Source organism: Mustela nivalis (assembly GCF_964662115.1).
Source record: "Mustela nivalis genome assembly, chromosome: 10".
NCBI lineage: Eukaryota > Metazoa > Chordata > Mammalia > Carnivora > Mustelidae > Mustela > Mustela nivalis.
Window position 1 is genome coordinate 74783062 of NC_139029.1, and position 144179 is coordinate 74927240.

The 144179-nt window shown below is 35.9% G+C and overlaps 1 protein-coding gene across 26 annotated transcripts; it reads right to left on the minus strand.

Annotated features, from left to right (window-relative positions):
* Positions 1 to 2616: 2616 nt before the first annotated feature.
* Positions 2617 to 104664, minus strand: ZNF644 (zinc finger protein 644). Of its 26 annotated transcripts, none has more exons than XM_082688654.1 (10): positions 104336 to 104470; positions 102945 to 103542; positions 100370 to 100521; positions 100237 to 100281; positions 70227 to 70287; positions 22620 to 25657; positions 21835 to 22440; positions 19785 to 19907; positions 5134 to 5236; positions 2617 to 4310 (listed from the first exon to the last, which is right to left on the minus strand). In XM_082688654.1, exons 5-10 carry the CDS (start codon positions 70268 to 70270, stop codon positions 4118 to 4120), a joined length of 4107 nt encoding a protein of 1368 aa, XP_082544780.1. In that variant the 5' UTR covers positions 70271 to 70287; positions 100237 to 100281; positions 100370 to 100521; positions 102945 to 103542; positions 104336 to 104470; the 3' UTR covers positions 2617 to 4117. The 26 variants fall into 26 exon arrangements, 24 of the variants coding, with proteins under 24 accessions (XP_082544780.1, XP_082544767.1, XP_082544781.1 ...); XM_082688641.1 differs by lacking the exon at positions 19785 to 19907 and adding an exon at positions 104035 to 104147 and having other exon boundaries at positions 104336 to 104381; XM_082688655.1 differs by lacking the exon at positions 100237 to 100281.
* Positions 104665 to 144179: the final 39515 nt, after the last annotated feature.

Sequence of the window (144179 nt, forward strand, 5' to 3'; positions counted from 1 at the left end):
AACTTGACAACAATAAAAAATAAATTCCCATTCATATAGCAAAACTTTAGAAAACTAGAGATAAAATTAAGTAAATATATGAAAACTAATTGGGAAATACAGAACAGCTTATTTTAAAATGATTAACAGCTGAACTTACAAGAATAATGAGACAACTGGTGGCTGAGGGCCCTTAAATAGGTTCAGGATGGGAGCTGATCATCAGAAAAACTAACGCATGATTAGAGGACTGCAACTTCTAGCACCCCTCCCCACCATCCCTACTTTGGCCCCACAGGGAGGCGGAAAAAAGCTTGAGATTGAGTTAACCACCAAAGTCCAGTGATTTAATCAATCATGCCTATGTAATAAAACTTCCATAATAACGTCTAAGCAACAGGGGTTCAAAGAGCTTCCAGGCTGGTAAACACATCAAGATGCTGGGAGGGTAGTGCACTCTGAGAGGGCAAGGAAGCTCCATGCCACCTTCTTCCCTGTATACCTTGCATCTCTTTCCATTTGTCTGTTCCTGAGTTATGTCCTTTATTTATTTTAAATATTTTATTTATTTATCCATTTGAAAAAGGGAGGGGGAGCAAAAGGAGAGAGGGAAAAGCAGACTCTGCGCTTAGCACAGAGCCTGGTATGGGGCTCGATTACAGGACCCTGAGATTATGACCTGAGCCAAAATCAAGACTTGGACACTCGACTGACTACGCCACCCAGGTGCCTTCTGAGTTATGTCCTTTATAATGAACTGTGGAAGTCAAATGTTTTCCCTGAGTTCTGTAGGCTCTCTTAAGAAATTATTGAGTTTGGAGATGTGTAAACCTGGCGATTCACAGACCTGTACCCCTGGGGATAAAAATATATGTTTATAAAAAATAAAAAATTAAAAAAAAAAAAAGAAATTATTGAGTTTGAAGAGGGTGTTGTGGGAACCCTCAATTTATAGCCAGTTGGTCAGAAGTACAAGTGACTCAATACTTGTAACTGGCCTCTGAAGTGTGGGGACTGAGCTCTTTAACCTAACGAGTCTGCTGCTAACTCTAGGTAGTTAATGTCAGAATTGAATCCAATTCCTGGATACCCAGATGGCACCTGGAGAATGAGAAAATTTGCTGTTGGTATTGGAAAAAGCCCCAGATCTAGTATTCAAAGGTTAATCTATACTCTGCACCACTCAAATTTAAAACTGGGAAAGCAGAATACATCATATTACATACAATCACAGGTACACTGAAACGATAGGACAAGAGAAAGAAATATAACAAGATATTGCAAGTAAATGTCTTTGAGTGGTTATACCAAGGTAATGTTGCCATTTTTCACTTTTTCGTTTTTCATAATATTTCCAAAATGAGCATATATTAAACTTTCTTAGGAAAAAAAATCAAAGCTATCTTTAAGACTATAGGTTTTAACTATACAGTTCTTGATTTCATATGCATGTCCACAAGAAAAATCTATTAAATTACTACTGAAAAACTATCATTTCCTTAACCCATAATTAAATGTGAACTCCAAAATAGAGATATTCGCTACACCAACATTCTAATATATTCTAAAGAAGCATAGTAGAAAATATTACTTTTAGAGAAGTTAACCTTTTTGTTTTAATGCTGTTAAATAAATCGATACTTCAAATCAGATTTTTTTTAAAAAAGAAAAAACTCTAATACTGTAAAAGCTCAAATATTTTAGATAATGATAAAAAAAAGAATTAAAAGAAAATTAGGCAACAGTCAATACTGAATCATGCCATATTCTGATACCATGTAACTTGAGACAATATAATTTCTTTTCTAGTGCAAACCAAAAGAAAGTAAGTCTTAATTCTCTAGTTGTCAACTAAAAGATAAACTTGGCTTCCAAAAGAATTAAAATTTTGAAACCCAAATATCTTTACCATGAAAAGTGTTTTTTACTTTACTTTCTAGGAATCCCTCTAAGTTTACTGTTTTTAATCTGAATTATTCCATTTACTTCTTCTCACATACAGAAAAAGAAATTCTTGTTTTAAATAGCTTAACATAAAAAATTTAATATAGATTTGCTTATAAAATCTGTGATCAAACTATATATTCTACCTGTATTCTTACATCTTGATCGTCTGCTTAATAAAAATCACAGAATTATAAAGATTAGAGCTGAAAGGGGTTATAGTGACTGCTAGTCTTTCCCTCCCAAAACTGTAATTTTTAAAAAATTTCTGAACTCTACCTGCTATGTAAATAATTCTTCCAATTTAAAAAATATATTCATTTATAACTATGAATAAAACATGCTCTGTAGGAGACAACTAGTATATACAAACTTTGTATAATTTTAGTTTGAAGTAAAGAAATCTGAAATTTTAATTAGTTTCATATTTATAGAGAAATACAGTTTGCATTAAGGCATTTCAAAATATAAAAGTAACTTAGAAGTACTTTTCCCTTATCTAGTACCCCAGAGATCCGGAGACCCTTGGTTAATAAGAGTGATCCATCTAATCCAACTTCCTAATTTCCTTTATAAGGTATACAAATAAAGTAACCTGCTAAGTATAAACAATTTAAAATAAAACACAACCTCAAGTGGACTATTTCCACCAGTGATAAAAGTAAGAAATGCTTCACAATATAGACATTATAATTTTCTTTAAGTCTTTTTTATTTAGAGATTTTTCTGGTAAGGAGATATACCATAGGAAAGCAATTTCACTGGCAGTGAGGTATGTATATACTCTACCAAAATACTCCTTATTTTAACTGTTTTAAACTTTATTTACATATGAAGAAAATTATCAATGCATATCCTTATTTCAACTATAGTATTAGCCATACTACATGAAATAAAATGAAATGGTGCTTGCATACAAAAACTGTTATTTGTAAAGGAATCTGACTGCAGATTAAAAGAAATATTTTGTTTTTGGAAAGAGTTTAAAAGAATCACAATTTATCATGACCAAGACATCTGCACCATATTTTCCATTCCTCACAGCACATTTATTTCAGTAATTCCGTTATGTCGATTCTTAGCATGAGCATAGTGTTACACGATTTTCGTACATATAATCACATCCAAAACAAGTTCTAAAATTTAAATTGTAAACATTCTCATCATATGTAGAAATATTTCAATTGGTGTATTAAGTTTTGCTAACTGATCAAATTTGGAATATAAATGAGAAAGCCTATTCTAAGTTGTGTAGTGAGCATTGTTTATTAATTACATTTCTACAATGTTAAATAAAGTAAGAGGCAAACCTGTCCTGTAAGCATGTCAAAGTTTAGGTAAAACATTAAAAAGAAACAAATCTGTTAACAAAAGGATGTCTTGCAATAAAGAACATTAGATTTTTAAATCTATTATGATACAAAAATGTAAAGGGTAAATAGCATCTTTGTTGACAAAGTAGGAGGTAGCATGGATGCACCACTTTATTGTCTGAGAAATGCAACTGGAGTAAAGAATATTTCCTTACCACAAATAATTTCCAGGACTATGTACATATTTCTTTTAGAAATACTTGTTTAAACAAATCTCCCTCCACTTTTTAGTATAAAAAAAACCGTTCCATGTGATTTTAAAAAAACACTTACACATCTAGATAGAATAGTACTCTGCCCTATTTGAGTGAACAGTCTCAAACTATGAAGTACATGATATTTAATGCCCTAAGTTGAGTAAATTTAGTTTAGCGGTTCCTGGTATTATACAAAACACTAAATACATACAAACAAAATATAATATCTTATTTTTCAATGCAAGTCTTGTGGGGAATAAACAGAACCTTGATTCCGGTAACACTGAAGAAAATGTAATTTTCCAATTAAGTCTGTCTTTAAGTTATCCATGTGTAACAGTTTACTAATGACTGCTTACATGTACTGATCTTTCATTGAGTGAACACAGTTAACTGACAAAACTTAGTAAATCTTAAAAACACATCCTCCATCCTATATAAAATATATAGACTACTTACTGTTTGAAGTACTCAGTTTGCTCTGATGTCACTGTAATTCACTTTTCCCCATTTTCCTGCTTTAGTATTTATAAATGGATAATTTAACGTGGCTTTAAAAAAAAAAGACAAAGAATTTCAAATTTACATCCAATTTAAATTTGCTATTTAAAAGGTTTCCTTGTTCTATGAAGCTGCTTCTGCCATTAGTAGAGAAAATGAAGTTTCTGTAATGGAGGCAGGCTTTTTAAGTAGTGACGTGACTTCCACCATGCCAGCTCCAGTCCGTGGAAGATTAGCGTTTACAATGTGTCGTTGTAAGTGCTTAATCCAGTCTTCCTGAACAGACAATGGTCCACGAAAGACTAGGCCACAAAACCTATAGAAGAAGTTGATAACAGTTCTCTTAACATGACCAATTCCCTTTATTTAAAACCAATTCACATAAAATCCATATACATAAGAAGTAGGCTTCACTATATCTTGGAGATATTATCAAACTGTACTACTTAACAAAAGTTCTTAAATACATATAAAGTCAAAATTATTTAATACAATATAAAACTGCCAATTCATATGCTTAACAGCTATATTACCTGTAGTAATATTTGTATAGGTAGAACTATTATTATTAAATTGAAATTAATATAAACATCTTAATACCTATACAACTCAATACATTTAAAACAACTATAATACCAAAATGTACCATTCTTTCCAAATGACCCTTCCCCAACTCAGAATTCTTTAAACTGCATGAGGATGAGTAAAGAAAAAGGTGGGAATAAGTTTGTATAGCTATACTTATGGGAATAAGTTTGTATAGCTACACTTAGAAGTATGAGTGGAGAGAAATGAATTCCCAAGAAGTAGAAACGCAAGACAAATTAAAAAAAAAAAAATCAAACCAAATTAAAGTACATAAATACGAAAGCAAAGCAAATAAATAAAAACATCACAACAAAAAAAGCTCCTTTCATAAATCAGAGTATCATCAAAGTTCCGATATAATATAAAAAATTTATTCATCCGTTGTGAAATACAGTGTATTATGAGCTAAGTAAGATTTTAAGCCCGTCTTCAAAACTTCATTTATAACTTGATAGCTGAGAATGCACCTTCTGCCACAAATTAAAAATCCCTAATATGTCTCAAAGCAAAATCTGAAGAAACTGAGCAGATACAGCAACATAAGCACATACCTGCATCGGAGAATGTAAACCTCGTCAGCACCATGAGGTAATGACAGCATCTTCTTCTTGCTTCCAGATCTTGACCTTGATTTCTTTTGTTTACAATCTAAGGCTAAAAAAGGGAAGAGAAAGACTTAGCATTTCATATATATTCTAAAATAGAAATACATACTTCTAGAGAGGTCAGACCATCTAAACCAAGTTAGAAAAAGTCTATATTCATCTGTATTCCCTGAAGCATGCACTAAACTTGCAGCTGGGTCTTTAACAACAGTAATATTATCTGTATGCATTCTTCCTGCACTACTTTTCAAATAATGCTTTATCATATACCGAACTAGAACTGAGAGAATGTAACTAAACTCTAAATTACTAAATTGGCCAATTATCACAATGATAATCTTTCCTCTTATGATTATAAGTATGTTATTTTCATATCTAATTACTCTTCCTTATTTCCAGGAAAATTTCAACCTTTTATTTAAGATCATTAAATTAAGTTTCCATCTGATTACCATTCCATTAAGTAGGTCTCACATGTTTTGAAAACTTAGTAAAGAATCATCAACATAATAAAAAGTCAATGAGAAATCAATTTTATAGCAAATATATATCAAATAGCTCTTAAAATTATATGCTGGCCCAACATTTGGAAGGGCAAAAAAAGCTCAACTCTCATTTTTTTAAAACTCAACCTGTATTGCATGTACAATAATGTTTTATTTTATTAAGAAATAAATGAAAATCCAGATTATCTCACATAAATTTACAAATGGACTGGAAACGTAATGCTAATTATTCTTTACATTTTTAAAATAATTTTACATTTTCTCCTACAACTTATTTTTAAAATGTGATTAAAGGGGGAAAAAAGATTTTTATATTAAAAGTGGATCAAAATTTTGTGCTGTTCTTGAAATTTTTCTATTACTTGACTTCTCCTTCAATCACGTATTCTAAAAAATGTAATTTAATAGAGGGAAAAAAGGTATTTTTTTTAATAAGTAGGAATGATAGGACATAACATTTTATTGGTCTTTGAATATAACTACACCATTCCTTTGGACAAAGGGATGACAATATTCCAGGGTGCTGCTGGTCAATTAGCAGGAAGAGAAGGTAAGAGTTTTTCTCTAGGGATCCAAGGGGGAGGGAAACAAATGTAACAGAAGAGTTACACAAATGGTTTTTCTTCTGTTAACCTGTCACATGAAATCCCCTGGAAATTCTAGGAAAGAGAGAATAGGAACTGGCTATTCAAGGATTCTGTGAAATGAGTTGTTCCAAGTCCAGATTCCAAAAGAATAGATGCTACTATTACAAAACCAGTAAACACAGTTCCTTACAGTAGTCAAGTGGCAATGCTAACAGAAATGTCATATAGAAAATTAAAAACCATGAGAAGCCTAGATAAATCTCATTCAAGCCGCTGGTTTCTGCTTCTTGTCACCTGCCTCTTTAAAAATAAAATCCTGCTTGGGCCCAGAGTATTCCCTTGCTTATGCTCAGAAGAAGAATCTAGTAAGTAAAGAACTGCAGGAAATCAAGTTAAGAATGGCTAATTCAAAGCTAAACAACCAAAATCTGGAATAGAAAAATCTTACAAATTATTAATTATTTCAATCAAGACCCTGGCACATAGAAACTCAACAAATATTTCTGGTGTAAAAAACAAAGGAAAACCCAAATTTTTAACCTTTGACATTTAGACAGCATATGAATGGAAATTTGTTCTGCCACTATGCAATATAGGTAGCATTCCTGCAAAACACCTGTGGGTCATTTGTTTAAATGAGTATGTTGCTAACAGTCACATAGAAATTCTTCATTGATCAGTCTACGAATGTGGAAACTAAGTTCTTTACAACCAGTAGGAAGAGTGAGGTATCAAGTACTTTGTAATTAGTACCTTCAGTTTCCTAGTTGCACTGGTAAGCAATCTGAATTTAAGTGGATTTTAAAGCATAGAGCAATTGATAACACTAGAAGTAAAGAGTTTAGGGAACTCAATGGGTTAAGTGCTATTAGCCGTCAGCTATTCTTTCCCTATCTAAAAGGTAAACCACACACAATCCCTGTCTTTGTTATGTGGAACAGAATAAGCATTTGGTTTATCATGAGATTATAGGGAGAATCTTACTTTGATGAGCTTGCTGGTTGTCAAAATTGCCACAGTGTATTCAAATTCCTTTTAAAATGTAAATAAATTACTGTAGGATACAAACAGAATGCATTATAACAATCCTTTAAAAATCTGTTCACAGAATGCTAATGTTAAATGTGTAAAGCAAATTGAGGGAAAAGGGCAGAGGGTGATGGGCAAGTAGGCAATAGAATGTTTTGTCAGTTATATTTAGATGCTATAATTTTTTAAAAATGGAAATGGACATTTGAGATATAGAAATGTTTTTGACTTTAATACAGGAAAAAGAAATTTTTGACTTTTGATGTTGTATGGACTCTAGAAACTGAGCTTTTATGAATGATCAGATCTAAATTTTAAATGACAATCTCTTAGGCTTTCATAGTAATTTAATATTTGAAAGTATGACTTTGGAAAGTAGGAGAACTCTGCCAGTATATGATTGAGAATCTCCATTACCCAGGATTCCAAGTAAGTTTAGAGAACCACATGCATTGGGCATCCTTGGAAGTTTGTCCATAAAGTAAGGATATGAAAAACTTGGGACCTCTGGTAGTTTACACCTAAACACCTTGGTGTCTCGATATCTCCATGATCATTTTAAAATTTCTTATCCCCTGAAACATCACTTATTTATTTTAGATGGTAAAACATGAATACATTTTATAAGAATAGTTTTTTCTAATACCAACATCCAAACTTCACCCCTGCATTACTGCCCAAACATTTTAGAAAAATCTGCAAAAAAATGAGTATTTAATGTTAATATGCACACAAAGGGACATCCATATGGTATTTTCTACACGAAAAAGATGATTTACACAAAATGTTCCACTAAATGAAAAAGATGATGCACAAACATATTATACAAATGTTCTCATTCAACAATTTTTATTGTATCTAAAGGGAAAAGCAGTTTTATTCTGGCCTGCACCAGGAGTCACTAGAACATTAAAAACAGAACACTAACCCATTCAGTTTTAGTATAATGGGGCTTATCAATATTTGTGATAAATAGCCAAAGGTTTAACAAAGTTGTTTATATTAATAATCTGCCAAATACATAACTTTATATAAAGTCTTTCTTTATAACAGGATTTTATTTGTTAGTGTCAAAAAGTAAAAACATGCACACTTTTTTATCTCTTCCAAAATATTTTAAATCTACCAATGTTTCTATACTTAAAATTTACACAAAATACTAGACTGGTTTTAGAATCTTGATTTTCTTCTCCTTGAGTTTTAGAAAGGAACAAAATCATTCAAACCGTCCTATGGCACCTATGGGGGGGGCAGAAAAGTGATCAATTTTAACTAGAAGACTGTTGAAAACATCTTTGCAGTTATCTGATTTATAAAGGATCTGATTTCCTACTGAGAGTATTTTACTTGTAAGGAGAATAAATTATCCTGTAAGGCTATATGCAAAGTTTTAGAGTATACCTTTCCTTTCAGTAAAACAGCTGTTTGATCAAATAGGAATGAAAGAGAAATACAGTAGACTTATGAACGCTCAAAAAGAACACCATACTGCTATGCTACAAAATACAACAACAGCAAAAGCAACAACAACAACAACAACAACAACAAATGTGTCTAAAGCACTAAACTAAATCAGTTAAAAGCAAATCAATGAGTAACACAAGAGATACAAATTCCAGTTTGTTTTCTGAGCCTTATTTAGTTTTATACCTAGAAGAAAAAGAATTTACTTTGGGCTCCAACAATAAGTCCTTTTGACCTTTCCACCTTTCTTCCCATTACATACATCTGTTTGAATTTCATTTTCTTTTTAGTTCACTACACAAATGACCTCCAAATACAAGAATTTTTTTCTTAGGAACATCTGAAGCTTCAGTGTGGTAAAGAAGCACATCATAACTAAGTTGACATTTACCTCCAAAATATTTTTATTTGCAGTCATCCTCCCTTACAATGGAAAGTTCCATCTCATTTGTTTTGTTCCTAACTGGTTTTTGGCATCTCTGGAGTAAAGTGAAAATTCATACAATGGCCAGGTTATATACATCCAAAATAAGAGGTATGGTATAGCTCTACTAGAGGATAGGAAAGGTCGTCTTCATCTAGTTGGCCTGTGTAAGATGGTAGGCAGCAACAACAGCTAAGAACTCATTCAAGAAGACGGTAGGAATAAAAAGATGGAAGCATGTAAGACATCATTCCACCACCACCATTAACATACTGGTAGTGGGGTAAGTAACGGCAATGCAAAAGTTAGGAGAAGAATGCATATGTCCCAAGGTGCACACAAATTTGAGATGATAAATAAATTCAGTTCTAGTTGCTATCATTAATCCTTCAAAGTTCGTAAGTCCCAATCATATAAAGAATTGTGCAAAGAGCATTTTTTTTCCCTCAGCCCCAACCGAAAAAGGAACATTGCTTTTGGGGGGATGGGAGAAGAAACATGTTACCTTGTATAAAATAGGGATGGGGGAGGGAGGAAGCCAAATTCTTATTTCTTCAGTGTACGCTCTTCTCTTGGCAAAAAGTGCCTATAAGACTTCATGGGTATATGACTTGTGCAGTCACATAGGATCCCATACTTGGTAAACACTGTTGTCGTATGCGGTCTTCAAATTCTTAATAGTTTTTTAACATGAGACGTTACATCTTCATTTTGCACTGGATCCTGCATATTACGTAGCCAGATCTGAGTACCTACCACTCTAAATGAGAAAGGCAGCCCCTCAGCTCCACCTCTTAATCTCTTGGCTCATTAAAAAAAATAGCTATTAAGAGAAAAATCATTAAATCCCACTCTCTATAGCCCATTAAAATGGAAAGGACTTTCCTACTCCCTATACCAATTTTTTGTTTCTAGGTATACTGCCATAATCAAACCAGTCATTATTCCCAAGATACATATAAAGCAGTTTAAGGGGTTTATTGTCATGAAAAGCAATGTTCCCCTTCCAATCAAAATTAAGCATATAGATAGATATACAATTAGCAACCTCAGAAGTACATTTCCACCATCATTTTCTCTTGATAGTTTCACTCCAAAATTGGATATTTTTTCCAGGATCCTATATGTTACTTTCATCAATTTTTAGAGTTTCCAATCTCAGTAACTAAAAGTATAACTAACACAGAATCACAGAGCAATCATGGCAAAGTTAATTAGGTCCTGCATGATTTAACATTCTACCTAGAAGAGGACAGAATGCAAAATATGTGAAAAGCAGATTTCCTTTGCTTTAAGTATGAGGTTTATTGCTTAAAGTATTAATCTAGAAGAGGCAGGTAGCTTGAGTTTGCCCTACATATTAAGGATTATATTAAGGGTAGGAATAGCCTTCTATCCTTGGTTCAGAGAATAAGTTCATGCAAATGAAGGTAGCCTTTATTTAAGCTTAGGTCCACTTGGGAGAAAAAAGTACATTCAATTTGTAGAAGTCTCTGCTATTTCAAAGTAGGGGGGATGTTTGTAGAAGAATATTCTGAGCAACCGTCCCTTAGGTGAAGGAAAAAGCTAAAGGTAAGTATACTTCAACACAGATTTTTATAAACAAAGAAACTGCAAGCGGACTAGTTTTTCCAGCTTGTCAAAAGCTAAAAGCTAACAATATCCTGGCTACAAGTTGTTTACTGGTCAGTTAAGAGTTAATAAGGATAGCAAATTTATTATTTCTCTGTGGTAAGAGGTTAGGAAAAAAACATTTAAAATTCCTTAAGTGGGTTGGACTTGCATGCTGTTTTACTAAAGCAAAATATGCACTTACCAATATCAACCACTCTTCCAAAACTAAGACACATCTAAAATTGGAATAAACATTAAAATATATAACTAATCTGTTATAAAACTTTTGTTTAGAATTATTTGTATATAATCACACTCCCTTGACCCCTAAAAGCCTCAGTATTTTCAAAATAAATCATTTTATATTTAGTAGGAGTAATTAAATACATGTTTCTGATTATAAAATTAGGTAATGAAACCACATTACTTTAATATTGCCATAAATTATCTTTACTATAAACATGTCCAAGTTATATAGGGCGCACAATAATTATAACGGTATATCTAAAGGTCACGAATGCACAAATCCCAATAGATTTGATTTTTTTTTTTTAAATAATTTTGAAGTTTACACATTCCAGCCAAAACCCAAACTATAATCAAACATGGTACTGACCAGGTCCCTTCTGCTTTGAGTTAACTTCCAGCTAAGGCCACAACTAAATATTTATTCTAAACAATGCACAGCAAAAATTAAACTTATTCCTCAAATTCCAGACACAACAAAGAAAGAGTGAATACTATTTTTCCACTTCTTAGATACATGAGGGAACAATAGCCTCCATCAAGTCATCCTCTTGCCCTTACCTCCAAAAGAAAGTCCGTGTATTGTTTTATTATTTCCATAAAGTCATTTAATGACCAGAACATGCCTTGTTACTTGTAAGGTATAATTATATCTTAATCCAGATTATAAACAGCATTAAAAAATTCATGTTAGAATAGAAATCACAGCAAACACAAAACATTATAACAAAGGATATAAAGGTATTAGACATGTTAAAAAATCCAAATATATAAAAATCTAGGTTAATACAATTGTTAAAAAAAATCAAACAAGATATAAAAAGCAAAACTCAGAAATTGTAACAGAATGAACAAGAATGGTAGGGGACTAGTTAAGATTTTTATGAAAAACAAGTGGTTAGTAAAAAAAGATTATTAACCAAATAGAGTTCTCAAATTTATAACTAATGACATCAAAAGCAGGTATCATAAAATGTAAATATTTTGGGCTACAATGGTACAAAACTCTTCAGGGTTCCACTCTCCAAAATACAAATTTAGTGACTGAATAAGTGTGGTTATTTGCTCTGTTACAGTGAATAGCTAGATGATAACCTATTGCTGGATAAGCAATGAAGTCTACCCTTTGCTTAGAAACACCAAGGTAGCAGATTCATTAACTATACTGCCTGGTATAACCATCTTCCCAGCAACATGATTTAAAATCTGAGTCATCTCTATCTCTGTCCTCTTATTCTTCCACCTTTAACTAATCTGCCGAATTCTTACCTACTTCCATAATATTACCTTTCCTTTACATTTATAGTCATTGTCCTGCTTCAGGACTCCTAAAATGACCTCACCTACAATTTCTCCACCTCCCCAGCAAATCCTTTAACTTTTCTCAAATTCTTAAAAACAAAAACGAACAAAAAATCCCCCAAGCCCCCACAAAACTTCACTTTTTCCTTACTACAAAAGTTAATTCCATCACCAGAGATTAGCATTCTATATCCTTTATCCGTCCATCTCTACCTCCTACTTCCTCATATTTTCAATAAACTTCCCACTGTCCCAAGTTGCTCCCTCCTATAGGTAAGCTTCTTCCCTACCCTGATGCCTATTTCCATTTCAATTAGATATCCTCAGGGTCCAAATCAAATGTTACTTCCAAAAGCCTTGCCGGGTCCTGGTCCAGCTAAAAGTACCTTCCCTCCTCCTCTGAACTTCCACGGTGTATCATGAGGAGAGGTGTACCTCTCCAATGGCCCTTAAAATTTATCCTGTATTACAGTTATGTATAATGTGCTTGTACTATAAGATCCAATTTATCTCTGCAGTACTTACTAGCGCAATGCATAAACCAAGCAGGAACTGAAAAAATTGCTTGTTGAATTAGTGAATAAATCAGACAATCAATTTTTAGTATTGTGGGAAAACAGTGCATTTCTTGCTGGTATTATAAAACATAAGGGTGACTCTTATTTACCAAATGATTAAATTATAGTCAGTCTACAGTTTCATAAGGCAGAAATAAGAACATTTTAGAAACATCATCAAAATGGTTAGGATAAAATTAAGTGTGACACTAGTCTTTGAATACCTGGAAAATTTATTCTACTTGAACAATTCAATGTGCTAATGTTTAATGATGGTATGTTATTGTGCAAATATATAGAGACATGCACTTTTAATGAGGAACAGTACTCCAGAGGTAAGTTAGAGCCAAGAAAATACAGAAACCTATTGTCCACTTTATCAGGGATAACTTTAAAATACAAGTTTGACCACATTATTCCCCTATTTTAAAAAATCCTTCCATGACTTCCTAAAATTTTTAGCAAGGATTCAAAAGCGTCAACCCCACCTTTCTTTCATTACTATGTTCCCAAATACCTGTAATTCAATCTTCCAGCACCTCCTGAACTCAAAATTTCATCCCTTTGTGCCTAAGCTATGTCCTTCGCTCTACCTAGAATGTTCTATTTCATCTCTTCCTCCTAAAACTACTCATCCATCAAGTCTAGGGTCTAGTTGAAACCTTATCAAGTTGTCCATGTTAGTGCAGTTGTACTTATCCCCCAGGATCATGAGTATGTTTATGCAGCTCAAGTATAGGGTCTTTACAGTCTCAGAGCTAGCACTGTCCTGGTATACGATATAGTAACGAAAAATTTTGTTTAAAGAATGAAAATTTTCTGACTACCAGTTTTAATTTCTCACTTTAAACATAATGACAAGAAACATAGCAACATGAACTACTTTTCCTTTTTCCTTCTTTTTGAAGGCTCTATTTAAAAATGAGACAAATTGTGAGAGCAGGAAAAAAGAACACAACTTAATTCCCAGCTCCCCTCAAAAAGCCTAAAGTAAAATAAACACCTTTATCTCCTACAGCACATGTACTTTACTTCCATTCACTTGTATATTATCTTGCATAGCTCTAATTTTGATAGTTTTATATGTGTTGCCCATATGCTCTCCTAAGTTCTCTGATAACAGGGACATGTTTTCATACTTCTCCTGTATCCTCCATATAGCCTAGTCTAGAGTAATTACAAAGGTATCTGCTTTAACTAAAAGCTAGTTTGCTCCTTTAAAGTTTGATCATCATAAGATAAAAAAATGTTCTGTTTCTACTACTCTTTCTGGTGGAATGAATCACTACAAAAACATTCAATTTCCTCGTGATGCAATATAATAATTTTTTAAAAAATTGCAGAGATACTCACAAAAAGTCAAATAATTTAATGCCATCTTGAGCTTTCACAATACTATTTTTTCCTTTCCACCACAGGAGAAAAGTGTTCCTATAGCACTTCCCACAATAGAAGAATTACTTTCTGGTGACTTATCCACGCACTCAGCACCTGGCACTGTGTTACACATTCATTAGCACTTGTTGTAGGCCTCTATGGCCAATTATATTAAAGCTGAAAACAGTCAAAAGACCCTATTAAGTAACACACAATCTACTAATCCACTTAAAAGTGGATGGTATGAAAAATAAAACACTGACTTTACTAAAAAAAGAATGTAGATATATTGCACTGGTGGTATTGACTGAAAGACTTTCTAGTATCAATTTTTAAGTTCTCTTTTTCTCATTGGAAGTTGTTTATTAATTATGATGGTGGTGAGTCTATTGGTGTAGAATAGCAATAATCCTGCATTACTTCTAAAATGTCATGGAAGTATTCTGAAGGTAATGAAATGAAGCCCTTCCCCCAAATATATTTGCATATAAAAATGTTTTCAGGGGCACCTGGGTGGCTGAGTCAGTTAAGTATTCAACTTTTGGTTTTGGCTCTGATCATCATCTCAGGGTTGTGGGATCAATCCCTGTGTTGGGCTCTGCGTTGGACATGTGCAACCTACTTGGCCTTCTCTCTTTCCCTTTCCCTCTGCCCCACCCCTTCTTAAAAAGAAAAAAAAAAAAGTTTTTCTTGCATTAATTTTAAGTAACTAGAAATCTCCAATTTACTTTAAATATTGGAGGCCAGCATTTTATTTTAAAAATATGATCTACAGATAAACATTTGAATACAAAGAGTAAAGAAAAATTACTTGTTGCCATAGAAGTAGTACTGTGATTTCTTAAATGTTACTATTGTTGATTCTGGTCAGTACTAGTCCCTAAGAGAAAAAGTTACTTAAGGGGAGTGTTTTCAACCTGTGGATAGTAACTTCTTAGTAGGTAGTAAATCAATTTACTGGGTCATGACTAGCATTATTTTTAATGAAAAAGAATAAAATAGAAATATCAGAGTACATCACATTCAATTCGGGTGAATAATGAATGAACAAATGAGTATGTGTATTAATATGGGTTTGTATGTACAGATGTAAAAATGGAGCTCCAATAAAAGTGCTGAACACCACTGTTACTCTTTCTTCTTTCCAAGAGATAACATGGCTCTGTACCACAGGAAAGCATAGTGCAAACATGCATTTACCTTACTGATATATTTCCTTTCACAACAACCTACTCAGACTTCAATTATTTCCTTCTCTTTACCTGTTAGAATTCACTCTTACTTTGATCTCAAAATATTTTTCTTTTTTGGTTCTTTTTAATGGCATTGATAGAATATACTCTGCCTTAAATAATTTTTAATATTTTAGAAACTTTAATAACAAGGTGATCATATAATTTATTGTCCAATCCCAGACACTTATGAAAAGAGGTACTTTTCAATTACTTGGTTGGAACAACAGAGCTAACCCAGTGTGTACAGTCACTCTATTAATAACTTAGTAATGCTTTTAATACTGCCAGTATAAAAAGGATATCATTTAATTTAAATATTAAACAAAAATGTCAATAGTAAAATTAAAAGTCTAAAAGCATTTAATAAAAGCTACATAAAATTTCTGATTCTTAATGAAAATTATGTAATGTTCTTATTACATTGTAGAAAAAATGAACCAGAAAAAATTTACATGAGCAGTTAATCTAAAGAGAACAAAACCTGAAAAATAATTTTACTAAGAGTGTAGTCTATCTTAACTGTAATAAATTCCTATTTAGAAGTATGCCTTGAATTTACAATAAAGTAAACCCTTTGGCAAGTGTTCTCTTTAGACAAAAAAAATCAATTTTTAAAAAAGTTTAAAAAAATGCTTCATAAATGATTATCCACAATTGCACGGATTATTATATAAATTATTTGAACCTGCTCTATGGATTATAAATTGGATCAGTTCTGGGCAAAATGAAGTCTATTCTTTTTTGACAGTTTAACCCTGTCCCAAGTATGGCTACCCTTCCATGTCTTCAATTCTAAGCTTTCTTACTTTATTACTCATCATGTCCTTTTACTAAAATTATGAAGCATATTATATTTTAATTTATATTTGTGACCATATAAATTAATTATGATGTTACACAGTTCTGGCATTTTAAGTATTTTCTAACTCATTAAAAAAAAAAAAAGGGATTTCTTAGGGTTCCTGATACCTAGTTCTGTGTCCTTTCTACTTCATTTTTCTTTTGTCATCTCCTCTTTCTCAGCTCTCCACCAGAGGAAGAAGGGTCTACAGATGATAATCTTCAAGAGATACAAAACTTGTGTACAGAAAACTTTTTATCTGTGGCTGAATAAGTACATGTTTCTGGGATGGGGCCCACAGCTTTCATAATTCTCAAAGAGGTCAATGACCCAAAAAAGATTGAAAACTATCACATCAGAATTATGTGAGTTCTCAAGTAAATAGCTATTTGGGGAAGCAGAGGAGCATCCTTTTTGGTCTATCCAGGCTAGGTAGAATATTTACCTCCCTCAACAGACTGCTAGTTCCCATAGAAGAGGCGGCTTATGGATTTGTTCTATCCTAGATAACCATGCAGACCAGACCGAAGACTGCAGACTGCTAGCATTTACTCTAGGGATACCTAAGCTTTTTCTTCAAGAGGAGGCCACATCCACATGAATGAAGACTACTTGAATTAAGTACCAGACATTCTTATGGAGGCTTTAGTCCTACATATTTTCTTACATTGTTTCAGCTTTATAATCTACTTGGATTAAGGTAAGGTTTTTAAACACAATTTTGTATTTCTTTCATTAAAACATCATCAATATATTCTTGAAAAATAATGCTTGCTAGTTATATGAATTGATGAATCCCTTATAACAATCCAGTGGAACTCTCCAGAAACTAAAGGTTGGGACCACTGACTTAAACCATGAAACTGATACAGGGAAAGAAAATAGGCACGTGGAATTTATAAATATAAAATACAATGTTCCCACTTGGGAACTGGGAACATTTTCCCACTTAGAAAATGAAAAATGTCACTAAAGCTGATAAAAAAAAAAACTTCTTAGTAGGCATAAGTAAGTAGCAAATACATATTCCATGTAGCTCTACTGGTCAAGAAGCTTTCAAAAATCAAGAGGAAAGTATCAGAATTTCTTAAAAAAAGGGGGGGTCGCATGCATTTTAAAGTTTTTCTTAAAAGTAGGTGTGCGCTGTGAAAAATACCATCTTAGACTTTCTTCAGGTTTTCATTTCCTTTCTCTTTGCCTTAGGACTGCCAAATGCACAATTTATATTTTCTAATACTTCTGACATTTTGGTTAATATTAAAGTTCTTTAAAAACTAGTATCCTCAGGGTGCCTGAGTGGCTCAGTGGGTTAAAGCCTTTACCTTTGGCTCAGGTCATGATCTCAGGGTCCTGGAGTTAAGTCCCGCATCGGGGGTGGGGGGTGGGGGGGTGGGTGTCTCTGCTCAGCGAGAAGCCTGCTTCTCCCTCTCTCTCTGACTGCCTCTCTGCCTATTTGTGATCTCTGTTTGTCAAATAAATAAATAAAATCTTTTTAAAAAAGTAATATCCTCTTTTTTTCTTGATGCCCAAAGAAATATATCCCCATTCATCCTATATTACTTTTTTCCTTTAATAATGACATTTTTTAGATAATAAAGTATTTTTGAGAATGCACCCTTGGTCAGTGGAGGGTTATGCTCAGTTATTTATAAATAATTAATCCTACATTTTGAAAGATTTTCAGATGAGGTAAAGCCATTTTTTAATGGCATACAAAATCTGTACTGGAGAGATGTACCTCATTGAGTATTTGCAATCATCTGTCTGAATAGTCAGACTGAAACATTTCTCTCAAGTCCTCTAAAATCTACTCCAGGCCTGTTTCTTGGGTCCCTGTTCTTTCTAAGACTCTTATTTATTCAGTCTTCAGCAGAATGCTCCCCACCTTAAAATGAACTTCATTTTAGGATTTCCAATTACTTATGTTCTATACATGGCAGACAATAGTGATTACAAACAGAGGTCTAGGGTAAGAAAGCCTTGATTTTTCAACTTTGCTATTAATAACTACATAAGTTTGGGTAACTTGCTTAAGTTCTCTAAGCCCCAGTGTCCTGTAAAATTATTGTACCCACATCTCATACGGTGGTTGTGAAGCTATATATTACGCATGAAAATTGCACAGCACAGTGCCTGACACATAGTAAATGTTCGATAAAAGTTAGTGATTATTATAACAATGATGAATTTCTGTTTCCACAGTCTTTTATTTTTACTGCCTCCCTGCTTCTAATGTCAGCAATCACCTTCCAAGGCTGATGAAGGTAGGTGTAATCTCACAAAAACTAAAATTTCATAGTAAGAGGTTATAATCCAGTAAAGTAAAACTCACTCTATCCTTTTTAATACAGTCAATGGTCATCCCTGGTCATTTGTATATCAAGTCAAAGGATAAAGCAAAGAAGCAGAAGAAAGAAAGACATTAGTATGAATACAAGTGTTTCTTTGGTAGCAAGAACATATTGGATATAAGCCATAGAAAGACATGAGGAAGAACGAAAAAGTTGGGAAAACAACAACTAGAAGAAAGCAGAAGGCAGTGATCTCAAAGAGCAAGAGAAATAAAGAGATTGGAAGGAGAATTTTAGTCAAAAGGATTTATGTGGATATATTTAGGAAAGAGGGTATATTTTAAGACGTGAGCAAAATGGGATTTGCTAAAGCAGGGTAGCTTGAAAGGCTACAAATGAAAAGAGCAAGGCATTTTGTAGGGTAAGAAGCAGTATTACATGTGAGTAAGTTAATGAAATTCTTCACAGGCTAGCAATATGAAGAGGTTATCTGCAAGGTTGGGCTAACCAACCAAAAATAACACAGAAATGTGCATGTTAACATTTATGTGCTTGGCTGTATTTATTAATCCTAAACATCGTTTAGGAGCACTAAAAGAAAAATCTATTCAGTTGTCAACATGGGCCATTATTAAGGCTTGTCTCTTTAAAGACCTCATCTATAAACTAATGAAAATTCCTTAAGTTTTGCTTAGTTTTCTAATTAACCTACATATTTGAAATTTCACAATAATTTCCTTTCCTAATAAAGCATTTTCTCAAGCTAGAACTACAATCTATTTTACCAAAGAGAGGTGCCTTACTGGAATCCACTAACAAAAATAAATTTTAAAAATCAAAAATTGTATAATTTAAAAATCAATGGGAGTTCTGTAGACTCAAAAGTTTCACACCTCTGTTGGTTTTCTTTTCCCCTAAATCAAGTCGATAAGAGCCTAATGAAAAAGGATAACTTCCTTAAAACTATATCTAACAGTTTACAAGTTGCTGAAATTTAATGTATATTCAGTCTCAACTGTGCTTACCAAAGAAAGCTATAAATATCATCTGAACTAGCACCAGTCTGGTGAGAAAAAAAGTGTACTGTACCAAGCAGACTTGCTGTGTTATCTGTTCAAACATACCTGTACCAGTCAAAAGTCCAGCACTCTTCTTTCGTGCATAAGCGCGTAAGTGGTTGGACAGGCTAACAGCACTTGTAAACGTCGTATTGCAATGCACACATGTTCTAAGCTTCACAGGCATACCTATCATTCAAAAGAAAACTATAATCCAGTTCTCACTTCAAAAAGTGAAATTTTCTTAGCTAAAAGCGTGAAGAAAAGTACCACAATAAGGATGGTTTTAAAAACGTTCATTGAATTAGCTTAACTTAAAATAAGGAGGGGGAATTAAGTTAACTATGATTAGTTTGTTGTTAGTATTTAGAGCCAACCCATGCTCTTTGGAAATGTGGAAGAGGAGTGCCATGAACCTCTGAGCTCCTCTGGATTTAACACCTATTATCACTTTCTTGCAGATTTCTGTGTTACGCAGATCATTTCCTAAACCTAAAATACAATCCTATGATTTGAAGAGCACAGTTCAGTTGAGAAGTTTCAAAGCTTACAACATTACCAATAAAAAGAATTAAAAAGTCTAGTTGACAAAGTGGTAATTAAAGTGTTTTACCCACAAAGCCGTAAAAGGCTCAATACTAAATTAGGCTTTCTGATGAAGGCTGGGAGAAAAGGTGGTAAAACACACCATTGAGCAGCTGTTAGACACAACATTTTATTCAGGGCATTTTATGTTCATTACTCTGAATGCGCAATCAATAATGAAAGTTAATGATTTGAAGTTTTTTGCTAAAATCTTTGTGCTAAATAAATGATCAACAAGCTAACATCTTAGTCATCACAGGAAAGAAAACATGTTGAAACAATAAGAAACTCCTAACTTCAAAGACAATCCTCACTCCCCCAACACCTTTCAGTTGGTTTCTTCAACAGTAACTATGATAATCAGCCACAAATACACTTTCCATCTCTTAAGTGTACCACACCTTAGTCAACACAGCTAACACACCTTCCTTACATTTTCTCCTTCTCAAAAAGGTTGAAGATTTGACTTTGAAAGACTCACTTCATACAAAAGAAAGAACCCTATTAACCACAAACCCATACAAGATAGTTTTGCAGACCACTTATAACACAAGGTAATCTTTCCTTAAATCAAAACTGCATACAAATATCTGGGCTATCCCAATGTCTGCCAGAGCAAGCAAATCAACATTACCATAATTATATTCATTATTAATCCATTGACCAGTTACTTTTACCTTAGACACATTCAACTCAGGGCTAAGTTATAAGACCATCTAAGTTCATTTTCAACATTTTTAACCTCCAAAAGAAACCTACAAAGACACTTAAAATTTTTCTAGTCTAAAAGTATAAGCCAGACTTAGCAAGAACACATACAATTTTCTATTTTACCTGCTACATCACTTGCTGGCACACACAAATTATTCTTTTGAAAAGGAAAAACTAATGGTGCACAAGCACTAACCTAAACCATCTGTTCTATTCCTTTAGACCACCACTGTAAAATCTAAAACCCCAAACAAATGCTTTATACTCACAACAGTTCTCCAAAACCAAACTATCCCACAATATAATGAGGAATTGGAGAGGGAGACGTTTCTTCGGGTTAATCACAACACACAACAGACACCAATCCATTCAGTTTAAAGAGTCTATTTTTTGATTGTTTGTTTATTTGTTTGAGCAGAAGGAAAACCAACAGCTTTTACAACGCATTATCACCTTGGAGCACTGGCATATATAGGACAGGTACACCATTTCAGTAACGCTACGCTTTTTGAACAACGTCGACCTCCCATCCATAGGACCATCCCCCAGCCATAGCAAATTTTATTTTTACAGATCAGCTTTTTATTTGTTTTTGTTCTCACCTTACATTCTGACCAAGAAATGAGGCACAGAGAATTCAGTGCTGATGAGCATCAACTGATGACTTATATAGAAATGACAGTATAACCAATCTCTGCTCTGCAAAAAAAGCAGCTTAAGTAAAAGGATTCTAAGAAAGTATTTTCTACAAATATTCCATACATGTAAGCATAATAAATTGTGTTTAAATTCTATACGACAGTCATAGGCATCCTCTTACCTGAGTGCATAGTCAAATCCATCCTTTGTGGCTGATACATCAATGGACTGTCTTCACTTAATGGAAGAACACACTTCTGAACAAATCTCTTCCTTGCAGTTTGATTATGAATTTTTTGAGGAGAAATAGCAGAATTCCTTTCTTCTCCCATCCTTTTATTTTTAAGCAGTTCTATCAGTGTAAGAGACTGATTCTTTTTTCCACTGGGCAGTTCTGGTTTTGTTTCATCGTATTCATTTAAGAAACTCAGCCCTTCTTCTTCTGATGCAGACACTGATAAAGCTTCAGTCTTTAGGCCATTACGGTATGCTTCAAGAGGTATAACATTTTGAGACAGAAAGTCATCACTTGATGCAAATTTTTGAGCTACAAATGGTCTGGGAATAATACGACGACTGTTCAATGCTTTCAAGATCTTTTCATATTTTTCTTCATTCTGCATCATCTCATTCAAAACACAGATTGGAGATTTGTGAGCATCCCATTTGGTCTTTCCAAGTCTTTTCAGATGGCCTCTAACATGATTCGATAATCCAATTTTAGTATCAAACCAACCACCACAGAGCTGACAAGTGTGTTCAGAAGTGGTTTCAGACTTCTCTATAGCTAAAAAAAATTTTTTAAGAGTAACATCAGAATCTTTTATAAAGTGATCATCGTAAAGCCAATTAATTCTGAAATACAAAATTAGATGATTCTAAAAAGACCAGATTTGAGCAAAACGTTCGAATCCTTTGAACTTGAATACACACATATTAACCCATATTATCCACATGGAAACTTACCTTTTCTAACTCGCTTAACAGGTGTCCCTGTGCCAGTTCTTTTGAAATGTTGCATTTTGTCACTTGTGGCTATTTGTTCTGGTGATACAACATGTCGGGCTTCATAGCTTAGTCCAGCTCTGTGAAGATGTCCTCGGACATGATTTGACAATCCAACACCTGTTTCAAATGTTGCTGGGCAGTAAGGACATGATTTCTTCTCAAGAGACAAATCAGTCCAGTGAAAAACAGAACTATGCTTTGACAATGAAGTTTCCGCATTTTCTAAATGCTGAGGATCATGTATGTCATGCAAAAAATTATTAGTTCCAGCATCTTCATAATATTCAAAATAAAAGCCATCATTTTGATCATAACTAAGGGTAGCATTTTCTCCAGGCTCTTGACCTTCCACCTTGCTTTTAAACAGCGGGAATAAGTTTACATGTTCTTGATTAATATCATTATAGGTTTCATCTTCTATAGCCTGTGTAGTGTAGTCACCTAGCTCAACATTATCCCAGGAACTTTCATCTTCTGTTTCATAGCTATCTTTCTTTTCAGCGGAATTAAGTTTTTGCAGAACAACAACAGTCATTTTATGTAAGAAATCTGGATAGCTATCCAAGTCTTCTCCTCCAACAGAACTTTCCTTCTTAGACTCCTTAACTACTCTCTTTACAGCTACACGCCTATGTTCTTTGAAGCTTTCCGGCCTTTTGGTGTCAGAATTTTGAGGGTCTGAAATGAAACTATTGTTGTGAGAATTACCTGATGATGAGAACAGATGTAAAGAATTTAATGAACTGGGCTCTTCTTTTTTGAAATGTAGAGGATATGATTCACCTGATTTTTTGATCATCCTGTAGTTTTCATATTTGTGTCTATATAAATAGTTGCTGTTTGCCTTGGCATTAGATTTTTCTTTTGCTGCTTGATGGAAATACTTCGGTTTTTGGTCAGTGCTGCTTTTAATCATAACAGTCTTGTGAGAATTGTTTTGATTGCACACGTTTACACCTGACTGGGCAATGCTTTTCCGAGCTTTTTGTATCCTGTGTGGTCTCTTATGGAATTTGGAAAAATTACTTGATTGTGAGGATGATCCAAATGTTCGCTTTACATCTTGTTTTAAAGCAGAGTTCTTTGGAAATGTGGTTGACTGCTGTTTAATTAATGGTTTAGTGCTATCAATATCGATAGGTTCTTCGAGAATGTCACTTTTTCTTTTATCAAGTCCAAGAGGACTACCAAATGAATCAATGCATGATGATGAATGCAAGTACTCCATGTGTTTTTTTAAAATACTTCTGGCTGAAGTAGTAAAAGGACACATCTTACATATGTAGGTGGCTGATTTTTTGGATGATCCTATAATAGAATCTTTCATGAAAGTCTTTTTTTGCGTTTTTCTCTGGGCTACATCAGAACTGACGATAGGGCATTTTACCACTGCTCCATGGGCAATGCCTCGATGGCATTCTAATTCATTTTCTGTCACTGCCATGAAGTTACACTCTTCACAACAGTAGTACCTTTTATCTTTTTCATGGGTTTTAGCATGCTGCACAAATGTCTTAGGGCAATTGGTACCAAACACACACTGTGGGCACTGTAATCGTGCACTTCTTCCTTCATCCTGAAGTTCTTTCAATTCACGAATTTCCTCCATCAACTTCTGTCTTCTTTCTTGGTGAATAATCATATGCTTTAGAAGTGAGTTACGATCTCGAAATGTCCGTCCACATTCTCTACAAGCATATGGCCTTGGGACATTAAGATGGCGAAAATGGCTATTCCCATCTAAATGATACATCATATGCCTGTGGAGGTGCTTTTTCTCCCTAAAATTCACATTGCACTTTGTACAGGGGTAGAACGATGGCTCTTCAGTGCTGAAAGTAGCAGGTGACTCGGAATCACTTTCTTCACATTTCTTTTTTAAGGTATTTGAAAGAAAAGTGCTACTATGAACAGGTGAACTGTCTTCTCCACACTTATCTGGGTTATAAATTAGATGCTGAAAAGCATCCACAGATTCCAAGTCTTCATCAGTTGATTCAGGCTTCACTTTTGATAATGCATATTTCTGTGAGTCTATTGCTTGTAGTTCTTCATTCTGTTCCAGAAAGTCTACCTCTAGCATTTTTGACTTATTGGGTATACAATTAGAATCACTAAAGCAATCCTCAGTATAACGAGTAATCTTGCTTACATCCATTTTTCGCTTTCTCTTTTTCTCTAGACCTACTTTAGAGTGAACTGGAGCTTTATCCACTGTGTCTTCATTAGTCATAAGAAACTGAATGAACTCTTTTTGGGGATCCCAGTTTGTGTCATTTTCTGACCTAAATTCATCTGTACCTGAGGAAATTCCTGTCAATGTATCGACACAATCATCTTTTACCAATAAATCATCACTATCCTCACCCACCTCTACTTGACTTATTAAAGTGCTCTCTGACTTTATACTACTCCCTACTGAATTCTGAATGTCACAACCAACGGAAGCAGAGGTAGGTAGTTTTTTAATGGAATGGGTTGGATTTTTAGCATGTGCTACATCTGATAACAAAAATAAAACTTGGTGTTGACTTGCTTTCTGTGGTGTAGATAGTTGAAGATCAGGTGCCACCTTCAAAGTTGAACAAGATTCTGTTGTTGGCTGATCCACAGGTTGTCCAGTGGTTAATGAAACGCTGCCTTTATTCATATTGGAAGTCTTAGCTAAGGAGGAGTGTAAAACTGGTCCATTAACAGCAGCTCCTTTAGGCAAGATAAAATTTTCACTAGAAACAGTAGGAGCACCAGCATGTATAAACAGAGTAGACTGGCCTCCACTTAAGGCTTTTTCAGATTTGTCCTTTGACAGTTCTTCAGGCAGAGTGAGCGTATTATTTATCTGAAAGGATGTTTGACAATCTTTTGGTTTATGAACTCCACTTTCTTTGTCTGAGATAAAACTGTTGTTATCTAGGAGTTCTTCTTTAGCACCAGTAATATCGGTGTTTATCTTCACATCATCCATATTGTTGGCAAGCCCATTTAACACATTTAGTCTAGAAAATGGAAGAAAAAAAATTTAGATTTGCATGAAAGAAAAAATTCTATTAGAATGTATGGAGAGTTCAAAGCACATATTTTTATTAGTGTAACTCTACCGCTTATAACAAGATCCTAATAATTTTCTAAGAATGAAGAAACACTTAAAAAATGTGAAAGACTTTAAAAGTATCTCAAAGGTTAATTTTTTTCTTATGCTAAGCAACAGCAACCCTATATTGCATATCTACAAAATGTCTAGGGAACAGCAACATTAGAATTGGCCAAATTATACTGGAATTGCCTGTCTCCTTGGAAGAATGTAAGCTCTTCGAGGGCAGATACTGTACACAGTCCCTCTCATAGCTCTAAAATCTAGCGCAGTGTACGGCACAGGTGCTTAGGCAGTATTTGGTGAATAAAGCACTACCATGTTGAATGAATAAAAAAGACAACTGCAAAATCAAAGCCAAAGTATGCAAGAGGAAAAACAGTTTTCTTCCTATGAAATGTAGACACCCCATTCAAATAACGCAAATTCCATCACAGTTCTGACTTCTTGACCCAGCAATGACAGCAAAGCCTTCAAAATGTTCAATAATCCTCAAGTACAATTTAAAGAACCTGCTGTTTGGCAACCCTAGGTATGAACTATCTGAAGTGCTGGGTAAAACTCTGTACTACTTTTCCTTTTGTACAGGTGGCAAGTACAGTTTATTCATTCTCCAAGTATTTACTGAGCCCTTACCACATGCCAGGCACTGCTTTATTATTGGGAATACCAACAGTAAACAAGACAGAGGAGGTTCCTGCTCTCTGATAAAGAATAGTCTCCCATTTTTCCCCTCACAGTATTTTTAATTTGTATAATAAATAACACTATTTTAAGACAGGAGGAACTTAATTGATATTTAGAAATTAAAATATTTTCAATACAGTTCATTATTTCTAGTATCTTTCATGGTACTAAATACATGCTCTGTAAAACATTAAGTCTAGTTAAAGAATAAAATAATTATTTATAATTACTTTCTTATTTCACAATTTAGAATAAGCTCTTCTAAGTATGAGCTTACTCTTTCCACAAGATGTGCTCTTCAATACAACAACTATTACAAACAAATACAACAAATATCTGTCTTTGGCATTATTATTTATACCAACAATTTTTCTGCCCCTCCTAGGCCTCAGAATTCTGTTTTGAGATTGGCAAACTTCCATAGTAATAAAAATAGACGTCCAATAAGATCATATTCAATGATATCACCCCAAAATGGTGCTAATGCAGCACCCAGCAGGAGTCTCTACATCACATACACAGAAGTTAAAAATGGGCAGCACATAAACATGTGTTAGGGAAGAGTGTGCAAATGTCAATGAAAAGAAAAGCAAACCTTAATGCTATAACTATTACCCATTCCTGACATTTCTCATGAAATTACATAGAAAAAGTAAAATGTTCAAATAGGAACGATCTCACAAATCTGAAGTGGACAACAGAATTTTTAAAAAACTAGCCTGCAAGACACTTACTTTGTATTCCTATTTATTATCATCACAGAGGTAGACAAATATATGCTCAGTCAATTTGAAAGCCTATATTAGTATTTCTCAACAGGAAGCAATGCTGCTAACGAAGTGGTAAATTCAGTGTTAATGAGTGGCTTCACTGTTACCACCTCAGAGGTAAAACCTTCTATGTTCCATGTTCCACCCATCTGTTCTGGTGTTAGAGGTTCAGAGATGGAACAGACGCTTCCCATTTAAAGCAACTTCATTGGTACCCCCTGAACAGCAGGGTGACAAACTATGAGAATATCATGTCTGCTTGGAGACTGCATTCTCATTACCAGAATGGCTTTATAGGGGCCATCCAAAAGTTCACATTCTAAAGATACCAAACTGGTTTGCTCAGAAACATAGTAAGAATATATGTATATGACATCTTCTGTCTATAAAATACATCTAGCAGAAGGAAAAACAAAAGATCAAATTAAATACTGTTAAAATATAAAATGAAGTCTTTAACAAAGTTCTCCTTCACACCTAAAGAAATGTACCTTATCTGTCCCCAAATTAATGATTACCTCTACCCAAAAATATTTTTTCAGAATATTTATTAGCACATTAATATTAAAAATGTATCCCATCAGTTAAAAAGTATGCAATAAGAAATGGCTCCTAGCTAGTATCTTAGCAACAATAAAAATCTTTTCCTAGTTTAATTTTCAGAGTATATCTTAACTAAAAAATGTTAAAAACACATTTTTTCTTAAGCGTATTCAAAACTTATAGCTGTTGCATTGAGATATAATGCAGAACACTGAACCATCAAAATACTTTGCAGTGAATAATGGATCTAGAACTTTGACATCAAAAATTATTTCCCTACATTCATGGATGGTTATGTAGCACATAAGCAAGAAAGCATTTAACCTACAAGTTAATTTCAGACTTACAAATACTTTTTCCAACTATCTTTATGTAGTTAAACATATGTAACAGAGCCATCAACACCAGTTTATGTTAACAGAACTAAGTGGGGGACATATGTGAGGGTAGACATTATTAAGTTCAAAAAAGGGAAACTAATCAATTAAAATAATCAAACCAATGTTATATTGCTTCAACTCCTTAAATTTCAGTGACTCTGCTATATCAATTAGGATATTTTAATAAAATACTTAGATACTTTTACTTTATCCTCCTCCATGTAATCATAGAATTTTTCTTTTAAATGAATTTTAAAATATTCCTTAAAAAATTCATACACTTTATAAAAAGCTGTAAATGGAATTTTAAATCTACATAAAACATATTTCAGTTTCTTGAAAATCATAATGAGTTTTACAGCTGTAACTGCCTGTAGTTATATACTATGAGCATTAAAAAAAAAAAAAGAGTACAAAGGTCAGATCTGTCTTCAAGATGACAGATCATCACTTTTATGCCTCAAGCTAGACTTATTGTCTTAGAAATTTCAAACATCAGTATTTTTGCAAACTATCAGCACTTGCTATAACACCCTCACTACACTACATCTTGAGGTTACTATAGAAGAAATGAGGTGATAATTGCATATTAACATAATTATTCTGTAATCCCTCTGAGCAAGCTTCCTAGGTCACTCAGTAATTCAGATTAGATACAACCTTCCTGTCACCAAATCTATGCTGTCCACTTTCTGTTCATGAATAATTTTTTATAGAAAATTAGCTTAATTTCATTCTTTTATGTACATTATTAATTGTATTTATTGCTAGTAGGTTAATATTTTGTGGGCACTTATTACATAATATCAACCTTTGTCATGTAGTATAATTTCACACAAAAATATAATACAATTTGCCCTCATTCCACATTAGCTCATTAATAGCTATATTACAAACGTATAAATAAATTATAATGTTGCCTACTAGCTGAGTTACAGTTAAGATCTGTCAGATTTTCACAAACCCCAAGTTCATTTAAATTATCCTTGAGAACACATGACAACTTCAGTTAGTCATATATAAGATTGGGTCAAGAAGAGAAAAACATTCACAACTGTCATTCTAATTGCAAAACAAATCTTAATTAACTGAAATACTATATGTATAATTACTGTGATATTTAAGTCTATATATATGTACACAGTGTACAAATATATAAATGCAAGCCTCACCTAATATATAATTCAAGTGAAGACAGAGTATACTATTTAACCATATCATCTAGGCAGTATCCTACTCCAGATATCATTGAGAGAAAATACTAAAAAAATACAGAAATTCATAAGAGTATCCAGCATGCCACATGATGAAATAAAGAGAAAACTTGGTATGCTTAGCCTAGCAATTAGCCAATACAATTAACAATCTTCAAACGTTCAAAGGTGTGGCATATAAAAGATATGATCGATGTGTCTGAATCACAAAGATGGATTTCATAATAGATAGATTAAATAAACTAAAAACAGGAAACAGTTAACCTATTACAAAGGGTTGTCTTACACAATAGTGAAGTGAATGGCTCAGCAGTTTAGATTACTGCCAGGAACTGTAGAAGGTAATAAGGTGCTGGCGATTGGATAAGATGATTTCTAACATCCTCTCTGATATGTACTATATATGTTAAATTTTTGGTTATTACATTATTAACACGTAACATTACTTGAAATAATGAGCTAAAAATGAAGTGAAAATTATACTATAGGACTTTAAAAAGAACCTCTAAATTCATAATTACTTGAAATAATCCCTTAGTTAAATTATAATATGTTGATAAGCTGATTCTTGAACAATGATATGGTACTAAATGACTAACAGATCGAGGCAACAGAACTATCTGCAATCATGAAAACTACATAAAGGGGTTTTTCCTATTGGTAATATAAAAAAAAAAAGTCAATGAGCTCAAATAAATAGAAAATACATAAATAATGAACAGGAAAAATAAAGCAAGAATACATTGGGTACACATAATGCTTTCTTCCCAGGCAGCATGCAATACTACCATTACAAACCAATGATCTTTATGTTAATTTTACCACCTACCATCAAATTACAATGAACTTGTTGAGTAGTTTCATTCCTAATGCCATGAATTATCTTCATTATTTAGTAGGAAAATGTTAAAAATAGTAAGGTACTAAATCATAAACACCTAATTAACATAAAGTTATCCTTACTGCTAAGTATACTAAATACTTAACATAATCTGACACCTCAAGAAGCAGGTAACTACAAGGACAAAAGGTGGTGGGGAACTGCAAAGGCCTAACTTTAGCAACCTGACAAAATTATACAATAATGTGAAGTAAGAGTATTCAAAAAAACAAATGGATAGTCACTAAATGAAGAGCTTTGTATTTTTAAGAGGTAAGGCAATAAATTACAGTTGCAACCAAAGGAGAATGCTATATTATATTCAGCATGGAATGACAGCTTATTGCATTGTTTATGCTTTCATACAGTCAGAACAAGATAACTGATCACTGGGACACCTGGATGGCTCAGTCGGTTAAGCACCCAACTTCAGTTCAGGTCACGATCTCAGGGTCCTGGAATCAAGCCTCACGTAGGCTCCCCAACTCAGCAGGGGGTCTGCTTCTCCCTCTGTGCTCCCCCTCACTCCTGCTTATGCTCTCTCCCTCTCTCTCTCTCAAATAAATAAAAAAACTTAGAGAAAAATGTTAAGTGATAATCAGAGCTTTGTTAGGGTAAATAATGTACATATGCACTACTTCAACAATAACAATTCATGCAATTTTTTTTAAATAAAATGAGTGATAACCTCTTTATATATTTTTCAAACACAGCAAACATTTGAAAAGAATTATATAATTACCATAAATCATAAATGTGTCACTCCAAAGGTAGTGTCAACTCTACCCTCCACCAAAAGATTATTAACTACGATTAATTCTTATTTTACCTTGGGTCTTCTAGTGTCATTTGATCAGTTTGCTCTTTTTGCTTAGAGTTTTGAGATATTTTATAAACATAAACCCATTGTGTGCAATAAATGCAAAAGAAGTGTAAGTGTTAAAAGTCCTTGGAAGACCAAACATAATTAAAGTGAAAATAGAGATAATAGTAACACCTAACGTGGTGATATAAATATTATATATGCATTTGGAATGAACTGTTTGAAAGCTGAAATAATTGTGAAGGACAAAGAGATTTCATCATTGAGAAATTACTGTGCCTACACATCTGACAATAATTGGCAAGAGATAAGGAAATATGACAAAAGAAGTTCTTAAGAACAAAATCAGCATCAACGTTAGATGTCTGTTTGCCAATGGTTTTCAGGAAAGACTAGGAATTTGCTCAAGAACTTAAAAATAATAATGTTCAAAGTGTTGCAGATGAAACTTCTGCCCCAACCTTGTATGATTTCACAGGACAATGGTCCATTAGAATATGCACATCAAAGTTAGTGACTTACTGCAAACTCAAACAATTGGGCTTTGAAGAAATTGCCCACAAAAGTAGAAGAGATAATCTGGCATGAAAAGACTGCCTGAAACATAACAGATGTCTCCTTCTAATACTCAATAATTTTGCTCTTTCAAACTGAAAACCTCACATATTCAACTGTTTGTACATTTTTGAAAAACTTTTGTAGATTTTACAGTTAAACTCTTATTACTAAAGTTCCATTAATTCATATAGTAATCACATATTAGTCATATTTATAAAGTACAAAGCTATTTATGGTCAGAGAAGTAAACTTGAACATTATGAGGTCGAGAGAATAAATTCTGTAACTGAATTATAATTTAATTTTATTGAAAAGGATTAAGATTGTAAAAAGAAAACTTCTGCAATTCTGTAATAATCTGTAATGACTATTTAGCCTTTTACCTGTATTATGTACATTTAAACTCCAGTAAGTAAATTCAAACTTATATATAGATGGGAAAGTCTGACACTCTAAGAACTAGAAAAATGAAACACTACCAGAAGTTTTACTTTCTATAAAGTATTTTTATTAAATCTGAACTCTTACTGATACCATTTACTCAACTTACCTTTTCTTCTTTCTCTAAAATCAGCCCTACTAGCTTCTAAGAAAAATATTCCAAAGTAATCAATATTCTACAATAATCTTCACTTAGGATGGTAAAAATTCAAATACAAGAAATCTGCTTTCCTTAAAACAAAATATGCAGAAAGATGTACCTCTCTTGCACCAATGTCTTAAAAAAACAAAAAGAACATATTTTGGTGATGGCAAATCACAAACTGGCCATGACATTTTTCTGATTTAACAAGTTTTCCTTACTACATGTTCAATTCTGGAGTTTCATGTATAAAACCAAAGACATTTATTTATTGTGAATATAAATAATAACAAAATTTCTCCAAAATGTTAAAGAAAATATTATCTAATATTTAGAAAATGCAATTACTTATTACTAATAATCAAACGTAAATGGCTCTATTCAAACAAGTGTGATTTAAAAGAATTTCCTTTTACTTTACTCCTATGAAGAGAGAAAGATGGCAAGGTCAAAAGTAGCAGTTGTTGAACCAGAAGAAACTTACAGAACCCATGATTTCCAATTTATTCAATATCCATAATGCCAAAATGTTATGAATAGTATATTATTGTTTTATAAAAGGTGACTAAAGCATAATTGAGATTAGGGGTGCCTGGGTGGCTCAGTGGGTTAAGCCTCTGTCTTTGGCTCAGGTCATGGTCTCAGGGTCCTGGGATTGAGCCCCGCATCAGGCTCTCTGCTCAGCAGGGAGCCTGCTTCCCACCCCCCGCCGCCTGCCTACTTGTGATAGCTCTCTGTCAAAAAAATAAATAAATAATAATAATAATAATAATAATAATTTGAGATTATTTCAGGGAAAATTTTAATTATTAAGATTAATCAAATGTTATTGCTGTCAATTTTTTTTCTTACTGTATTGCTATCTATCTAATTAAGGAAGACTATATATAGGACACTTATGTATAGTGTATAGTATAATACACATAGTATAAAAAACTACTTGTCAGTAAAAGGCAATAAATTATGTCCCCAGAGAGTAATATGGATTATACTTTTTATGGTTCAGAGGAAATAGAAGGTTCTACAAAATACCATGGATAAGAAAAGCCTCAGAAAATGAGAGTGTTAACTAAATTTTATAGTGTACTGAGCCAGGAGAATCACTCTTTGGTGTCAGACATGCCGGAGTTTGAAAAATGGCTCCACAACTTCCACCTTGCGGCAAAGTTACTTCCATGTTTCTTAAAGTTCAGTTGTTTCATCAATAAAGTACATATGAAACCTACTAAGAGGACTGTGAGGATTAAATAAGACAATATAAAACATGCAGCAACAGGCCTGGTATTTAGTAATTACTCACTAATATAGGGAATGTTAATTCCCTATAACCCTACCATAAACTTGTTTCATTTATGGAATGATGACAGTAAATTTGTACATTGCTCCTACTGATGAAGGAGGCCCTTACAAGCAGAAATTTATTCTGGGAAGAGATACCTGGTACCTTAAAACCACTGCTAAGATAAATGGGCAGAAGCTAAACCATCAGAAGAAACACATCTTAGGACTTGCTGGGGCTGTAAGAATAACACTCTTGTGGGGATAAAGCAGGGCTTCAGTAATTCAATAAGCAATAAAGAGGGGAATTACAGTGCTTGACCAGTGCTCCAAGGAAAAAGGACATGAAGTGGCCACTCAGGATTTAAGAGTTTGATTCCTTAGGGTCCATTAGGACATGAATTTAATTTTTGTCTCTCATAAAATGTCAACGTAATGAAAGCAGATGAACTAGAACAGAGAGACATACCAAGGTGGTTAAAACCATAAACTAGAAGAGTTACAGATGAGGACTGCTGGAAAGGATGGAAAGGGCGATCCCAAATAAAACAAACAAAAACAGGGGCACCTGGGTTGCTCAGTGGGTTAACCCTCTGTCTTCAGCTCTGGTCACGAACTCAGGGTCCTGAGATTGAGCCTCACATTGGGCTCTCTGCTCAGTGGGGAGTCTGCTTCTCCCTCTCTTTCTGTCTGCCGCTCTGCTACTTGTGATCTCTCTCTCTGTCAAATAAATAAATACAATCTAAAAAAATTAAAAAAAGATTTTATACCAAAAAATACGAATCAGAAAAGCAACCGATTTTTCACTGTCAAGAGTTAAGTATTATGTCAAGGGTACAATAACATCAGAGTTCGGGGTTAAAATTATTTTGAGTATAGAATTTTATACAGAGCACATAATATTCAAGTGTAATAGCACAGGGTCTCTAAGTTCACCACTCACCTACCATCTCACAAGTTTTTCCAAAAGGCTGAATGTGAGGGAGAGGTGTGTCTTGAAAATGGCTAAAATTAGTATGTTAAGTGTATGAAATAATGTATAAACTTAAGAGTTCATCAGAATTATAAGGTTAATCTCTAGAAGAACAAAAAGTAAATATACTTAAGATCCTCAAATTCTATAAACTATTGTGTTTTAAGAAGTATAATATGCTCTGAGCAAGAGGGTGCCAAAGAACTTTGAAATAAAAAATGACTACACAGCAACAACAATAACAACAAAAGAACTCTCAGTGGGTGGCTGAAAAGCAGAATGAATATGGCTGATGAAATAGGGTATTCTTACAAAAACTTCTTAAAAAAGGGAGTAAAAAAAAACCATGAAATTCAGATCCCCAGATTATACCAAGTAGGAATTATAGGAAAAAGCAAAATAAAACAAAGCCCAGGGGACTAAAAAAGAGGACACAATAGAAAATATTTCAGAGCTCAAAAAATACAGAAGTCTTTAGATTAACAGGGCCCAAACAGTGCTCAGTGGATGAAGAAAAAAAATACACTTCTTGACAAGTCCTGGGAAAATTTCAGAACTTTAAGAATAAAAGGTAGAATTCTACTCACTTCCAGAAAACAAGATAAAAACAAAAACTAGACTACCTAAAAAACAATAACACATAATTCTTCATTAGCAGTGTCATCAGATTTTAGGTATTGAATCCCACATTGGGCTCCCTGCTCTGGGAGGCCTGTTTTTCCCTCTCCCACTGTGTATCTCTCTGTCAAAGGAGTACAGTCTTATAAATAAATAGCCAACATTTAAACATAAGTAAATAAATAAATAAATAAAATCTGTCTGAATACATTATCTCATCTATGTTTTCCACTCTCTCCTACTTCAGTTACCAATGTGGTAATAGTCTGGTGTATCCTTCTATTCCTTTTTCTTATTCATACAAACATATGACATGTTTGTTTTCTGATTTTCTTTATAGAAGTGGGATTATATAATATACATGCTACCATAAATAACCCTGCATAGATAGCCTTATAGTAGTGTTTTTATTTCAGTGATATAGATTTTTCAAAGTCCCATGTGTATTTTTGTTTACTACACATTTCCAAATCATTCCCCAAATTTCTATCAATATGTCAATCTACCTCCAATGTGTAAGAATGCCTGTTTTTCCCACAGTCTTAAAATTTTTTGCCAGCATCATGGTGAAAGATGTGAAAATACTTTTCAACCCAGAATTCGATAACTAGCTAAAGTACCACTCAAGCATAACAACAGAATATAGACATTTTGGACAAGCAAGGATTCCAAAAGTTTATCATCCACTCATAGAGTAATTCTCCAGCACAGAAACAAGAATACATAAAAAGAAAGACACAAGAATCAATAAATAGGGGTGCCTGGGTGGCTCAGTTAGTTAAGCATCTGCCTTGGGCTCAGGTCATGACCCCAGGGTCCTGGGATCAAGCCCTACAAGCTCCCAGCTCTATAAAGAGCCTGCTTTTCCCCCTGCTTGTGCTTTCTCTCTCTGTCAAATAAATAAAATCTTTTAAAAAAGCCAATAAACATTAGTAAGCAATTAAACTACTGAAAAAGGCAACTAAATGTAGTAACTATTAATAATTGTTCAAAAGGATTACTATGAAAAGAGAGTTATATTGTATATAATAATACAGAAACTAAGAAGCCCAAAAGATTTCACCATGGAAGGTTAGACTAGTGGACACTGATTCAAAGAAAATCTTTTAAAAAATGTATTAAAATGCTAAGGGTGCCCAAATATGATAGTGAAATAAGATATATAAATTTCAAATCTGTAGAATTAAAAAGTAAAGAAAATTTGATTGATTAAATAAAAATAAAAAGTAACAACAGAAGACATCAAAGAGAAAAGAAAAAGCAGAGAAGTCCAAACACAGTCTTCTCAATAAATATTAAAAGTTTATAAATTAAGAAAAAAGCATTCATACTTGTTTTATTTTGATATATGCTATATGCTGTTTATAAAGGAAAAGGAAATGCTGAGGATAATAGATGATAAAAAGATTAAGCAAATGTTAATAACCATCTACTATCAGAACAATCTAATAGAATTTAAAACAAGAAGTACTACAGTTGCTAAAGATGAATATTATATATAATAAGATACAATTCACCAAGAAGATACAGTATTCATGAGCTCCTCTGCACACAACAAAATGGCTATATAATAATACATAATACATAATAATACATAAATAATAAACATCTACAAGTGTTAAGCAAAACTGACAGTCACAGAGGGAGGCTTTAAAATTTCTCCCCAAAAGTCAACAGATCAAGCACAATATTCCAGTTTTATCTAACTCCTCCTTCAAGATCACCCTTCTTGCACTTGAAAAAGGTTCCCAACGAATCTGCAACCTTCCCTGTCTCTGTTAGTTATAACCTTGGAGCAATCTTCTTCATTCATTTATTCACAATTCATACCAAAACTATCAAGAAATCTTATTGCCACCATCTTTAAATTATATCCAGAATCCAATCACTTCTCACTACTGCTACATCCAGATCCACTATTATCTCTCCCCTGTACTATTTCAATAGCTTCTTAAATTGGTCTTAGTGCATTTACCTTTACAAACGTACTGTCTATTCTTAATACCACAGGAATCGTTTTAAATCCTAAGACAGGTAATGTTCCTCAAAAATCCTTCAACAGCTCTTGATCTTATCCTCTTAGAGAAAAAAACCCAACATCTTTATAATAACCTGTAATGCCCTACGAAGAACCTATCTAGCAATATTTTGATCTCACTTTACTCCTCCCCCCAACTCACTTACCCAGTTCAAGTCACAGTGGCTTTCTTACTAGTCCTTGAACACATTCTCTCCCATATTAAGGTCTTAATATTATTGATTATTCTCCAGCTAGAATGTTCTTGCTCCCAGATACTCATGGCAAATTCCCTCATTTAATTCAAGCCTTTGATCAAACATTTTCTTTTGAATAATGCCTACCTGGACCGTTTTATTAAAATTATAACCCAAACTCCCTTACCTTCTCTTGTCTGTGGGCAATCTCAAATAAACCTACACTGGCTTACACCCCCCCCCCTTTTCTTAACCTCAAAACGTATATCACTTTCTAATATACTATATAATATTTATTATGGTTATTGTCTGTATATTCTTCCTACAGAACTAAGGACATAGATCTTTCTATTTGTTAATGGAATCTCTCAAAGGTCTAGAAGAATGCCACCATTCAGAACCTTGGTATTGTGCATTGCTTTGATAATGCTCTATGTAAAAACCTCTGGGTACTAAGTAAAAGGAGGTTTAGGAAATAGATATTTCCTTGCCACGGCAGCAAAGCAAACAATATGGAAAGGCTATATAGTCTTAGTTCACTGGAAGACTCAAGGCAAAAGTCCAGTGCCTTGTCCCTTCCCCTTTGCCTTCTATCCCACCATACCCACTTTCCCTTTTTTCATACCCTCCACAATCCATTTCCCAGTTTTAGAATTAAAATTCAGAAATGAAAAGGCTGTCAACAGAAAGTATGATACCTGAATTTAAAAAGTAAAGCCACATTTTTACTGACAAAGGGTTACTTTGATGTAGCTGGGAAGACTGGCTGAATGAATTAAATCTACAGTACAAAGACTGAAGAAATTAGATTTATAGCACCTACACAATACATAAACACTGATAATTATTTTCACTCATGACAAAAAATCCAGATGCCAACTTAAAGACACCAGTTTTTCAAAATTCTATTAGGAAATAAGGGAAAAAGTGCAAAAACTATGATCAAATATATAGATAGCACTATACAACAAGAAACCAACATTCTTATTTTAAACATAAATACATTTTCTTACTTCAAAACCTAAGTAGAACATTTACAAACCTGACTATATATTGTAATAATCATGGAGAAATTCCCAATAGAGACAGAAATCTTGTAGACTATATTCTCTGGCCACCATGCAATGAAAATAAAAATTAGGTACAATTAAAGAGTTAATTAACAAGTCAACTACATCTCAATAAAACTGGGGGAAAAGAGTATCTACTAAAACAAAGCAAACAAAAAGAGTTAGTGAGCTAGAAAAAGGTCAGAATAAAGTAAGAATGAAGGAAACACAAGAAGATAGAAAACCAAGAAAGAACAGAGCCAAAGGATGATACAATAAAAAGATCCAGCATATATTTAATGGGAATCCTAGAAGTTAAGCAAAGAGAAAATAGGACAGACACAATCCTTGAAAAGATAATGGTCAAGAATTTTCTAAAACTTGACAAAAGACAAGGAGCCATGGTTTATGGAAGCACCAAGAACTCTTAAGATGAATATATAAAAAAGAAAAATATACCTAGAAACATCACAGTAAAAGTGATGATAACGCATAACAATAAGAAAATCTCAAAAGTTGCAGCAGAAAAAGGAATAGATATAAAGAGATAATAATTTCCCCAAGGGGAGAAAAAAAGCAGCTAGCTCCTGAAGTCCAAGCACTTAATCTGATGCCTTTAGCTAAATCATATTGTTCTCATGTTGAACATAAAACATCTCACAGAATTATCACTTCAGAGAAGGTCACTGCGTAACACAAAGTACTGAATATGCCTTTCTCTCACTGAGCTGACTGCAATCTTCTTTATCAGTTATAAGCTGGGATACCAGTTTCAGTCTACCTTCCTACTAATTAGTTAAAATTAATTTATTAAGATGGTAAACCTAAGATGAATGAAAACAAAACAGAATATACCAAGACATGGAATGTAGCAAAAGCTGTACTCTAGAAGTAAATTTATAGCTATAAATGCCTACATTAAGGAAGATAACAAGGGGTGCCTGGGTGGCTCAGTTGGTTAAGCATCTGACTCTTGATTTCAGCTCAGGTTATGTTATCAGGGTTTTGAGATCAAGACCTGTTCTGGGCTCCACACACAGCATGGAGCCTGTTTAAGATTCTCTCTCTCCCTCTGTCCCTCACCCCATGCTAGTGCACTCTCTCTCTAAGGAAACAAAAGAGGGGTGCCTGGGTGGCTCAGTGGGTTAAAGCCTCTGCTTTCGGCTCAGTTCATTATCTCAGGGTCCTGAGATTGACCCCCACATCCAGCTCTCTGCTCAGCAGGGAGCCTGCTTCTTCCCTTCTCTCTCTCTGCCTGCCTCTCAGCCTACTTGTGATCTGTCAAATAAATAAATAAAACCTTTAAAAAATTAAAAAAAAAAAGAGATAACAAGACAATAACCTAATTTTACACCCTGAGGAACAAGAAAAAGAATAAACTAAACCCCAAACTAGCAGAAGGAAGGAATTAAAAAATATTAGGGGACAGATAAAATATAAAAATAGAGTAAAACAAATCAAGAGTTGGTTCTTTTAAAAGGTCAACAAAACTGACAGAGAAATTAAGAAAAAAAAGAAGATGCAAATAATTAAAATTGGAAACAAAGGGACTACCACAGACCTTAGAGAAATTATAAGGATTATAACATAATACCACGAACAACAAGACACCAACAATTAGATAAGTTACATGAAAAGGACAAATTCCTAGAAACACAAATCTGACTTAAGAATAAATAGAAAATCTTAACAGATCTATAAGGTAAAGAGACTGAAACAGTAATCCAAAATCTCCCCTAAAGTTAGAGTACAGGGTCAGATTGTTTCACTAATAAATTCTACCATTTAGAGAATTAACATCAATCCTTCACAAACTTCCAAAAATAGAAGAGGAAACACTTCTTAACGCATTTTATTAAGCCAGCATTACCCTAAATCCATGGCCAGATAAAGATACTGAAAGAAAACTACAGCCCTTATGAATACAATGTAGCCTGGGTGGCTCAGTTGGTTAAGCAGCTGCCTTCGGCTCGGGTCATGATCCCAGCGTCCTGGGATCGAGTCCCACATCGGGCTCCTTGCTCGGCAGGGAGCCTGCTTCTCCCTCTGCCTCTGCCTGCCATTCTGTCTGCCTGTGCTCGCTCTCTCTCCCTCTCTCTCTCTCTCTCTCTCTGATGAATAAATAAAATCTTAAAAAAAAAAAAAATCTCAACAAAATACTACCAAACCGAATCCAACAGCACATTAAAAGATTACATACTATAACCAAGTGGGACTTATTCCAGGAATGCAAAGATGGTTCAAAACAGGAAAAGCAATCCAGGTAATACATCATAGAACAAAGGAAAAAAAAATACACGATCGTTTCCGGAGACAAAGAAAGAATACTTGATAAAATCCAACACTGTTTCATACAAAAACACTGAGTGAGCAAACTAGGAAAAAGAAGGGAATTTCCCTAAATAAAAGGCATCCATGAAAAACCCAGAGCTAACATCCTTATCAATGGTTAAAAACCAAGCTTTCACTCTAAGATTAGTAACAAGACTGCCTGCTTTTCATCACTGCTATTCAACACTGCACAGGAAGTTCTAGCCACAGCAAGCATACAAGAAAAAGAAATAAAAAGGATCCGAATCGTAAAGGAATAGAATTATCTCCATTTGCAGATGACATGATTTTATGTATTTTGAAAATACTACAGACTACACACACACACACAAACACACACACACACAAATTCTATATAGAGATAATATACGAATTCAGCAAAACTGCAGGTGTAAGATCAAAACACAAAAATCAGTTGTTTCTCTATACCAGCAATGAGTGATCCAAAAGAAAATTAAGAAAACAATTCCATCTACAAAAGCATCCAAAATAAAGAATAAAAGTAAACAAGGAGATAAAAGGCTTATATACCTAAACACCTAAAAAAAGGTTTATACACCTAAAACAACAAAGCAGTGATGAAAGAAATTAAAGAAGGTATAAATAAATGGAAAGACATCTATGATCATGGTTTTGAAGATGAAATATTGTAAAGATGATAAAACTTCCCAAAGTGATCTATAGATTTACTGTAATTCCAATGAAAATTCTAAGGCCATTTGTTTGTGGAAATGGATAAGCTGATCCTCAAATTCATGTGGAACTACAAAGGGCTCTGAAAAGCAAAAGCAATATTAAAAAGAAATGAAGTAGGAATACTCACTCTGACTTAAAAACTTATTAGAAAGCTATAGTAATCAGGTGTTGTACTGGCATAACGGCAGACCTAGAGACCATTGGAAAAGATCTGAGAATCCAGAAACAAACCCAAACACCTGTGGCAAAATGATTTTTAACAAAGGTGCCAAGACCATTCAACGGAGGAAAGAACAGTCTTTTCAACAAATGGTGCTAAAACAAATGGACAATCACATACAAAATAATGAAGATGGACTCCTGCCTCATATCACATACAGAAACGAAATCAAAATGGATCAACACTGTGTGTGTATGTGTGTGTGTGCACACGCGTGGGTATCCACTATATATTTATAGTAGTTGAAACAGTAAAGCTCTTTGAAGAAGGCATAGGGATGAATCTTTATGATGTTGTATTTGGCAATAAATTCTTAGATTTGATACCAAAAGCATGATGAACAAAAGAAGAAATAGGCAATTTGGACTCATCAAAATAAAAAATGTTCCTTCATCAAAGAGCATTACTGAGATATATTTGATAAGAGTTTAATATCCAGAATATATTAACAATTAAACAAACAAAAAAAAAGACAACCCAATTTTAAAAATGGACAAAGGCTCAGATTAGAACTAATGTGGAAGATGACAAAGGAGGACCTTAAGCTCCCCTGATCCCACGGATACAACCAGATAATACCCACATCAGTGTAAATAACCCAGAAAATGACATGAAGACCAGCAGAGCATACTGTCCACAGTTAAATGTAGAGAAGAGGGTAGGAAGGGTAGAGACGTGGTAGGGAGCCAAACTGACCAATGGGACTATCCAGGAGGGAGGGATGCGGCAGGCACAAAGAAGGGAGATGAACAGACTCCATATCAGGCAAAGATGAATCCCCGTTAACAATTGGCTTTGAAAACCAGGGCACTGTAACTTTAAAAATCACCAGGCAAGGTGAGAAGAAATGGGAGTCCCTGCCCTTCAAGAGATAGCACTACAAACAGGCCTGATGAGCTACAACATAGAATCAACAGTCAGAAAAAACGCCAGGGGTATATACAGGAGGGAGATTGGTTTACTAATTTCAGAGCATGTGCTGGAGGGTGCAGGACCTTTGGAAGACTTTTCCAACAACAAAAGAGCTAGCAAGTGCCACTTCCCTCCTGTGCGTTCCAGCCTAGATACAGGGATACCTGTGGGAACCAATGCAGCACAAACACTCTCTATCTAGCTTTCTAACAGGGTTCCCACCCCCAACTCTCTTCTGCAGACTTGGTCCCTCCATCCTGGGCAGCTACAAGTCCCCTCTTGCAGAAGACTGGCAGAGACTTTGCTGGTACTCTGTACCCTGTCACCATGCTCTCCTGCAGGTCCAGAGGAGTCCTTCCAAAGCAGTGTGCAAGCAGCCCTGCCAGAGACAAGCACAACTCCAAAATGATTCATGCCCCAAGGAGAGGGAAAGATAACCACACACATCAGTCCAACTGTGGCCCTGAAGTGGGATAGGGGCACACATCTGGTCTGACTGCCGGCCCTGCCCACCAAGAAAACTTCTCAGGGCAACAAAGAGAAAGTATCCTGCAGATCAGTGCTAGCACGGCTCTGGCAAACAACTAGTAAGACACAATTCAAGCCCAAGGAGGCCCAGACTTGCCCACTAACACCACAGGGACCAAATGCCGCCCATTGCAAACAGCAAAGAAGCATTACAGATGACTGGACTGATGGCAAATGTAGTTCATCCACAACAGTAAGACGAAACCAACACAAGTTGGACAAGACAACATGTAGGACAAGACACTGAAATGGCTGGTTCTGGTGAACTGGGGACATTGCACTGCAGAGTACTACAGGGCCTCTTCTTCATAATGCCACTACATTTAAGAGCAGGAGAAACAGATGATTTTCCTAATACAGAGAAACAGACAGAAGGTTACCCAAAATGAGGAGAAAGAGGACTATGTTCCAAATGAAGGAACAGGGTAAAATCACAACAAGAGAGCTAAGTGAAATGGAGATAAGTAATATGTGTGATATATGTGAGAATATATATGTGAATATATGTGAGAATTTGAAGTAATTGTCATAAAGATATTCACTGGACTTGAGAAATGGGTGGAGGGCCTCAGTGAGTCCCTCAACAAAGAGAGAAAACATAAAACCAATCAGAGATGAAGAACTCAAAAACTGAAATTAAAAACAGAGTATAGGGAGTAAGTAGTAGACTAAAAGAAGCAGAAGAATGGATCAGCAATATGAAGGACAGAGTAATGTAATGTAATCAAGCTGAAAAGGAGAGAAAAATAATAATAAATTAAAAATAAAAAAAAAAAAAGAAAATAGATTAAGGGAACTCAGTAACACCAAGTGTAATAACGGTCACATTATAGGGATCCCAGAAGGAGAAAGAGATAAAAGAGGGCTGAAAATATATTTGAAGAAAGAAAAAAAACTTCCCCAAATCTGGGGAAGGAAAAGGAAATCCAGATCCAGGAGGCACAGAGGGCCTCCAATAAAATCAACCCAAGGAGGTTTACACTAAGGGAATTAAAATGACAAAAAGTGACCAAGAGAATTTAAAAAACAGCAAGAGAAAGGAAAATAGTTACATACAAGGGAAACCACATAAGTGGACTTTTCAGCAGAAACTTTGCAGTCCAGAAGGGAGTGCTGTATCTCAAATAAAATCTTTTCTAAAATATTAAAAAAAGAAAATGAAAATGAAAACCACAATAAAATACCATTTCACACCCATTAGAATAGTTTTAATTTAAAAAAAAGGAAAATATGAAAATAACAACTGTTGATGAGAATACGGAGAAACGAGATTCTAGTCCATTGCTGGTGAGAATGTAAAATGTTGCATCCACTATAGAAGACCAGCTTGGTGTTTCCTAAAAACGTGTAACAGAAAATTACCATCTGACCTGGCTATTCAACTCCTAGATGTATACACAGGACAAATGAAAGCTTATACACACACAGAAAATGGTACAAGAATATTTACAGCATCATTATTCATAATAGCCAAAAAAAGAAACAAAGTACATGCCACAACTTGGATGAACCTTGAAAACATGATGCTAAGTGAGAGAAGTCAGACATGAAGGTCACATATTAACATCCAGAATAGGCAAATCTAAAGAGACAGAAAGTAAAGTGTATCAGGTGATAGTGGAAAGAGGAAATAGGAAATAATTACATAGCTGTTAGTGTGTCAAAACAGTTTTGAAACAAGAGAGCTGATGGTTCCATAATATTATGAATATACCAAGTAACAATGACCTGTACATTTAAAATGTATGTTTAATTGTATGATTCATGAATTTCACCTCAAACAAAAGATGACAGTATTAAAATGTTCCCATGTTCTGCCAACATCCAGTTTGCAGCAAACTTCTGCTGCCTTAGATTCTCTCTAAAATTACTCAACCAAAATCCAAATCCTTAATAGGTTTTTTCTAATACCATCTTAAGAAAACACCTAAAGGTCCCCTATAAATACATGAAGAATCCCTCACTGTAAAAATTATTAAAAAAAAAAAAAGCTGTAAGTGTTCTCACTGGTCTTTTTGGCTGGAAGGCATTGACAAGACTAACAACTAGTCTCTCAACAGAAATAACAGAAGCTAGGGCACCTGGGTGGCTCAGTTGGCTAAACATCTGCTATCAGTTAAGGTCATGATCCCAGGGTCCAGGATAGAGCTCCAGGAGGGAGTGTGCTGGTTCCCTGCTCAGGAGGGATTCTGCTTCTCTCTCTCCCCACTGCCCATATTCGTCTCTGTCTCACTCTCTCTCAAATAAATAAAACCTTAAAAGAAAAAAAAAAAAAAAAAAAAAAGAGGGGCGCCTGGGTGGCTCAGTGAGTTAAGCCGCTGTCTTTGGCTCAGGTCATGATCTAAGGGTCCTGGGATCGAGTCCCGAGTCGGGCTCTCTTCTCAGCAGGGAGCCTGCTTCCTCCTCTCTCTCTCTGCCTGCCTCTCTGCCTACTTGTGATCTCTCTCTGTCAAATAAATAAATAAAATCTTTAAAAAAAAAAAAACAAAGAAAAACAAAGAAAGAACAGAAGCCAGAACATAAAGGGATAATATCATATTTAGAAGAAAACCATGGCCTACCCAGAATTTTAACCAGTAAAAATGAAGGTGAAATACAGAACATGATGAGACCTCAAATATGGACAATTCTTCAGCATATACTCTTCAAAAAAAGGGGAAGTGATCACAGATGGAGAACTGGATAAGCAGGAAAGAGTAAAAAATGATATAAGAATGGTAACTATATGGGGGCGCCTGGGTGGCTCAGTGGGTTAAGCCGCTGCCTTCAGCTCAGGTCATGATCTCAGAGTCCTGAGATCGAGTCCCACATCGGGCTCCCTGCTCAGCAGGGAGCCTGCTTCCCTCTCTCTCTCTCTCTGCCTGCCTCTCCATCTACTTGTGATTTCTCTCTGTCAAATAAATAAATAAATAAATCTTAAAAGAAAAAAAAAAAAAAAAGAATGGTAACTATATGGGGTGCCTAGGTGCCTCAGTCAATGAAGCATTCAACTCTTGATTTTGGCTCAGGTCATGACCTCAGGGTCCTGGGATCAAGGTCCATATTGGGCTCCCCGCTCAGTGGGGAGTCTGCTGGTCTCCTCTCTGCCCCTCCCTACATTCATACTCTCTAAAATAAATAAATCTTTTTTAAAAAGGTAATTATGGGGGCGCCTGGGTGGCTCAGTGGGTTGATCCTCTGCCTTTGGCTCAGGTCATGATCTCAGGGTCCTGGGATAGAGCCCCGCATCAGGCTCTCTGCTCGGCAGGGGGCCTGCTTCCTCCTCTCTGCCTGTGTCTCTGCCTACTTGTGATCTCTGTCAAATAAATAAAAAAAATCTTAAAAAAAATTAAAAATAAAAAAGGTAACTATGTGGGTAAATCTAAAATAATGAGATAAAACAGTGATGATGTCTTATGGAGCTTAAAATACACACAGAGTTAAAAATACATAAGCATTGCCAAAAATAAAAATTGAGTGAAGGGGAAAGAACTGATGGAATTAAAGTGTTTTAATTGTCTGGAAAATATAAAATAACTTAATTAGACTCTTACAGATCAAAGATATATATTGTAATCTCTGGGGCAGCAGTTCCCAAAAGTGCAATCTGCAGACCTCTGGGGGATCCCTGAGACCTATTAGGGGATCTTTAAAATCACAACTATTTTCATAATAACACAAAGACCTGATTTGCTTTTTCACTCCCATTCTCTCAAAACTACAATGGTGTTGTTCACAGTCTACTTGACTCATGATATTCCAACAGATTAAAGTAGAAGCAGGTGTAAGAATGCAGCTGTTTTCTACTAAGCTAGATATTGAAAGAGATTTGCAAAAATGTACAAGAATGCTACTCTTACTACTAAGAGTAAGAGTTTTTTTTTGTTTTGGAAAGTATATTCTTCACAAAATTATGTTATTTATGTTAACATTTAATGGGAAACTTTTCCCATAAACAATTAAATTATCTGACCCAAAACGGCATCTATGCCAAGGATGAGAAACATTGATATAACCAAATAAAGTTCTTTTTAAGAATTTAAATCAGTCTTGAGAACACAGAATTTGAGATTCCTCATCTAAATAAATAAAAGATTGGATTACATTCATGGATTGGAAGACAATATCATAAAGATGTCAACTCTATCTCAAATTAATGAATAAATTTAATTTTTGTAAAACTGACAATGTGACTATAAAAATTTACATGGAAGTGCAAAGAATCAAGAGGAACAAGGTAGAAAGATTTGCCTTATTGACTATAAAGACTTGCTATAATGCCATGTAAATTAAAACAGCATGGTTTTGGTGTAAGGGTAGATAAAGTAAACCAATGGGGAATAAAAACCCAGCCCAGGGGCGCCTGGGTGGCACCAGTGGGTTAAGCCGCTGCCTTCGGCTCAGGTCATGATCTCAGGGTCCTGGGATCGAGTCCCGCGTCGGGCTCTCTGCTCGGCAGGGAGCCTGCTTCCCTCTCTCTCTCTCTGCCTGCCTCTCCATCTACTTGTGATTTCTCTCTGTCAAATAAATAAATAAAATCTTAAAAAAAAAAAAAAAACCCAGCCCAAAAGCAGACCCGTGTATGTCACTTGATTTATGCAAAGGCGATCCTGTCGAGCAGTGGGGAAACAATCTTTTCAGTAAATGGTGCTTCATACAATACATATCCCTAAGGAAATAAAGAAAAAAGAAAAAGAAAAAATGACCTCTACACTATACATTAACACAGCTGATCCTTGAACAACATGGGTTTGAACTACTCAGATCCACTTACACACGGATTTTTTTTCAGTGAAACAGTACAGTACTATACATGTATTTTTCTTATGACTTTTTAAAAGATTTTATTTATTTGACAGAGAGAGACACAGTGAGAGAGATAACACAAGCAAGGGGAGTGGGAGAGGAAGAAGCAGGCCTCTCACGGAGCCCAATGTGGGGCTTGATCCCAGGATCCTGGGATCACAACCTGAGCCGAAGGCAGATGCTTAATAAATGAGCCATCCAGGTGCCCCTTATGATCTTCTTATTAACATTTTTTCTCTAGCTTACTTTATTGTAAGAATACAGTATACAATACATATAACATACAAAATATGTGTTAATTGACTGTTCAGGTTATCAGTAAGGCTTCCAATCAACAGTAGGCTATTAGTAGCTAAGTTTTTGGGGAGTCAAAAGTTACATATTGATTTTCGACTATGGATGGGTCCGTGCCCCAAACCCCATGTTGTTCAAGGGTCAAGTGTATACACAATCAGTTCTAGGTAGAAAGTAAATCTAAACAAATACACAATACACAAAATAATATACAACAGTCAATTCTAGGAAGAAAGTAAAAAGCAGAATAATACAGTTTCTAGGACAGTGTCTTACAACCTCAGCACTAGTGACACTCTGGGCTAGGTAAATGTTTTGCGCATTATAGGATGTTTAGCATTCTGTGCACTGTAGGATGTTTAGCAAGCATCCCTAGCCAACTCACTAAAAGACAGGACTCCACTCACCTAGCTGTGAAAACTAAAAATGTCTCTGAACATTACCAAATTTTCTGCACAGGGATGGAAAGTGTTGGGTGAGTGAAGGGAGAATTGCCTCTAGTTAAGAACCATTGTTCTAGAAGACAACATAAGAGATATTCCTCTCTTTGGAGCAGGGAAAGACTTCTTAAACAGGACACAAGAAGCACTGACTATAAAGGAAAAATAATGATAAACTGAACTACATTAAAATTATGACCTTCCTTTCATCAAAAATAATAATAGTTGGGACACCTGGGTGGCTCAGTCAGTTAAGCAACTGCCTTCAGCTCAGGTCATGATCCCGGAACCCCAGGATGAAGTCCGGCATCGGGCTCCCAGCTCCATGAGGAGTCTGCTTCTCCCTCTGACCTTCACCCCTGTCATTCTCTCTCTCACTCTCTATCAAATAAATAAATAAAATCTTTAAAAAAAAAACTTAAAAAAAATAATAATAGTACTGTAAAAATCAAGCCATTTTTCTAACAAATGTAACTCAACAAAGGTCTTTTATCTAGCACATATAAAAACTCCTGAAAACAAAATGACATAAGCACCAAAAGGGAAAAAGGGGCTCATATCCATACAGTATATAACTCCTATAAATTAGGACTACAGAAAATTCAATAATAATAATTAATAAAAGGTGGGGAGAAAGAGACTTATTTGCAAAAGAGGATATTATGAACAGCCAGAATATTTATGAAAAAGTACAATCTTATTTCGAATTAGGGAAATACTTTTTCCAGAAGGGCTACAATTAAAGAGGCTATTAATATCAAGCGCTGGTGAAAATACAGAGTAACATGAACCCTTATATTCTATTGATGGGATAGGTACAACCATACTGAAACAATTCTTGCATTTTCTTCTAAATTTGAACCCAAATACACCAACGACCCAGCCATTCCACTCCTGGTATCTAATCAACATAAATATTGTACATGTACCCCAACACGTACACGAATGTTATGACAGTATTATTCAATCCAAAAGTAAAAAGACAGTGATAAAATACAAATGAGCTATGACTAGTTCTGTAAATCTCTATGAGCCTCCCAAACATAATGTTAAACAAAATAAGCAGAGACAAAATACTACTACTATGTAATTCTATTTATATAAAAGTACAAAAGTACAAAAAAAAATATATTCTTTGAAGTCAGGCCAGTGGTTGCTCCAAGGAAATGAGAAAGAAAGAGTGATTGGGAAAGGAAACAGGGAGTTTCTCGGTTGCTGATAATACTCTATTTCTTGATCGGTGGTAGTCATGGAGTGTTTACTTTGTGGTGATTCACCGAGCTGTACACTTACACATTGTGCACTTTCTGGTATGTATTACATTTGAATCTTAAAAAGACACAGATCACGATCTTTGATATGCTGTATATGTAACCTAGAATACCTTAATTACAACTGCTTTAGCTATTATGATATTAGGCATCAACTATTTAGGAGTAAAAGTCATGTCTGGGGCGTAGTAACTTTCCACATTTCTGGATCCTTTCTCTATTTAAATAAAACAAATAAAATATCTTAAAAAGGACCGTCAGAGTTTTCAGTATGCTGCAGAAAAACATAATTAAACACATTTATATATTCTATTTTCCTATGTTTAATTTGGTTTGATCACCTAAAAAGAAAAATCTAATTTCTTAGCTTTATATAAAATACACATCTTGAAAAATTTTAACATAAAAATTGAAGATGTTTGTTTCTAATATTAAAAATATTTTTCTTATACTTAGAGACAAAGAAGATTAAGGCAGAATATAAATGACGCCTAACTAAAAAGATATGTCTCTCAAAAATTGGAATGCTTCCCTTCCTACCAAACTAAGCCTTAGTTTTATTTTTATATTCCATATGGCATTTAATATAACTCAAGTTTACAATACCAATTATTATTTTGTTTACAAAATAAGAGTCAAATATTTATAATATTAAGTTGCTTAATATCAAATTGATCCCTTCTGAATTTAATCATTTATGTAGAACAGCAGTTAACAGCAGACAATTCGATTCATTTTTAAGCCAAGTAGTGCCACCAAGTGGTGGCAAATTTTTTTGTTAACATACCGCTCTGAAGCAACAGAAAAAATTACACTGAAAAACAGAATCAGAATGGAATAAAAAAAATCAATCTGACAATAAATTTTAAGTAGATAAGTTTGCAAAATATTTGGTACAAAAGTTTAAAAAACAAAAAAGGTCAATCTTCTTGGAAAACATTTGTACCACCCTAAAGAACCTATAGTTTCAAATTTAAATTTTTCTTAGAAAGGAAACAACTATGAATATAATGCTGGAGCGTTTACCTTTTGTTGCTTGTCTTTTAATTCCAGATTTTCTTAAAAGACTTAAATTGCTTTAGAAGGTAGTTAAAACACACACAGTAAGAGACCTGAAGGGTGTTTTTAAAATTTTATTTATTTGAGGGGGGAGGGACAGAGGGAGAGAATTCCAAGCAGACTCTCCACTGAGCATAGACTCTGACCTAGGGATCGATCCCATGACCCCAAGACCTGGTATGAGCTGAAACCAAGACTCAGAGGCTTAACCAGCTAGCCACCCAGGCACCTCTTAACCTGAAGGTTTTATAACACTATTACCCCCATTAAGTTTAAAGAGTTGTAAAGGATCTGTTCCAGGCCTCTCCTTGGTTTATTGATCATCTTCCCATGTCTCTTCAAACTGTTTTCCCTCCATGAGCATGTCTCTGTGTCCAAATATCCTTTTATTCATAAGGACATCAGTTAATTATAAGTGGGTTTGCCCCATCCTCCTTAATGACCTACCTTTAACTTGATAACATCTGTAAATCCCTATCTCCAAATAAGGTTTACTCTGAGGTACCTACTTCAGGTCCTACCTGGAGGCAGTGGAGGTGAATTCATGGTTGGGGGAGGTGGTACAATTTGAAGCAATAGCACTAATCATTTGTATTTTTGATGACTGTGTTTTCTTACTTAAAAAGACTTAATAGGGGCACCTGAGTGGCTCAATCAGTTAAGCATCTGCCTTCAGCTCAGGTCATGATTCCAGGGTCCTGGGATTGAGTCCCGCATCACTGGGCTCTCTGCTCAATGGGGAAGCCTGCTTCTCCCTCTCCCTCTGCCTGCCATTCCCTCTGCTTGTGCACACACATGCTCTTTTGCTGTCAAATACATGAATAAATTCTTTAAAAAAATATATGGGGTGCCTGAGTGGCTCAGTCAGTTGGACATCTGCCTTTATTTTAGCTAAGGTCATGATCTCAAGGTCCTAGGATCAAAACCCGTGCCTGGCTCCCTGTCAGGTGGAGAGTCTGCCTCTCCCTCTGCCCACCGCCCCCTTGTGCTCTCTCCCTCCCTCTCTCTCTCTCTCAAAGTCCTTAAAAATAAATAAATAAAAGACAAAATAGCTCTTAGAAATTATTAAATGAGGGGCACCTGGGTGGTCATAGTTAGTTGAACATCCAACTCTTGGTTTCAGCTCAGGTGATGATCTCAGTGTCATGGGCTCCAAGCTCATCATGGAGTCTGCTTGAGACTCTCTCCCTCTAAAATAAACAAATCTTTTATAAAAATTATTAAATGATGAATACTTGTGATATTGTGATTTATAAGAGACATATAAGGTCTTTCTCCCTGTTTCTGGCACAGTGCTCATAAAACCCTTAGGAATTTCCCAAGAGTAGAGAGTTACAAAGATGTCTTTTGTTACATTAGTGAGATGGCTTTTGGAAATCACCTAAGGTTGGGGACTGCTAGCCAGAGGGTACCGTGCTAACTATGTGGCTTACCCACCGGAACTCTGGAGGGGAGATGGGTTAGAGGCTGGGTCAACTGACTTCTGCTAGTGATTTAATCAATCCTGCAAATATAATGAAGCCATCTTATAAGCCCTAAAGGATGGGGCTTGGAGAGTTTCTGGGTTGGCAAACAGGGATGTGCTGAGAAAGTGGTGAGTCTAGAAAAGACAATATAGAAAAGACAATGGAAGCTCCACACTTCTTCCCACATATCTTGGCCTATGACTCTCTTCTGTCTGTTCTGTCTGTTCCTGAGTTATATCCTTTTATAATAAACTGGAAATGTAGTAAGTAAACTGGTTCCCTGAGTTCTGTGAGCTGCTGTAGCAAATTAATCAACCCATGGAGGGGGTCATGGAAACCCCTGATTGATAGCCGATGGGTCTGAGATACAGGTAACAAGGTAACAATCTGGACTTGCAACTGGCATCATAGTTCTTCTCCCAAGTATATGCATAGATCAGTTCCTTTAGTTCCAAAGATCTGTTCTTAGATCATCCTAAATAAAAAGCACCCTTAGTCACTCTTCATCCTGGTTTTCTTCTTCTTCTCTCTCTGGTTTTCTTTTTCTTCAAAGTACTTACTAATAACAGCAGATTATACAGTTTTTTGATTACCTGTTTTTTTCTCCCCCACTACAAAGTAAGCATGAGGGCAAAGACTAATGATTTGTTCATTGATGTACCCCTGACATCTAAAACAGTACCTAATGTGACTATTGTATTTGTGTAGTGTCACAAGCATAAAGAATTTAAAAAATATTAATGCTTCCCGGCATGCTTGGGTGGCCCAGTCTGTTAAGCAGCTGCCTTTGGCTCAGGTCATGATCTCAGGATCCTGGGATCACACATCAGCCACATCAGGCTCCTTGCTCAGCAGAGAGCCTGCTTCTCCCTCTCCCTCTGCCTGCCACTCTACCTACTTGTGCTATCTCTCTGTCAAATAAATAAAATCTTTAAACAAAATAATGCATCTGCTTCCTAACTGGATCTATTGGCTCCTTCCTAATCAGTTCTTCACATCTAGAGGCAGAGTGACCTTTTCAAACTCACTACTTCTCTATGGAACCCAACATTTTCCTCTCTCACAGGACATAGTCCCAAGTCTTTATCACAGCTGAAAAGGCTTTACTGGGTCCTGTCTACCTTTCCATTTGGTCTCACAGTTTTCAGGGATTCAACCACTCTGGCCCTCTCTCAAATACCCCAGTGTGTCCCTTCTCATCACAGGGTCCCTGCACATGCAGTTCCTCTGATCTGGAATCCTCTGCTCTCCTCTCCCCAGCCTTCCACCACATAAACAGTTAACTCCTAAGCTTCCTTCAGATCACGGTTCTAAATGTAATACTCTGTCACTTCCTCAAGCACTCTGTCAAGTTCCTTTGTCATAGGCTTTTGAAGAAAAGAAGTGTTCCTTTCAGAGCTCTAATGTCTTTAAAATATTTAATTTATAACATTTTTGATTAACATATTTCTCCCAACGAACCTAAGTTCTAACAGAACAGGAACCATGTTTTTGTTGTGTATACCGTGTTTTCAGCAACTAGAAGGTGCTTGAATACCTAAATAAACAGACAAAGACAAAGCAGGCTAACAATAAGTGAATAATAAAGCCTGTAATCAATTATGAGAATCAACAAAGCAAACTTTCTTCTTTATTAACTTTGTTTTATCCAGACACGTTGCCTGTTTCTGGAATAACTGCCTCCCTCTAGCCATCTGTGTGTGCACAAAAGAGAAAAACTTATTTAATATTTCTACTAATTAGAATATAAGAGTAATATAAATCTTTACAACATTTGTCATTGTATCATTTTTTTTAATGAGGAAACCTTGACACTTAAAACAATCTAGATGGACCTTAAAGGCATTATGCTAAGTCATTAATGACTGCTATGCAGTCATTAAGCTAAGCGTTTGTCTTTGGCTCAGGTCAGGAACCCAGCGTTGTGGGATGGAGCCCTGTTGGGCTTCCTGCTTGATGGGAAGCCTGCTCTCCCTCTCCTACTCCCCTGCTTGTGTTCCCTCTCTCGCTGTGTCTCTGTCAAATAAATAAAAAAAATAAAATCTTAAAAAAAAAAAAGGCATTATGCTAAGTGAAATAAATCAGAGAAAGACAAATAATGTATGACTTAAACAATTTATGGAATCTAAAAGGAAAAAAAAAATTCACAAAGAGATCAGATTTATGGTTACCAGAGGTGGGGTGATAGTAGGAGGGGGAAATTGGAGAAAGGTGACCAAAACATACAACCTCCAGTTACAAGACAAGTAAGTACCAGAGAAGTACTGTACAACATGATGATTACGCTTAACACTGCCATAGGATATACTGGAGAGTTGTTAAGAATGTAATTCCTAAGAGCTCTAATCACACACAAAAAATTCTTTTTCTCTTTTTTTGCTTTTTCTATTTTATCTATGTGATGATGGATGCTAACTCATGGCAGTAATCGTTTCACAATGCAGCTAAACCCCTGAACAACACAGGTGTGGACTGTGTAGGTCCAGTTTTAAGCAGTATTTCAGAGTACAGTACTATAAGTTTATTTTCTCTTCCTTACAAATTTCCTAATAACATTTTTTCTCTAGCTTATTTTAAGAAGAGAATCTAACACACAAAGTATGTTTTAACTCTTCATGTTTTTGGTTAAGTCTTCTGATCAACAGTTGCCTAATAGTATTTAAGTTGCTGGAGAGTCAAAAGTTATATACATGGATTTTCTACTATAGGGCATCAACACCCCTAACCCCCATATCATTCAAGGGTCAACTGGATATGACAGTCAATCTATTATGTTGCACACCTTAAACTTATATAGTGATATATGTGAATTATATCTCAATAAAACTAAAAAAATTTTAAAATAACAATAGAGGGGAAAAAATCAACATGCAAAGGTCAACTACATTTCCATAAAAAGACAATGGCCATCCTGAAAAAACATTAAGAAAACGATACCATTTCCAAAAGCATAAAAAAATATATAGTATCGGGGTTTCTCAGTGGCACAGTTAAGTGTCCAACTCTTGATTAACTCGGGTCTCAATCTCAGGGTCATGAGTCCGAGCCCCGCCTTGGGCTCCACACTGGGTGGGGAGCTTATTTAAAAATTAATAAATTAAAAAAAATTTAGGAATAAACTTAACCTAAGAGGCTAAAGACTTGTGTACTGAAAACATTTCAAAAAAAATTTCTTAATAAAGAAATTAAAGATGATAAAAATAAATGAAAGGACATCCAGTGTTCATGAATTAGGAGACTTAGTAACATTAAAATATTAATAGTATTCAAAGTAGATTTTTTTTTTTAAAGATTTTATTTATTTATTTGACAGAGAGAGATTACAAGTAGGCAGAGAGGCAGGCAGAGAGAGAGAGAGGAGGAAGCGGGCTCCCTGCTGAGCAGAGAGCCCGATGCGGGACTCGATCCCAGGACCCTGAGATCATGACCTGAGCCGAAGGCAGCGGCTTAACCCACTGAGCCACCCAGGCGCCCTCAAAGTAGATTTAATGCAAACCTTATGACTATATCAGTAGCATTTCTTCAGACATAGGAAATTTCATTCTAAAACTTACAGGGAATTTCAAGGGACCCTAAATAGCCAAAACAATCTTGAAAATGAAAAACAAAGTTACAGGTCTCATGTTTTCTGATTTTAAAAATTACCACAAAGCTATAGTAATCAAAACAGTGTGGTAGTGGCATAAAGACAAACATACTGATGAATGGACTATAATAGAAAGCCCAGAAATATACTCTCATATATAAGGTCAAATGATTCTTGACAAGGATGCCAACAACATTTAAAAGGCTTAGCTAGTCTTCTCAACAAATGATGTTGAGAAACCCAATAAACATGCAAAAGGATGAAACTGGACTTACTTTCAAATGTTGAATCCATTCACATACCTGGGATAAATCCTACCTATTTTTAGTATGTAATTGTTTTTATACATTGTTTTGCTCAATTTGCCAATATTTTGTTGAGAATTTTTTGCATCTAGTTTCATCAGAGACATTAATCTGTAGTTTTCTTGTTTTTGTACTGTCTCTACTAGTTTTGATATCAGTGTAATATTAGTTTCATAAAATAAAATGGAAAGTGTTCCCTCTTCCATTTTCTGGAAAGGATAAGATAGAATTGCTGTTAATTCTTCTTAAAATTGTTTACAGTAATTCTCCAGCTTGGAATTTTCCACTGAAACTTGAATACTGGAAAAGGTGTTCATGAAACTTACTGTCTTGGCCTACAGATTTCTTTTTTGGGGAGTTTCGCAATTCTAAATTCAATGTTCTTAACAGCTACTGGGTTATTAAGTGAGTTGTGGTTGGTTGTGTTTTAAGATACTAGGCCATTTCATCCAAATTGTTAAATTTTACCTTTAAGTTGTTTACAGTAAACTCTTATTATCCTTTACTGTCTATAATGGTCTACAGTGATACCCCATTACATGATTAAGTTGGTAATTTTTATCCACTTTCTTTTTGTCAGTCCTGCTAGAAATTCATCAATTGTATTGACTTTTCAAATAGTAGCTTTTTGTTTCAGTGATTTTTCTTTTAATTTCATTTATTTCTACTCTTAAATTTATTACTTTCTTTTTCTGCTTGCCCTGGGTTTGTTTTACTTTTCATTTTCTACCACATGAACATTTTCTCTTTCCAAATGTAACATTTAATACTATAAATTCCTCAGCACTGCTTTAGCTGTATTTCACATATTTCGACACGTTGTATTTTCCTTTTCATTCTTTTAATTTTGAGAATTTTTAAGCAATGGATTATTTAGAATTGTGTTAATTTTCAGTCAAGAGAGATATTTCTGTTATTGATCTCTAATTTGATTCCACTATGGTCAGAGAATATACTATATATAAAACAATTCTTTTAAATCTGTCAGGTTTGTTTTACTGTTGAAGATGTTGTCTAACTTCATGAGTATTTCACGGGCACTTGAATATAATATGCATCCCATGCTGCTAGGTGGGATGTTCTATATAGGTCATTTAGATTCTGTTGCTTTACTGTGTTCAGATTTTTTACAGTCTTGATGATTTTATGCCTAATAGTTATATCAGCTGTTAAGAGGAGAATATTGAAGTCTTCAATTACAATTGCGGATTCATCTCTTCCTTTTTCAGCTTTATCAGGTTTTTTTGGTGTGTGTGTGTGTGTGTGTGTGTGTGTGTGTTTAGTATAGATTATGGCTCTATTATTTGGTACATACACATTCAGAGTCATTATGTCTTCCTGGTAGACTGATGCTTTTATCATTACTTAATCTCCTCGTGGTCCCTGGTAATTTTCTTTGTTCTGAAGTCTACTTTATCATAATTTAATGTAACCATTCTTGCTTCTTTTTTAGGTTAATGGTTGCATGGTATAGTCTTTTATATCTTTTTCAGCCAATTTATGTCACTGAATTTGAAGTAAATTTCTTGTAAGCTACATATAAGTATGGCTGTACATCTTTTATCCATTCTGTCATTTTCTTTCTTTTGATGGATATATTTATACCATTTACATTTAAAGTAATTTCCAACCTACAGATTAAATGTTCCTATTTACCTGTGGCAAGTATGACTGTGTTAGGAAAGCCACTTGAAAACGACATGAATAGGGGTGCCTGGGTGGCTCAGTGGGTTAAAGCCTCTGCCTTCGGCTCAGATCATGATCCCAGGGTCCTGGGATCGAGCCCCGCATCCAGCTCTCTGCTCAGCAGGGAGCCTGCTTCCTCCTCTCTCTACCTGCCTCTGTGCCCACTTGTGATCTCTGTCAAATAAAAAAATAAAATCTTAAAAAAAAAAAAAACACAAAATGACATGAATAATGACTCAATATAGAGAATGTGAATAAAGAGATAAAAACGCACAGAGCCTAAGAGACCTGCAGACACCATGAAGTTTACCAACCTATTTATAATGAGACACAAAGGAGAAAGAGGTGAAAGAATATTTTAAAAAATGATGATAAATATCCAAAATTTGAAAAAAGACATGAAACTAAATAGCCAACAAACTCAACAAACTCCAAGTAGGAAAACTCAAAATAGATCCAGACTAAATCATAGTAACACAAATACAAACACAAAGGATGAATAATAAAAGCAGAAGGAGAGAAGCAATTAGTCACATACAAGAAGAGTCCTAAGAAGACAAAAAGCTAATTTCTCCTCAAATACCAGGGAGGCTACAAAGAAAGCATCAACATAAGGAAGTGCTAAAAGAAAAAACTTTTTAACCCAAAATTCAATACCCACCAAAATTATCCTTCAAAAAAAGGGGGGAATTAAGATAGTCTCAGCAAAACAGAAGCTGAAGAGAGTTAACCACTAGAAGACCTGCCCCTCAAGAAATGTTAAAGTGAATCCTTCAGGCTACAGAACACACTATACGGTAACTCAAAGCTATAAAAAGAAGTAAAGAACAACAGTAAAGACAATTACATAGGCAAACCTAAAAGCCAGTACTACTGTGTAAAGTAACTTGGGACAGTAACACCAAAACAGAAGAGGGATGGAGCTGTATAGATAAGTCTTTACACTACAGACACAAAGCTGGTATTAATTTAAACTAGATTACTACTGTAATCTTAAAATGTTAACTGTAATTACCAAGGTAAACACAATAACTAAAAAATATACATAAAAGGAAATAAGAAGAAAGTCAAAATGATGCATAACACAAAGATCAATTAACAAACCCCCAAAACCAGTAAGGGATAGAACCACAGATTTTGAATAAGGAAATAGAGAACTTGATTAACACTACAGACCAAGTGAACCTAACAAACATATACAGAATCATCTACCCCAAAACAGCAGAATATACTTTCTTTTCAAAGTACGCACGGAACATTTTTTAGGACAGACCACATTAGGCCACAAAATAAGTCATAAAAATTCAAGATTGAAATGATACAAATACCTTTTCTGACCACAAAGGAATGAAATTAGAAATCAACACCAAGAAAACCGGAAATCCACAAATCTGTGAAAATTTAACATTCTTAAACAGCCAAAGGGTCAAAACAAAGAAAAAAAGGAAAATTAGAAAATACCTTGAGACATGGGGCGCCTGAATGACTCAGTGGGTTAAAGCCTCTGCCTTCGTCTCAGGTCATGATCCCAGGTTCCTGGGATGGAGTTCATGATCCCAGGTTCCTGGGATGGAGACCAGAATTGGGCTCTCTGCTCAGCAGGAAGACTGCTTTCCACCCTCCTCTCTGTCCCCTTCCCCCACCTCTCTGCCTACTAGTGATTTCTGTCAAATACATAAATAAAAATCTTTAAAAAAAAAAAAAAAGAAAGAGGGGCGCCTGGGTGGCTCAGTGGGTTAAGCCGCTGCCTTCAGCTCATGTCATAATTTCAGGGTCCTGGGATCGAGTCCCACATCGGGCTCTCTGCTCAGCAGGGAGCCTGCTTCCCTCTCTCTCTCTCTGCCTGCCTCTCCATCTACTTGTGATTTCTGTCAAATAAATAAATATAATCTTTAAAAAAAAAAGAAAGAAAGAAAGAAAGAAAGAAAGAAAGAAAGAAAGAAAGAAAGAAAATAACCTTGATACAGATGAAAATGAAAACACAACAAACCAAAACTTGAGGGACACAATGAAAGCAATGCTAACAGATAATTATACAGTTGTAAATACTTAGATTAAAAAAGAAAAAAGATCTTAAATCAATAACCTAATTTTACAATTCTAGAAATTAGAAAAGGAAAGCATTAACCCAAAGCTAGAAGAAGAAAATAGTAAAGATTAGAGCAGTGATAAATGGCATAGAGAACACAAAAATAATAGGAAAAAAAACAATGAAACAAAGGTTGGCTTTATGAAAAGATCAACAAAATCAATAAGCCCTCTGTCAGGAATTAAGAAAAAAGAGGATTCAATTAAATCAGAAATAAAAGGGGACGTTATAAACAATGTCATGGAAGTAAAGAGAATTACAAAAAAATACTATGAACAACTGTACACCAAAAAATTGGATAACAAGAAATGAATAAATTTCTAGGAACATGCAACCTACAAAGACTGAACCATGAAGCAATAAAAAAATATGAACAGACCTATAACTAATAAGGAAACTGAAGCAGTAATCAAATCCCATTCTCCCAAAAAGGAAAGTCCAAGACCCAATTGCTTCACTGGAGAGTCCTACCAAATATTTAAAGAATTAACACCAATTCTCTTGAAACTCTCCCAAAAAAATTGAAGAGGAGGAAACATTTCCAAGCTCATTCAAGGGGCCAGCATTACCCTGGTCTAACCAAAGTCAGACAAAGACAAAAAAACTATAGACCAGTATCTTTGACGAATATTGATACCAAAAAGTTCTGAACAACCTAAAAGCAAACTGATTTCAAAAGCACACTGAAAAAATTATTACACCATGAGTAAGTGGGATTTTTCACTGGAATGCAAGGATGACAACATATGAAAGCCAATCAGTATAATATACCACACATTAACAGAATGAACAAATACAACATAAATCGTCTCAATTGATGCAGAAAAAACATTTAACAAAATATGATGCCATTTCATGATAAACAAAACTCTCAATAAACTAGAATAGAAGAAATTTACCTCAACATAATGAAGTCCACTTACAAAAAAACACAAGAGCTAAAATCATACTCAGTGGTGAAATACTGGAAGCTTTTCCTCTAACACAAAGAATAAGACAAGACCATCTGCTCTTGCTACTCCTATCAAACATACAGTACAGGAAGTCCTAGTGAGAGCAGTCAGGCAAGGAAAAAAAAATTCAAATTAGAAAAAAAAAATTATCTCTTTTCATAGACAACATGACCTTGTGTAGAAAACAAAAAAACAAAACAAAACAAAAAAACACCAAAAAAACCTGTTATAACTAATAAACAAATTCACCAATGTAGGATATAAAATTAACACACAAAAATCAGTTGTGTCTATACATTAACAATAAGCAGCCTAAAAAAATTAACAATCTTATTTACAAAAGCATCAAAAAGAATAAAAAACTTAGGAATAAACTTAACCAAGGAAATGAAAGACTTACATACTGAAAAACACAGAAAAAAATGCTGAAAAATGTTAAAAAAAAAAAAAACACAACTGGAAAAATATTCAGTGTTCAAGTATTGGGAGACTTAATATTAAGATGTCCATATTATCCAAAGCAATCAACAGATTCAACATAATCACTATCAAATTCCCACTGGCTTTTTTCCTTTTTTTGCAGAAGTAGGTAAATTAACCCTAAAATTCAAATATTAAGAGCTCCCGGGGCACCTGGGTGGCTCAGTCTTTAAAAGCATCTGCCTTCAGCTCAGGTCATGATCCCGGGGTCCTGGGGTGGAGCCCCTCATAGGCTGCCCTGCTCAGTGGGGAGCCTGCTTCTCCCTCTCCCATTCTGGTTCCCCTTGCTTATGTTCCCTCTCTCTGTCTCTCTCCTTGTCAAATAAATAAATAAACTCTTAAAAAAAAAAAAAGTCAAGAGATCTCAAGGGAAAGCAATTTTGAAAAAGAACAACAAAGTTGCATGTCTCTTATTTATTAATTTAAAAATAAATTTACAATGCTACAGTAATCAAACACTCTGGTAATGGCATAGAGACAAACAGATCAAAGGAACAGAAGACAGACCCTGGAAATACACTCACAAAACAGTCAAATGATCTCTGCCAAGGAGAGACCATTCAATGAAAAATGGACAGACTCTTCAACAAATGGTGCTGGGAAAACTGGATAAACACATACAAAAGGTTGAAGTTTATACCATAAATAAAACTTAACTCACAATGAATCAAAGACCTAAACATAAGACCTAAAACTATAAAACTGCCAGAAGAAAACACAGAGGAAAAAGTTTTGTGACATCATCCAACTTGACAATAAGTTCTTGGATACAGAAAGCAGAGACAACAAAACAGAAGTAGACAAATGGAAGTACATCAAACTTAAAAACTTATCTGTATCAAAGCACACAATCAACTGAGTCAATAGGCAGGTGATCTACAGCATGGGAGAAAATATTACCAAACTGTAGATATAAGTATTTAATGTCTAGAAAATATTTAAAAATTCTTACAAAAAACCACCCCCCCAAATAACCCAAATAAAATTTGAGTTGAATAGATGGTTCTCTAAATATGATCTAAAAATGGCCAAGAAACATGAAAAAATGCCCAACATCATTAATTATCAGAGAAATACAAATTGAAACCATGAGGTATCACTACACATCCATTAGGATGTTGGTTAAGGTGTGTGCATTCTTGGTGGGACTGTAAAGTAGTGAAAAAACAGTATGGACATTCCTGGAAAACTTAGAAATGGAACTATCATATGATCCAGCAATAACACTTTGAGGTATATATTTGAAAAAAATTTAACGAATCTTGAAGAATATGTGCACACCCATGTTCATAACAGCACTATTCACAATAGCCAAGAGCTGATGCTTCCAACATCTGCTGATGGATGAATCAATAAAGGAAATGTGGTATATGACACACTGAAACAGTGGGAAAAATCCTGTCACATGCTACCCAATGGATGAACCTCAAGAACATTACACAGAATGAACAAGTCAGTCCCCAAAAGACTAACATTGTAGGATTCCACCTATATGAGTTATCTAAAGTAGTAAAATTCATGAAAACAGAAAGTAGAATGTGATCACCAACGGCTGGGGAAAGGGGTTAAAAGGGAATTTGCTGTTTAATGGGTACAGAGTCTCAGATTTGCAAGATGAAAAAGTTCTGGATATCTGTTTCATAACAGTGTGAATATATGTAATACTACTGAACTACACACTTACAAAATGATTAAGAGGCACACAACAGCACTATTCAAAATAGAGTAAAGGTGTAAGCAACCTAAATGTCTATCCAAAGATGAAAGGTAGAGAATCTATAGCATAGCCATACAATAAAATATTATTCAGGCATAGAAAGAAGTACCAGGGTGCTTGAGTGGCTCAGTCGGTTAAGTGTCCGACTCTTGGTATTGGCTCAGGTCATGATCTCAAGGGTCCTGAGATGGGAGCCCTGGGAAGGGCTCCCAGCTCAGCAAGCCATCTGAAGATTCTCTCCTTCTGCCTCTCCTCCCACCACTCATGCATGCACTCTCTCTAAAACAAGTAAATCAATCTTTAAAATAAGAAAAAAAAAAAAAAAGGAAAAGAACGAAGCACCTAAAAAAATTAACAATCTCATTTACAAAAGCATCAAAAAGAATGAAAAGCTTAGGAATAAACTTAACCAAGGAAATGAAAGACTTGCGTACTGAAAACCACAGAAAAAAATGCTAAAACATGGATATACCTCGAAACATGGATGAACCTCGAAAATGGTTATGCTGCATCTGGCTGGCTCAGTAAACAGAGTGTGCGGCTCTTGATCTCAGGGTTGTGAATCTGAGCCCCATGTTGGAGTAGAGCTTACTTAAAAAATTAAAATCAGGGGCCCCTGGGTGGCTTAGTGGGTTAAGCCTCTGCCTTTGGCTCAGGTCATGATCTCAGGGTCCTGAGATCAAGCCCTGCATGGGGCTCTCTGCTCGGCAGGGAACCTGCTTCTCCCTCTCTCTCTGCCTGCCTCTCTGACTACTTATAATCTCTCTGTGTGTCAAATAAATAAATTAAAATCTTAAAAAAAAATTAAAATTAAAAAAATTTATTTTTGAGGCTCCTGGGTAGCTCAGTTGGTTAAGTAAGCATCTAACTTCCACTGAGGTCATGACCTCAGGGTCCTCCATGTCAGGCTCTCCACTCATTAAGAAATAATCTTCTCCCTCTCCCTCTGCCCCTTAGCCTGCTCATGCTTGCTCACATGCTCTCAAATAAATAAAATATTTAAAAACAAATAAAACACTCCAAAAGAACCAATATTATGGCTAAGTGAAAGAAGCTAGACACAAGTGTTACATGCTGTATAATTCCCTTTATATGAAATATTCAGGACAGGTAAAGTCATAGAGATAAAAAGCAGATTAGTGATTTCCAGGGACTGGGGGGTTGGGGAGGAGGAATGAGGACTGACTGCTTAATGGGTTTCCTTGGGTATGATGAAATATAATGGAACTAGTTAGATTTGCACAATACTGCAAATCAAAAAGTCACTCAATTTTTTACTGTAAAATTAATAATATATTTTAGGTTCTATCTTGGAAAAAATCAACTGTATTTCCATATACTAACAATGAATATACAGAATCTGAAATTAAAATCACAATGCTACCTCCAGGGGCACCTGGGTGGCTCAGAGGTTTAAGCCTCTGCCTTCGGCTCAGGTAATGGTCCCAGGGTCCTGGGATCGAGTCCCACATCGGGCTCTCTGCTCAGCAGGGAGCCTGCTTCCTCCTCTCTCTCTCTGCCTGCCCCTCTGCCTACTTGTGATCTCTGCCTGTCAAGTAAATAAATAAAATCTTTAAAAAAAAAAATGCTACCTCCAAAAAAACCAAAATATGTGATAAACTGAACCTCATGAAAATTGAGAACTTTAAAGATGCTGTTAAGAAGACAAAAACACAAATTACAGACTGGAATGGGAGAAAGTACTTAGAAAAACCCTATCTAACAAAGGACGAGTAGCTAGAATACATAATTCTCAAAACAACAGTAAAAAATAATAAACAATCCAACTAGACAATGAGCAAAAGACATGAACAGACATTTCACCTAAGATAAAAATGCACATAATCACTTCAAAAGATGTTGAGCATCAACAGTCATTAGGGAAATGTAAATGTAAAACACAATGAGAGCTCTCTCAAGTTTGCAACAGTATAGTTAAATGTACTAAGAAGGTCAAAATCTTAGGTAAATACGGGACCCATTATGGTCCCTCACTCAGGAAAATGGTGAGGAGTGAAACAGGTCAGTGTGCCAAATACACCTGCTCCCTCTGTGGCAAAACCAAGAGGAAAAGACAAGACGTCAGGATCTGGTGTTGTGGTTCCTACATGAAAAGAGCAGCCAGTGGTGCCTGGACCAACCATTACAACATCACTCCTGCTGTCACAGTGAAGTGCACCATGAGAAGACTGAAGGAGTTGAAAGACCAGTAGAAGTTCCACCATTTGAAACACTGCTAGCCCATAATAAATGGGTTAATCCATTAACAAAACTACTTTGGCTTGTTGTTATACTTATTAATTGGATGTTCTGATTTGCACTGCATTAATTTTGCTTTCTCAAAAGACTTGGAAATGTAAAATCCTTCTTAAAAAAATGCACCAATTAATACCACTTCTCAATCAGACTGGCATGGATTAAAACATGAGTTAATAATACTTGGTGGGGTGTGGAGAAAGATATTCTCACTGATAACAGAATTTTTTTTTTAGATTTTATTTATTTGACAGACACAGTGAGAGAGGAACACAAGCAGGGAGAGTGGAAGAGGGAGACGCAGGCTTCCTGCCGAGCGGAGAGCCCGATGCGGGACTCGATCCCAGGATCCTGGGATCATGACCTGAGCCGAAGGCAGACGCCCAATGACTGAACCACCCAGGCGCCCCTGCTAGGTGAAATATTAAGTGATATAATCTCATTGCAATTTTGCAGTATCAGAAATTAAAGTGTACATATATACCGACCCAGCAATCCACTGCTACAAATTATCTTACATTCTCACACAATTCCAATAATGCAGTGAAGAGTATTTATTGCAGCACTGCATATACAAGCAAAAAACCTTTAGATTTACCAAAGTATCTCTATCAACAAGGAAACAATTATATTAAATGCAATCCATATATGGAAAAATGTCCAAGACATACTGGCAAATGGAAAGAGAAAGATGCAGAATACATATCAACTATTTCTGATAATTTACGGGAACATAGTGCTGGGTGAGAGAGTTTACTTATTCTCAACATCTATACACTATTTGCTCATACTTAAATAAGTGTATGTGACTTCCATTAAAAAAAAATAAAATTTCAGAGCGCCTGGATGGCTCAGTAGGTTAAAGCCTCTGCATTCGGCTCAGGTCATTATCTCAGGGTCCTGGGATCGAGCCCTGAGTTGGGCTCTCTGCTCAGCAGGGAACCTGCTTCCCTTCCTCTCTCTCTGCCTGCCTCTACCTAGTTGTGATCTCTGTCAGATGAATAAATAAAAAACCTTTAATAAAATAAAATTTCAAAAATACTAAATGTTACCTGGCAATATATTTGAAAAAGGTCAAATGTGCACTGTGCAATCTCATCTAGAATGAAGGACAAATTTTTTTTTAAGTCTTATTTACATTGCAACAAAGGTCCGCACATAACTACATTGCTATTAAAGACCGTGAAGCACGGAGAACTTAATTTGAAAATGAAGGAAATTAGCTAATATAAGGTAAGTAAATATAAAGAATTTCGAATCCTTGGATTCAGGGACTCTGTAAAATGGAAAAAGCAGTGGCTGACCATATAAAATATTGAAGCACAGAATGAAGACGAAGAGTCTGAAACTGAGGTATACCTATCTGTGAAGAGAAACTAGCCTAAAATCTTTCAAATACACGTAAGTCAAACAACCTGAAGGTTATATTTCTCTGAATACTCAAATTTTATCAACAAGAAAACTAAACATACTTCACATCAATGATGAAATAAAACAAATAACTGAAGTTCTAACATTTGATAAGAATCTATGTCTAAGAAAATCCTTGTAGGGATCTGAAGAAACAGCAAGAGATGGGGTCAATGTCCAACTCTGTATTCAACCTTTATGGCAGAAGCTGTAGAGAGGAAAAGCAATAAATTGATCCCAGTGGGGAAGAACCTCTCCTTGCTCTGGACTTGCTAGAAGGCATAAAAATCCCCAAGGTGACTACAATGGCCAACCCAACAAGCCTAATTTCAAGAAAAAAACTAGTGTAAAGTACTTTATAATATTTTAAAAGTTTCTTAAGTAAGCATATTATTTATATATTACAGACCTATAATGATAAAACAAATTTTTTAAATTATATCAAACAGCAGACTTCCTGAGCTATAAAAATAAATGTTATCACAATTCCAGACTATGATTCAATTTCCTTCTCTACTCCCAATTTCTTTTTTACCTTTAGGAAAATGAGAAGTTTTCTTTATAGATGTGACCAGTCTTCCTAGCCTTCTACTTGTATTAATCTAATACATCCTTTAAAATCTTTAAAGAAATAACTAGCACAAACTCACAAAAAGAATACTGTTAGAAGCAAGCACTCCAATTTCTATGACATGGGTTAATGCCTTCATTTGAAAAGAGTAATCAAATCAACACAGTTTTCCTTAAGGTCTCAACTAAGAACATTACTCGCCATTTTTTAAAACTGGATTGAAAGAAGACTTTGGAGATATTTTAGGGCTTTCCAAAATACCTACAATGCTGCTTCTGTATTGTCCCCATTGACTCCTTCCTACAGCCCAACAGCAACTGTGCCAATGTCCTCATCCCTTTCCAGCCAGAATTCTGAATCCCTAGATGACTGAGAGAGAATTATGCTCATTGTTCCATGTTTTACAAAATTCACTAAGTACACACAGTACTCTGGCATTGTACTACTAAGGTAAGTACAACATTGATGGTGTCTACCTTCAAGGGGCTCACAGTCCAGTAAAGAAAACACTCTACTGCAGTATGGCCAGGTCTGGCCCAAAGGATAAGATTTCAGGAGATATTTCAGGAGATAAGCTGATGAGCAGGAGGAAGGACAATGATGGTTGGGGGAGGTGAGAGGCTAGGGAAGAGTGACAACATATAATTAGGACTAAAACTAAACATAAGAAACATCAGACTTAGTTTATTCAGATAATTCTAGGCATTCTGGAATAGCTGCAGTGAGACCATTGTATACCAAGTCATGGAGCTTACATTTTATTGTGCAGGTGATACGGGAACAGTAAAGAGGACAATTAGAGGAAGGAAAATAGTGTAGAATGCTGGAAAGTGAGGTCAGAGAATTGAAGAATCCAATAAACAAAATTACAGAGAGAATACATAAAAAATTTGTAGCATGGTCATACAATGGAATATTACTCAGTAATAAAAAATAATGAACTACTGATATTCATACAACAAGATGTATGTTGATTGAAAAAAGCCACATATTAACTAATGCATATTATATATTTCTTATACATAAAATTCAAGAACAGGCAAAACTAAGCTATGCTGATAAAATTCAGAAATTTTACCTCAGGAGGAGAAGGCTATTGGACTGGAAAGGGAAGAGTATGAGGAACTTTCTGAGCAATGAAAATGTTCCATGTCTTCATATCTCTATGGTAGTTACATGTGTGAACATATATGTATGTTTTACATATGTAAAAACCTCATTCAGCTCTATACTTTAAATTTTACCATACACAAATTACAACTTAATTTATATAAAAATGTAAGTTATACATTTGCATTAAGTTCTATTCAAAAAATGCATAATTGTGGTAGAATAGGGTCAGAATATGTTAATCCAGTATCATCCCTTAAGTGATACCTGACATAAGAAATCAGAATAAAGGTTCTAACACACTGTATATTCAATTAACAAACAAAATCCCTATAAGACCTTAAGTACAAAAGTCTAGCTTCTTTTTCCCTACAAGAAGATATATAGGCAAGTGTTCCTTATAATAGATGCTGTGGAGATAATGCACTCTTCCTAAAGAAAAGAACTAGCTCACTATAAACCAAATAAGTAAAAATTTTCTACACAGGAGTACCTACCTTACAAAAGTACTATAAAGATTAACAAGGCATGAGAAGCAGTTAACACAACATACAGCACAATCACTACAATTACTATTATATAAGAGCAATAAAACAGAAACTCTCCTTCAAATTATGCCTAAACCACTTACTAAGAACACACTGTTTAACTCCATATCACTTAACTACAGCACTTCTCATTTTAGATTTTTAATTTTCCTTTTTTTAACTTTGAGATCATCAAGTTTCCAACAGCTTAAACATCTGGTTAGATTAGAGAAAGACCAAGTTAACTACAATTTAAGTATTCCTTTTAATCTATTTATATCCTGAAACCATGTTCATTTGCCAGAAGACTGTTAAGTCTTTTTAACATCTGAACAGTTTCTATTATTAAAAAGCATTCTTTCAGAGCACCTGGGTGGCTCAGTTGGTTAAGTAACTGCCTTCGGCTCAGGTCATGAACCTAGAGTCCCAGGATCAGGTCCTACATCAGGCTCCCTGCTTGGTGGGGAAGTTTGCTTCTCCCACTGACCTCTCCCCTCTCACACTCTGTCTCATTCTCTCTCTCTCAAATAAATAAATAAAACCTAAAAGACACAAAGACACAAAGACACACACACACCCCAAAAAACAGTCTTTCACATATCAGACTAAAAAAGTACATGATCACAATTCAATTTCCTGAAAGTCAACAGCCTTAAAAAAAGAATGCAAATCAGAATGCTAAATTAGAAAATTCATTCAATGACTTTGACCAATTCAATGACCAACACAGATACTCTTTGAAACAATCATTTATATTCTGAACATTATATTAATATAAAGAAGTCACAATTTGGCAAATTTAATCAATTTATGGAAGTACTTCATTAATCAAAATAAGTAAAATTCACAAAAGCAAAAACTACTCGAGCACTATAATCCACTGAGAACATTGAAGCATGCAGCAAATCTCTTACTGAACTGTTTTCTGAATAGCTAACCCAAACACCAACTCAATTTTCTCACATGTTTAATAGTCACATACTTAAGTTAAATTCAACATAAAGGAAGGAAAACTAAGAGCACAATTTGATGATTCTATTGTTACTCCCATCAAATCAACTCGAGCAAGTACCTTAAAGTCAATTCTTTGTATTTCAAAATTTTATTGAAAAACTCATTAAATCTGAACTTGAAGGCAGAGTTTTAAAACATAACTTTTTCTATTATTCCCACTTTGATATATAACATTTAACAAAGTAGTCTTCTACTTACCTAGATTTTGTCTTATTAACATCTCGTTGCAAAAACAATCTCATTCGAAATTAACTCAAACCTGAAAGAATACATGTAAAGACCATCATTTAATTTTTGTGTCAGGTATGAATAAGTACATCTATGATACACTTACTCTTTGAAATTAAAAATCACAAAACAAGTTATTTTGACATAACGTGTCCAAAAAAGTTGTTAAACTAAAACATGATCATATTATACTTTCAGGAAACTTGCTCAATACCACTTTTTTATGAACAATAATCTATTCAAATGACAAACTTTCTAGTTTTCTTTTAAAAAATTTACAATAACTTATTTTCATTAATTTTAATTGTAAAGCAATAAAAATCAGTATTTGTTAATAAAACACACACTTCTATATAGATGCTTATCTAATACTATTACATATATACTAAAAAGTACACCAAAAAGCTGAAGAACAAAAAAGTATGAGATGGCATAAAAGTATATACTAACAATAAATACAATAACAGCTAACAGTGATTAAATACTAAATGCCAAGGACCATTATTCTAGAGGATAGTACATACTGATACTCTCCTGCTTCTTCAATTTAATTCACAATCTAGTATAACAGCTATCCCAACATTCCACTGAAAACTGACTTGAAAAATCTACCCTTAATTTTATCATATTCCACAAATTCTGAAAACTCAGTATGTCTCATCCTGTACTCTACACATCTTCCCCAACCTGAAACTAACTTGTTCTTTTGCATTCTTATTCACAAAAAAATGGCACTACCATACCTACTGCCATTCTCGCCTAGATTCCTATAACTATTCTATTTCCAGACTATCATCTCAAATTTATTCTTCCCAGAATCATGTAAGGTATAATTTTCCAATGGCTATCCTGAGGGTATCAAATCTATGATTCAAGTCCTTCAACAGTACTCACCAATGATCTCATTCTTATCAATTATCTCCAATCTTTACTTTCCCATTCACTGCAGGTTTCTAATACTAAACTCCTTCAAATTCCAGAACAGCCCCCTTGCCTTCTCAGCTTTCTCACTGCTTCACATAGTGAACTATTCTACTTTCTGTCTCTCTTTAATTTTGCTAAAACCTTTTTTACTAGTTTTGCAATAATTAGTTTAGTCACCTTGAAAGATCCCTTTTCAATTTCTTCACAGTTACGTTGTTTCTCAATTGATACAGAAACTGGTGATAACTCTGTATCAGCTGTTCACTTAGACGTTTTCTGAACTACAGTATGGACACATGGAGGATAAGAATTCATTCATCTTATTTCATCATTTCACTGGGTGGCACATAGTAAAAGTACAACAGTGTAGGCCCACTTAAAGATTAGAAAAAAAATTCACAACACTTCTGAATCCAATAATATTTCTTTATGAAATAACTTTATCTAAGTAAAAACACAACTGATAAAAAATCAGCCCAGTGCAAACTTTTATTGAGTGTATTAATTAATTTCACTGATCATCAATACCAAGATTACAGTACTAAATGTTTGCATCCCTACAGAAAACAAACTTTGTGGACTATAAATCCTAGACTCGTTGAAGTATTAGACTGAAGCAGAAAAGAGCTAGAAAAGGAGGTGAATATGGTCTTAACACTAATAATGTCAACAGTCTAACAAACTGTTTCTCAAACTTTAGCATATATTAGCATCACCCAGAGGGCCTGTTACACAGACTGCTAGCCTCCACCCTCAAAGTTCCTGATTCAGTAATTCTAAATTAGAGCCCAGTGATTTGCATTTCTAGTAAAGTCCTAAGGTGATGTTATTTCCAGGACCACAGACCACTTAGAACCACAGACCTGGAGTTTTCCTCATAATGTCTAGAAGAGGCGAGAATATTCTCTCGGCCACCCACTGCCCCCAATCTTTACCTACCCATAACTGGATACTGTGACCTATTACAAGCTAAGCTATAAATCACAGTAAGAACACTAAAAGTCTACTATGAATTGCTGAGTGTAATGGGATGAAAAAAAAAATGGCCCTGCAAGAGAATCCACATTCGAATCCCCAGAATCTGTGCATATTACCTTATATGACCCTTCCCCCCAAAAGAAAAGTCTTTACAGATGTGATTAAATTAAAAATTTTGAGATGGAGGGATTATCCTGGATCATCTGAGTGGGCCCTAACTTCAATCACATGTATTCTTATAAAGAGGGAGATGAGGAAATTTCACTATACACAGAGACTGCAAGGACAGAGAAGAGAGAGATTTGAAAATATTGGCCTTGAAGATTGAACTCATAGTCAGGAATGTGAGTAGCCACCAGAAATTGAGAGAGGCAAGGGATAGAGCCTCCCCTAGAATTTCTGGAAAGAATAACACCGCTGACACCTTGATTTCTGCCCAGTGAAACCAATTTCAGACTTCTGGCTTTTAGAATTGACAGACAGTAAGTTTGTTGTTTAAAGCAACCTACATTGTGATAATTTGTTAGAACAACAGTAAGAAACGACTATGCTGATGATGGTAGGTTTTCTAGGAAATAAACCAGAAGCACTACATAAAAGGTGTTATGAACTGATTATTCATATGTTGAAACCCTAGTTCCCAATGTAACTGCATTTGCAGAAAGGGCCTTCAAAAAGGTTAACTGAGGTTAAATAAGGACATAAGGATGGGGCCCTAATCCAATAGAATTGGCGTCCTTACAGGAAGAAAAAGACACATGCACCAAGGAAATGCATGCACAGAGGAAATGCCATGTAAGGACACAGAAAGAAAATAGCCATCTTGAGAAGAGAGAAGCCTCAAATAAACCTAACACCTTAATTTTGGACTTGTAGCCTCCAGAACTGTGAGAAAATAAATTTGTTGCTCAAGCCACCAAGTCAGTGGGATCCCAAGGACTCTGGGATCATGACCTGAGCCGAAGGCAGTTGCCCAACCAACTGAGCCACCCAGGCACCCCTTACAAAACAATAGCAAGTGGGAAAGGAATTATCACTCATGTACCTGAGAACACAGTGCAGGAATGAGTCTACTCTAGTAGACTAATACAAGGATATACACGTTTGCACAACAGTGTGAATGCACTTAATGCCACTTACCTATACTTTAAAATGCTTTAAATGTTAAACACCACACAAAGACAGTAACCTTTGACTTTAGTTCTTTTTTATTTTTCTCTGTAATATTTCAAAGTCTGAGAAAAAAAACACTTTGTTCCCCAGAGAGCCAAACCAAGTCACTGTAAATACTATATATTTTAATGGGGAATTTATAATGAAGCTTGATAGGAAGTACTTTTTAAACCCATACCTAAAAAGTGTAATTAAAATACTGTTTAGGTGAGTGTGGGACACAATGAGAAAACAACAGATTGATATCCCTGGATGAATACTGAGCAAAAATCCTCAATAAAATACTAAAAACCAAAATTAACACATGAAAAGAATTCTACACATTGACTAAGGTGGATTTATTCCTGGAATGCAAGAATGGTTCAACAAATGAAAATCAACGGAATACACCGTATTAACAGAATGAGGGACAGAAACCACATGATCATCTTAAATGGTGCAGAGAAAGCATCTGTCAAAACCCAATACCTTTTCATGACAGAAACACTCAACTAGGAATAGAAGAAAACTACCCTCAACATAATAAATGCCATAAGTGAAAGGCTCACAGCTAGCATCACACTCAATAGTGAAAGACGTAAAGATTTTATTTTCCTCTAAGATTAAGAAGGAAGGGTGCCTATTCTTTTTTTTTTTTTTTTTTTTTTTTTTTTATGGGGCGCCTGGGTTGCTGGTTTAAGCCTCTGCCTTCGGCTCAGGTCATGATCTCAGGGCCGTGGGATTGAGCCCCACATCTGGTTCTCTGCTCAGCAGGGAGACTTCCCCCCCACCCCGCCCCACCAACCCCCTGTCTGCCTCTCTGCCTGCTTGTGATCTGTCTGTTAAATAAATAAATAAATAAAATCTTAAAAAAAAAAAAAAAAAGATTTTGTTTTTAAATAATCTCTACACCCAATTTGGGGCCCTAACTCACAACCCTGAGATCAAGAGTACCTACCTACTCTTGCTACTTCTATTCAACATGGTACTGAAGTACTAGTCAGGGCAAACAGATAGGAAAAAAGAAGCAAATGATCTCAAAACTGGAAAGGAAAAAGTAAAATTATCTGCTAACAACATGACCTTTTAGGTAGAAGATATTAAAGAGTCTTAAAAATTTACTCTAATAAATGATTTCAGCAAAATTTCAGAATATCAGCATGTGAAGATAAGTTGCATTTCTATACACTAATAATGACCAAACTGGACAACAAAATTATGAAAATCTCATTTACAGGGGTGTCTGGGTGGCTCGTCTGGTTGTGTCCAACTCTTGGTTTCAGCTTAAGTCACAATCTCAGGGTGGTGAGATCAAGCCCCAGGTGAGGCTCTCTGCTTAGCAGGGAGTCGGCTTCCCCTCTTCCTTTCCGTTTGCTTGCATGCATACACTCTCTCTCTCTCAAAAGAATAAATACATCTTCAAAAAAATTAAAAATAGAATTGGCCTATGATTGAGAAATCCCAATTCTGGGTATATATCCAAAAGAATTCTAAGTAGGATCTCAAAGACAGATTTACATACCCATGCTCACTAGCATTATTCACAACAGTCAAGTGGGAGAAGCAAGCGAAAGTTCACAGACAGAGGAACAGGTAAGGAAAATGTGGTATATACATGAAGCACTGGAATGGAATACTGTGCAGCCTTTAAAAATAATCCAATCACAAGTCACATTAAGGATAAACCTCGAGAACATGACACTAAGTAAAATAAGCCAACCACAAAGGGCAAACACGGTATGATTCCACTCATATTGAGTATTTATAGTAGTCGAAATCACAGAAAAAAGTAAAAAGGTTGCTAATCAAGGGTTGGAAGTAAGGGGGTGATAAAATTAGAGTTTAATGGGTACAGAGTTTCAATTTTGCAAAATAGGAATTTCTAGAGATCTGGTGCACAACATGTGAATATCCTTAACACTACTGAACTGTACACTAAAATGGTTAAGATGGTAAACAATCTTTTTTTTAATACCATTTAAAAAATAAGTACCAAGAAAAAAAAATACATATAAGGGCCAACATGGATTAACAGGGACTGAGTTTGCCCTCCATCTGAAAACCCTAAAAAACCAGACCTATATATGAAATGACAGTTTTCAGATATTAGATAGGCAAATACAGAGGGTGAACCCCAAGAGAAGGGAAATAGATAAGGTAAATACACCCTCCAATGACCCCAACTTACTACAGACCCTCACCCGAGACAGGATACCCAGGCTTGAATCTGGTGGTTTCTGAGTTGAGGAGACTTAACTGGAAGTCCAAAGCTAAGACAGCTAGGGACTGCAGGGCAGAGTACTAGAGAAGACATCTGCACAGAGCGAGAACACCCATATTATTAAAACAAGCCCGAGGCCAAGGAAAGAGACACTCAAAAGGATGACAAGAATCACTGCCCTAGTCTCACACAAAGCCAAAAATAAGACCTGCTTCCTTCAGACAGAGTGGAAAAACCTCTTAATTCAGGTAGCACTGACTAGAGTAACCCTAGACTAAATGCTTTTGAAAGACAGACCCAAAAGGGGAAATGTGGCTCAGAAGGGAAGAATCACAAAAAGGCATGAGGAAACTTTCAGGAGTGATAAATATATTCAGTGTCTTGTTTGTGTGGTGATAGCTTCCCAACTGTATACTATACATACCTCAAAACTTATACTGTCCACTTTGTACTTCACTACATGTCAATTATTTCTCAATAAATCCATTTTTAAAACCTCAATTAAAACAAAACAAGCCAATCAAAAAATGGGCAGAAGATTTGAAGCCACAAATCTTTTGGTGAAATCTTTCATCAAAGATATACGAATGTTAAGTATATGAAAATATACTACCGCTTTTCATTAGAAAAGTACAAACTTAAGCCATAATGAATTATCACTACACAACTATAACAATGGCTCAAATTAACAAGACCAACCATACCAAATGCTGATAAATGTGTGAAGGAACTGAAATACTCATACACTCATACAGGAAGATAAATGGTACAACTACTTTGTAAAAAGTAGTTTTGACATTAAAAAAAAAATGTCAAGTATACACTTACTGCATATATGATCAGTCATTCCACTCTCCTACATATTCACCCAAAGAAATGAAAGCATATGTTCACATAAAAACTTACATACAAATGTTCTTTATTTGTAATAGCCAAAAGCTGAAGGAAAAAACATCCATGAACATGTGAACCCTTGCATTATAGCTTTATAATGGAAAAAGAGTGAACTAATGATACATGCAATGTGGATGAACCTGAAAATAACTATGATGAGTAAAAAAAAATGTAGACAAAAAGATTATATACTGAATAAGGGGAAAGGCAGTAAGTATGAAAGAACTAGAAAGGGGCACAAGGAAAGTTTTGAGGGTAAAGGATACGTTTATTATCTTGATTGTGGTGATGGTTTCATAGGTGTATATAGATACCAAATCTATTCATATTATACACGTAAAATTTAAGATTTATTATATGTCAAATACACTTCAACAAATCCATTTAAGATCACAATATGTAAATATTAATAAACTTGGGGAAACAATGAAATCTCAAAGAAGTTAGAGTAATAATAATGAGCACAAAAAGAATACCATCATTTATAACCCAAAGAGAACAGATGCAAAAATCACTCATCTTTCAACACCTATCACTGGTACTACAATTACTCTGCAATTGGTAATTCAATGCATGAGCAATGCTTCCAAAATATCATCAGATATATCCTACAAAACAAGATAACTAGAGTCATATGGACCTCCAAACAGAGTGATGCATTTAATTTATACCTGTCTTCTATACTCAGACACCATTCCTACTGAAATATAATAGTGCTCAACCAAGAGCACAGAAATGAGCTTTACAGCATGAATCAAAAAATCTGTCTGCAAAAATAGCCTCAATTCTATACTACTCCATTATCCATACATTTGGCAATGAGGCTTTGCAGTTTCGCCCATCAAGAGGCAGAATGGTTCCCCCCACCCTTTAACTCTAGGCTTCCTTTTAAAGAAGACCAATAGAATATATGCATGTCAGTTTACCAATTCTGAGTTAGACCTCAAGAGACCTTGCAGGCTTCTGCTCTTAGAATCCTGTTACCACCGTAAGAAAAAGCCCCATCTAATCTGCTGCAGGAAACAAGACAGCCCAAATGTCCCACCACAGGCCAGCCTAGAGAACCCAGCCAAGAGCAGCAGTTCCTGAACTGCTGCTAACTGCAGATCCATAAATGAGCCCAGCCAAGACCAGAAATACTTCCCAGCTGACTCACAGACTTGTTTTAATAATAAACACATTGTTTTAAACCACCAAGTTTTAGAGTAGTTTCTTACACAGTAATAGCTAACTGATACTTTATCCTAAAATAGCAGATTAAATTATCTCTATCTCTAGAAGATTAAGTTTAGATTAATAATTGGCCTAGATCTTAATTTTTAAAAGGGAAAAAAAGACATAAATGTCTACTTTACTATTTTATTAGCAGTGACTCTACAAACATTTTGTCAGTTTGTTAATCTCAAGAGACATATAAACTGAGCAAAATCGTTTTTTACAAGTAATGTTACCAGTCAACTACTATTTTTTTTTATGAAATTCTGTTCTTAGACAGCTTTACCAGATTCAATCATATAATGAAAATTTTCAGGATACTCCAAAAATCTATGAAAACTATTACAGAGCAATCTGTTATCTCACCTAACATTCCTTTTCCTATTTATGTTAATAGCACCCTGACTGCCCATTAATAAAACACTTTTACTCAACTGTTAAAATGGTACCCATCACACAGCCCTGAACTGAGGAATGAACAATTGACACCTACACTGATGAGTATTCCTCAAGTAGCCACAGTAATTTTTTCATGGATGAGAATATAGGCCAGAGTAGGAAATTAAAACTCCTTCTCAAGATGTCTACAAGTACTAGGAAAGGTATACTCTTCAGTGGAAATAAGAGCTAGGAGAATTATGCATGTCAGAGCAGCCAGTAGCTATCTCTGCCACCTCCTAACATAATTAGGAATGAAGCCACCAAAGAAAAAACCCAAGCCATGAGATATAAACATTATCACAATGATACGCACCTATCAATCCAAACATGTCTGAAATAACTGCAGTTAATAGCAGAATATTCAAATATTTATCAATCCTTCTACTGAAACCTACTAGAGAAACTGAACAAAATATTAAAAACAGTCACCAAAGGCACCGAAAAGCTGACACAACAGTAAAGAATGACCAGGCCAGGATCGAAGATGGAAACCTATTGATAAAAACTCAGCACCCTGGCGTGCCTAGGTGGCTCAGTTGGTTAAGTGGCTGCCTTCAGCTCAGGTCACAATCCTGGGGTCCTGGGAATGAGACTCCCTTTGGGCTCCCTGCTCAATAGGGAGTCTGCTTCTCCCCTCTCCCACCCACCCACTCCCATGCTCACTCTCTCTCTAATAAATAAAATCTTAAAAAAAAAAAAAACAACAACCCAGCACCCAAGGATACTTTTGCCTTGAAAGTTTGTTTTGCCAATCCAGATGAGGTAGCTGAGAAACTGATGGTTATTTCTAACATCGTTACAGAGTTAGGGAACCAAAAGGGGAATGCAAGGTTCAGAAAAGGTGGGAACCATGCTAACTGCTGCCCACTATTTGAGCTGAGACCCCAAAGGACTAAACTCTAGTGAGCAAGAAAGAAACAAGCCCTTGCAAGTACTGCAGCCCTACCTAAAGATATTTAGGTGAAAAAATAAACTCAATCCCTAAAATTTAATTAAAGTAATCCCAGACTGCTGGAGATCTCATATAATACAAGTAATGGTTGACATTACTTTGTTTGTATGGTGCAAACAAAAATCATCTCTGGAAAAAGATATTACCATAGGGCTCAGAACTTAAGCCTAGAAAGGCAGCTGAAAATTTAAATGGAAATTTAAGTGAAAGAATATGGCAGTAAGAACCAGAGAAGCAAACAAAAATTCTCAGTATAAATTTTGCCCAAATGACTGGATGACTGATGTATGTTATGTATGCACAAAGAACAACTGAAGGGGTCAAGGGGAAAGAGTTAGCAGAGGTCAGTATATTTACACTTGAAAAATAGAGCCATACTATTGATGCTTTTTCAACAGCATGAATTTCTCAAGTGTGCATAATTTGGGCAACAGGAAGCTGAAGCCTTATAAGGCTGAAGTGCCAGAGAACAGAACTCAAGACCAAGAGAACACATGGAAATTAGTGGCATCTCTAGGAGCAAGAAAATCACAGGGCAAGCGTCAAAATCAGACTATAAATTTCACCCAATTCCCAGAAGAACATTAAAAGAAAGCAGAGTCACTAAAACATATTCATAATGTCCAGTTATTGAGCAAAATTATATCATACACAAAGAAACAGTAAACTGTGATCCATACTTGGGAAAAAAGGGGGAGTCAATAGATACTTATCCTGAGTATCCTGAATGTTAAGGTTAACATATAAGGAATTCAAAGCAGCTTTTCTAACTATATTACAAATATTAAAAGAAAATAAATTCAGGGATGCCTGAGTGGCTCAGTCAGTTAAGCAACTGCCTTCAGCTCAGGTGATGATCCCAGGGTCCAGGGATCAAGTCCTGTATTGGGTTCCCTGCTCAGTGGGGAGCCAGCTACTCCCTCTACATGTTCTGCCTGCTGCTCCCCCTGCTTGTGCTCTCTCTCTCTGAAAAATGAATAAGGTCTTTAAAAAAAAAAAAAAAAGCAAAAAAAGAAAATAGATTCAAAGATTGATAAAAACCATAAAGAAAAAGTTGAAAGGTAAAATAACTACAATTAAAATATTAACAGAAGAGGGTGATTAGAGGCAGAAAAATAATCAGTGAGCTTGAAATATGGCAATAAATTACTGTCCAAAGAACAGAATAAAATGAATGAAGAAAAAATTACCAGTCTCAGAGGCCAAGAGGACAGTATCAGGCAGTCCAACATTAATATAACCCAACTCAACACTGATGTACAAGATGCAACAGAAGAGAATAAAAAAGGTTCAAAATAATGTTTGTTGAAGAAATAACCAAAAACATCTCAGATGATAGAAAACATTAATTTATAGATCCAAGAATCTCAACAAACCCAAGTAGGATAGATATCAAGAACCATTTCTACACACATATCACAGTTAGACTGTTAAAAGACTGAAGGGAAAACCTTAAGAGCAGCCAGGGGAAAATGGCTACATATAGGAAATGACAATGACAACACAAGTAATGGTTTACATCATCAGAAAAAAAATGGGACATACTAGAGCAACACCTTCTATATCCTGTAACAATTTCCTTCAAAATTAAGGTGAATTTTTTTTAAAGGTTTTATTTATTTATTTGACAGAGAGAGAGAGACAGAGATCACAAGCAGGCAGAAAGGCAGGCAGAGGCAGAGAGAGAAGCAGGGTTCCCGCTGAGCAAGGAGCCTGATGCGGGGCTCGATCCCAGGACCCTGATCATGACCTGAGCTGAAGGCAGCGGCTTAACCCACTGAGCCACCCAGGCGCCCCAATTAAGGCAAATTTAAAAAAAGATTATTTTCAGATAAAAATGCCTTTGTGAGGTTTGTGGCTACAGACAAAATAGTTTAAAAAAAGATGGGGGGAGAAAAGAATAATAAGACAGCAAGAAAGTTAAGAAAAAGAACATAACAGAATAGAAAGCACATTAGATTGCACATTTATGCCCCAATACATCAATAATCACAAGAAATCTAAACAAACTTTATACTGTAAGTAAAAGATGAAGTGTTAGATCAGATTGAAAGAAAAACTGATATGGTGGATACATGAAACAATTCTGAAACAAAAAGGCACAGAAAAACTTAAAATAAAGGTTGGGGGGGTGGGAATGAACCACTTAAACACTAACTACAAGGCCCGTGTAGCTATATTGTTATTAATTAAGGCAGACTGCAAAGCAAAGAGAATTACTAAAGACAACAAAAAATAATGATGATAAAATGTTCAACTCATCAAAAACATTTCAGAAACAATTCTAAATTTGCAAAAATGGGCAGTAACACAAGAAAGATAAATCCATAATAACAGTAGAAAATTTTAACACATCTCTAATTGAGCCAACATGCTGCAATTAAATTGGTGAGAATGTAGAAGTTTTAAACATGCTTAACAAAACTGACTTGACACGTATATAAATACCGTACCCGTTTTGTACTGCAAAACACATTCTTTTCAAATATACACAAAATATTTATAAAACCTGGTCAATAAATATATAAAAAGATACAATCACATTTGGAATCAGGGAAATGGGAAATAAAAACACTACACATCCACTAAAATTGCTAAAATTAAAGATTAACAATACAAAATATTGGTGAAGGTGTTGGTGAAGATGAAGTGCAAAAGTGTTGATGAGATTATAAATTGTTACAGAACACTTTGGGAAGGAAGTTTTTAATATCCTCTGAAATTAAACATAAATACACTCTAAAACTAGGCTATTTAACTCCAAAAAATTTACTAAATATAAATGTGTGCATATGTGCATTAGAGACATGTACAAGAAATACACAGCAGGATTATTCATGAAAGCCCAAACAGTAGAAACAATCCAAATTTCTATCACTAACAGAATGAATTGTGGGCTATTCATATAATGTCCCCTACGATACAGGCACACCTCAGAGACAGCGTGGGTTCAGTTCCACACTGCCACACTATAGCAAAACCGTAAAAGCAAGTCAAGTGAATTTTTTGGTTTCCTAGTACATAAAAAGTGTGTTTACACTATACTATAGTTCATTAAGTGTGCAATAGCAGTATGTCTTCTAAAAAGCATATACCTTAATTTTAAAATATTTTATTGCTAAAAAATGCTAACCATTTTCCAGATTATCATCGAGTCAATCTTTTTGCGGGTCTTGCCTCAATCTTGATGGCAGCTGACTAATTAGGGTGGTGATTCCTGAAGATTAGAATGGTTGTGGCAATTTCTTAAAAAAAAAACAATGAAGTTGGCCACAACTACTGACTCTTTCCTTTCATGAACTATTTCGCTGTAGCATGTGATGCTGTTTGGTAACATTTTACCCAGAGTAGAACTTCTTTCAAAATTAGAGCCAAATCCTCTCAAACCCTGATGCTGCTTTATCAACTAAGTGTGTATGTAATATGTATTTCCTTTGTTATCATTTCAACAGTCTTCACAGTATCATCACCAGGAACAGATTTCATCTGAAGAAAGCATTTTCTTCTTCACTCATCCTATGAAGCAACTCTTCATCAGTTCAAGCTTTATCATGCAATTGCAGCCATTCAGTCACATCTTCAAGTTCCATTTCTAGTTCTCCCGTTGATTCCACCACATCTGCAATTACTGCCTCCACTGAAGTCCTGAACCTTCCAAGTCATCCATAAGGTTGAATTCAACTTCTTCCAAATTCCTATTTATGTCTTTATTTTGATCACTTCTCATGAATTAACAATGTTTTTAATGGTATCGAGAATGGTGAATCCAGGTTTCCTTTTTTCAAGATTTTATTTATTTGAGAGAGTGTGTGAAAGAGAGCATGAAAAGAGGGGAGAACAGAGGGAGAGGGAGAAGCAGCCTCCCTGCTGAGCAGGGAGCCTGGTGTGGGACTCAGTCCCAGGACTCTGGGATCATTACCTGAGCAGTTACTTAACTGACTTACTGACGGAGCCACCCAGGTATCCCTGAATTTATTTTCTTTTAATATTTGTAATATAGTTAGAAAAGGTGCTTTGAATTCTTTATATGCTAACCTTAGCATTCAGGGTACTCAGGATCCATATCTACTGACCGAAGGCAACCACTTAACTGAGTCACCCAGGTGCCCTGAATCCAGGTTTTCAATTTACTTGGTCCACATCTATCAGGAGTCACTATCTATGGCAGCTACAGTCTTACAAAATGTACTTTTAAAACAACAAGGCTTGAAAGTTGAATTTACTTCCTGATCCATGGGCTGCAGAACTGATGTTGGGTTAGCAGGCATGAAAACATTGACCTCACTGTACACCTTTGTCAGAGCTCTTAATGAAGTGCACTGTCAGTGAGAGATAATATTTACAAGGGAATCTTTTTATCTAAGCAGTAGGTCTGAAGAGTAGGCTTAAAATAGTCAGTGAAACAGTTATAAAAAAAATACGCTATCAACCAGGCTTTGTTATTCTATTATACAGCACAGGCAGAGCAGATTTAGCACAATTCTTAAGGGCCCTAAGATTTTTATAATAGTAAATGAGCACTGGCTTCAACTTAAAGTCATCAGCTGCATTAGCCCCCCAAGAAGAGTCAGCCAGCACTTTGAAACTTTGAAGCTAAGCACTGGCTTTTCCTCTCTAACTATGATAGTCCTATATGGCATCTTCTTCCAATATAAGGCTGCTTGGTTTACTTTGAAAATCTGTCATTTAGTGTAGCCATCTTTGTTAATTATCTGAGCTAGAAATCTTCTGAAGAACTGGCTGCAGATTCTACATCATCACTTGCTGTTTCATCTTGCCCTCTTAGGTTCTAAAGGTTTCTTTCCTTAAACCTTGTAAACCAAACTGCTAGCTTCAAACAGTTCTTCTGCAGCCTTCCCACCTCTCTTAGCCTCCACAGAACTAAAGAGAGTTAGGGCCTATTGCTCTGGATTAAGCTATGGCTTAAGGGAATGTTGTGCCTGGTTTGATCTATCCAGACCACTGATGTGTTCTCCACATCAGCAATTAGGCTGTTTCACTTTCTCATCATTCTCGTGTTCACTAGTGTATTCACTTATAATTTCCTACAAGAACTTTTCCTTTGCACTCATACCTCGACTAACTGGTGCAAGAGGCTTACCCTCTGGCCTTATCTCAGCCTTTGACATGCATTCCTTACCAAGCTTAATCATTTCTAGCTTCTGATTTATGTGAGAGATGCACAACTCTTCCTTTCACTTAAAAACTTAGAAGCCATTATAGGGTTATTAATTGGCTTAATTTCAACACTGTCTCTCAGGGAATAGGGAGGCCCAAGTTAAAGGAGAGAGACAGGAAAACAGCCAGTCAATGGAGGAGTCAGAACACACAAAACATTTACTGTTTGCCATCTCATATGGCTGTGGTTTGTGGCACACCAAAACAATTACAATAATAGCATCAACAATCACTGATCACAGATCACCATCAGAAATAAAGTTTGAAATTTCACAAGAATTACCAAAATGTGACAAAAAGATGAAGGCAGCAAATGCTGTTGGAAAAATGGCACCAATAGACTTGCTAGATACAGGGTAGCCACAAACCTTAAATTTGTAAAACAAAACAAAAAACACCATTTGCAAAGCTCAACAAAGCGAAGTGCAATAAAATGAGGTATACCTGCATAGCCATAAAATTGAATGAACTATACTTACATGCAAAAACAGACATGAATCTCACAAACAATGCTGGAAAAGCCAAGATCCATTTATATAAATTTCATATAGGAAAAAAATGTATATTTCAAAAAGTAGCAAAAATATAAAACAAAAATGTGGCTACCATAAAAGGTTTGATGGTTGTCTCCCAAGGACAGAGGCGGAGGTCTGACTGGAAGGGAAAAGAATGGAGGAACTGCCAATGTTTTAATTCTAGGGTTAGTTAAGCAGGTACACACTTCTGCACTCTTAAGTTTTATATTTCTTACCATGCATTATTCTGAGTATTTTTTCCACATTAAAAACATTTCAAAATTAAAAATACAGACATTTATGGTTTTAAAATTTCCCCTAAGCACTGGCATTACCTTATAGTATTGGTTTTATTTTAATTAAAATTACACAAATGCATATTTTAAGAATCAAACAAAGCTTGTATGAAAACTAGCACTACCCACCACCTCTTCTCTAAACATTCCTCCCCCTACCTGATTTCTAAACAATTTGGTTATACTGGTTTTTCATGTTGGATCTAACTGCCTCCTATATAAGAGAATGAATTAACTCTCTAGAATTCATCTATATTTTCTATAATCTCCTCAAACCCCTACATGAGGATGGCTAGCTTACTTTATCACAAAAATGTAAAAGCAGTTTAATGGGGGGAAAAAGTCTTTTCTACAACTGGTGCTGGAGCAACTGAATATACAGAGAGAATAAAATAAAAAAGAATACCAACTTAAATCTCACACTCTATACCAATATTAATTTAAAATGGATTATAGATTTAAATGTTAAATGTAATCTATTATTCCTGTAGAAGACAGAAATCATCAGTATCTAGACCTAGAAAAGGAATTCTTAGAAATATCACCAAAAGTATCATCCATAAAAGAAAAAAATAAGCAAAAATCTTTTATTTACTCTGTGAAAGATCCTGTTAAGAGGATTAAAAAACAAGTGACAGAGTTGGAGAAAATGTTTGTAAACTACATAACAAGACTCTAAAATAGAACTCTTGAAACTCAAGAGTAAGACTGGCAAAAAAAAAAAAAAAAAAAAAAAAAAAAAAAGGGCATTTGAAAATCATCACCGCCATTAAATCAACAAGAACAATGGCAAAAAAAGAGTCAATATTTTCCAAATGAGAAATTAACCAAAGTCTTGCTGCAATCTGGGGAGAACTGATTCAAGAAGATGGTTAAATCTTTAAGACCAGCAAACTTTGTAGCATTTTATTTTGTCCTATTCCCATCCTGCCACTGCAGCTCTATAGTAGCTTTGAAACTCAACAGTCCACAAACCTGTTGAAAACTAATAGCCTGGCAGCTATATGGGGGAAAGGGGAACGCAGAAGATGATGAGATCACCTCTACTACATTCCCAGAGGACTGTCATTATTTGACATGTTTGGTGGTTTCTTGGAAGACCCCACTCCTAAAGTTACCTTAATTTGGCCTCAGAGCTCACCCGATGCAAAAATAAAACAAAGCAAAACTTTTCCCCAAGAATGTTTGTCAAAAAACTATCTGAGGCAATTGTTTCATATTGCAGCTGACCAAGGCAGTAGATAAGAGCTGAGACAAATAACAGGCTAACCAAAGAGCTTAAAAAGAAAAACCAGGCACTAAAAAAAGCTGCAATACATTCCTGAGCATCTAGATGGTCACATGTAAGCATAGGGATGTTCACAGACTCAGGAAAGGCCTGAGAAGGTCCTAAGCACTCACCTCTGGCTAACCAGTGGCTTTGTACAAGCACTAAGTGAAGAGAAAGGCAAAGTTATAAAATTCCGTTCTGAATGTTGAGACTGGGAGATTTCAGGCATTTAAGGACACCTCTGTCAAAATTAGACCACTAAGCTAACTGAAGAGAAACTTCAGTGGCCACCCATGATAAAGAAAACAGATTTGACAGAATTCACTTTTAAAAATCTGTTTATTAGTTCAATAAACAAATAACAAACAGTAACAACAACAAGCACTGAGAAGGGGAGAATCTGATTATCAAAGGTGCCACATTATTTAAAATGTAGTTTTCAACAAAAAAATGGTAAGACATAAATATGAGAAAGAATGGCTTATACACATGGGAAAACAAACAAAAAGCAGTCAACAAAAAGTCTTGAGGAAACACAGACTTTAGGCTTACTAGCCAATATTCACAAATCACTTATTTTAAACATGTTCAAAGAACTAAAGGAAATCTGTCTAAAGAACTAAAGTAAAGAATGAGACGGATGTCTCACAAACAGGAAACAGAAAGAAATCATGTAAAAGAATGAAACAGAACTAGAGTTGGAAAGCAAAAAAATGTAAATAAAATTTAAAATTCACTATAAGTTTTTAGCAGCAGATATGAGCAGGCAGAAGAAAGATTCAGTGCATCTGAAGATTGAGATTATCTACTCTGAAAACAAAAAGAAAAATAAAGGAAAGAAAAAAAGGAGTCTAAGATACCTGAGGGACACCATTAAACATGCCAACATACATATAACAGGAGTCTCAGAAATAGAGGGGAAAGGGCAGAAAAATAGCTGAATAAATGATCACTGAAAATTTCCCTAAATTTAATGACAAATATTACTCTAATATCCAAAAAGCTTGAGGAACTAATATAAACTCAAAAACCAGAGAATCAAGAATCCTGAAAGAAGCCAACAGATAAGTGACTTGTCACATATAGAGATCCTCCATAAAATTAATAGTTAATGTCTCATCAGAAACCATGGAAGCCAAAAGGCAATAGGAAGACAGATTCAAACTGAAAAAATAATACTGTCAACCAAGAATTCTTTACTAAAATGAAAGTAAGACATTCACAGATAAGCAAAAATTGACAGAACTGGTTACCACAAGACCTCCTACACAAGAAATACTAAAGGGTGAAATGAAAGGACACTAGACAGTAACTTGAATCTACCCGAAGAATAAAGAGCACAGGGAAGGTAACTGAATAGGTAAATATGTAAGACAGTATAATTTTTAATTTTGTAACTTTTTTCTTCTAACTTAAAAGACATATAGAGACATCATTTGCATGACAAAATAGCATAAAGGAAAGAGAAGGAATGGAGTTATACAAGAGCAATATTAATCTGAACTAGACTGAAATAAGTTATTAACTACAATTCCCAGGACAACCACAATGAAAAAAAGAAACAGTGAAAAAAAAGGGATTTAAATGGTACTAGAAAACAATCTATTTAGTAAAAAGGAAGGCAATGGTAAAGGAATAAAATAACAAAAGAAAAATACCTTAAGACACAGAAAACAACAAAATAGCAGACATAAATTCTCCCTTATCAGTAACTACATTAAATTCAAATTAATTGGGCATTCCAATCCAAAACCAGTGAATGACAGAATGGGTAAAAAAACACAATCCAGGGACGCCTGGGTGGCTCAGTTGGTTAAGCAGCTGCCTTCGGCTCAGGTCATGATCCCAGCGTCCTGGGATCAAGTCCCACATCGGGCTCCTTGCTCCGTAGGGAGCCTGCTTCTCCCTCTGACTCTGCTTTCCACTCTGTCTGCCTGTGCTTGCTCTCATTCTCTCTCTCTCTTACAAATAAATAAATAAAATCTTAAAAAAAAAAAAACACAATCCAATTAGATGTTATCTAAAAGAGATACACACACATACAAAAAATAATAAAAGAGATACACTGTAGGTTCAAAGACACTTTAGATTCAAATAAGCTGAAAGTAAAAGGACAGAAGAAGATATACCAAGAAATCTGTAACCAAAAGAAAGCTGGAGTAGCTATACTCTCATCAGACACAATAGATATTAAGGAAAAAAAGTATTACTGGAGACAGAGAAGGACCTTTTATAAAATAAAAGAATCAATTCATCAAAAATTATGTATCAACTATAAACATATATGCTCCTAACAATAAAGACTCAAAACACATGAAATTGAAACATATAAAATTGAAAGTAAAAATAGACAACAGATAAAAACAAGTAACAATAGGGGCGCCTGAGTGGCTCAGTGGGTTAAAGCTTCTGCCTTTAAAGGTCCTGGGATCAAGCCCCACATCAGGCTCCCTGCTTAGCAGAGAGCCTTCGCTCTCTCCCTCTGCCTGCCGCTCTGCTTACTTGTGCTTTCTCCCTCTCTGTCAAATAAATAAATAAAATCTTTAAAAAACAAAACAAAACAAAAAACCACAAGGAAACAAGACTATCACTATATACTAACTAGACTTGACATACATCTACAGAATACTCCACTCAAAACAAAAGAACACTTTCTTCTCAAGTGTACATATTTTCCAATACAGACCATATATTAGGCTATAATACAAATTTCAAAAATTTTAAGGGAATAAAATCATACAAATTATGTGCTCCAAACACAATGGAATCAAATTGGAAAGCAGTTACAGAAGAAATATGGGAAACTAATATGTGGAAATTAAGCAACAAACTCCTAAATAACCAACAGATCAAAGAAATCACGCAGGAAAATTATAAAATCTGTTAAGGTCAAACAAAAGCACAACATGTCAAAATTTAAATGACGAGAAAGCAGTGTTTAAAGGGAAATTTATAACTATATATGCCTACATTAAAAAAGATCTCAAACCAATAACCTAACCTTTGACCTTAAAAAAACAGAAGAGAAAACTAAACCCAAAAGAAGCAGATGAAGAAAATAATAAAGATCACAGCTTAAATGAATGAAACTAAGAACAGAAAATACAGATCAATAAAAGTTGGTTCCTTGAAAGTGTCAATGAAATTTACAAATCTTCATCTAGGCTGGCCAAGAAAAAAAAGACAAATTATTAGAATCAAGAATGATAAAAGGATCAATACTACTGGTGTTATAATAAGAAATGAAAAGAATTATATGGGAACACTAGGAACAACTATATAGCAACAAATTAAATAACCCAGAAAAAACGGACAAATTTCTAGAAAAAACTACTGAAACTGAATCAAGAAGAGGCAGAAAATCGAAAGAGACCCATGCCAAATTAAAGAGATGAAGTAATGAAAAAACTTACCAAAAATAAAACAGGATTAGATGGATTCTCTGGTGCAATCTACCTTTAAACCAAAGTTTGGAGAATTAACACCAATCCTTCTCAAACCTTCCCCAAAACAGAAGAGGAAGGAACATTTCCTAATTCATTTTATTAAGTCATTATTACCTTCATATCAAAACTGACACCACAGGAAAACTACAGATAAATGTTCCTTTTGAATAAAGTCACAAAAATCCTATTTCATGTGTGCTCGCATACAAGTCTTTCTAAAGACCTACCATTTAGATCCTCTTTCCTTCTTGTCCCAATCTGAACTCATCATTTTTCAGAACTGCTGTACAGCCTACCCTCCCTGGATCTCCCTTCACCATCATTTTAGCATCTCTCCTATGCTAAATTCTATTTCCTGGAGAATTCCTCTTTTTTACGTAACTCATCATTTGATAAAGTCCATGTCCTCTAGTAACTTCCTGAGATACAGTGCAGTTGGAGGAAATATTCCAACGACCTCTTATGTTTCATAATTTTAGCCTACTCCCACACTTGACAGCTTGGCAAGGTACAGAATTAGTAGTTTGGAAACCCCTTTCCTTCAAGAGTTTTGAAGGCATTATTCCATAACGATTCCTTTCCATTGTTACTGATTCCTAATCTCCTTTATATGCTCCCTATGGGAAAGCTATTGGGATCTTCCTTATATTTCTGGTGTTTGAAATTTCATTATGATATACTTTGATATGTTGTTTTTCAATTACTATGCTGACCATTCTGTAAGACCTTTCAATGTGAAAACCCAAATTTTTGGTTCAATTATTATTAATTTCCTCCACACATTTTCTTCCACCCTGTAATTCTTACCCTTCATATGTTGAATTGGCAAGTATGATCCTCTAATTTCCTTTTTACATCTCTTTTTGTCCTGCTCTCTGGAAGATTTCCTCAATTTTATCTTCCAATCTTCTACAAGAATTTAATATTCTAAACTTCTAACTCTTCTATTAAGTATCTCATATTCTTTATTTCCAATCCTATTATTTCATATTCTAAATGTCTAAGAGCTTTTGTCTTCTGAGGGTTGCCTTATAGCAAGCTTCCTTTCTTGTTTCAAATATACAATTACCTTACTTCCAAACATATTTGAGTAACTTCTTTTCTTTTGAACTGCTGTTTCTATCTCCTCGTCTTTCATACTGGGGTGTTCCTCAAATGTTTAATGATCCATAATGTCACATCTTAAAATGAAACATATAAAAGCTGTCTGGAAATTCTGTGTTAATGGGTAGGTGTCCTTGCAAGATGATCAATCTGGGCCATTTCCCTGGATGGATCCACAACTGTTACTATCTGGTGGTCTTTTCCCCTGATCATTAGTTTGCTGTAACAGGATTAATCTTCCAATCTCACATCCAGGGTTATGAGCCTGATACCCAGTATTTTCAGAACTAATAGAGGAAAAGAGGTTGGGGATGATTCCTGATTCAACATGTAGATTTCTAAGTAATTCTAGAAATTCCAATATGATAATTCCAGTATGATACTCTTAACCCAAGCTGTGTAGAGTTCTCAAATACAGAAATTCTCATTTGAATATCAAAGAAGAAACATGAAGGTAAGAAACCCTTTCCTAGTACCACAAGTATTGTTTACTTGTTATTATATGCCTTGGGGCAATTCTTTCAAATTACCTGAAGCAACCAATTTCTGAAGCCACCAAATTTCAATCCCAGCGTCTACAGCACCAATTCTAGGCACCCCGACCCCAACTAATGGCAGAAAATTCGGTTTTCTCAAATCTACAAAATTAGTTACCACTTGCTGCTTTCAAGCTTCCAAAATTTTACTTCTGTAACTAGCTTTGCCATTTTCTTTGTCCTTGACACACAATGCCTTTTTAAGAAAACTGCTATTATAATTCTATCAGGGATTTGATATGATAGCAAAGTAAAGTGTTTTTAATGCATCATGTTTAAATGAATATTAATCTCATCTGTTTTTTCATTGTTATTAACCTCTAATCAGTATTAAATTTAAGCTTAAATCCCAGTCGGACATAGTTTTCATCATCCAAGTAGTTAACAATCATCTAGTTTTATTACTTTAGTCAGAAAACATTGGCCTATACAATTCAATTTCTCTAATTTAAAACCTTAGGATTCTCTTTGAAGCCCAAGACACAATTTTTTAAAAAATTCACAGGAATTTGAAAAGAATGTTTTTTATCCATTTGGAATAAAGTTTTGACATACATCTAGTCAATAAAACATGCCACTATTCAATAAATCTTCATAGCCTTATTTTTTTTATTTTTCTATGAAATTCTAAGATTTACTAAGAATTACTAATTGCTAAGTTATTGTAAGAGTTATTGTAAGAATAACTCTTACTAATTGCTCTAAAGAAAGGCTACTTACACTATACTTTACATTTCAATGCTGTTTATCACACAAAAGTTCAAGCCTGATAGTGTTTAGTTGTTCTAACTTATTAAAAAGTTTTACCCTAGGTTTTTTTCCTTCACTTGAATTGATGAGCTTGTAAGTTTTCATATTTTTGCCATTTCTTTATTTTTAAGGTTTCTGTTACTTTGTCTAAGATAAAACTCAAAACCACACACCAAGAATGTGTAATCCAGTATGTAAACGGAGGGAGTAAGGAGGACCAATTCCTGTTATGTGAAGAAAAAGCTGATGGAAGGGTATCAGGTAACCAAACTTGATAGGAAGTTGGTGAGTAAGTCTTGGAAAATAAGATGAACCAGGAGGAAGTTAGACAAGGAATATCACACTAAAGGACACCTACGTAAGATGCCATCTGTATCAATCTAAATGGCACTGACATCATTATGTCACTCAATGACCTAGCACAAGATTTTTGGTTCCATCACAGCCACTGGAAATTATCTCTGTCTCCTCCACTTCTTTCCTGTATGAACTTTTTAATGGGATCCATGTGTATGGAATAGTCAATTTTGTTTTCTAGTCCCTCTCAAATTGCAGCCTCTCCTCATGCACATGGTGATTTTTCATTGCTTTTCAGCTTGTATAGACCCAAGGAGCACAAAAAGGTGGGATGGATCTACTGCCAAGAAGTTTACAGGCAAACAGGGAAGAGGAAAAGAGGTTCAGGGAAGGACTTTCAGGGACGCTTCCTATTCCCATACCAATAGTTCATCAGGATAATCACAGTAGACAGTTCTGCTGTCAACACTTCTCACCCATACTATTTATACCAAAATGCCAAATTTCAGAGTGATGGATGAAATCTCTATTTCCAGTGACAGTAGGGAACAGCCTATTCTCTTTTGCTTTAACTGCTATCTCAACAGGTAAACTTGAACAGAGTCAAATGTACCTCCCTATTTTGCCAAGTTGCCAGAAAACTCTTTACTAACAGAAATTAACCCTGTATTAGCTGTGAGAGTGGTTAAAATGTAAACTTGTTAAAGTAAGACTATACTATCTTATATTCCTAGACTCAACTTCCAAATTCTGCTCGATTTACTAACTCTAAAAAGCACAGAAAACAATTTTTAACTGTACTAGTTGTATAAATTTTTCATATTTTTCTAGTTCTCCTCTTTTAAGGAGCACCTGGTTAGTGCAGTCTGTTAAACATCCAACTCTTGGTTCTGGATCACGTCGTGATCTTAGGGTTGTGGGAACGAGCCCCCATCAGGCTCGGAGCTCATCACAGAGTCTGCTTGAGACACTCCTCCTCTGCCCCTTCCCATACTGCGCTCTCTCTCTCTCAAATAAATAACTCTTTAAAAAAAAAATTCTTGTCTTAAAAATAATCTTACTCACTCTAAGACACGATACACATTCAAGAACTCTTAAAAACTCTAGTAAAGACAACTTAGATCTTAAATATCAAAAAATACTATTGCTCCAAAGGAACTATAGGGAATTTCCCCCCAATAAAAGCAGTGTATTCTCCACTACCCTAAATTTTAAAATAAGCATTTTTAAAAACAAATTTAACACTGAAAGTCCAGACTACTAATTTTTATTATATGTTTCCCCAACTCCCATACCAATTAAAATGTTTCTTAAACCATGGCTAAAACGTACTATTATAACTCAAAATACAACATTACAATTACAAGCTCTTCTTACTATTCAAGTATTTTTTTAGTTCAAAGTACTAGCAATTCAGAAAATACCAGTATAGTATAACTTTTTTACTTAGTTTTCAAATCAAACTTAAAAGCTCATCAGTTTTTTTTTTTTAAAGAACAAGGCAGATGTATCCTAATTAGTGTTAATAATTTATTTGTAAATTGAGTCCAAGTAAATTTATTTTCAGTATCTGGAGATAATAGAACTGTTCCATTCTAATTTTAACTTTGTATGCAAATTTAAGAGCCACACATTTCACCTACCTGATTTTAAAACTACCCATTCTTACTCTTAAAATATCCTTCCTTCCATCCACCAAGATAATAACCTCTAATTGGCCTTCTTCACTTCAATCTTTTCTCTCAATCATGTTATATCTGGTTGCTAATCTTTTTTTTTTTTCTTCATTTATTTCTGTTTAGTGGACTTAATTAAATCCCTTATTTCTAATTTCTAATCCAAATTTCTTTAGATTCCTCCAGCGCCAGCCACAATCTTATCAAACTTATTCTTCATTACATTCATTTAAAATAGATTCTACTTTGAGTAAGGAAAATGCTTGCATTCCACAATTCCCATTTCTGTGCTTTTTAACATGCTCTTCTCCCTAGTTGATACTCTCTTTCCTTTTCATGAATCTATTCATTTATACCAATCTTCAAAACCTAGATTATGAAAACATTTTTGCAAAGAAGCTTAATTAATCCAATCTTATCTGATACCACTCATTTTATTTTGTGTCAACTCAGTATTTCAAATGTTTCATTATTAAGTACTCCTCAAGTTGTGTCTTAGTTCATGAGCTCTTTAGAGGAGGAACCATATCCTTTGCTCTATTATTACAACAATCTTACTCCCAGCAAGATACTATATGAATTCTATATATAACTAACCCAATGAAAACAAGCAAAGGTTGAAGATACAACCATACAAATAAGGTTTTTCTGCAGACAAAAAAATCCAATCTCCCAAAACGACATTCAAATACAACATCCAGTTTTGTCAAAACAACACAAAAACATAGAACACACCCTTAAATGTGTTTTTTCTTCCCATAGAAATTGACTCTTAAGGTTATTAATTAGTAACATTCTAATTGTTTTGTTTGTGGTTTTCTAAATCTTACACAAAAGGTACTACATAAAGTCTTAATATTTTGTAGATAATAACCATATGTTTTCAAGGTCTAATCTAACCAATTTGGTTTAGCCTTCTATACTTCACAAATATAAAACCTATATAAGTTGATAGATGGTTTTATTTCTTCAAGACAACTATTAAAATTTTTAGATCAAGAGTATAATTAAGTCATGTTATACATTTTAAAAAAACAAAACTTTATATTTTCATTCATAAATTCAAAAGCATTCATAATTCAAACGTTAATGAGGAAGTATTTTCATGTCCACTTATGCACAATTTATAAAACATATCTATTCCTCCAAACTAGGCATACTAGAATGTAAAGATACATATTTTCATTATTATGTACTTTTTACAACTTTATTATAATACATATTTCAGAAATAAAAATCCTTCTCCCAAAAGCACCAATTGTTACACTAGTAAACAATCCTTCCCCTGCTCAATATTTATGGAAACACAATGTTGTAACCATTAATTCATTTGAAAAATTAATAAATAAATAAAAAATAAACTCAAGCACTAGAAGTAAATCATGATCAGTAATTCTATTTCAGTTCTCATTTTATAAAGTGTACCTCGATGATTTTAACCATTCAAATTTTTGTGCAGCTGTCCTTAAGGTAATCTTTTAGTTCTTCACACATAAATGTCAAAATCTTTCAGGTTGAGAATGGATACTAACTGAGCAGTAAACAGAAGTATACCAATTTATTCTTATCCCTACAATCACAATCAGAAATACTGAAATACCTTATTAAGAAACCTGCAATGCTTGAAAGCTAACTCACATAATGCTTAGAAGCTACTACTAAAGAGGTTCCAAAAGGCCTCTATATAAGGAGGCAAATCAAGACCTCCTCTACCTACTTCTTGGCTATACGCCTAGAGGACACTGTAATGAAAATAAGCCAGATAACTATGTTATCTGAAAAAGCAATTCAAATTTCTGCATTCTAAAGAAGCAATTCAAATCTCTGCTTTCTAAACAAATTTTCTCATCATAAAACTTCTAAAGGGTCAATATTAATGAAAACTAAGAAATACCTCTCTGATTTTGGCATACTCCACACTAGGGGAAAAAAACCAAAACACCAGAAGAGCCATGGAACCAATTACTTATCAGCTCATTACCTCCAAATTCACTTAATGCCAAACAAGGATAGAAAAGAAAGAGATTCAAGCCATCAGCCTACCCTTGGAAAGGAGGACAAATATGCCATAAACAAGTTCAAACTTAAATAATAAGTTTTAATAATAATAAGTTTGAATAAGCCAAACTTATTCACGGTGATAGAGACTAAAATAGTGGATACTTCTGAGAGGAGATCTTAATAGGAGGGGGCACAAGGCACCTTTCTCAGTGTTCTGTACATGGATCTGAGTAGAAGTTATGTGTACTTATATGTAAAATTTCACTGAGCTGTATTCTTAAGATTTGTGCACTTCACTGTTTTTAAACTATATCTAAATAAAATATATAGGGGTGCTTGGGTGGCTTAGTTGGTTAAGCATCTGACTTTTGATTTCAGCTCAAGTCATGATCTTGTAGTCGTGAGATGGAGCCCCATTTTGGGCTCTGCACTCAGCAGGGAGTCTGCTTGAGATGCTCAACCTCTCCCTCTGCTCCTCCCCCCTGCTCTCTATCAAATAACTTAATACATCTTTAAAAATAAATAAAACATTTAAAAATAACTTACCAATAATGGTCAAATCAAAAAACCTTTTCTCAAATCTCATCCGTGTTGATCATTCTCCATCATACTGCTAATCACAGATCACTAATATACCCTAAGCACAACTGTTTCCCCTTAGGAGACCTATAAGGATTTGTCAGTATTCTTCCAGCATTTTTCTTGCTCTGCCTCGTATTAATTCACTTAAATACTAATTCAATATTCATTAAATGCTCATGTGTACAAGACATAATTAAGCACCCTCTAACATATATTTCACATATGTATCCTCCATATAAAACAAATTCCCTAGAACCAAGCCACTCTTATTACCTGATTTCAAATTACATCTCCTATTTTAATTCCCATCACTACAGATTTGTTCTCCAGCATACTCTTTTCTTAGCTATTCTTTAAGGCTCAGTTCAATTTCTACTTTATCCTTTCTCTGTATTTTTACAGAACTTACTATCGTTTCCCCATCCTTGTATAGAACTTACTACCTATATCTGCAATGTCCAATATGAAAGCCATGTCACTACTAAGTACCTGAGGTTTAGCTAATCTATATTGAGATGTGCTTTAAGTGTGGAACACACACTTTTGATTTCGAAGACTTGGCATGGGAAAAAAAAAAAAGAATGCAGAATAAGTCAATTGTATTTATATATTTAAAAAATGTTTTAAATAATCTGGGTTAAATAAACACATTAATAAAATTAATTTTACCTATTTTTATTTTTTAAAAAAGCTATAGAAGATTTTAAATCGCATTTGTGGCTCAACATATTTCTATCGGGGGTGCTGTCCTATACAATCTATTTATAAAAGGCCCACAATTTTTTTTAATACATGCCATCCACCCAATGAGAGTATAAGAATTCAATATTTTTTCCCTTTTACAGTGTTTTTTTAAAAGATTTTTTTTTTATTTGACACAGAGAGGGACATGAGAAAGGGAACACAAGCAGGGAGGGGGAAAGGGAGAGGGAGAAGCAGGCTCCCCGCTGAACAAGGAGCCCGATGCGGGGCTCTAGCCAAGACTCTGGGATCACAACGTGAGCCAAAGACAGACGTTTAATGACTGAGCCACCCAGGTGCCCTATAGTGATTATTACATTAGGAATTACGGATAGTTAACTAAATAGAATTAAGTGCCTGTTAAATTTTAATATCACTTTTAAAATATAACAAGGAAGCTTATGGCATTTCAAAATATAAAATTATTTAAAAAGTTGTTCTCTGATGGCTATAAATTGAAAATTCATCTACATTTTATGTATCTCCAATTTTGAGTTAAATGCCTCATCAGATAGTATTATTAAACCTGTAGCTTTTCTAGTATCAGAAAGTATTAGTTCTGATCAACCTACATTATTTTTCTTCTTGGTCACTCAGTAAAGAAAAAGGCAGCTTCTACTTTGACCAATATCACTGTACCAATATCCAGTAGCCAAGACAAAGAGCCTTTATATGGTAGTATAAATAAACAATGTGGGCAATAAGATACTGCTTGAAATAAGGGTAGGCAGAAAAATGCTTTTATAATGTTTTATAAGTAGGAAATAAAACTTACAAATCGTAATAAAAGTATTGTTAAAGTATAGATTGAAAGGAGAGAAAGGCAGAATAGAATTTATCTATAGAAGCAAGCTATGCCTATGTTCAAAGTTGGCTGCTGGACTATTTACTATCTATGTGACATGAGTCTGAATTTGTTTCCTTGCATATAAAATGGGAATATATGTATGTATCAAGCATCATTACAAGGAATACACAGACATTTAATTAATGTCAGTCTCATATCCCTCTCCTTTAATACTAATAACTATATAATGGTAAAAGATTATGGGTGACATTTCCCCCCTTCATTTTCCAAACCGCTCAAAGTATTTTTAAGCATATATGAAAATTCTAATTTTTCAGACTCACACTCCTCTGCATGTGAATTTACAATTAATTTTACTAGCTTCCTTTCACAATTTTTAAAAAAAAGCTTAAGATTCGTCTGGCAGTGAGAGGAGTACATGGTAGAAGAAAAATTAAAGACAGAAATAAGTTTAAGATTCTATCAGCAGAAACAAATACAAAACAAAGTATAGAGAAGAAAACAGCAAAAGGAAATGCTGTTTGAAGAAACTGCCCTAACTCAGACTAAGCATTGAAAAGATTAACATGCCTCTCCTCTCCTCAATCTACCTGCTGTTGAAGCTTCTCTTCTTTCCTATCTGGAGTTTTTATGTTATTACGTACAAATACACAAAACCACTCACTTTCTCCTCTCTAATGATCACCACAATTCTCATGGTCAAAATTTTAAAGGAGAGTGAAGAAATTTAGGATGTTTTAACAAAGATAAACCAACACATTCGTTGGGAAATAACTTTACTAGAATGTACTCATCCTCAAGTGCCTTTATTCATCAGCTGACAGTAAAAGCAAATGTGTTCCTGAAATACTGAACCTGTTTAATAGATTTTGCTGCTAGAACTGGAGAGGGCAAACTTTGGTGCCTGCCTCTGACTTCCTTACAACCTTACCTTTATAGACATGGGTCTAAAAAATGAAAAGCAGCAAAAGTATACGATTCCAAATCACATGCAGATGAAAATATCAAGTTACTATAAAAAAATTAAACAATGGTAATAGGAATAACTATTATTATAAAAGGTTAACATTTGTGTATTCATTGTGTACCAGAAAGCTAAGGACTTTACGAGAATTATGCAATGTAAACCTTAAGCTTCTATGAAGATGATATTACTGTTAAATCCTCTTGCTTAGTGCTCACACAGCTAGATTTTTTTTTTTTTAAGTCCTCTCTATGCCCAATGTAGGGAGTGGGGCCTGAACTTACAACCTGACTCAAGACTCACATGCTCCACCGACTGAGCCAGCTAGGCACCCCCACACAGCTAGATTTACTTCAAGGCTTATACTTTTAAACCTTATCTCATCCTGCTTCTTTATTCATATACAATTATAAATGCAACTATGATTTCCTGTGTGTGTGCGTATGTGTACATATACACGCTTGTGTATGTGTGTGTGTGTGTGTATTATTCAGTAAATCAATAGTAAGCAGCAGGAAATTAATTCCCACTTTGGCAAGGTTTTATCCACCTTCACATACCATTCAACAACTGGCAATCATTCCCTCCCCAATAAATGCTGTTTTGAAAATAAAAGTTACATTTAACATCTTTCTCAAGAAACTAATGAAGATTTGCATTAAGCTTTCCAGTAAAAGGATAAATGCCATGAAAGAAAAGGATAAACACATTAATCTCTTATAAAAGGTAGATTAAAAAAACTGGTATCATACAGATATCTATGCTTTGTATTTTAATTCTAACACTTTATTAGGATTTTATTTTAAATTACCCATTTGGTTCCTAACATATTTACATTTCTGGACTTTTTACAAAGTCTTTTAAAAACTTTTAAAGGCTATATATTCAACTTCAATGAATGATACACATACTAAAAGGCTTATTACCTAAAAGTCATATTTATCACTCTAACCAACTTCAACTGTACCACAATCTAGACTAATAGAATTAAATTGCAAGGAACAAAGGACTCCTCTATACTTTTTATAAAGTTACTCACAAGATCACAGTTCGAAGAATCCCAAATGAAATGGGAAGGCTACAGCTTGCAAACAGAAGAGGTAAAGCAAACATTAGTAGAGGGAGAGTATAAAGATAGTATCTTAGAAACACTAATCTTAATCCAGCCTCACTTTCCTCCATTTGGAAGTGTGCGCTGCTGCTTCTGTCCTGGCATGCTTCTTTTCTTCTCCCTGAAATCCTCTGCTTTTCTCCTCCTGGAAAGTTATCTCACAGGACTTTGTTTTCCATGCTAACATCTCTCAATTGTCAAAGGATGTCCTATCTTGAATTTAAAAAAACAAAAACATAGTAACTCCTCATAATCACGTAAGAGTTCCTAGTGAATTCAAAGAGGATAGTAACTCCACAATTCAAATTTGGCAGATTTTAGAAAAAACTTAACAGTAGAGCAACTAAGACCCTAACGATGAGAAAAATACCTTTTTCATGGAGACCCCCATCTTCCTGAAGAAAAGACTATGAATTGAATTTGCTGTTCTACCTTCTAGGTCTCCAATGATATTTGTATTTATTTTTAAGAGAAGACAGATATACTTCAGCCAACCAGCAGGGTGAGCTAGTGGTAGAATCAGATTGATTACTGTCAATTTTCTGAAAAGTCAAAGATGTAAATGGTTTTAATATTAAAAGCAATGATATCCCTCTAATAAACCTGAATTAAAAGATAATACTTCTAGAACTGCTTTAGTCATTGCTACATCTCATAACTTCGTAAATATTTACAAATTTCATCTACAAAATAGTCTCTATAGGGATTAATGTAAAAAGTTAGAACTCATTTGAATACCTATCCAAAATATCACAGTAGCCATCCTTTATTCTCATATTTTACTATATAGGGTTATCAATTAAAAAGTTAAAAATACTTTTTAAAAACAATGTTCTAAAAATTAGGAATTCTTAATTGATCATACCTATTTCTGAATTCAGTGCAAACCTCTGCCTTAAGATTGCCTGAAAAGCAATCATGAGAAAAGTATTCCTACAAGACTAAGATCCACTCTTTTCCTCTGGAATCATACCCTGAGAAGTAAGTAACCTTTAAGTAAGTAACCCTAACACAAACTGTGTATCTCCGACAAACCTAATCTTTTCTATCAATTTCTCTAAATTGCAGGTATCCCCACCACTCCCAGTAACTGTCCTTGACTCTCTTTTCTTGTTCTGCTACCCAATACAGTCTCAATTCAACCACACCAAAACTCTCCCTCTTATAACTTAAGTAACAAACTTAAACTGCAAAATGTTTAAGGTTTGCAGGTAACAGGCTCACTCTGTAATTAAAAATCATCTGAGAATAATCCTAATTATCATAAGACTAAAATGCAAGTAAATCCACTCACACCGTGTTGAAAATAAAGCAATAGCTTACCAACTTTCTTCAAAAATCGGTAATTTAAACGCACTTTAAATAACCCATAAAAGCTTTAAAACCTCAATACAATTTAACAAGTTTTTGTTATATTTGATAAAGAAATTAAAGAACTGTGAGATTCTACCATAAATGATTTTGCTACTTGTTGAATTTCCTAATAGATCTTACAGATCTATTTGGTGGTCATAGTAATCTTAACAAATCATTTTTAACAAGAGCCAATCTACGTCCATTTACCCAAAAAAAATCTATTACAAAATGAAGGCACTACATCGTTTTTGGCATCTCATTTCTTATGTAATAACTGGTAGTAATGGCAGTTATTTCAAACTTTCCAAGAAGTTTATCAAGCTATTTGTTTCTTTAAATTTTGGGGGTCAAGACTGCTTTTTGAAAAACTCGAAATTCAAAAGCAATATTGCTCCAAAATTAACTTGAAATGTCTGTATTTGGTATCTGGAATTATTCACTGGAAGTCACTTTAAAAACTACATCACCATATCATGTTAAATAACAGTTTTTAACTTATTGTCACAGATGTTCTCATTAAAATAATAGTATATAACAGATACTTTCAAACATACTCCCTTGTTTCATTTTTCAACCCTTAGTTACAGAGTCACCTTCTCATCCCAGCAATGTGACCAACGAAAAGAGCAATGGGGTAGAAGAAGATAATTTTCCATTAAGCACTAACATAATCATATCTGGTCCTCAATATATCATAAAACAATGGGTATAACTAGGAATCCCTGAGATTCCTTTCACCCTAACACTGCATGACTCAATAATACATTTTGCCAATGTTAATGTATCTTCTATTCATTAATACAATAAGATTGTTCTCTATTAGAAGAAAAGCTAAAAAGGCGAAAATATATATCTGAAAGAAGCAAGGAAAATCAAAGTTTTAAGTTATATTAAAAAATTCAAATTTTAATTTGAACAGATCTAAAGTTAAGGATCTCAATGTGTTTCTCCCTCTGATCACATTATTTACTTTGTTAATGTGACCCGGCCAAAACAAAACATTAGCTGTCTCCAAGTTTTGTATTTAAAATCCCAGTTAATACAATATACAAAGTATGATGCAGCCGTAAGTGCAGCATAAGGTTATGTTAGAATTCTAAAATTTACACTGCCATGATTTAAAAAGAAATATACTTATCACTGCACCAACAATGGTCAAGCCTTCATGTTTCACCAATTAAAATGGCTAAACCAAATTATAACTTCTTCATAAAAACTAATTTTTTCTCACCAAAGCTACCAAGGCAGGATTACTGCCATCAAGTTCCCTGGATACTTACACACAGCACTGAAGGCAAAGAGCAGGTTTCCTTTGAGTAACTTGAGTTGTCTATTTTTTTGAAATGCTGTCCTTCTTCTTGGACCAAAGAAATGGTACTAAACTACAGCAGAGAAGCAATATACTATTAAGGCAAATCTAATCTATCATCCAAATGCAACAAGACTGGCATTAGTCGGAAATGGCCAGAAGAGATGATGGTGTTTTGGTATTTCTGTTGTAATTATTGACTTGTATACAAAACAGGACCATCATTTAGGCCCTCACTGTGTTTACCCCCTTGTTGAGTACTTCTTAATGACCACACAAAATCTGAAGTCTAGACATCAAAGTTTTATAAAAACTAAATTTATGTCAGTATTACTCAGACAGTTCAAGAAAGTTTTCCACTAATGTTGCTAAACCATGGATGGATCCCAACACGAGAGTCGTCTGTGGAAGTCTCGTAACAAGAAACCTTTAGCTCCACCACCTAAGTTTCCAATCACTGAGAAGGGTCTGGGACAACTCATCTTCAGGTTCACGGGAGAAGTGGAGCACACCTGCTTTCCTCTGGCAGAGATTAAGCTCCCAGGGACACAAAGGCCAGGGAATCAGACCTGGAGAAGCAAAAAGCTTTAGCTGGACACCCACCAAGCCCCTGGCAACCCAAACACTTTGGGCGATTTACCTCTTGCTGTTACTTCCCAGGCACCTAGCGGCATAAGATCTTGCAGAACAGGGGGAGGGGACTGCTATGCGGTCCTGGTCCCACGTTAGGGGAGGGGTGTGTACAGTTAATGCCAGAACTGGCGCTTCTGGCCAAAACCGAGCAGCCCCGGAGAGGGGTTGGTGACTGCTCTCGGACCGCCCCGTTACTCAGTGCTTTGCAATGGCGACCGCCAGGCTCCCCAGGCCGCCTGATCTCGGCCCCTTCCCCCTACTGCTCACTGGCTGCTCGGCTTCATGTGACTAAACAAAACCCCCAAGTCTAGTGCCCAGCTCAGCCCCTTTGTGTCCGCTACCGGATTCTCCGACGCCGCCGTGGAAAGGTCCCCCACCCCCACCCCCTCTCCGCCGAGTCCCGCCCCGCGGCGGCGGCCGCCGCTCACCTCAGGCTCCGCCGCCCCCCGCGGCCGCCGCGGCCGCCGCCTCCCCGAACCCGGGGCCCGGGCTCCTTGTGTAGCACCAACTCCGCCTCCTCGGCCGCCGCCGCCATCTTAGCCTGTGCGGCAAAACGCGTCCTTTTGGATGGTTGGGACCCAGCCTAGGGCGTAGCTGCCCGGGCCCGAGCGCCGAAGGTCGGGTCCCCCAAGTTCTTCCGCCACCCTCAATCCCGCCGCCGCCACAGCCCAGAGGCCCGAAACCCACTCGAGTCCCGGAGAATCCGACCAAATAACCCCTGAAACTCACAGTTTGGTGCCGTGTGCGTCAAACCGGGGCGACGTTGGGAGCGCGCGGCGTCCCCGCGTCACACGCCGCTCTGTACGCTACTCGGCTCCAACGGCCCCCCTCCGCTCCCCGCTTTTCGCCTCCGGCCCCGGTTCCCACGGCGCAGGCGCGCTGCTTTCCCGCCTCTACCGAGCTGCGGGCCGCGGGGGCGGCCAGCGAGGAGCTCTTGGGCGGCTTTGCTCTGATGGAGCGCCTGGGCCAATTAGGTAAACGGGGGCAGCAGAAACAGTGCACCACTGTTCTCGGGTGCCAGAAACCAAACAAGGTCACCTCCCCCAGCGCTGACCTAATCACTCTCAAGGAGGTTCCCGCCCCAAAGTAGGCACGCTCCAAATATGGTGGTGCCCAAACTCTGCAAGACCCAAGCACTTAGGCAAGCCTAGGCCCTTTAAGGTGGAACAGGCCCATATTTGATTTCCATAATCACTAGCGTGCCAGAATTCCTTTTCTTTTCCTACTGTTGATGAAAACAGCTAAGGAACTCAAGATCTCCGGTCACAACTGTAATGGCAGAGAAAGGTTTGGATCCTAAGGGAACCAGTTGTTGGGAGATGCTTGATGGCCAGGCAAAGCATCAAATGTGGCACCTCAATTAGCAGAGCAGCCTACCCTAAAAGGTGCCCAGGATTTGGCCCTATTTGATTCTTCCAGATTTCAAGTGCAGGGAGGGTATTTTCTCCCCAAGTTACTCAGTATGCGGGGAGTCTCCAAATTAAGGTTATATAGGAAGCAATTGAGATACCGGTTAACCCTTCAATGAATCAGTGTAGGTTCCAAGAGAGTTCTGGAAAGCTTCCTTTTTAACAAGCATCCACACCAAGAGACTGAGAGCAGAGTTTCACACACTATACTTCGAGAAACACTGACTTGGGCTGTTCTCTTTGCTTTTGAGCTGAGCAAACAAGAAGTTGCTAATATGTTTGACGTGAACTAAAAGTTCCCAAGGAATCTAAAATTCCTGTCTTAATAAATTCTTCAGCTTTTCTGAATCTCTGTTTTCAATTTAAAAGGAAAAAAAGTTTCATTAGTTTAGCAATTATCATAAACTGTGCTCCTCCAAACCCTCAAGATGTCACTGATACTCAGAGAAACACAGTACAATTGCGCTTATTTGACAAGAATCAGGAACATTCTCTTTCCTGTACTATAGTGACTACCAACAGCAGCAAACACAGATCCCTGAAAACAGATATTTATACTTGCTGCATTAGTTAATAATAATAGATAACACTTTTTTTAACAGCTAACACTTGAGCTCTTACTAGGTAGGTACCAAATACTGTTCTAACTCAGTGAATTTCATTACAACTTAGTAAGGTAAAGGGAGGTCAGGTAATTTTCTCAAAATCACACAGCTCTTTAAACTCTTTAAAATGTGAATTTTCCTTCCTTATTTACATAAATGGGTAAAGAATAACATATAAATGTGTATATTTTTTAAGCAAATTGAGGGGGGATCCCTTTGGGTCATCTCACCTGCAGAATCATTAAAATTGGAACTACTCCATTTATTACTGGACTTACAATTGATAAAAATACTTTGTACTATGAAAATTCTCCCAACATTGGGTCACTACAGAAGCAACTACCAAAAAACAAAAACCCATGAACAAAAAAACCCAACCTCTGTTGTAAATGTATACTACTGACTGACCAAGATGGGCAGACAGATCCAATTATAAGCAAATAGAACAACTTAGAACTCAACCATGATCCAGAACTTGTCTTACTAATAGAAGCTGTTTGTACTACAATCCACCAACTAAAATGTGGTACTATAGATATAGTAGTACCAGTAGTAGTAGTAATTACAAAGTAAAAGTAGTAATAGTTAATGAAACTGTAAACAAAATAGATATCAAAAAACTTGATAAGGATAGAAAGCTTGAAAAAGGTAATACAAAAAGAAAAACAAAGTAGGCAATTGGAAAAATCCAAGGCCCAGTTATGTGGTACAATGCCAAAATATTTAAAGACATTAAAAGAAAATGGCAATTGAGCAATCAAGATGTGGAAAACAGTTTGACCCTGGCAGAAAATTCACAAAACATATCTACTCACTGTAATAAAATAATGCTCTGATAAATACATCTGATTAAGAATCTTTTAAAAGAAAGAAAGAGAGGGGTACCTTGGTGGCTCAGTTGTTAAACGTCTGCCTTCCGCTCAGGTCATGATCCCAAGGTCCTGGATTCCAGCCCTACATAAGGCTCCCCGCCCAGCAGAAGCCTGCTTCTCCCTCTCCCACTCCCCCTGCTTGTGTTCCCTCTCTTGCTGTCTCTCTCTCTTTCTCTGTCAAATAATTAAATAATCAAAAAAAGAAGAAGGAGGAGGAGGAGAAAGAAGAGAAGAAAGTTATTCCAGTGAATGGAATTACCCAGTAAAAGATACAAAGTAAACTGTGGTCTCAAATGACTTAATCAAAAAGAAAATGCAGTTTGATTTTGGATAAAGCAGATAACTCTCATTCTAATACTTTTAAATTCCAAGCAATAAGAAAAAATGAAATCTCATTAATCCACTATCCTAGTAATAAAGTCAAGTTTTGGATTTATCTTAGGGCCTGACTAGTTCTAGACTCACCTCTGAATACCAAGACTATAAGGCAGTCTCATTTGTGGAATTGCAAATATTATGTTTGTCAGTTGGGGTGGGAAGTAAGAGGATGTTTGGCATGGGAAAAGATGAAGCAAATAGAAATCAAGTCTTATATTTATCTTTGTCTCACATTAACTCCAGCACAGAGCCTTATATATAGCAGGTATGCAATAAACAGTTTTGTTCAATTCAACCAGTATTCACTGACTGCTGGCTCTATGCAAAGTGCTGTACTAGGTACCACAGCAAAAAGAATAATAAGACGGTTTGTTGTACATATTTAATAAATCGTAATTGAATGCATGAGGAGATTTTACAGTCTAATAAAGAACTAGCAAAAACTATCATCAACTCTCAATTTACCATGGGATAGGGAAGATGAGGAAATAGATAATAAAGACTTCAAAATAATGGTTAAGACAAAACCTCATAAGGTGTGCCTAGATGGCTTAGTCAATTAAGTATCTGGCTCTTGATCTTGGGATCCTGAGTTCAAGCCCTGCTTTGAGCTCTTTGCTCGATGTGGAGCCCTCTTAAAAAAATAAAAAAAGTTTTTAAAAAGAAAACCTTATAAAACACAGTACAAAATAGGTTAAATACATATATAAATATTTAGTAAGAATTATATTTAATATTTAGGAACACATTCCTTACTTAACAGCATATCAGAAATAGACCATGAGAGTCCATGAGAATATATAAGTTTGTTCACAGAACACATGTAGACAAAGAAAATAGCTATGGAAATTTAAATAAATATTTAAGGAATAAATGGAGAAGTCTACAAAAACAAGAAATGGAGGGACAGAGGTAAAAAAGGAGCTTGAGGCATGAAAGTAACTCCACAGAAGCCAAGGAAGTATTGGTAACAGCTGACTACCATAACAAATAACCTCAATGGCTTCACACATTCAAGTTTCATTCTTACTCAGGTCACCCTCCACTGCAGTCAATGGGAAGGAAAGAGGAGGCCCCAAAGCACCAAAGGTCCTTCCACCATTTGACTATGCCGTCTCCTAAGATCTTCTAAGAGAAGACTCTTCTGTAAAGAAACAGAGAGTACACATGGAGAAACGAGTGCAGTAAGTTCAAGTGGCCAAGCCCAGAAGTGGCACAATCACTTCTCACTTTCCACTAGTCAGCAATTTAGTCACATGGTACCACTTAACGGCAGGCGGAGCCTAGGAAATGTAGTTAGGCAGTGTGCCCTGGAGGAAAAGGAAATGGGAATGGTGAACACAAAGCAGGGGCTCTGCACATCCTGAGTAAATGTAGCAAAGAGGTTATGAAAGATAAGTGGTGTCCACTGGGTATACAAGATCATTGGTGACCTTGGTAAGCGCAAGGTCAGTGGAGTGACTCCGTCTACAGCAGTGGGTTCAGGAGTGAATGAAAAGGAAAGAAGGGGAAAGAGAAACTGAACCACTGGACACATTAGGCTGAGAGATGAATCTCAGACTCTAGGTAAATGCCACTGCTCAAGGATTCTTGGCAACTAACCATCCAGCCTTCTCTTGGTTAGAAGAAAGGCCTCACTAGACCTTCATCAAATTTCCACACACATTAAATTTGAGAAATGCCTTTATTGTTTATTTTTTTCCACAGTGAAAGATTCCAGATGTTCTGGGATATTTGGTTGAGATCCATCCAAGGAAAAAGGGCATCTGCAATTTCAGCCATCCCATATGCTTTACTATAGAAAATGAACATAAAATAGTAAGCCAATATTTTCCAGTATATGTATTGATTTCCTCTGTAATCAATAATTAGGAGTTATAACTGTACAAATATGTTCCTTTTACTACATTCTAATAATTAGAAATTAGACTTTGATATATCTAGTTTAATTGTAAATAAAATTAAATATCTTCAAAATGAAACTTAAAATTTTCTCTATCATCTACTTAAATTTTCTAAATGTTTTCTAAATACATTGAAGAAGGAAAAGAACAGTAGTTATAACCTTTAAAAAATAGATTTAGGAAACATTTAGTATGAAATAAAAATAGAGTTCTAAAAATATGATACAATAATGTCACCATTATTTTTCTTATCCATTTTTTGTTGTTGTTGTTCCAGGACATTACATTTTTTCTTACAAACTCTGTCAGATTCATTCCTCATTGTCATATTTCCCCCTTAACATAGAATGGCTTTGGTCTCCCAGTAGCTAATGAATTTCATGCTTTTCTACTAGGCCTGAATGGTACACTGAAAATATGGAGTCATTCCCTTCTTTAACATTCACATGGTGCCTAAAATATTTCAGACATTGTACTGGGCCCCTTGGAAGATGCGAAGGTAAGTGGAACACTCTTGACTCTCCAATGTCTTGTGGTCAAATAGATCAAAACTCACATGCTCAAAGTGCTGTTTGCATTTTAAAGTTGACAAAGCTTTCTTTATCAGCTCATTGTTCAACTAGTGCCTCATGTGGTAATGATAATGCCAATAAGTCATTTTCTTCTAGGGTTTCGCTCTTAGCTTTGCATTTTGAGAATCAATTAGGCCAGAATTGATCAAGCTCAAAAGCATGAAATATATAAGAGACAACTGTATAAATCACATGTTAATATATTAATTTACAGGAAAAGTTTTGATTGCCAACCGTAATAGAATACTCAGACGGATTGATCAACATATTCCCTCCCCTGTAGAGAAGGGTGCCAGGAACGCCAAATTACTTGCTCAATGAGCATGGAATGATATGAAAATGATCTTAACAGATGGTGTCATGAAACTTTGATAGCAAACTGCACCTGCCATGAAGATGTACCTGTCAAGGGAACGTAAACTCTTCGTCTGTTCTCACCAGCAAAATAACTCTTATTTTCCTTAAAGATATGACAATATATTAAAACAAAAGAAAAAAGAGATGGAAGGGTGTTTGGCTGGCTCAGTCAGTGGAACACACAACTCTTGATCTTGGGGTAGTGAGTTCAAGCCCCACGCTGAGTGTAGAGATTACTTAAAAAAAACTTCAAAAAAGAGAAATATGAGGTATTTTGTGATTGAAATTTCATCAGTTCTATAATGCTTTCTCTTAAATATAGTAACATCTCTGAAATCAAGATGTTTTACAAATCTTGTTTGTAATTGGCTTTTTTTTTTTTCCTTAGGGGTTCATAAAATAATGGCATGATCTTTCATTTAACAATAGCTTAGAATAATGAGCATTTTTAGAAACTCCTCCAATTCTGTTTTATTAAGTTGACTTTCATTAACTTAGTTGCCCTAATACATCATTACTTACTGCCTAAGTTCAAAAACTATGTCAAGCTTTTGTCTTCTCAATTCATATTTGATCAGATGGTTATAAATGAGCTTTATTCCTGAAAAATATAGAATATTGGAGAATAGTTCATACATAAGTGCTTTCTTTTCTACTAAAGTAAACCAGAAATAACCTTCAGGGGTTTTGTGACCACTGTTTACTGCAGGAGTCTTATGACCCCTGGAAAATTCCTTAAGGCATTCTTATGTACTCAAGAACAGGTCTGACCAACTATCCCATTATTTCCCTGATATGACAAGCTATCTTCAGTGGCTATAGCGAGTCTTCCACAGGAAATGACTGCCTCTCACATGGCATCACCATTTTCCACCAGGTACGTCCATAGTCATAGCTGACTATCTAGAATACATGTGTTACTAAGACAGCGCTGGGACCCTTAGTCTAAGGTTCCATTTCCATGGACTATTTTTTAAATATTTCTTTAGTATGTCAATCCCTTTACTAGTTAGTCACTGCAGAGACTGTAGAGAAAAATCCCCAGGCTCATTCTGTACAGCTCTGGAGTTCGTGTGCTTCACAGAGACACTCAGCTGTACAGTGAATGGAGGCTAAAATCCAGCCCATTTTCCATTCACCAAATCATGCCCTTAGCTCAGGGCTGATCTTTCCTCAGGAAGGGATGCCATTTTTCTTCCCACAAAAGTGCCTTCCTTTGTGAAGCACCCTTGCGCCTTTGGGCCTGCATTGCCTGTTTTAATTCTTCCGCACAGAGCATCACCCTTTTAATTCCTCTGCCCAGAGAGTCCTTGTACCTACTTCACAGAAAGGGAACTGATAGGCTACTTGATCCTGAATACTCAGTCCCGGCTCTCAAGGAGCTTCCAGTCTAATGGAGGGAGATAAACAAAGAAAAAGTACCATTGTGATATGTACAATAAATAGAGGAGACAGGACTAACCAGCCAGCAGAGTCTTGAAACACCAAGGAGGAGGCCTACACTAGTCTGGGGGATCAGAGAAGGCTCTGCTGCCCAGAACACCTTTCCACTCTCTCACCTGGTCTAACTCCTACTCACCCTTCAAGTTTCAGTTGAATATCCCAGTCCCAGAGAGGACTGCTGCTCTGCTCCATCCCCCTCACCCCACCCACATAGCAATCTTTGTTTTCCTTTTGTTACACTTGTCTTCTCCCTACAGTAAACCCCACCGTGACAGAAAAATAGGGCCCCAAAATTCAATTTCATTAATTAGAAGGTCATATTATTGTGAGACTAATGAAATGACTGGAGTGAGACTACATGGTTTGTGGGCTGGAGTTCCAGAGGTCTGGCTGTATGATTAAAATCTGTCCTACTCTCAACTAGAGTTTGGACCAATCTGCTGGTACTTGACTTCCCTAGCTTAAATATACTAGGAATGATTCTAGGTCCTATGACTAGCTAGGAATTCCAGAATCACAGCGCTGATTCCAGGAATCTCTCAGTTACCTGGCACCCATTTCACTTGCCTAATCCAGGAAGACTGGCTTGGGAGAATATTGGGAATGCAGAATCCTACTTCCTCCATTTCACCTTGCCTCTCTCCATCCCAGTTTAAGAAATTTAACCCACCTCATTGGAAATTGGGAACTGGGCAGAGGACAGGACTAACAGCCAGATGTGTTATACTTGGTTTCCCATTATCAGGGAACATGTTTTTAAACTCATGGTAGTTGCTTAATAAATATTTGCGGAGGGGCACCTGAGTGGCTCAGTCAGTTGGGTGTTTGTCTTCAGCTGGGGTCGTGATCTCAGGGTCCTGGGATTGAGTGCTACGTCGAGCTCCCTGCTTGGCAGGGAGTCTGCTTCTCCCTCTGCCACTCCCTTTTCTCTTCTCCCCACTGCTCATGCTCTGTCTCTCAAATAAATAAATACAGTCTTTAAAAAATAAATAAATATTTGCTGAACTGAACTGCCGTTATATCTAACACGATATCTACGAGAATTTTCAAAGCTAGCTTGGGGAAAATAGTTGGAGAGAAAATATTCTATGCAGAAGAAACATGTAAAAAAAAAAAAAAAAAGCCCAAGAAGAGCAAGAGTGTTATATGTTGGGGAATGGCAAGTAATTCAAATGGCTAAAATATAGCATATAAGTGGAGAGTGGAGAATTGAAACTGGAAGGGAAAACAGAAGTTGAGTCTCAAAGGTCAAGAAACTTGGACTTTACCCTAAAGACAATTAGGAAACCACTGATGAAAGTTTGAAAGGAAATTATATGATCAGATTTGCATTTTGAGAATCAAAATGAGTATAAAAAATTTATTGAAGGGTGTGTAAAACTTGAGGCAGAGAAAGAGTGGGATATTTTCAGGATAGAATCTGGTGCCTACATATAACCATAGGACATGTTAAAGGAAACTGCCCTGCCCTCAGCCCACATGGATAGTTCTCTGCAACTCTCCTTCACACTTTGCAAGCCAGCTCCCTCTAACACTTGGCTGCAGTGACTGGTCCATGGATGGGAACCCGATCCAAAGAAAACCAATTCATAGGCTGGCAAGGGGCCTATAATACAACTGGCATGGAAGACAAATAGATCAATGGAAAGAATAGAGCATCCAGATATAGATCCACAAATACATGGTCAATTAACTTTCAGCAAAAGAGAAAAGACAATTTAGTGGAGAAAGAATAGTCTTTTCAATAAATGATACTAGAAAAAAATTAATATCCAATATGCAAAAAATTGAACTTTGATCCCTATATAAAAATTAACTCAAAACAAATCATAGACCTCATATAAAACCTAAACCAAAAAACTTCTAGGAAAAACAATCTTTGTGACCTCCAATTAGGCAAAGATTTCTGGAATACCCAAAAGCACTATTCATAGAAGAAAAGAATGATAAAATGAACTTCATCAAAATTAAGAGTTTTTGCTCTTCAAAAGACTGCTAAGAGAATCAGAAGACAACCCACAGATGGGCAGAAATTTTTGGGGAGTTACATAATTGATAAAAGACTTCTATTCATAGTATCTAAAGAATTCTTAAAACTCAGTAAGTAAATAAACAACCTGATAAAAAAATGATAACAAAAGTTAACAGTTTTTTTTTTTACCAAAAAAGATACACTCGTGCCAAATCAGCACAGCAAAAATGTTCATTAATCATTAGAGAAATGTAAATCAAAACCACAAATGAGATATCCTTATACACCTGTGAGTAGGCTAAAATGGACAAGACTGATTGTGCCAACTGTTTTCCAGGTTGTATAGAAACTACAACGCTACTACACTGCTTGTGGAAATATAAAATGGTACAACAGTCTTGGAAAAAAGCTGGGTAGTATCTTTAAGAAATGAAACATGGGGTGTCTGGGTGGTTCAGTCAGTTAAGTGACACCAAGTGCCACTTAGAGTCTTCTTGGTTTTGGCTCAGGTCCTGAACTCATGGGTTGTGAAATAAAGCCCCTTGTAGGGCTCTGCACTCAGTGGGAAGTCTCCATAAGGATTCTCTCTTTTTCTTCCCCCCCCAACTTGTGCTCTCTCACAAATAAGTAAATAAATCTTAAAAAAAGGAAGAAAAGAAAAAAAGAAATGAAACATACATACCATCTAGTGAATATGATTCATCCCTTTCACCCCTGGTTATTACCGAAGGTAGAAGAAATATACATCCACAAAAGATTTGTACAAGAATGTTCATACCAGCTTTATTTGTAATAGCCTCAAAAGTCCATCAGTGGGTAAATGCATAAAGCCAGCCCCCCCCCAAAAGAATACCTAATGTATGATCGATCCTCTTTATGTAAAACTCTAGAAAATGTGAACAAATTTTATAGTGACCGAAAGTGGATCTGTGGTTGCCTTTTGTGGAGGAGGAAAATGAGACAAGAGTAGAGATGGATAAGGGATTTATAGGGGGATACAAGGATATATTTGGAGATGATGGATATATTCATTATCTTGATTGTAATGATGGCTTCAGAGGTGCAGTCAGATGTCAAGGCTAACCAAACTGTACATTTTAAATATGAATAGTTTGTTGCTTCCATAAAAGAGTTTCAGTAAAGACCTTCAATAAAACTCTAAAAATTTTCTAAGATAGAGATAAAGAAAGGAGTGAGTTCCTTGAAGGAAGGGAACAGAAGATTAAGATTAGACTTGGACAGGGAGAGATAACACTCCCATTTGACACATTTCTACATGAGGTGTCAGGCAGATGAGATTATTTCTTCGGTTAGATGTTGTCCAATTTCTATGTAAAATTGGCAGCAAGCCTTTCTGTACTAAGTGACCTGAAGGAGGCAGGCAGAAGGCTTGAGGATAGTGGAACAAGTCTGAAACAGCTGCTGCCGAGAGTGGGAGAGCCCAGACCTTAGCATTTGGACAGCACTGTGGTTTCCGCTGATGTTAGAGAATAAGAATCATAGTGACCCCACTCTTGTATCATTATGTAATTTTATCATTATGTGACTTAGCACAAGTCAGCTGTACACGTGAAGGAACAGTTCTCTCACTTCGCTGAACACATCTTTCAAAAACTTCTTCAGTCTTCTAAGCATTCAGAGTTCTATGGCAGCTGTTCTACCATTTTGCCAGGCATATCAAGACATTTTTCATTCATTCATTTGTTCATCCAGTCAACATATATTCAGCCTTTTGACTCAGGTATGAGATGTCTAATAGCACTGAAGATACAACAGTCTAAATACATATGGTCCCTGTTCTCAGGCTTCTGTGCCTTAATGAGCAACTTGCTCTCCCAGGCTCTACTCTGACCCCATGAGACTGCAGGGGACTACCCGAGTATAGGTCACTATGGGACTCATAACAGTTACAGATCACTTGACCATCGTTAATCAGGGTGGCCTCATTTCATGTCCCCATTTTCAAACTGGACCCAATCGTGTTCCTTCTTTCTAGGGTTAGTATTGTGAGCTGGGAGAAGTATGTGACCAATATTGAATTGCTAGGATCTGTAACCAGAGACCCAAGAGTAAAAGGAAATGTACACAATATCTAGAACACTGTCAGGAAGAGCTTTAGGTATTTTCTTCGCTTGAAATTCAGTAAACCTTCACAATGTCCTTCCATTAAAGATGAATGCTAACCTGTTCTCTCGCTCACTTTGGGCAACAGATTATTATGAAATCTTTACATATTAAATAATGTGGCTCTAATGCATAAAATGAGAGTGACACATTAAATTTGTTCTTTGTCTTCTTAAAAGAGAAATATCAGATGCATAATAACCAAATACAAGCAAGTGTGTCTTTATTTACAGTGTATTTATTTATTTATTTATTTATTTTTTACAGATTTTATTTATTTATTTGACAGAGAGAGATCACAAGCAGGCAGAGAGGCAGGCAGAGAGAGAGGAGGAAGCAGGCTCCCCGCTGAGCAGAGAGCCCGACGCGGGGCTCGACCCCAGGACCCTGAGATCATGACCCGAGCCGAAGGCAGCGGCTTAACCCACTGAGCCACCCAGGCGCCCCTTTACTGTGTATTTATACATATTGGACATTGAGTTAGGAATCACTTTACATTGCTTTGAGGGAAGATAGAGAAGTAAGAGTTTCCTTCTACTCTTGTAAATCTGTTTCAAGTAGAGCAAGAAATCTTATATGGGACTATGACTTGGGGCCAGAATCCAGTGTTCAGTGGTCATCTAGCTAGCTGTCAGTACTCTGTGAGGCACAAAGAAGAGACAGCTAAACAGTAATAAGGGGAAAAAAGGTATAAAAAGATATATGCATATTATTTCCTCTACTGCTGTGAGCCAAAAAAATTAAAATGAAAACTACGCACAGATGCATAAGGGATATTTCTTTTAGTGAAAGGGGGAAAATGAATCTCTACGAGTTGGGGATAGAAATTGATGAATTTGGCAGTAGGCTTTGGAAAAGAACAGTGATAGCCAATCTGACTAATAAGAAAAAAATGTTGCAAAGAAGCACTAGGACCAAAAAAGCAACATTTTTTTTTTTTAATAGTACAGGAAAACAAAATGGTCTTGTAATTATCCCTCAGGGAAGCTTTCTCGTGACAATGAAATTTTCCAAAGGAATGAAATGGAAAAAGGGGATTCTGCCTACAATAGCCCTAAAGAGATCAAGTTAATCTCTCTCTATCCCTATGGGTAATAATGAACTTTTTTTTTTTATATAGGGAAAGCAATCATGTGCCAGATATTTCCCTAAATCAGGTTAATACACAGATTCTCCATGCAGCCAACCACGATAAGGAATCCTGAGTAGATTCCAGGATGATCATCATTCATAATTATGTATAAAAGTCACATCTAGCCAACTAGTAATATTTTGCCTGCAAATATGGTTGGCAGAAGAAATTGCTGAAATGGTAACAGAAAATAAGAGATGATCCATGAGTCTGTGATTTAATCATCCACCCCCCACACACCCACACTGAATGAAGAAGACTGGTGCTGGATTCATAATTCCCCCGTAGCTTTTGGGAACCTTAATCATTGAGATAGGAAATTCTTAGAAACTGATTGTTAGTACTCAGTATTTTTGTGTAGATAAATAATCAGAGAATACTTACGTAAATAACTAAATCATTCTTTAAAAAAAAAAAGATTTTATTTTTATTTATTTGTCAGAGAGAGAGTAAGAGCACAAGCAGGTAAGAGAGGGAGAAGTAGGCTCCCTGCGGAGCTGGGAACCCAGCACAGGGCTTAATACCAGGAACCAGGAATCACCACCTGAGCTGAAGGAAGGCAGATGCTCAAAGGACTGAGCCACCCAAGCGCCCACCTTTGAAACAGTCTTAATACAGATTACTTTGTGAATTACTTATGGCAACTTGTGAAGAATTTCCCCTTCTTCCAAAGACAACTTGCTCTGTCCCTCCTCACTTCATTGGCTTGTGTCTAGAAGGATTGACCTGCAGAGCTTTCAAGCAACCTTCATGAAAACGGGTTCACTTAGCTGAGCTTTTGATAGGCACTTGGCACCCATGAATTTATGATTTTATTCTCTCTCAAGTGCCAGATCACAGCATGTCTATGCTGCTGGGATCGTCAGCCAAGTTTGGGGCTGCATCAGCCTCACATTGATTGAGTCAGCTGTCACCTGTCATGTCACCCACCATGCTGAGAATCACCCTGTTCCTGATACTAGGCATAATTCTATAAACAAGACCAACAAGGTCCCTGCTCTCATGAAGCCTTCATTCTAGTGTACTGACTAGCTCAACATTAGGAGAGGATCTGTAAGAAATCACTCTGGACACTTCAAGCAAAGAATTCACAAGTAATCCTGTGAATAAGGCAGGATAAGAACTGTTAGGAAAGGGGAAAAAAGGAAATTAGGGTATTGATCTTAAGACAGCCCTCTGGCTGGGGAAGCCAAGGTTTGCTCAGGCACAGGGCTCTGGGGAGGGAATGAAGGAAAAACCTATTGTGTTGCAGGTATGGTGGGCAACTCAGCTGGGGCTCATTCAGATCCAAAATAAAGCATTCCTGGAGTGAGAGCAGGCTGTTGCTTATGAGCGATGATTTGAGATGAACTGGGAAAGCTGCCAGTTCAAAAATGTCTCTTCCACAGATGTCTGGAAAATGTGAATGTTTACTTCTCTTGGGAGAGGTGGTGGTTAAAAGCATGGACTTTGGAATCAGACAGATTCATTTGTGAATTGCAGCTGTGCAACTTATTATTTAACTTTGGAGCACTTACTTTTCTCTTGGCCTCAGTTTTTTCATCTATAAGATGGGAATAATCATGCCCCATCACAGAGTTTTTAATAGAGCTTAAAATAGTAATTATAAATCAAGCACTAGCATAGGTGCCCGGAAACAAAAAATATTCAATAAAATATAGATATTCTTAATATTATTTATATTGACTGATTCACTCATTTATCAACTAACATTGGTCGAACTGCTACCATGTACCAGGGATTGTGCTGGTCATGATATAACAGGAAAGATAGTCATGGAAGCAACAGACTATAGTAAAATGTGAAAGGTGTCCTAAGAGACAGTAATACATTGAAACTTCTTTTCACTTTCCCAAAGCAGATAGAGGAGGGAGGACATTTCAGGGAGATGGAATGTAAAAGGCTCAGTAAATGAAAAATGTTTTAGATCATTTCTTCCTAGAAACAGAGGTAGATGGTAGGAATTGGACTGTCAATATAAGAGGATACTTGCTCCTAAAAACACCGTGTTCCCTTGACTTCTGTGGTACTTCATTCCTCTGGGTTTTTTGTGGGTTTTTCTTTTTTGCGTGTGTGTGTTTTTTTCAGTCTCTCTGTGGGTCTGTGTCAGTCTCCTTTGTGGCATCTTTCTCCTTTACCATTATATTTTGGAACTCCTTAAGATTGCCTGAGATGATTTTCTTACTCTGTATACTCCCCTTAGGCATCTCATCCATTACCAAAAATATCCTAGGGATTTCAATTACCATCCAAATGATAACTCCCAAATTTTTATATCCATGCATATCTCTCTTATAAACTCATCCTATTTCTTTTTTTTTTTTTAAAGATTTTATTTATTTGGCAGATCACAAGTAGGCAGAGAGGCAGGCAGAGAGAGGAGGAAGAAGGCTCCCTGCTGAGCAGAGAGCCCGGTGTGGGGCTCGATCCCAGGACCCTGGGATCATGACCTGAGCTGAAGGCAGAGGCTTTAACCCACTGAGCCACCCAGGTGCCCCAACTCATCCTATTTCTAACTGACTCATATTTCCAGTTATTTAGTGAGTATCTTCACTTGGTTGTCTTAAGAATGTCTCAAAATTAGAATACTCAGATCTAACTTACTTCTTTCCCAAAGACCCTTCCAGTGTTCCCTATCTCAGTAAGTACACCACTATCTACTCAAGTCCTGTCAAATTTAAAAATTTGGCAGTCATTCCTGACTCCACCCTCTCCTCCAGTCATCACATTTAATCAGTCATCAGGTCTATTCCTTCTACTATCTTCAATGTGGGTACCTCAAGTCTATTTCACTATGTTCATTACAACCACCACAGTCTACCTAGACCTTCAGATCATCTCTCCACATTTAGCCTCCTCCATCCTTACCCAATCCAGTCTCTATGTAGCATCCAGAAAAAGCAAAAATATCTGTCATTAAACACTTCCTTAAACACTTCAAAATCTTCTCATTGCCCTTAGAAATAAATTCCAAACTCTTTATCAAGCTCCAGTCATTCTGCCACTTCCATTTCCCGGGACATACTATCCAAGCTATTGCTTTCCTCAGAGGTTTATCCCACTTCTTCTCTCTGCCTGGAATTCTTTGCTGTCCTCCTCTTCACCTTACTGGTCTTAGTCATCTTCCATGTCTCACCTAAAGGTCACTTCCTCCATGAAACCTCACAACCCCTCAGTCTAGATCTAACTCCCCTCTGACTCTGGTGTTTCAATATTATGGACACTCAGCAAGAACCCACTATGGGCCAGATACTGGTCTGGAACCCAGGATATACATTAGTGAGGAAAAAGAAACATAGTACCTTCCGCACAGAGCTCAGAGCCTTATGGAAGAGACAGAAATGACCAGACAATCATACATGTAAATATAAAACTGTAACTATGAAAGGGTTATGAAACAGAAGTACACAATGCTTTGAAAGGACTTGATGGGACAGGAAAGCACCACCGAGGAAGTGAAGATCGATCCAGTTGTGAAGGTGGAGGAGGATTTAATGGTGAGCGGGAAGAAGGAAGTGAGTTGCCTTCTGGAAGATGGCATACCATACACCCTGAAGCAGGAGGGATTTAGATGCATTTAAAAACAGAAAGAAGGCCAGTATAACTGGACAGCAAAGAGCAAAGGGATACTTATAAAATGACTTGAAGCAGGAGATGGGGCCAGACTTTGCAAGGTGCTCAGGGCGGTGCAAAGGATTTGAGTTTTTAACTTTTTAAAAAATGGTGTTATTTATGAGAGAGAGATAAAGAGAGAGAGAGAAGCAGACTCTCCACTGAGCAGGGAGCCCAACATGGGGATTGGTCCCAGGACCCGAAGATCATTACCTGAGCCAAAGGCAGATGCTTGACTGACTGAGCCACCCAGGTGCCCCAGATTTGGGTTTTTAATGCTAAGAGCTAAAGGTTAGGGGGAAAGTAGATGGATGGGAAAAAATAATGATCCAGTTTGCATTGTGAAAATATCACTGTGGATAATGTGTGGAGAACAGATGGAAATAGGTGAAAATGGATGTTTCCAAGAGTTAAGGTGGTGAGAAGGCTATTGCAGAGAGATGATGTTAGTTTGGGTCAGGGAGATGGAAATAGAAATGGAGAGAAAGTAATGTCAATAAGATTTGGTATTGCATTGTTTTAGGAGGGGGAGGCTTCCATACTCTTCTGATTTTCATGAAGAGAGATTTTTCCTTAAAAGTTCCTAGCTTCTTTTTTTTTTTTTTTTCCTGGCTTCTTTCCTCATCTCATACTCTTCCCACATGACTTATGAGTTTGGGAGAGTGACTGTGCATGGTTCAGCCCTTGCTGCCTTCTCTTTAGGACTGGCTTGTCTATAGGGAGCATGGGATCTTGGTCTCCATAGGGTCTTTTTTTTTTTTTTTTTTTTAATAAAGAGATTATTCTTCTGAGGAGAAGGCTGCTGTGGCCTGGTGCTACCTGGGACAGGGTAGGTAAATCTTCCTAATGCTGGGATTCAGAGTTAGGAAATTCATTTTTGCCATGTACTTAAATAACATTCTTCAACTTGGGCGTTGTCAGTAGTAAAACTGATCTCTGTTATCATGACTCTTAGCTACTCCTTTATTTATTCAGATTTCGGTCGGGGTTTGGGGGAGGGAGGAGACAATGAGCAATGATGACTCCTCAATTTCTAGTTTATACAACTGCATAATTTATGGTGCCAATTTTTTCCTTCCTTCCTACCTTTCTTCCTTCTTTTCTTTTTCTCAGGTGGGATAGAGTCTTATCTCACAAATTCAAATTTTGGGACATGTTGAATTTGAGATAACTTTAAAATTGATGTGGAAATGTCAAGTAGGCAATTATATATACAGGTCTGGGACTTAAGGATGTAGCCCGTACTGAAAATAGAAATCTCGAAACTGTCAACACAGAGATCATGGTCATGGGCATGGATGAGCTCACCTGGGGAGAGATTATATAGAGAAGGGAAGGAAGTCAGGCCTGAGCTTCAGTGAACTACAATAGTAAATACCCAGCTTGAGGTAGATGAATATAGGAATGTAGGCCAGGTTTTTTATATTGGAGCAGTTTCAGAGGCCAGAGAGGAAGAATTTAAAGAGCAATGGGGGAAGGGCTGAACAAGAGGCAAGAAAACACAGAGCTTTGTGAAGATGATAATGCATAATGATAGAAGACCAAAGGTGGGCTTATACTTTGGGCATTGAACACAGAGCTCAGATTTAGTCTCAGAGCTTGTAATAATTTAATTTCTTATCTTGATTTATGTAAGGCCTGGCTTCTCTTCCAGATAGACTTTGAAAAGCTCTCATTTCTTAGTCACTGCTAAACCCTCAGCCACATCCAACAATGTAATTCCTCAGAACAAAGTAGGGACTCAATATCCTTTGACTTCTTGCCTCTATATTTATTGATAAAAAGACCTGAGAAAGAGAAGCCTGATGGCACTTCTTAGGGTAAGCACTAATTACAGTCACAAAGAGAGAGGGGTTGGTGAGAAGAAATACATGTTTGTTACTCACTGCATTCCATAGTGACTAAATGCACATTCTTAACCATTATTATTAGCCAGCACTATTCTCCTTTGGTATGATAATTATTTGATTGTATGGAACCCCTCATCAAATAATTTGAAAAAATCTTCAGGCTCCCCCAAATAGATCTGGCTCCCCAAATCATAATTTCAATTATGTCAAAATGCACACTAACATAAGACCGGAAGGTAATGTAGTAACATGTCAATGGTAGTATGAGAGTGATTTCTCCCATGTAGATCTAAGTTCTAAATATTCTCATTATTCTATGTTATTGTTGTAAAGGATTTTTCATATTTTGTAGATATTAATCCTTTATTGATTGTATATTATAAATATTTTCTCACAGATACTCCTTTAACTGTGTTTGTTCTTTAGTTTTTAACAGCTTTATGGAGGTATAATTTACATACCATAAAATTTACCCATGTTAAGTATACAACTGAATGGGTTTTAGTAAATTTGTATAACTTTGCAAACATCACTGCATTCAAATTTTATAACACTTTTCTCACTCTGGAAATTACATTGTGTCCATTTGTATTAACTCTCACTCTCAGCCCCAGGAAACCACTGATCTTCATGGTGAAGTTTTTCCCTCTCCAAATTTTCATATAGATGGTATCATACAACATACAGTCTTTTAATAGTACATGGCTTCTTTCATTTAGCATGGTGTTTATGAGATTCACCCATGTTGTTAGATATATAAGCAGTTGGTTCCTTTTATTGCTGAGTTTTTTACTTATCCATTGAGGGGATATATCATTGTTTGGTTATGCATGTACAGACTGATGGACATTTGGGTTATCCCCAATTTGTGGCTATTACGAATAATGCTATTATGAAAAGAGTTTGGTGGGGACATATGCTTTAATTGCTTTGGGTTAGATACAGAGAAGTGGTTATAAAATCTCTGATTTTCATTTCCACTTACCTAATGACTAGTGCTGCTAGTGCATATTGTCATCTGTATATCACTTTCTGGTTTATGTGGTAACTTTTCCTTTTTAAAGATTTATTTATTTATTTGAGAGAGAGAGCATGCGTGAGCACAAGCAGGAGGGGCAGAGGGAGAGGGAGAGAGAATCCCTAGCAGACTCCATGCTTAACCTGATGCAGGGCTTGATCTTACCACGAAATCACCACCTGAGCCCAAATCAAGAGTTGGATGCTTAACTGACTACACCACCCAGGCGCCCCATGTGGTAACTTTTAAAGAAACAGCTTGATTGTTCCTCAGTGGCTCTAACAGTGTACAAGGGGTTCAGTTTCTTCAAATCCTTGCTATCACTTAATCACTTAGTATTGTCAGTCTGAGATTTTAGCCACTCTTTCAATGTGTAATGAAATCTGTGATTTTCATTTGCACTTACTTAATGACTAGTGATGCTAATGTGTATTGTCAACTGTATACCTTTTTGAATGAAGTGACTAAACAAATCTTTTGCCCGTGTCTGTTATTGGCTTGTTGGTCTTTCCTGTTGAGTTGTAAGTTTTTAAAATATATTCTGGATACAACTCCTTTATGAAATACATGTCTTGCAAACATTTCCTTTCAGTATCTTCTAATTTTTATAATAGTATTCTTAAAAGAACAAGCATATTTAATTTTGATAAAGTTAAATCTATCAATTTAAAATTTTTATTATTTGTGCTTTTTGTGTCATATCTAAGAAATCTTTGCTTACTCAAGATTACAAAGATTTTTCTCATTTTTTTTCTTTTTTAAGATTTTATTTCTTTACTTGACAGAGAGAGAGCACAAGTAGGCAGAACAGAAGACAGAGGGAGAGGGAGAAGCAGGTTCTCCACTGAGCAGGGAGCCCAACATGGGGCTCAATCCTAAGAGCCTGCGATCATGACCTGAGGCAAAGGCAGACACTTATCTGACTGAGCCACCTAGGCGCTCACCCCTTGCTCATGTTTTCTAAAACGTTACAGAGTTTTAGCTCTTACATTTAGGTGTATTATATATTACAAACCATTCCATTTTGAATTAAGTTTTGTGTACAAGTGAGGTAAGAGCAAAGGTTTTGTTTATATAAAAATGTCCAGGGGTGCGTGGTTGGCCCAGTTGTTAAGCGGCTGCCTTTGGCTCAGGTCTTTGAGCCTGCACTGGGCTCCCTGCTAGGCAGGAAGCCTGCTTCTCTTACTACCACTCCCCCTGCTTGTATTCCCTCTCTCTGTCTCTCAAATAAATAAATAAAGTCTTTAAAAATTAAAAAAAAATTATAACCATTTCCAATTATCCTAGCCCCAGTATTTGAAAAAAAAAAATTTCTTTCCCTTTGACTTGACACCTTGTCAAAAAAAAAAAAATTACCCTTATATTTATGTCTGGATTTTCTATTTTATTTCCTTGCTCTATATGTCAATCCTTTCCCCCAAACCATATTGTTTTGGCTAATATAGGTTTAAGGTATGTTCTGAAATAAGGTATAAAAATCCTCCAACATGTGTCTTGTTTTTCAAACTTTGTGGCCATTCTAGGTTCTTTGCGTTTTCAACATAAATTTTATTTTTTTTAAAGACTTGATTTATTTATTTTGAGAGAGAGAAAGAGAGAGAGAGAGAGAGAGAGAGAATGAGCATGGGAAAGGATAGAAGAAGAGGGGAAGAAGACTCCCCATTGAGCAGGGAGCCTGATATGGAGTTTCATCCCAGGACCCTGGGATCATGACCTGAGCCGAAGGCAGATGCTTAACCGACTGAGCCACCCAAGTACCCCTCAACATAAGTTTTAGAATCAGTTTCAATTTCTGCAAAAACACACATGTAAAACAAAATAAAACACCTGTTGAGTTTTTGTTAAATATTGCCTTGAATCTATAGATCAGTCTAAGAAGAACTGCTATCTTAATAACATTTTGTGTTGTAATTCTTGAACATAGTATAGCTTTCCATCTATTTAGGTATCTATGTGCATTATTTTTATTATTAGAAAAAATCAACAACACATCTCCCCCTTTCCTCAAATAGATTTCTTTTGTTGGTACCATATATTCTTAAATGAGAATAGATTTCTCCTATAGCAACTCTTTACAGTGAAGGTAACTATCACAGGTGGGGGGTGGGGCTGCTCTCAGGGAAGTGCTCTAAGCTATTCAGAGCACCGCTGACACTGGTAATTTACTACAGAAAAAAGAGATGCCATGGAACTATGGTGAGTGGGCAGCAGAGATCAATCCGTCAAAATCATGTTCTGCTCTGCTCCTTTTCCACTTGTTTAAAATACTTATCAGAAAGGGCCACTTAATATGTCCATCTTCATCAATACTAAGTATGTAATCTTACAGAAAATAAGTACTCAAATACTTAATAGTTTTTAGTTATTGAATAATCATTAGAAATTCTGGAAGAATTTTTCATGATAGCATTTTCAACACATAAAGAATAATAGGTGAAAACACTGGTGTTTTTTAGAGGTCATTGTTTAAGACTTTTCTTGCTGCATTTTATTGATAAAGTAATTTACCTTGAAATGTATATTCTTATCTAAACCAGACAATTTATGTACATTAAGGAATGTTACATAAATACAAATCCCAATACAAGCAAATTATAAAATATAGTAAATATATTGGAAGATATTTTAAAATACTGTTATCTGCCAATATATTAAAAATACTCAGTGTATAAAATATCTTTAATAAGTGAAAAGGCAACAACAGCAAATCTTCCTTTATAAGGAGTGAGAAAAATTTTTTCTTTACAATTTTTCTATTTGAGGAAGCAAAACACATTTGCACTAAGATAGAATAAACTAAAAAAAAAAAAAAAAAAAGAGCAAGCAGTAGCCTGCAGAAAATAAAATGTAACACTTGGTAGCTCCAATTACAGAACTGTAGAATAAGAAAGAAATAAATGAGATGTAACAAATATAAACACTTTGTATCTCTTATATTCAATGCTTCATGTTATCAGCCTCAGTTATAAAGAAAACATAAAAAGACTTTTCAGTAAGAAAAGGAAAAAGATATAAAGCTAATGCAACTGCATTCTTAAATCTGTAAAATTCCTCAAATATAAAAAAGCATATATCAGGCTTTCTGGGTGGCTCCGCCATTTAAGTGTCCAACTCTTAGTTTCCACTCAGGTTAAGGTCTCAGGGGGTCGTGGGATCCAGCCCCATATGGGGCTCCATGCTCAGCCTGGTGTCTACTTGAGATTCTCTCCCTTTGCCCCTCCCCTTGCTTCTCTCTCTCTCTCAGATAAATAAATAAGTAAATAAATAAATAAATCTTTTTTTAAAAAAGACACATGTCTAAACAATCAACTATGATAATGCTACTTGAGTGGAACATATTAGGATTCAAATATTCCTGCATATTTAATAATATATTCAACATTAAAAGGTTTCATTAATGGCCCAGTGGTAACTAAAAATTACAGGTCAAAAGAAATGTTATATGTAGAAAGGAGATAGACCATAGATATAAATAAATATAAACACATATAATACTTCTGCTAGATATTTTTTTTTTAGCTGTATTTTGTCTTTCTGAAGGGAACTACAGATCATTTTGTAGGCCCTTAATTATGTTTCTGAATGGATGAAAGGATTTATCTGTCCTGATTTATTCATTTTGCAGTTGAGAGACTGGTGGTCCAGAAAAGTTAAATGACTGGTGCTCATTCGTTCATGCCTGCATACATTTAGTGAACAAATAATTTTTGAGCACCTCCTATGTGCCAAGCCCTGAGTTAAGAACTGGGAATTCACAGGCAGACCCAAACCCACGAGGTACCTAATCTATGGAACTTATCATTTAGTGGGAGGAGATATACTACTTACACAAACAAATTACAACTGTGGATAAGTGCCCCCAAAGATGTATTTGTGGAACTTTGCAGAGGTAGAAGAAAATACTTTTATCAGGTAGCTCAAGGAAGAGTGGCCAAGCTGAAGTCCTAGGAAACACTAGTTTGGAAGGTCCCTTTTGTCTATGAGTTTCAAAGGGAGGTCCTGCAACCACATGAAAGAGCAAGGCATTTAGGACGGGACACTCTGGGGTTTGAAGTCTCTCTACTATTTACCATGTATGAGATTTAGAACAACTTATGTAACTTACCCTAGACTTAGTTTTCTCTTCTGTAACATGGGATTAATAAAATCCCTGCTTCCCTAGTTTATTATAAAGATTAAAGGAGATTTTTATTAGGAGTATAAGTTCAATAAAATGTTGCTACTCTTAAAACAAACACAGGTTGATGAGTTTCTAAGTGAGTGTCACTTCCATATCAAGCTTCCAATCCTTTCCTGGATTTGTCTTGCTTTTCCTTGAAATACAGTGACCAGCTTTAAGTATGTTCTGACAAGTCAGCTATTGTGTAATGCAAACCTGTCATGACCCTCGAAGACCAGGACAAAGATCAAGGCTCCGAAGCACTGCCTTTTCCTCTTGTATCACCTATGGTGCCCTTTGGCTATTTCTGTGCTATTGCAATTATTTGTCCTCTTAAGTAGAGGATGGAAATAAAGCATTATACAACACCATTTACAAATATCTAGAAAAAAATTTTTTTACAGACTTTGTAAAGAAAAACTTAGGGCTGTTAGCACATGAAGTGTTAAAGTTTGGAAAGAAACAAATAGTTTATTGTGTTTTAAAATAATTTCTTCTTAATATCCCAACAATCCCCATAAAGGATACTATGTTGAAAATTATCAACATAGTCATTTGAGTAATTTGCTAATCTAAATGACCCGTCAGAAAAACGTTAAGAGTATCTTCAGTGCCTCAGGAAATCTATCACCATCCCTTTGACCCATCCCCCCAAATGACATTACTGGAGAGCCTTTTCTGAGTCCGTCTGGCCATAACCCCTACATTTAATCAGTTACCAAAGCCTGGAGAGAAAACCTGTTAAATATTCCTTAGGTTCAGCCCTTCTTCTTCTTCTTCTTCTTCTCCTTCTCCTCCTTCTCCTTCTCCTTCTTCTTCTTCTTCTTATTTTATTACTATTATTATTTTCTAAAATCTCTTCATCATCATTGAGCTGGAATAGCCGCTTGATTACTAGTCTTACCCCCATTCTCACACAGCACACAGCATGCTGATAGTGAAAAAATGTGGAGGTAAAGTGCTCCCCTTGCCTGCCCCCCCAACTCTGAAAAGTGCCTTAAGCCCTGGAACCTCTGAATGTCACACGATATGGCAGAGCAATTAAGGTTTTATATCTCATGATAGGCAGTTTGTCCTGGAGTATCCATGTGGGCTCAGTCTTACCACATCAGCCCTCAAAGGTAGAGAACTTTCTTCAGCTGGAGTCAGAGAGAGAAAGCTTGGAAGAGAAAGAGAGATACGGCCAAAGGGGAAGTCAAAGAGATATCAAGCGAGAGAAAGATTTGACATGCCGTTACTGGCTCTGAGAGTAGGCACCCAAGCCTCTCCGGGCTAAGAGTATGCCCCCCAACACCCATAACAGCAGCAAGGGAAATGGAGATCTTAATCCTGTCACCATAAAGGGCTAAATTCTGGCCAATAACATGAATGAACTTGAGAACATATTCTTCCCTGGAACCTCCAAGAAGAAACACATCCCTGCTGGCACATGTTTTTTAGCCCAGTGAGACCAATGTTGGACTTCTAACTTTCAGGTGTCATTTTAAATTGTGGCAATTTGCTGTGGTATCAATAGAGAACTAATACACAAAAGAGTTCACTGTTCAAAGCTAACTAGTGGCTCCAGTCAGTCATACTAAGGATAAAATCTAAGCTCCTTAGCATAGTGTAAGAATGTTAGCATTCTCTGTTCCCAACCTATCCATCACACATGTCCTGGCCTTCATGTCCTGACCAGAAGCTACCTTCTCTGTGAAAGTCTCATTGACACCCCTGTGGAGTTTCTCTTTTATTCACTCAATAAATATTTAGCACCTACTATATGCCAGGCACTGTTCTAGGTGTTATGAACAAGACATTAAAAGCCCAGGGGCTCCTAACTGGCTCAGTCGGTAGAGAATGTGACTCTTGATCTCAGGGTTGTATGTTCAAGCCCCAGATTGAGTGTAGAGGTTACCTTAAAAAAAGTAAAATCTTAAAAAAAAATAATAATTAAGTGTTAAAAAAAAAAAAAAAAGCCCAAGTTTTCATGGAGCTTCCACTCCAGTTGAGAGGAGAGGGAGAAGAATATAAATAAGCAAGCAAACACATAATGAAGTTCACATTGTGATGAATGCTCTGAAGGAAATTAATAGATTGACATGATACAGAGCATTTTGATGCAGAAAGGGCACCTTTAGGTAGGGTAGCCTGAAAATGCTTTGAGGGCAGATCTGTAGGATGAGAATAACCTGGCCATATTGATGAGCTGTACAAGGGCAGTTCAGTCAGAGGAACCTCAGCTGAAAGGATCCTGGAACTTAGCTTGTTCCAGGAAATAAAAAGATGCCAGTGTAGTGGGAGAGCAGTGCTGAGAATTCATCTTGGGCCAAGATGAAGCTGCTGATGACAGTAGACTGTAGAAGCATAAGCATAGGAGCAGGAAAAGCCATGTCAGCAACCCAGTGGGAGAAGGAGAAGGACTGGCTGAGAATGGGAGCCATGGAGAAGGAGCAAAGCAGAACGTCTGGAAAGATATCCTGAAAGTGAGATCAAGAGCATTTGCTGATAGATTAGCCTGGAGATAAAAATCTACTAAATATTCCCAAGATCCAGTCCTTCTTCTTAATTTCTTGATTCCTTGACTCCTTTCCCAGAACTTGCTCCAAGTTTTTGGCTTGGATGGTTGGTGGTGCCATTCACTAAGACAAGGAAGTCAGGGGAGGTAGGAGAGGGAGGGTGGAGACAGGTTTGGGATTTTAAAAAATCAATAGTTCTGTTTATACTGTGTTAAATTTATGCCTGTGAAGCATCAAAGAGGAAATATCAAATAGTTTTTTTTGGATATGCCTGGAGCAAGAGAGAGGTCAAAGTTAGAAATGTGAAACTTGAAGTCATTGGCATGTGGATGGTATTTAGACTTAGGCACTCTTTTCCATGCTCTAACTTTGTAGAGACTTCTCTTTTAGCAATTATCATACCATCTTGTAATTGTCTTTGCACGAATGTCTTCTCAAAGGATTGTAAGCCTTTGAGGCAAGGAATTATGTTGTATCTGTATTCCCCTTGTTACATAATAGTTTCCTCAATTGAAAGAAAAATAGATGATAGTTAAATAGATTTTCTTGATTTTACAGAAAAGGATACTGTGGTACAGGGAGGCAAGTGAGTTGCCCAAGATCACATAAATAATAAGTGATAGAGGAGGGTTCCAAACTTATCACACTGGCTCCTGGGGCCCCAACTATTAACCAGTCAGGTGTAACTGCTTCTCCAGGAATCTGGCATTGTTCAGTAATGTAAGCACAATGTAATCAGAACAAAATTATGAAGACATATTATTGCAATTTTACAATTCTCACAAATGGCCCTCTAGCTTAGACCTGTACTCAAAGGGCCCTTATGATGTACAACTCCAAATATACTCCTCTGCATAGAAGAGAATGTGTATGGTATGTTTCCCAGAATTGTGTAAAGCGGTAGAACCCATTGTCTCATAATTAAGTTAACTATCCCTACACAGGTTTGGGTTTGAGTAATCATTCAAAAGAACTTCATTTAGAGTCAAGAGTATTGGTATTTACCTTATTCTAGCTTCCTTTCTTGGTTGAAATTTTATATTTAAACTTGGCATTTTGTCATCATGGAAAACAATGGGCAATTGTTGTCACATATGTATTGGACATTCCTCAAATCCATGAGTGCACAGGAAAGGGAGAAATCAAGTGGAAGGAGAAGAGCATGTAGCACTAGTAAGTACCACTTACAGTTTATTGAACACTAAGTATGGACCAAGAACGTGCTAAACACAATTAGGGAAAAAATGGTAAGTTATTCACTCTAGGTTCACAGTTGTAACTATCAGATACAATAACCCAGACCCATTATCTTTCCAATATATCTCTAGTCAATTGGTTAAAAACACTTAGTACTAACCTTAAAGGATATCTCAGAAAGCAAAACACAAACTTTATTTCAGAAATTATGAGTATATCTTCCTATAATATGAATAAATTAGTCATAATCCTTTAAAAAGCAGTTAATTTTTATAAATCAAATAAATAGAGTTTGGTAAATGGTGCCAGGTAAATTGATCATTCTTTTGGCAAAATTAGATGTTTGCTTTGCATATCATGGAAAACTCAGTTCCATTTGACTTAACGATCAAAATATATCTTTACAAAAGTAAAAAGTAGAAAAGATATGGAGACACCCAAATGGCTCAATTCGTAGGGCATGCAACTCTTGATCTCAGGGTCATGAGTTTGAGCCCCACATTGGGCGTAGAGCTTATATAATAATAGAAAAAAGTAGAAAAGATCATTTTTAAACTATTGAGACAACATGACTTTATAGAAGAAATAAAAGCTGTTATAAAAGAAAAGATTTACAGACCAACTACATAAAATTAATACTTAACATTTAGAGAAAAATTTTTCTCTCTCTCTCCCCCCCCCCTTCCTATCTCTCTTATCTATCATCTTCTCACACTCATGTACAGACATATACACTACCACCACACAATTATATCTATAATATATAAAGAGCTCTGGAAAATCAAGAAATAGGGCACCTGGGTGGCTCAGCTGGTTAAGCGTCTGCCTTCGGCCAGAATCATGATCCCAGGGTCCTGGGATGGAGCCCTGCTCCAGGCTTCATGCTCAGCGGCATTGGGGACATTGGGGAGGATATTCTTCTCCCTCTTCCTCTGCCCTTCCACCCCACTCATGTTCTCTCTCTCTCTCAAATAAATAAAATTGTAAAACAAAAAAAGAAAGAAAGAAAGAAAAGAAAATCAATTTAAAATCGACAAATAATCCAGTTGAAAAATGAGCAAAGAACATGTGGCAGGAAGACTCTAAAATGGTCTCGAGTTATCTCTGTCGCCTCATACTTAGATCTCTTGTATGAGCTCTTGAGTGTGGGCAGACCTATGACTTACTCTTAACCAGTAAAATACAGCAGTGGTGATGAGATGTCACTTTTGTGATTAGGTTACATAAGATTGTGACTTCCATCTTCTAGTTGATTCCCTCTATTGCCTCTTAGATGGCATGTTTTGATGAGTCAAGCTGCCATGTTGGAGAGACCGACATGACAAGGAATTGAGAATGGCTTCTGGCCAATAGCCAACAGGAACTGAGGCTCTCAGTCCAATAGCCTTCAAGAAACTGAATTCCACCAACAACTACATGAGCTTAGATGTGGATCCTTCCTTGGATAAACCTTCAAATGAAACCATGGCCTTGTGAGAAACCTTAAAGGAGAGGACTCAGCTAAGACATGCCTAGATCCACAGTAACTGGGAGATGATAAATGTGTGGGTTTTAAGCCATTAAAATTTGTGCTAATTTGTTAAACAGCGATAGATAACTCGTATAGGATATGAACAGGCAATTTATAAAGGAAGGACTACAAACAATTCTTTAAAAATGCTTACTCTCACTAGTGATTAGGAAAACAAATACAGAAAAATTACAAAGAGATATCAGGTTGTGCCTATCAGGTTAGTAAAAATGTTAAAGACTGTTACTTTCTAATAAAAGTAAGAGCAGGGGAAAAGAGTTCTCTTATAGAGAGCTGGAAGCAGTATAAATTGGTAAAATGTCCTTTTTGGAGAGCAACTTGGCAAACTTTTGAAAAGTTTAAATATATAGACAACTGACTAAGTTAAATCCATCCTTTGCAATCTATGCCACAGAAAGAATCCAAGTCATGTATGTCAATAATCATTGCAGCATTTGATGTTATAGCAAAATATTGGAAATTATCTATATCTCCATCAATGAGGTGTGATTGAATAAATTATGCCACCTTCATACAATGGTAGTCAGTAAAAATGGATTTGTGTGTAGTAACCTGATTTATTAGTGAGTTAAAAATCAAGTTGCATAATAATCTGTTTACTATGACCCTGTTCTATAATAAGCCATACACATATATATATTTATATATGCACATATGTGTATGTGCATAGGAAAAGGTCTTAAAGGATACACACCAACTATGATCAGTGGTTACCCCTAGGAAGTAAGAACAGGACAGATGAGAGAGATGCTTTCACTTTGTACTTCCTATTGTTTAGATTTTTTTCAGGGACCAGTTCATCTTTTTCATATAATATTTGCAATTCTTAAACCAGTGAAAATAAATAAAAGGAAATAAAAAACAAAATTAAAGCATTCTTTTCTTGTTGAAGGAGGAGAACTTTGATACTCTACTTTGTCATGTAACAAAAGAAGACTGAAAACAGAAACAGATGTCTCTCATTCAAGCATAGAGAAGGAAGCAAAATAAGAGAACTGTTTAAGGAAGAAAGGTTTTAAAACAAAAGTCATCTCTTAGAATTTAATCTATACAACCGCATATGGCTTACATTTAAAAAATCATTTTATAAATGTAAAGGAGAAACAGAAATAACTTGTTCATTTTACCACTAAGAACAAAAAATACATTTGATAGCCATGAACACTTTACCAAATAGAAAGTATCCAAGAAAAGACAGATAAAACAAACAAAACAATGGAAAGTATTTCTCAAAGAGACCAAGATTATATGTGACTAAATGAGGGAGCTTTAAGGTTGAACAGTATGAAACTGCCATTTTTGTAAGTCAAAAATAGTAGACAAGCAGTAGTTTCATATTGTTCAACCAAACATATGAGATAGTTCTTGCATTAAACAATCCTTTAGGAAAATAGCAAAAATAAAGAAAAATTTAAATCTCAAGGGTTTTTTGCTATCACTTTTTATATATTGTAAAAGTTTATAGGACAAACCTGAGACCCTACTTTGTTTGCTAGACGAGGCAACTCTACTTTTTCATACTAAATTATAAGCACAAATGTTAATATTTGAGGGGATCATTCAGATGTCCTTTGTGCCTAGTTACTGCTCAAAGAAGAAAAAAAAAACAATTAAAATGTTACCTTTCAAAAAAAAACAACACAAACAACAACAAACAAACAAAAAGTTATCTTTGATGACACTCTGATCTTCAGAATGAAAAGATAAAATGTAGACAAAGCTTTGCCACTGACAGCTAAACTTTGAAATAATCTCTAGATAGAAAGAAAGTAACAAAATTCAGAGAGTTCCAGGGGTCGCTAGGTGGCTTCTGCTTCGGCTCAGGTCATGATCTCAGGGTCCTGGGATTGAGCCCCTGCATAAGGCTCCCTGCTCTGCAGAAAGCCTACTTTTCACTCTCCCACTCCTGCTGCTTGTGTTCCCTCTCTCGCCATGTCTCTCTCTGTCAAATAAATAAATAAAACCTTTTTTAAAAATTCAGATTGTTCCAAATCTAAATTAATTTTTTTAAAGCAAAGGAAAATAAAAACCCACTTAGCTATAGACAAATTGCTTTAATGGCATAACCTGTCAATAACTGGTTCAGAGTACACAATATGGTATCAGAAGATAAAAGAAAAATAAAAGTAGGGAAAAGTGTTGAGTCGAGACCTGGCCTGGACCTTGGGGACATAGGGATGAAACGACACAGTCCATGCCCTCTGCAAGCTCACAGTGACATAGGGATCTAGGCTGTGTAAACTAACAAACTAATAAGAGCTACAACAGGGGGATGTATATTCTGCAGTACAGAAGAAGGAAGCCATGACCAGACCATGGGCTGGAGTGGGGGTATCAGAAAAGTCCCAATCTCTGAATCCAGTCTTAAAGGAAATGTAGACTTTAGTCCGGAGAACAAGAGAGGAAAAGGATGCCCTAGGATCAGTGTTTATAGCTATACAATAGCTATTGATCCCTTTTATTGCAAGAATTGGGTCATGAAACCTTTCAAACACAAAAAAGTTGTAAGAATGTTAGAGTGGACGCCCACATACTGCTTCCCAGATCCTACCATTAATATTTCTATTTTATTATATATCTATCTGTAGGAACTTTCTAAGTGATAAGAAAAAACAATATGTGCTAATAAGGGTATTTTTAGGCTATAATAAATTACCTTTTTTTGGGTAGTTCTTTCCACTTATATTGGAATCAGAGGTTATAGGAATGTAAATTTTTGGATAAGACCTTGAATAAAGAAATTAAGGGTAAATTTGTGGTATTAAATAGGCAAAGAAAATGCCATTATAGAAAAATATAATCCATATTACTCTCTAATGCTTTCATCTATCAAGAAAGTGCCTTTGTTTTGTGTTATTTTGGTTTTTGCGTATTTTGTTGCAACTATATAAGGGCTTATGCTGATTAGGAATACTAGGTTTGTGATTTAAATTACAGTTGGTGGTCTAAATTCCCCATTCAACTGATAATTGGATTTCCAGTTCCTAGATTTTTATGAAGGGTATGCTGTCAAGCATTCTTGGGATTTTTAAAGTTTTATACACTCCTTATGGTAATTTAAGTATGCTACTAAGAATCTGTTATGAATATGTATTGTGAAGATGAAGAAAATGAAAAGATGTACTGAGAAATCATCTCTCTCTTATAAATGAATGCTTGGCTAATGCATATTCCAGGCAGGAAGGCTGTAGAAAAGAGGCATTTCTGGGAGTGTATGAGATATAATTTGGAGCCATGCCTTAGTTGAATTGTTCTGAACTTCTGTGCACATAAGAATTACCTGCAGAGCTTATAAAAATGCAGACCTGATTTGATCCCCCCAATTCTAATCCGGAAGCCAAGATGGGGTCCAGAAGTTGCATTTCTGGCAAAGGATGTCAACAGTGCAAGACCATACTTTCAGAGACTCTGTTGAACAAGTCTCAGTTGTGTGGCACTTGGCTTGACCAAGTATAGCTTAGTAGATCTGGACCTTGTCCATTTGGACAAAATATGAATGACCATTTTTTTGGAGCACTTACTATATGTTATTATTACTAATATGAAGACAGGTTATTTGAACTAAGCCTCCTGCTAAAAACAACTAAAAATGCTGAATGAAATATGTTTTAAAATATCTTCTTAAAAACACCTAGTGTTAGATAAGATTTATCGAGCCAAAATCTGGGTGAAGGTAGGAATCCAGGGTGTAGCGGAGAAACAAAGCTACTTTTACTCTGAGAGTGTTTGCTGAAAAGGGAAAAATTGAGGGACAGTTTTCATAGTTTTTGCTGATGGGACACCCAAGCTAGGGAGTATAATGGGAAACCCTCCCCCAGTAAAGTTGAGACTCCAAGCTAGGCTAGACTCTAGGGTAGGATAACCCAGAAGCAACCCCCATGCTCATTGCTAGAGTCAACAAGGAAAATAGCCCTGTTCTGAGGGGTTGGGAAGGAGAAGAGGACCCTTGTGTGAGAATTTGTGGCCACAAGCTGGTGTTTGTGGGGTTGTTTTGTTTTGTTTAAGATTTTATTAATTCATTTGCCAGAGAGAGAGAGAGCACAAGCAGGGGGAGTGGCAGGCAGAGGGAGAAAACAAGCTCCCCGCTGAGCAAGTAGCCAAATGTGGGACTCGATCCCAGGACCCTGTGATCATGACCTGAGCCAAAGGCAGGCACTTAACCGACTGAGCCACCCAGGTGTCCCTGTTTGTGCTGTTTTTTGTCCAAATTTATATCACCTGAAAGGTATAAAACTATTACATCATGTAAGCAGAAGGCAGATGGATTGTCAATCTGAAGTCTTATGCTAAACCAGGGTAAAGGGTACCAGACATTTGTTTTCCCACCCTCCTTTCTCTCTCTCTCTCTCTTTTTAAGATTTTATTTATTTATTTGAGAGAGAGCACAAGTTGGAGGGAGAAGCAGAGGCAGAGAGGGAAGCAGGATCCTTATTGAACAGGGAGCCTGATGTGGGGCCCTATTCCAGGACCCTGAGATCATGATCTGAGCGGAAGGCAGAGGCTTAACCCACTGAGCCACCCAAGGGCCCCATCCTCATCCTCCTTTCCATTAACAAGATGACAGATCAATTGCCACAACAAGAAACATACTGTAACTCACCTGGCTCTGATTTCTTGCTCAATTTCTTGCTCAGTGAACTGCTGATTAAAAAAATTTTTTCCCATAAAGAGGGGTACCTAGGTGTTTCAGTCATTTAAATCTCTGACTCTTGATTTCAGCTCAGGTCATGATCTCGATTTTGTGAGAATGAGCTCCCACTGGGCCCGTGCTGGGTGTGGAGTCTACTTAAGATTATATCTCTCAGGGCGCCTCTTGGTGGCTCAGTGGTTTAAAGCCTCTGCCTTCGGCTCAGGTCATGATCTCAGGGTCCTGGGATAGAGTCCCGCATCAGGCTCTCTGCTCAGCAGGGAGCTTGCTTCCCTCTCTCTCTCTCTACCTGCCTCTCCATCTACTTGTGATCTCTCTCTGTCAAATAAATAAATAAAATCTTTAAAAAAAAAAAAAAAACACTAGCCCCTCTCCCACATAACACACTCTATCTTGTTAAAAAATAAATAAATAAATAAATAAATAAATAAAATCTTTTAAAAAAGATCATTATTAAAAAAAAAGATTATATCTCTCTCCATCTGCACCTTCCCAAAAAGAAAAAAAAAATACTTCTCATAGAGATATTTCCATAGGTTCCTATTAGTAAATGAAGACTAAAATTTTGATAAATTGGCTTTCTTCTTTATATCCCAGTCTTTTGAATTCAATGGTAGGAGACAGCCCCTAGACACTGTTTCAGGATGCCTGGGCAAGAATAGAGTTTCTCAGCCTGCAGGGCCAAAAACCATAACCTGCCTGTGGAGTCCTGTGTGAGTTTTTGCTATGTTGGGGAATCTTGTCTGGAGGCCATCCAATCAAGCCACCAACCCATGGCTTCCTAACAACTATAAGCACATTTCTCCCCAAAATTAGCACACTCAAAAGAAGCATTTAATTGTTTTCCACATGATCCCTATAAGCCAAGAGAAGATATGATAAGGTATGCTATCTCCAGAAAGAGCTCTATCCTAGGAGTCAGAAGTGGTTTTAAATATTTTTTTTTAAGATTTTATTTATTTTTTTCACAGAGATCACAAGTAAGCAGAGAGACAGAGGAGGAAGCAGGCTCCCTGCTGAGCAAAGAGCCCGATGTGGGGCTTGATCCTGGGATCATGACCTGAGCTAAAGGCAGAGGCTTTAACCCACTGAGCCACCCAGGTGCCCAGAAGTGGTTTTAAATTTAATCTCTGCTACTTACTAGCTTGTGAGCTATTTAAACAATTTCATCATTTGTAAAATGGGATTGATATTTGCTTTGCAGTATAATCATGAAGATTAAATAGAATAATATACGGGTATGTGTAACATCTAACATAATGCTTGGTATTTAATAATAAATATCCATAAATCTTAGTTTCCTTCCTTGCTTCCACTACTTTCATTTCTTTTTAAGTATTTATTTATTTATTTATTTAAGTAATCCCTACACTCAGCTTGGGGCTTGAACTCATGACCCTGAAATCAACCATCATACCCTTTTCTGACTGAGCCAGCCAGGGGCCTCAACTTCTTCCTTCCTTCGTTCCTTCCTTTCTTTCTCTCTCTTTCCTTCCTTCCTTCCTTTCCTATCTTTCTGTGGGTGTGTATGTATTTATTTGTTTGTTTCTTTTTAGTAATCTCTACACTCAATGTAGGGCTTGAACTCACAACCTTGAGATCAAGAGTGGCAGGATCTCCCAACTGACCTGCCAGACACCCCGGCCTTTTTCTAATAATATAAACACATTTGAGGATTTTTTTCCCCTTGTCCTATCAAGTTTGTATCTGGAAGGGCTGATGGCTGGTTTGCTGCTGATAATCACAGTAAGGAGGAGAATAATACAGAAAAAACAGTGTCAGCTTTAATCAAGGAAATTCGTTTTTTTAGGAAGACCAAAGGAGGAAAGGAAATGCAAAGAAGAATGAGAGTGGACCTGGAAGTAGGAAGAAAAGCAGTGGAGAGTGATGTCCTGGAGACCAAGGGAAGAGGGAATTTCAAAAACAGAGTGATGAAATGTCATGGAGATTAAGATAAGGACTGAGAACTTTCCACCTGATTTAGTAACTTGGAGGACCCTGGTGGCCTTAGCAACAACATTTCAGTGGAACTGAGCAGAAAACCAGTTTGCAACAGCTTAAAAAGAGAGAGGGAGAAAAAGAAGTAGAAGAGTTTAGTCAAATGTCTTCAGGTCTAGCTCTTCTCTAGGGAAGAGATAAAGCAGTAGCTGTAGGAGGACATGGAATTGAGAAGGCGTGTTTGATTAGCTGGAACTATGGGAGTTAAAATACTAGATGGAGAAGAGACCAGAGAGAAGGAAGGTACCAGATATGGAGGACGGAGCATAATGGAGAGAGGGAAGTTCCTGGAGAGGCTGAAGAGCCTGGGACCAGGGCTCAATGGGAAAGAAGGTCTCCTATTTCATTGTGACAGGAAAAGGCAGGGTGCGAACCCAGATTCACTCATAGACTTGGAGCCAGGAGGCTAAGGGAGCACTCCTTGGATGGCTTCTGGTGTTTGTTTGTTTGTTTTTCCGTGAAGTAGGAATTTAAGTTTTCTCTGGAGAGGCAGGAGGAGGGGCGGGTGCAGAGGTTAGATGTTGGAAGGAAGTGGAGAAGATAAGGAAAAAACCCATTTAGAGTATGGAGAGGGAAACTGACCAGGAAAACATAGCAAGAGGCAGAGAAGTGTCAAGGACCCATCTGACATTGATTACTCTGAATTTAAACCAACACCAGGATGTAGGGCTCTGTGGTTTTCTTCAGGCACTGTAGGGGGACTAAGCCACATCTTCTGTCATGTTGCACAACAAGGTACTGGTAAATACTTCGCAAGTGCTTTAGGAGTTGTGATGGGAAGAACACTGATTTGCAGCAGTGGTATAAATAATCCCAGTATGACTGACTTCAAGCTATCAATGTGATGTTACTGGATTCAGGCTTGGGAAGGGATGCCCAGTGGCACACCCTTATATGATATTCCCACCATACAGAATCAATAGACATAAGTAACCATAAGAGCATAGAAAATAGTAAAATGTAGCAAAATAATTAAGAAGTGATAAGTTTTGATTCTTTAGTACCTTGGCCTTTATGTAATTTTCTTAATTATAAGTTTATGTAACTTAATTTTTAATAATAACTGACACCTGGCTTGCAAAATTCCTGCAAATGTTACAATCAGCTCTCTAAGACAGTACGAGCTGCTCTGGGTTGAAATGGCCTGCATTAAGGGATTGGATAGGGTTGGGGCAGGGAGGGAGCTAAGATGTTAAGTGACAAAATTGCTTTCTTGGGACAAGGGACTCTCCCCTGGGCCTGACAGAGCAAGTCTGAGTTCACTGGGTAAAGAGAGGAGCTGGAAATGATTGAAAAAATGTTGACCCTGGGGAAGGGATAAGAGCTGTTAGGTGTAACATGAATCAAGGATCAGACAATTCGATATCACAGTAGTTACCAAGTTTGTATCTTTCCTGTGGCCATTTTCTCTCATCGTACTATAAATAGTCATAAAGGTCTGATGGAATAGGCTGCCACAGCGTGGGGGAGGGGCTGTCCTGGAGAAGAGCAGAGAGAGTGGTTTTGAGTCCAGGGGCAGGAAACCCCGGGCCGCCTGGATCATGTCACAAGAAAGTCACCTCTGCAGAGGCAAAACCAGCTGGGAGTCTTGCTGTTGGCAGTTTCCCTGAGCTGTGTTTTGTTATAGGTTGGCAGGAAGATACTTGGGGGATGGAAGCTCTTTTTGGTTCTAAAATTATACTATAGCAATGAATGCCGGTAACTAAGTTCCTTCTTTCAAGTAGCTCACTAAATAAACTTAGATAAAAATCCTTTTGTTGTCATTCTTTAAAGTTCTTTGCATGAGGTAGGAGAATAAATTCGCTTCATTTCTGTTCAGTGCAATTTCCTGGTATTGGAAAGTCACTTTCCACAAAAGAGCTAACACATTAATGGCCTCAGTTTGGCTTTTATAATCGTGACTGGGTATAATTCCGAACCATGTTTGGTGTGAGATACCTCAGCAGGCAGCATTTTCACTCTTTTCAGAGAAAATATTTCATAGAGTAGCTGTATTGTCAATATCTCCCTGTTTGCAAAAATCCTATCTGCTCAGGGTACAGCCACAATTACAAACACATTTAGAGATTTTATTATATTTGATCAGATTTCAGAAGCAGTAACAAGAACAAGAAGATGTAGGAGAAAAATAGACAAATGTATTAACACTAAAAAAAAAAAAAAAAAAAAAAAGGCATGTGTTAGGGCAGCAATTTCCAGAGCAGTAAAATTATGGGGGTGGGAGGAGTGGGAAGTGGGAGGAAGGACAAACACAGAGTTGCCAAGTCATGACATTAAAAAGAAATTACCAGTTGCTGTCGCTATCATTTCTTAAAAGAAAGATATTTCAATACTAGATAAATAGTAAGATAAGAATCTTTGAATCAAGAGAATGCATTTGGTTTATGGAAAACTCAACCAATTGTTTTTTATTTTTTTCATATAGGGCTTAATAGTATCTCCATGAGCCATTGTAGGACACATGTGAGGGTTTTTAAGAATTTAGTGATTCTCTCTTCTTTTTCATTAATCTTTTGCATAAATCTTTAATATTCTTTACAAAAAGAAAAGAAAGAAAGAAAGAAAAGGAAATTAAATAAAGGGGCAGTGTGAGATTAGCAGTTTAAAAAGACAGTTTTCTTTGAAAACTAAAAAGAACTATGGGTGTTTCCTATGGTTTTGATAGAGAGAAGAAGAGGTTGATTGGGAGGAAAGTTATGATTACATATAGTCTGGCATAATGGAGAGAATATGTTTTTCAGAACTGGGACAGGCCTAAACAAGGAAAGATCTGAAAAAGAAATTAAAAAAAAAATCCCATTCACATCAAAAACAATGAAATATTTAGGAATAAATTTAACCAAGGAAGTGAAAGACCTGTACACTGAAAAGTATAAGACTTTGATGAAAGAAATTGAAGACACAAATGGAAAGATATCCCGTGATCATAAATCAGAAGACTAATATTGTTAAAATGCCTAGTTTACCCAAAGCTGTTTATAAATTCAATACAAGCCCTATCAAAATTCCATGTCATCTTCACAGAAATAGAAAAGCAATTCTAAAATGTCTATAGAACCACAAAAGAACCCAAATAACCAAAGCAATCTTGAAAAAAGATGGAGGTAAGTTTCTTGGTTGCAAACTATGCTATAAAGCTATAGTAATTAAAATGGTATGACACTGTCACAAAAATAGACACACTGACTAATGGAACAGAATAGAGATCCCAGAAATAAATTTCTGCATATATGGTCAACTAATATTTGACAAGGGAGCGAAGAATACTCAGTGGAAAAAGAATAGTCTCTTACATAAATGGTATTTGAAAAATTGGGTAACAACATGCAAAAAAATGAAACTAGATCCCTATCTTACACCACTCACAAAACTTAACAGAATTGATTAAAAACTTAAGCATAAGATCTGATACTATAAAACTCCTAAAAGATTACATAGGGAAGAAGCTCCTTGATACTAGTCTTGGCGATGATTTTTGGATATGACACCAAAAGCACAAGCAACAAATGGAAACAAAACAAAACAAAACAAAAAACAAAAAAAAAAACCAAGAGGGACTACATCAAACTAAAAAGCTTCTGCACAGCAGAGGAAACAACCAACAAAATAAAAAAGCAACCAATGGAATTGGAGAAAATATTTGCAAACCATATATTGGATAAGGGGTTAATTTCCAAAATATATAAAGAACTTACTCAACTCAATAACAAAAACCAGACAAACAGATTTTTTAAATGGGCAGAAAAACCAGATAGACATTTCTCCAAAGAAGACATTCAAATGGCCAACAGGTACATGAAACGATGTTTAATATCAATTAACCACCAGGGAAATGCAAATCAAAACCACAGCTGAGATATTACTTCACACCCATTAGAATAACTATCATCAAGAAGACAAGAGGTAACAAGTGTTCCTGAAGGTGTACAGAAAAGGGATTCCTTGTGCACTGTTGGTGGGAATGAACTGGTTTAGCCACTGTAGGAAATAGTATGGAGGTTCCTCAAAAGATTAAAAACACAACTACCATATGATCCAGCAATTCCATTTCTGGGTGTATATATATATTCAAAGGAAATAAAAACATGATATTGAAAAGTAAAGATATCTGCAATCTCATGTTTATTGAAGTATTATTCACAATTGCCAAGATACAGAAACAACCTAAGTGTCTATCAATGGATGAATGGACAAAGAAGAAATGGTTTGTGACTATCTAATGGAACAGTATCCAGCCATGAGAAAGAAGGAAATACTGCCATTTGCAACAGCATGGATAGACCTTATGATAAGTGAGATAAGTCAAAAAGAAAGATAAATTCCGCATTATGTCACTTATATATGGAATCTAAGAAAGCTAAACTCGGAATTAGAAAGTAGAATGGTGTTTATCAGGGGTTGGGAGTAGGGGAATTGAAAAGATGTTGTTCAAGGGTACAAACTTACAGCCAGTAGATAAATTGTGGAGATGGAATGCACCTCATAATGGTTAAGTCAACTCTACTGTTTCACTGTTAATAGTTGGATTTGTGAACATTGTTTTAAGACATTTGTGTCTATGTTCCAGAGAAATGTTGGTCTGTAAATGCTTTCTTATCTTTGCCCAGTTTTTATATCAAGGATATGCTGGCTTCATAATGTATGTAGTATTCGCTCCTCTTATTCTTTGAGTTTTTGTAAGATTTGTATTATTTCTTAAATGTTTCATAGCATTACCAACAAAAATAAATCTTTGTTTTGATCTGTAGTAACTCTCTTATTAACACATTTTCTAACATTTATTTAATGATTTTCTTGCTGTGACCTCTAACAGAAATGATTATCAGGATAATTCAGCTAGCAAATTATAATGTATTTAATTATAAGACAAGCTTATAATTTGATAAGCTTCAAAGTTGTAAAGAGATTAAATCTTAATCATTCTAACCACACAAAAGAAATGATAATTATGTGAAGTGATAAAAGTGTTAGCTGATGACGTGGTGGTAATCGTATTGCAATATATGTGTATCAAACCAACATGTTCTATACCTTTAACTTACTCAGTTATATGTCAGTTCTTTTTAAAATAATAATAATAATAATTGCTTCTTGGCCTTTTGGCTAAGATCAAGTGTAAAAACAATAATAATAAAGGACTGAGGTCTATATTCAAATCCCAGCCCTGCCACTTACAACCCAGGGACTCAGGCAAGTTATCGAACCTCTCCAAACCTCAGGTTTCTTCTTCTCTAAAGGAGGATAATGATACAGATACATCCCAAGTGGTCTATGCTGATTTGATGAAATAAAGT

Coding starts and splice junctions, on each gene's coding strand:
- ZNF644 (XM_082688635.1), bottom strand. CDS start 104,141: ATGGCGGCGGCGGCCGAGGAGGCGGAGTTGGTGCTACACAAGGAGCCC. Junction 25,658..104,034: donor GGGGGGCGGCGGAGCCTGAG/GTGAGCGGCGGC, acceptor TCCATTTTCTAG/ACTAAATGTGTTAAATGGGC. Junction 22,441..22,619: donor TGTTAAGCGAGTTAGAAAAG/GTAAGTTTCCAT, acceptor AATTTTTTTTAG/CTATAGAGAAGTCTGAAACC.